The sequence below is a fragment of the Dipodomys spectabilis genome, unplaced genomic scaffold, assembly GCF_019054845.1.
Source record: "Dipodomys spectabilis isolate Male_0828 unplaced genomic scaffold, ASM1905484v1 ptg000053l, whole genome shotgun sequence".
In the NCBI taxonomy this organism is placed as follows: Eukaryota; Metazoa; Chordata; class Mammalia; order Rodentia; family Heteromyidae; genus Dipodomys; species Dipodomys spectabilis.
In genome coordinates, this window is record NW_024870730.1 from 165,536 (window position 1) to 309,714 (window position 144,179).

The 144,179-nt window shown below is 37.0% G+C and overlaps 1 protein-coding gene across 3 annotated transcripts; it reads left to right on the forward strand.

Moving 5' to 3' along the window:
* Nucleotides 1-1,418: 1,418 nt before the first annotated feature.
* Nucleotides 1,419-74,448, forward strand: Hace1 (HECT domain and ankyrin repeat containing E3 ubiquitin protein ligase 1). Of its 3 annotated transcripts, XM_042679577.1 has the most exons (24): nucleotides 1,419-1,741; nucleotides 7,580-7,634; nucleotides 9,645-9,734; nucleotides 10,971-11,075; nucleotides 13,816-13,891; nucleotides 24,236-24,367; nucleotides 34,435-34,517; nucleotides 35,948-36,044; nucleotides 36,210-36,311; nucleotides 38,933-39,039; nucleotides 40,126-40,276; nucleotides 45,234-45,568; nucleotides 46,108-46,176; nucleotides 46,404-46,491; nucleotides 54,131-54,242; nucleotides 54,338-54,435; nucleotides 54,598-54,685; nucleotides 60,057-60,206; nucleotides 60,685-60,881; nucleotides 66,317-66,448; nucleotides 69,186-69,284; nucleotides 69,569-69,639; nucleotides 72,881-72,994; nucleotides 73,477-74,448. In XM_042679577.1, exons 1-24 carry the CDS (start codon nucleotides 1,666-1,668, stop codon nucleotides 73,577-73,579), a joined length of 2,730 nt encoding a protein of 909 aa, XP_042535511.1. In that variant the 5' UTR covers nucleotides 1,419-1,665; the 3' UTR covers nucleotides 73,580-74,448. The 3 variants fall into 3 exon arrangements, with proteins under 3 accessions (XP_042535511.1, XP_042535513.1, XP_042535512.1); XM_042679578.1 differs by lacking the exons at nucleotides 1,419-1,741; nucleotides 7,580-7,634; nucleotides 9,645-9,734; nucleotides 10,971-11,075; nucleotides 13,816-13,891 and adding an exon at nucleotides 33,908-33,984 and having other exon boundaries at nucleotides 24,309-24,367; XM_042679579.1 differs by lacking the exons at nucleotides 1,419-1,741; nucleotides 7,580-7,634; nucleotides 9,645-9,734; ... (1 more) ...; nucleotides 13,816-13,891; nucleotides 34,435-34,517 and having other exon boundaries at nucleotides 24,255-24,367.
* Nucleotides 74,449-144,179: the final 69,731 nt, after the last annotated feature.

Consider the following 144,179-nt stretch of genomic DNA (forward strand, 5'->3'; position numbering starts at 1 on the left):
TTTGTTGGTGATTATAGAGACTGAGGCAGTATCTTCTGTATTGCAGTGGGAATCATGACTAATTTTGCTTGTTTTAAAGACAAGTCTCTTTATGTTGCTAGGACTGTCCTGTGGGCTCAAATAATTCTCTTGCCTCAGCTTCCTGAGGAGCAACCAGAACAGCAGGGTTTATGCTACCAAATCAAGTGTTGAAAACAGGTTTCCTATGTATCTATCTACCTACCTACCTACTCACCTACCTACCTACCTACCTATTATCTATCTATTGATGTGGTGATAATTTAAACTAGGGCCTCATATAGGCAAGAGCTGTACCACTGTGCAATTGTCCCAGCTCAGCATCCTGACTTTCTGAATTATTTAAGTGGAATCATCTACCTAGAGCCAGGTTGCAAAGGCTGGGCATGGCCTAGATTGGCTCACAGCACTTGTCATTCCTCTGAAACTTTGATTTCTTCTACCTACTTACAAGACTGGTTTAGATTTCATCTGAACTAACTGGTTGGTGTATACTAGGAAGAGCTGCCTTAAGCCTGTAACACCACTGCCAGAAGTGATTGACTGAGAATAGCATTGGCAGCCACCACATGGCTCTTCATATCATTATCCAAGTTTTTTTGGTAAACTGAAAAAAAGTTGATCTTTGAATTTTTTCCTCTGGAACTTTATCACATTGTACCAAATAAACAAAAGTTTTAAGTTGCCATTCCTATCTTCTCCAAAGTTTCAGCTTGATCTTTAGTGATGAGAGTAAATACAGATCCACCAAAGCACAAGGTAAGAAGAGCATGGCATGTTTGACCTCAGGAAGTCAACAACATAAGAAACACTTAAGCTTCTGTTGTTAACTAGAATAAAGAATAACAATATTTTGCTTTAGAATTTGATTTTATTTTCAAATTAGACAGTGTAAAAATTAAACAGTTCTGATAAAAACAAGGTTGGTGGTGATGATATTTTCTTTACATTTTTAAAATTTTATTGATAAGATGCTGTACAGAGGGGTTACAGTTCCATGAGTAAGGCAATAGAGTACATTACTTGTCGATCATTGTTACTACTTTCTTTCCTTGTCCAATCTGCTTTATAGAGGAATGTCCAAATGAAAGAAAACTGCTCCTGTACAACTTGGAGAGAGACTGAGAACGCCCGGGAATTCGCCTCGTGGATTGGCTGTGCTCCTCTCAGAGTGGCTTCCAGACCCAGTCCGGAGTCCCAAAGTCTGCGAGGCTGAACCTGGATTTACGTCGGGGGCATACCCAGCCTGGGAACCGCCCCAAGGCGCGAGGTCCCGCCCCCACGCATTAGCTCCACTCCCAAGCGCGAGGCTCCACCCCAAGCGAGCGGCCCCCTCAAGACTGGAACTACAGCTCCCAGAATGCCATACGAGCCCCGGAGAGACGCGGCCGTCGCGTCAGGAAAGGCGCGAGTGAGCAAGGGTTAGGCGGCCGCGGGTGTCCCCCCCCCCCCTTTCCAGTGCCGTCTGTCCTGCCGCTGTCTGAAGCCGGGGACGGAAGACGCGGCCCAGGGCCACTGCCCGAGCGCCGAGCGCTGGCGGGCTCTACCCAGCTGGTCTGCCCCGTGGCGGGGATCTAGGGCGGGATGTAGAGCGCTGGGCGCGGAGGCCGCGGGCGCGGCGGGGGCACCGCGGGGGCCGCGCCGAGGATGGAGAGGGCGATGGAGCAGCTGAACCGCCTGACGCGCTCGCTGCGCCGTGCGCGCACCGTGGAGTTACCGGAGGGTGAGCGCCGGCGGGGCGGACGCCGGGCCGGGCCGGGTCCCATCCTCTCCCCGCCCCCCCCTCCAATCCCGGATAAACTAACCGAAAGCGGAGGAAACGCTCGCGTTGACTTTCCTGAGCTGGGAGGTGCTGGGTCTGGGCCTGGACCCCGGGCCTCTCCCCTGCTTCCCCCTCACCCTCATCCTCTCCCCTTCCCCAGAAGGCCGGGGTCCCCCGGACCCGCAGCACGGGTCCCTCCCCCCGCCCCTGGGGGGCTTCGGCCAGGCCGCGTCCACCAGAGCCGGTGGCGCCCGATGACGTCCCCGTGGCGGACCGCCTGGCAGGAGCTCCGAAGACCTTGTTTAAGCTGCCGGGTGGGCTTAAAACTGCTTTTTGAAATGTAGGGCGCTGCTGTGTTTTGACCGTGGACATGCAGACCAAAGGTTGGGAAACAGGAGGCATTTCCTTAAAGTAGTGTGTGCCTGCGTGCGTGCGTGTGTCTGTGTGTGTGTGTGTCTGTGCGTGCCTGCGCGCCCACACACATTTTTGTTTAATAGGCGTACTTCCCTTCTTTTGATCATCCATCAGACTTAATGTTGAGCAGGTATGAATTCTGGGGTGCATGTACCAAGAGGAATTAAGGCGTGGTCCCTGTAGTTCAAAACTCTTGGTTCAGGGGCCCAGACTCTTTCTAAACAGGTAAAACTAGCAGTAAAGGAGATGAGGAGAAAAACAAAAGAAATCAAAAAACAAAACAAAGCAAAAACCCACAAAAAAAACCCCGACTTGTTTGTGGATTGATGAACTCAGATGTTTGAGTGGCAGTGAGCAGCTGGTACTCAAGCCTTTAGAGTCTTTAATTTTTTTTTTTTTTTGTGCCTAAGTGAGCAAAAAGGGCTGTAACTGGCAAATAGCTCTCCATCTAAATAGTTGGTGTTCTTTCTTTTCTTTTCTCCCCTCAAAAAAATTTGTATGAATCGATGCTGGGGAGTTTATGGATTAGGGAAGCAGGTCTTGGAGGAGAAGTTCTGGGACTGGGGATTTAGGATTAATTTCCTTGAAAAAGTTTTCTGTAGACTATTTAGAAATTAGAGTAGGGAAGATTTGTGGGGACTGTTTCTCAAAAATGATTTTTATATTTGCTACTTTGTAAGAATGAAGTGGTTTAGAATAATCTTGATTTTAGTGTCTACAACTTAAGCTTCAACTTTTTCTTTTAAATTCCTCCTTTGACTCTTATTACATAATTGCGGCTCTCACTTTTCCACTGTCAAGTCGTTGTTATATGTAATTTCGCTGCACTGCAATTTGTGTCACCTAATTTGAGTAATTGGTATTTTTTTCCTTTTTTACATACCGTGATTTAGAAGGCACTGATAGTATTTCTTAGTTTAAAAAAATACTATATTTTTATTGTTAGAAAACTGGAGGATTAAGAAAAATAGAATAAGAAACCTGTTATTTTACCAGTCAGCAATCTTAGCATTTTTTTCTTCCCCCCCCAATCTTAGCATTTTCTTAGTATTTTATTCCATTTTTATTTCTTTTTCTTTTTCTATCAAAACAGGATCATACTCCCAATGGCCTTTTATTTTGATTGTAGAAAACATCAAAACTTTTATTTTCATTATACTTAATGACTAAGAATTCATATTTAATTTTATTGTAAAGGTGATGTATAGAGGGGTTACAGTTACATAAGGTAATGAGTATATTTCTTGTCAAATATTGTTACCCCCTCCCTCATTTTTCTCTTTCAGTGTTTTCCTTCACTCTCTCCCAGTGTCTAATCGTAGTGTCCAGTGAGCTCTACTGCTATACTTTGTCACCCTTTTTCTTTGAGTTCTGTGTCTCCCCCCTCCAAAGGTATACAGGTGAATAAACCATAAAGAAAACAACCACTAACAAAATAAGAAAAAAAATAGAAACAAAAAACAAAAAAGATCTTTTGTTTCCATATCTTTTAGTTCATTTGGATATATTTATTATTTTATATAAATATAAAGAGGAACATGGGCATTGCACCTTTCTGTTTCTCCACTAAGAGTTATCCTCTTTTGAGACAGTTACTTTAACAAGTTGGGTGTGGTGGTCCATGCCTGTGTTTCTAGTTTCATGGTAAGGGTAGGTACTGGGATTACCGTCTCAGGTATGCTTGGGCAAAAAGTAAAAAGACTGGAGTTAGCCAGATGCCAGTGGCTTATGCCTTTAATCCTAGCTACTCAGGAGGCTGAGATCAAAGTTCAAAGCCAGCCCGAGCAGAAAAGTCCCTGTGAGACTCTTACCTCCAGTTAACCACTTAAAAACTGGAATTGGTTTTGTGGCTCAAGTGGTAGAGTGCTATCATTGAGCACAAAGAGGTACAAGGACAGCACCTAGGCCCTGAGTTCATTCATGCCCCCCAACTGACAAAAATAAAAAAGGTTTGGAGGTGTAGCTAAGTGTTACACCACTTGCTGAGGCTGAGTTCAAACTTCAGTACCACCAAAAAATTACACAGATATCAGACTTTTTGAGGTTTAAGAGAAATGTATATATGTAAATATACACACAACATAATATATATAATTTATATAATACATATTATGCAATATGTATTATATGTTGTATATTATGTATAATATATAAAATACAGTATATAATATATAACATACATAAAATATGTAATACATATATATAATGCTTTTGAATCACCAGCAACACAAAAAATACTTTAAAATATTTTGGTTATTAATAAGATTTACTATTCTATTTCTGTAATGAAAGGACTATTACATATGTTCACTGAACTTGTGAGTTTTGATTAGGATAAATTGTTTTCATACATATACTTACAAATAGTAAAATTGAACAAAATATGTGAAGAAAGTTCATTTTCCCCACAAACTAAGTATACATTTCTGAACATAAAAGTTACATTTTTTATACACAATCAAAATACTATTTTAAACATCATTAGACTTAAAATGATTTTTTAAACTATCTTTAAATATCTAACACAATATCCCGCATTAAAAAAATGTCCCAGTGTTGGGGATTGGTCCCACGACACAGGGCCTGTCCCACGCTATGAAAGTAAATATTCTATCACTGACTACACCCACACCCTAAAGTTGATTTGAGTCCGTGAAACACATTATAATCAGTTGGTTCATCTCTTAAGACTTTTAGTATGTTTTTCCTCCTTAAAACAATTTTTTTGGGACTGGGAAGGTAGCTCAGTGGTAGAGTGCTTGCCTTACATGCATGAGGCCCTGGGTTTGATTCCTCAGCACCATATAAACAGAGAAAGCCAGAAGTGGTGCTGTAGCTCAAGTGGAAGAGCACTAGCCTTGAGCTAAAGAGCTGAAGGACAGCACCCAGGCCCAGAGTTCAAGCCCCACAATCGACTAAAAAAAAATTTTTTTTTTTAGATTTACAGAAAACTTACATGAATAGAGAATTCATTCAGCTTTCTCAACCATTAATGTCTTGTAGTTAGAAACTAAGAAGTTAATATTTACATAATAATAGTATTAACTACACTACAGACTTAGAATTTCACATTTTCTCATGGCTTTTTTCTATTTTAGTATTCTTTCAATTTAAGATTATTACTTAATTTAGGATTCTTTTTTTTTTTTGGGTCCGGTCGTGGGGCCTGAACTCTGGGCCTGGGCGCTGTGCCTCAGCTCTTCAGCTCAAGGCTAGTGCTCTACCACTTGAGCCATAGCACCACTTCCGGCTTTTTTCTTTTTGCTTATGTGGTGCTGAGGAATCGAACCCAGGGCCTCAGGCATGCAAGGCAAGTGCTCTACCACTGAGCCACCTTCCCAGCCCCTTAATTTAGGATTCTTTGAATCTGGGATACCACATTATGTTTAGTTGACCTGTTTTTTTTTCCCCCTCCTTAGGCCCTCTACTCCCACTCCCTGCAATTTAATTCTTCACTTTTGTTTTTTGTTATACTAATAGACTTAAGGAGGACTGATCCAGTATTTTGTAGAACCTCCTAATTTGCATTTGTAAGATATTTTCTCTTCATTGGGCAAACTAAACGCATTTTTGACAAGTCCATAAAGCGGTATGTCTTTCTTGGCAGATCATGTCAGAGTTATGTGTTACACCAATTATTTCTGGTGGTGTTTCAAAATAGAGTCTGCTGAATTCTTCACTGCAATTAATATTTTTGGGATATGCTTTGATAGTATGCAAATATGTTGTTTTTCCTCAAACTTTAGCCCTTTAATTTTAGCAACAGTATTTTAAAGGGAAACATTAGGTCTGAACAAAAACTTCCAAATTGACATGAGAATGATCATTAGTAGAACATAAAGATGAATTCAAAATACTGACTGAAAAGTGCGTAAGTATAACATGTCATCATAAATGTTGATTTTTTAACTTTTTGGGTCATATGTTTATAAAAGATTAAAGTATAAATCTAATGTAAAATGATAAGTAAAATTGAGGGTTTGATGTTTCAGAAATGCATCCATAAAGTATAAGAATCAAGTATCTTATGTATTTAACATTTTAACTTTAACGTTCGTATCTTTACTATTCTTTTGTTGTTGTTGTTGTTGGTCCTGGAGCTTGAACTCTGAGCCTGGGCGCTGTCCCTCAGCTCTTTAGCTCAAGGCTAGCACTCTACCACTTGAGCCACAGTGCCCACTTCCAGCTTTTTCTGCTTGTGTGGTGCTAAGGAATCGAATCTAGGGCCTCATGCAAGGCAAGCACTCTACTACTGAGCCACCTTCCCTGCCCATCTTTACTATTCTTAATACTTAACATTCCCCTGAACTATTACATAAGTATGATAAAATGTCTAGAAAAATGCCTCTTTGGAAATAGATTTTCACTTTTAAAAAATACAGAAAGCATTATGGAATTGTAACCCCTTTGTACAACTCCTTAATAATAACAATAAAAAAAAGTACAGAAAACAGATCTCCAGTTTTCTCCTTGAATTCAATAGCAAAGCTCTTTTGTGGTGATTTAGAAGGGATAAGCAGTAGAGAAAGATAAGCAGAAATTCTATGTTTGGAATTTTGCCGTATCTATGGTATTCTGCACTATTCCTTTTTTCCACTTCTTGTGACTTATAAGGTAGATTTAAAAAAGAAAATCTCAGCTGGATCCCCATGGCTCATACCTGTAGTCCTTGCTGCTCAGGAGGTCTGAGATCTAAGGATTACGGTTTTTTTTTTTTTGGTCGGTCGGTCGTGGGGCTTGAACTCTGGGCCTGGGCACTGTCCCTCAGCTCTTCAGTTCAAGGTGAGCGCTCTACCACTTGAGCTACAGCACCACTTCCGGTTTTCTGGTGGTTTATTGGAGATAGGAGTCTCAGGTCTCTCCTGCCCGGGCTGGCTTTGAACTGCGAAAGGATTACAGTTTGAAGCCAGCCGGGCCAGCCTGGACAAGAAAGTCCATGAGACTTTTATCTCCAGTAAATCAAGAGAAAATGGGAAGTGGAGCTATGGCTCAAAGTGGTAGAGCAGTAGCCCTGAGCAAAAAGGCTCAGGGACAGCACCCTGTTAGTTAAAGACCCACAACCGACAAAAAAAAGCCAAAAACAAAAAACCCCTAAAATACTACCTCTTGGAAAAAGTAGGAGATAAATTGTAGTAGATTCTTGGTAGGTGTATGGTTCCAAGGAGATCTCAGTTGAAGAAAACCCACAAACTGTCAGTATATATAGAGTTTAAAACAATTGATCAGAAGAGGGGACTGAATGGCAGCTTTACTGAATCAGCTGAAATTTGTAATGTGTGTAGGATTTTTAAATTTGTTGTGTTTGGTTAACCCAGAGTAATATATCTGTGAATAAGGTGAACTTACTATAATTATTTTTGTTTTTTTTTTTCTTTCTTAACTCAGATAATGAAACTGCTGTTTACACATTAATGCCAATGGTTATGGCTGATCAACACAGGTGAGGGATTTATAAATTCATGTTTTTTGAGAAATACAAGATCTAAATATTGTACACATATGTATATGTACACATACCAACCCACAGTTTAGAAATACTGTCTGGGGGGGGGCAAGTTTATTTAACTTCACTATTATATATTTTTATTGTGAAATAAGAAATGAGTTTTCTAAGATTCGTATCTAAGCTGTAAAAAATTTTTTTTGGTTGGTCATGGGGCCTGGGTGCTGTTCCTCAGCTCTTCAGCTCAAGGCTAGCACTTTACCACTTGAGCCACAATGCCACTTCTGGCTTTTTTTTCTGCTTATGTGGTGCTGAGGAATTGAACCCAGGGCCTCATGCATGAAAGACAAGCATTCTACCACTGAGCCACCTTCCCAGTCCCATAAGCTGTAAAATTGTATGGAAAGAGATTTTCTAAATGAAAGTTTAGACTTTAAGTAAAGGTTTTGATTGGTCACTGACAGAAAAAAATACTGTAAGGATCTCTTACAAATTACTACTGATACTTGTAGCAAGAGATTGGGGAAGAGGAGCAACTTGTTTTCCTCATGTACTTCTACTTTGATGTTCTTTTTATTAATGTAGCGTTTATACTCTTTTAAAGGGGAATATGTAAGATGGTTATCTGGCTGTGAAGGGATCTCAACACAGGAATCAGTTCTCACTGGGTAATTCGTTATATGTTTAAAAAAATGAAGATAGGGGCTGTGAAGGTGGCTCAGTGGTAGAGTGCTTGCCTTGCATGCATGAAGTCCTGGGTTCAATTCCTCAGCACCACATAAGCAGAAAAGGCTGGAAGTGGCGCTGTGGCTCAAGTGGTAGAGTGCTCGCCTTGAACTGAAGAGCTGGGTGACAGTGGCCCAGGCCTAGAGTTCAGGCCCCACAACCGACAAATAAAAGAAAAAAAAAAGATAAACTGGTTTGCTAAATAAATTTGGGATATTTTTTGTTTGAATTCCTGTCTGGTATAATTAAAAAATGTTTTTAAGCCAGGCACATGGTGGCATACTCCTGTAATCCTAGCTATTTAGATGACAGATCCAGAGGCTTGAAGTTCAAAGGCAGACTGGGCAGAAAAGTCCATGAGACTCCATATCCAAAATAGCCAGCAAAAACAAAAACAAAAAAAGCCAGGTGCAGTAAGCATGGCTCAAGTTGTGGAGTGCCAGCTGAGCAGTGAACTGACAAAAGTTTTTGTCTGACTAACTTAATTTGGGAAATATTAATATAGATAGACTCACTGTTGAAAAAGCAAGCAGTCAAGCATACTTCCTTTGTTTTTCAAGCATCTAGAGAGAGCTGAAGCTAACTTACACTTAAGTGTCCTCAGAACAGGTAATGTAGCACTGTTTGAGTGGCATATCAGGAAGCCTTCAGTTCAGGTTTATTGGTCGAGGTAGTTGGTTTTATTATTGTTGTTTTTATTATATTAGAGGTATGAGATTTTAAGTTAAATTAGAGCTTCATGCTTGTTTAGGCAGGTGTTCGGCTGCAGAGCCATACCTCCAGTCATTTCTGCTCTGGTTACTTTTGAATAGGGTCTTACTTTTTGCCTGTAATTCTGTTTGTGTTTTCTGCCATAACTGGAATGACACGTATACCACCATACCCACCTTTTTCTATTGATATGGGTTGAGGTAGGTGGCTTTTGAATATCTTTAAAAATCTAGGTGGCCTCCAACCATGATCCTCCTGACTGGGGTAGCTAGGATTATAGGTATGAGACATTATGCCTCATGGCTTTATTTTTTAGACATTAGTCCACAGGCTGGCTTCAAACTTGAGATTGTCTGCCTTAACCTTTCCAGTGCAGGGATTACAGGTGTGTGCCATCATTTCTGGTGTTGGAGTTTGGATATTTTGCTGACTAATATACCTTGATTTTTGGCTGATAGGGACAGGATCTTTAAATAATTAGTAAGAGTAGCTAAAGAGCTGTTAACTTAATATATTAGGTTTGCAAACACTTTTATATATTGATTGCTTTTAATTTTTTGAGTTTTGTAGATCTGTTTCTGAACTACTATCAAATTCAAAATTTGATGTCAATTATGCATTTGGACGTGTGAAAAGAAGCTTGCTTCACATTGCAGCAAAGTAAGATAAAAACTGTTTTGGGCTAAACTTTGGTCTTTATAGTATGAATCATAAGCTTTGAATCCGTATTGTCTCTTAGTGTGGGGAGAGATGAGGATAGCTAAGTAGTTCTTTATCCTGTAGGGCATAGTGTGCCATGTGTTCTGTCCCTGGATAAATGGTTAACTTTGGATTGAACATAGATTTTTATTCCCATTGTCTGCTTTTTCTACATCAGTTGTGGGGATTTTCTTGTAGATGTATGTAATGTGTGGATTTTCCAAATTTTCCTTTTATCCCAGAAATATATGGAATAAAAAGGATATGATAACTACATATGAAGTCATTGGCTTTGTATTATTTGCTTATGTGGGAGTATTTTTTTTTAATCCATTACCTTCTACTTGTATAATTTATTAATTAACCAGCATATTGTTCTCCTTTCCATGATTTAGGGCAAGTGTGTTGAAATTAATTATTTGTGATTATCTTAGCTTCTGGAAAGCTAATTTCCTCTATTTTGCTTCACTTGAATTTGTCAAATACTTCATATCTTTCTTAGTACAGTGTACCATTTTGAAAATAGAGGATATTTGCTATTTATGACAGAAATTAACACCAGTGGTTCACACCTACAATCATAGTTACTCTAAGGAGGCTGAGATTTGAGGATTACAATTAAAAGCCAGCTCAGGCAGAAAAGTCTGTGAGACTTTTGTATCCAGTTAACTACCAAAAAAGCCAGAAGAGGAGCTATGGCTCAACAATGCTAGCCATGAGCAAAATAGAATCTCAGGGACAGTACCCAGGCTCTGAGTTCAAACTCCAGACCCAGCACAATGAAAATATATGTGTGTATAGATATCTTAAAATTACCTTGGTATAGGTGTTTCATGCCTGTTATCCTAGTTACTCAGGAGGCTGAGATCAGAGGATCATGGTTTGAAACCAGCTTGGGCAGTTTTATGTCCAGTTAACCACCAAATAGTTGAAAAGTAGAGCTGTGGCTCAAATGGTAGAGTGCTAGCCTTGAGCACAGAAACACAGGGACAGCACCCTGGGATTAGAGCGTGCACACACACACACACACACACACATACACACACACTTTCTCTCTCTCTCTCTCTCTCTCTCTCTCTCTCACACACACACACACACACACACACAGAGAATACTGTTTTTTCAATTAGTTTAAGCTCTGGCAAGAGTAGCTGTTTATTGATTGTATCTGAACTTCTTTTTTTAATATTGTTTTAGTTGTGGATCGGTGGAATGCTTAGTTCTTCTGTTAAAGAAAGGAGCAGATCCTAACTATCAAGATATATCAGGTTGTACTCCTCTTCATTTGGCAGCTAGAAATGGGTAAGTCTTCTATTTAAGTACTGTTGTATTATCAGTTGTATTGATTTAACAATATTTGAGCAAGATTACCTGGATTTGATGACTTCCCACTCACAAAATATTTACTTTGGGAAAAGTTAAAAAATATGTGTATTTTAAAGTCTCTTATATAAGTGTACTTTTTAAATTAGATACGAGGGGCTGGGAAGGTGGCTCAGTGGTAGAGCGCTTGCCTTGCATGCCTGAGGCCCTGGGTTCGATTCCTTAGCACTACATAAGCAAAAAGAAAAAAGCCGGAAGTGGCTCTGTGGCTCAAGTGGTAGAGTGCTAGCCTTGAGCTGAAGAGCTGAGGGACAGCACCCAGGCCCAGAGTTCAGGCCCCACAACCGGACCCCCCCCAAAAAAATGAGATATGAATCATTACATAGCCATATTTTATGATTTATCATTGCATATTAAATTATATATTTTTCTTCTTGAAGGTAAATTTGTGTAAGTTTATTACTTGTATTAAATTGACATTTTCTGCAAAGTGTAGTTTTTGCTTCTGGTTTTAGGTTTTATTTGGGTAATCTTTTTTTTTTTACTAAAAACAAGTTTTTTGGGGAAGGGAACATTACATATTACTGCTTTTCTTCATTGGACCCTACCCTAAATGTTCTTGGATCTGTTTCCTTGGCCAGTTCCCACTTAACTATTTTTGAACCAGGCAAGTGGTTCATATCAGCTTCTGATTAGGTTTTAGAAATCTACCTATTTGTAGAAACAGACAGAAACACAAATGTACTTTTAAAAATGCTCATTTTAATATTATCTATGTGCTTATTAATGCTTACTCAGAATTTATTTCTGGTTTTTCATAATTATATGTTAGATAAAAATTTGGTAAATATTTGAACTTAAAAGTTTATTTAGAGCTTTATTTTTTCCCTTTTTTTTTTTTTTTGTCGGTCATGGGGCTTGAACTCTGGGCCTGGGCGCTGTCCCTCAGCTCTTCAGCTCAAGGCGAGCGCTCTACCACTTGAGCTACAGCGCCACTTCCGGTTTTCTAGTGGTTTATTGGAGATAGGAGTCTCACGGTCTTTCCTGCCCGGGCTGGCTTTGAACCGCGATCCTCAGATCTCAGCCTCTTGAGTAGCTAGGATTACAGGCGTGAGCCACCGGCGCCCGGCTATTTTTTCCCATTTTTTTGATTATAATGATGCTTTCAAATGTTTATAATTTGTTTTCAGGTCCCAAAACCAAAGTGAGATAAATGATTTGTTCTTTTTTCTTTAAAAAAGGTTATTTGAGGGCCATGTGTGATAGGGCATGCCTGTAATGTCAGCTATGTATGTGGCATAAGTAGGTGGATAACAGTTTGAGGCTGGTCTAGGCAAAAACACATGAACTTATTTAAAAACTAAAGCAAAAAAGGCAGAAATATGATTCAAGTGGGAGACTACCCAGAAAGTACAAGACCCTGACCAAAGAAAAAAGGATTTATTTAGACAATGAGAATTTTAGTTACTGACTTAGAAGATTGGATATTTTATTGATGATCAATAAAGTTTTATTGAGAGTTATATGTCTGACTGTGAAAGAAATAAGATATACTCCATGGTATAAAGAACTCTCTGATCTAGTTGAGTAATAGTATACTATGAATAGTATATTATTATATAATAATGCTGTATAATTGTGTAATATATACATGATTCATAATATACATGTTATGTGTATAAATATATAAACTTTTTGCTCAGTTAGATTACAAATCGCATGCCATGGATTATATTTACTCAGTCATTTCAGACTGAGTATCTCATACTTGATTACCATGTGATAGAAAATAAGCCATCAGAGGTTTGAGATTTCATGTAGTTAACATGAATTGAAGATAAATATTGAATTATATCTAGGTATTGATCAGGCTAAAGGAAACTATTAGTAAGAGGAGTAAGATTAGTAGAAGGAAACTATTAGTAAGAGGAGTAAGATGAGTAGATAGTTCAAAATTGGTCGAACAGTAAATTACAGCATTTCACAGTTAAAAAAATAGAGCATTTCACAGTTAAATAAGAGAAGTAGGCAGAGGACTTACTTGAATAGACATTTCTTCAAAGATACAAATATTTCTATAAGCGTATAAGATGTTCACTATAAAATATTAGGGACATACAAAGCTACTTTGAGATAACTCAGACTCAAGATGAACTTAAGGGATTTTATGCTGAGTAAAATACCACAAAATGTATGCTTTGGAATGGTTCAGGTAGTATATTTTATGTATATTTTACCACTTAATAGAAAAAAAAGAACTTAATGCAGGGATGCATGTGTTTGCATTTTATTAATTTCTGGAAATGTGTTTATAACTAATGTTAGTATTAACTTAAAATATTTTGCAATTAACATTTTGCAATTAAGAATATAAAAAGTAACACTGTATCCATTCTCCAGCCACTAGACTTGGAGTTTCTTACATTTCTACTGAAGATTACAATTCTATTTATTTTGTCAAACTAGAAATGTCTGCAATTTGAATGATGAAGTTTTCTCAGTGATATGGTAAACTCGATTTGTGCCATTTTCCATTTTTTCTGTTACCTTAAGGTCATAAATACAGTTTTTATTTTATTTCAGAGTCTTGTTACATATTATGGATATAGTTTAAATTGCATATACTGATATTATGATACCATCAATTAATCCTGATTGCATTTTGCTTTGTGTGCTTTTCTGGTGCCTGTTATCTATGCCTGTGTCTTTTGTTTTTCAGACAGAAGAAATGCATGAGTAAATTATTAGAATACAGTGCTGATGTCAATATTTGTAATAATGAAGGCCTTACAGCGGTAAGCTATTAATTTTGAGATTTTTAACAGATGCTTTTAAAAATAATCTTGAATATGATGGTAATGCAAAGAAGGTTCAGAATGCTTTGAGGTGTAGTTTTCATTTATGTGAAATGAAACATGGTGAAATACAGTTTAACCATATCCCTTTTTTTTTTTCTTTTTTTTTTTTTTTTTATTGTAAAGCTACTATACAGAGGGTCACAGTTACATGAGTGAGGTTATGAGTACACTTCCTCTTGAACATTGTTACCCCCTCCATTGTTTTCCCCCTACCATCCCCTCCCTCCCTCCCTTCCCCGAGGTTCTTTTTTTTTTTTTTTTTTTGATTGTGATTAAATGATTACATAATTTCAAAGTCACAAGTTCATTCTAACTTCCCTGGGGCAAATTGTCTACCACAGTCTGTAATATATAACAGTGTTCACATGTTATATACCATATTTGTGATCAGCAGCATGAGGATATTTAGTAGTGGTTCAACCAGATGAGCGGGAGTTCTTTGTTTCTTAAGTCCTGTTAGTTTTGTCGTATCACTAACCTTTTGGATTTAGCATCCACTTATGAGGGAGACCATGTACCGTTTGTCTCTTCGTTCTTGGCTTACCTCGCTCAACATGATTCCTTCTAGCTCCATCCATTTCCCTGCAAATGCCATTATTTTGTCATTTCTAATGGCTGCATAATATTCCATTGTGTATAGATACCACAATTTTTGGATCCATTCATCTGTGGTGGGGCACCTAGGTTGTTTCCATATCCTAGCTATTGCGAACAGTGCTGCAATAAACATGGAGGTGCACGTGTCCTTGTATATTGGTTCCTGTTGTTCAGGGTAGATGCCTAGAAGTGGTATGACTGGGTCGTAAGGGAGGTCAATCTTTAGCTTTCTAAGGACCCTCCAGACTGCTTTCCAAAGTGGTTGTATAAGTGTACATTCCCACCAGCAGTGTAATAGGGTTCCTCTTTCTCCACATCCCCTCCAGCATTTGTCGTTGGCTGATTTGTGGATGTGGGACATTCTGACTGGGGTAAGGTGGTATCTCAGGGTTGTCTTTATTTGCATTTCCTTCACCACCAGGGATGATGAACATTTCCTCATGTGTTTCTTTGCCATTTTTATTTCTTCATTTGAGAAGTCCCTCTTTAGTTCCCTTGCCCATTTAGTAATTGGTTTGTTAGGTTTGGGAGGGATTAGTTTCTTGAGTTCCCTGTATATACAGGATGTTAACCCCTTGTCTGATATATTGCTGGTAAATATTTTTTCCCAATTAGTTGGTTGTCTTTCTAGCTTAGTTGCGATAGATTTAGCTGTGCAGAAGCTTTTTATTTTAAGGTAGTCCCATTTGTCGAGTCTCTCTCCAACTTGTTGTGACCCTGGGACTCTGTTCAGGAAGTTCCTTCCTGTGCCTATTAGTTCAAGTGTCTCTCCTACTCTGTCCTGCAGTAGTTTCAGAGATTCAGGTTTAATGTTAAGGTCTTTAATCCATTTTGAGTTGATGTTGGTGCATGGTGATAGGCTGGGGTCCACTTTTAGTTTTCTGCATGTGGCTGCCCAGTTTTCCCAGCACCAGCGGTTGAAGAGGCTGTGTTTCTTCCATTGTATGTCTTTGGCTCCTTTGTCGAATATCAGCTGGCTGTAGGCCTGTGGATTTATATCTGGATCTTCTATTCTGTTCCATTGGTCTTCGGGTCTGTTTTTGTGCCAGTACCATGCTGTCTTTGTGATTATAGCTCTGTAGTAGAGTTTGAAGTTCGGCATGGATAGCCCTCCCATATTGTCTTTATCCCCTAGTATTGTTTTGGCTACTCTAGGTCTTTTGTTGTTCCATATGAATTTTTGGACTGTTTTCTGTATTTCAGTGATGTACGTCATTGGGATTTTAATAGGAATTGCATTGAATTTGTATATTAATTTTGGAAGTATCACCATCTTTACTATATTAAGTCGGCCTATCCAGGAGCATGGGAGGTCTTTCCATTTCCTAGTGTCTTCTGCAATTTCTTTCTTTAACTTTTTATAGTTCTCATTAAATAGTTCTTTTACATCTTTGGTTAGGTTAATTCCTAAATATTTTATTTTTTGGGAGGTTATTGTGAATGGGGTTGCTCCCTTTATTTCCCTCTCTTCCTGTGCGTTATCAGTGTATAGGAAGGCAACTGATTTTTGTGGGTTTATTTTGTATCCTGCTATTTTGCCGAAGTGACTTATGATTTCTAAAAGTTTGGGGATGGAGTTTTTGGGATCGTGGAGGTATAGTATCATGTCGTCTGCAAAAAGGGATAGTTTCACTTCTTCTTTCCCTATGCGGATCCCTTTAATGTCTTTTTCTTGCCTTATTGCCCTGGCTAAGGGTTCTAGGACTATGTTGAAGAGGAGTGGAGACAGTGGACATCCTTGCCTTGTTCCTGTTTTTAGGAGGATTGGTTGTAGCTTTTCCCCATTAAGTATAATATTGGCTATTGGTCTGTCATAAATGGCTTTTATTGTTTTTAGAAATGTTCCTTCTATTCCTATTTTCTCCAGAGCTTTTAGCATGAATGAATGTTGAATTTTATCAAAGGCCTTTTCTGCATCTGTGGCGATAATCATGTGATTCTTGACCTTGGCTCTGTTGATATGCTGGATTACATTTATTGACTTACGTATGTTAAACCATCCCTGTGTCTCTGGGATGAAGCCTACCTGATCATAGTGTATTATTTTTTTTATGTGTTTCTGGATTCTGTTAGCTAGAATCTTGTTAAGGATCTTTGCATCTGTGTTCATCAAGGAGATTGGCCTGTAATTCTCCTTTTTGGTTGGGTCTTTGCCTGGTTTGGGGATGAGTGTGATATTGGCTTCGTAGAATGAGTTTGGGATAGCTCCCTCCTTCTCTGTTTCTCTGAAGAGCTTGAGGAGTATGGGTATTAGTTCTTCTTTAAAGGTCTTATAGAATTCTGCTGTGAATCCATCTGGTCCTGGGCTTTTTTTTGTTGGAAGACTTTTGATAACTTCCTGTATCTCATTATAGGATATTGGCTTATTTAATTGGTTAACTTCTTCTTTGCTCAGTTTGGGTAACTTGTATTTCTCTAAAAATGCATCCATTTCCGCCAGATTTTCTTCCTTTAGAGAGTATAGCTTTTGAAAGTAGTCTGTTAGAATTGTTTGGATATCTTGGGTACGTGTTGTGATGTTTCCCGTGGCATCCCTAATCCTATTAGTATGGGTTTCCTCTCTTCTTTTTTTAATTAATCTTGCCAACGGGCCATCAATTTTGTTTATTTTTTCAAAGAACCAGCTTTTTGTTTGGTTTATTTTGGTTATGGTTTTCTGATTTTCTAATTGGTTAATCTCTGCTCTCAATTTGGTTATCTGGCTTCGTCTAGTAGCTTTAGGTCCCATTTTTTCTTGTTTTTCTAGCTGTTTTAGTTGCAACATGAGATTATTTACTTGGTCTGTCTCCATTCTCTTGATGTGGGCACTGAGGGCAATAAATTTGCCCCTCAGGACTGCTTTTGCTGTGTCCCACAAGTTTCTTTGTGAGGTGTTTTCATTTTCATTGAGTTCTAGGAAATGCTTTATTTCTTCTCTGATCTCTTCTGTTACCCAGGCCTTGTTAAGGAGTGTGCTGTTCAATTTCCATGTATTAGAGAAATTTCTGCGGTATGCTTTGTTATTGAGAGCTAGCTTGATTCCACTGTGGTCAGATAGGATACAGGGGATTATGTCGATCCCTTTGTATTTGCTTAAGTTCCTTGAATGAACTATGATATGGTCTATTTTGGAGAAAGTTCCATGAGCTGCTGAGAAGAATGTGTACTGTGTTGTTTTAGGGTGAAATACTCGGTAGATGTCAGTTAATTCCGCTTGAAGTATGGCCTCACTTAATTCGGTAGCTTCTTTGCCAATCCTCTGGTTGGTAGACCTGTCCTTTGGTGAGAGTGGCGTGTTAAAGTCTCCTAGTATTATCGTATTGGGATCTATTTTATTCTGTAAGTTTGAGAGCATTTGTTTAACATATCTGGGTGCACCGATATTTGGGGCATATAAGTTGATGATGGTTATATCCTCCTCTTGGATTGTTCCCTTTATTAATATGTAATGTCCGTCCTTGTCTTTCTGTACTGATTTTAATGAAAAGTTTATTTTGTCAGATATCAGGATAGCTACACCTGCTTTCTTATTGGGGGAATTTGATTGGTAGATCCTTTTCCACCCCTTCACTCTGAGTTTGTTTGTATGTTTGGCTGAGAGGTGGGTCTCCTGAAGGCAACAGATGGATGGGTCTTGTTTTCTGATCCAGTCCTCAGTTCGTTTTCTTTTAATTGGCGAATTCAGCCCATTTATATTAAGAGAAAGTATAGAGAGATGCATTGTTGTCCCTGCCATTCCGTTTTCCTAAGTTTTTCTTCTTTCCTTTCCTCCTGTGCTTGCTCAGTTAGACTTTGAGTAATGCCTGTTTGGGGCAGGTCCCAGTTCCTGGTTGCTTTCTTCAGGTTGTGTCCCCCCTCTTAGAATTCTTTGTAATGCTGGCTTAATGTTTATGTATTCATTTAGTTTTTCTTTGCTATTAAAAGTTTTCAGTTCTCCATCGAATGTGAATGCTAGCTTTGCCGGGTATATCAGTCTGGGTTGGCAGTTATTGGCTCTCAGGGCTCGTATGGTGCTTTCCCAGGCTTTTCTTGCATTCATTGTTTGTGTGGAGAGATCTGCAGTGATTCTAATTTTTTTCCCGTTGTAGTATAGCTCCTTCTTCATTTTTGCTGCATGCAGGATTGTTTCCTTATTATTCAGATCCATCATTGTTACTATTATGTGCCTAGAAGTGTTTCTCCTGGGATCTTGCTTGTTGGGTGTTCGATAAGCTTTTGTGATGTAGTTAAGATGGTCGTTTTTGAGGTGGGGAAAATTTTCATTGACTATCTTGTTAAATAGGTGTTGCATTCCCTTGCTCTGGAATTCCTCACCTTCGTCCACTCCGATTATGCGAAGGTTAAATTTTTTAGCATTATCTGCTTGCTCTTGAATTTCCCTTTGGTTTAATTTGAGTGATTTTTCCATATCTGTCACTTTTTGGTCCAGTTGGTGTATTCTGTCTTCTGTATCTGACACTCTACCTTCCATTTCATTCACTCTGTTGACCGTGGCTTCTATTGTGGTTTGCATGATGGAAATGGATCCCTTTATGGATTCAATGTTGGTTCTCAGAGTACTGATCTCACCTCTCAATGAGGTGATATCAGTATGCATTACCTCCAATTTGGCGTTTATCTCACTTCTTACTGAGGTTTGTGCAGCTTCTATTTTTGCATCCAATTTTTGTTTGATATCCTGTATATCTTTTGATAGTTCATCCTTGTGCTCTTTCAATTTCTGATCCATTTCTCGCTTTATTTCTTGAGTCATTGCCTCCAGCAACCCTTGGATGTAGTTTTTGTCTTCCATTCCTGCTTTGCTCCCACTGGGGCTCTCCCCTGCGTGGCTGCTGGCTTTTGAGGTGAGCTTGCTGTCCTGGGTAGTGGTAAACCTTGTGATTTTTCTCTGTGATTTTCGCATGGGGGTTCAGGAGACTGCTCTTCAATCTTGTTTTGGTGTGTCTGTCTTTGCTTGGTTGCTGATTCTCTATTGGTAGAGAGAGTCTGTGTCTGATCTGGATTCTGTTGGGAGCCTATTTCCAGCTGCTATTCACTTAGGATTCTCAGCTCTCTGCTGTAGCAATTCCCGCCTTTGGAAGGGTTGAGTAGCCTAGACTGCTTGTGTTTGCTCCTGCGGGTGCTCTTGGGAAGATCAGATGCTCTGGATGCACTCTCCCAAATACTGGAGTCTGCTATGGGCTCCTGATGTGTTTTTGTTTGTTTTGGGCTGGTTGTGGGCTTGAACTCTAGGTTTGGGTGCTGTCCCTCAGCTCTTCAGCTCAGGGCTGGCACCCTACCATTTGAGCCACAGCCCCACTTCTGACCCTTTTTGCTTTGTTCAGGCGCCGGTCCCCTGGCCTGGTTCCGGCCCCAGCCTGGAGCGCGCTCGTTAGGCCTGTGCTAATGTGTATACCACCTTGGTTATGCAGCCTGGAGGACACAGTTCAAATTTCTTCTACTGTTGGTAGTCTTGACCCAGGGGCACTGTTCCTGGCTTGAGCATTTAAGCTCCCTTCCCGGGGCGCTCTTGCTCTGGCCTGGCCAGCAGAGTGTGCTCCACCGGCTGGTGGGGCTCTCGAACAGTTCCCAGTTTTAGTGGGTCCTGTGGTCCGGGTGTTGGGGTAGGGAGTCTAGGTCAGGGTCTGGGGATTCCCTCCAGCTCTGGTCTCCCTTGATGGATTCCCTGTCCCCTGATGGGTACTCACCCTGTAGGTCGTCAGTTGTTGTTGCAGTCCGTCAGTTGTTGTTGCAGTCCGAGTTCAGTTGGGGTGGTTGCGGGCTGGGTTGGGCGGCCCCCCGCCGGGTCGTTGCGATCGCGACAGGTCCCTTTGTGGCGCTGCTGGTGCCGGGCGGCTTTGGCGGGATGGAGCCTCTCCGCTCCGGTGGAGAGTGATGGGTGGGGTGGGATCCTCCTGGAGACTCCCGGCTGGTAGGTTTCTCTGTTCCTGGCGATCCGCTGTTCTGCAATCCGGTACCTGGTGATCTGCAAGCAGCCCCCTGTGTCTCTGGGGCTCCGGCAGCCCCCGCCGGGCCGGCTGGCCGGCGGCTTGGCGCACTGCCGCGCGGCCAGTAAAGGTTGGGGGAGGGGTCTTCGCTCTTCTCTGTTCTGAAATTCTTCTTTTCCCCTCTTTCTTTTTTTGTTATTTTCCACCTCTGGTTTTTCTCTGAGTGTTCGTCTTTTTGTTGTTGTCGGTCTCTTGGGGAGATTAAAGGTTGGAACTCGAACTCTCTTTTTGGTTGGAGAGAGCTGTGGCGTTTCCCTACTGCCCCGTCGCCATCTTGAGAACTCCCCATATCCCTTTTTTAGATTTATAATTTTCACTTATTTGAAGACATTTTTCTGTAGCTTTTGTCACTGATTTTTAAGGGCCTTCTTAGGTTTCTGTCATAGTGTGTTACTAGTTTATTATAGTAAGCCATTATTCATTTTCCTTCCTTCCTTCCTTTCTTTCTCTTTCTTTCTTTCTTTCTTTCTTTCTTTCTTTCTTTCTTTCTTTCTTTCTTTCTTTCTTTCTTTCTTTCTTTTTCTCTCTCTTTCTTTCTCTCTCTCTCTTTCTCTCTCTCTCTTTCTCTCTCTCTCTCTTTCTCTCTCTCTTTCTCTCTCTCTCTCTCTCTCTCTCTCTTTCTTTCTTTCTTTCTTTTTCTTTCTTTTTCTTTCTTTGTCCTTAGGCTTCAACTCTGGGCCTGAACGCTATCCCTCAGCTCTTCAGCTCAAGTCTAGCACTCTACTACTTGAGCCACAGTGCCACTTCTGGTTTTCTGGTGATTTACTGGGAATAATGTCATGAACTTTCCTGCCTGGGCTGTCTTTGAACTGCCATCCTCAGATCTCAGCCTCCAGAGTAGCTAGGATTACAGGCATGAGCCACCAGGGCCTGGCTGCATTGTCTTTTTAAGGACTTTAAATAGGTTTATTATAGGAAAACTATGATTAGGTAGAGAAGAAAATAAAGTAACTGGGAACGAGAAAACTCCACATTCTTTCATTCATTTTGCTCTTATCATTTTCCTTGTAGAAATAAGTGTGGTTGGTTGCAGGGATTGAACTCAGGATTTGGACACTGTCCCTGACCTTTTTTGCTCCGCTTCCTGTTTTCTGGTGGTTAATTGGAGCCCAGCTTAATAAGTATATTTTAAATCTATATATGTGTTATAGGGTGGTGGTATGGAATACTGCAAGGGATTATTGACAAAATTTTAACTAAATTGTCATTTTTTTTTTCATTTTATTTTATTTTTTTTGTGAACATACTGTACAAAATTGTCATTGTTTAATGGGGCATTATTTTAGGTTTTAAGATAATAGGTTTATCTGGTTATTGAGCTATTATTTTGATGTCATGGCTGAAATGTCAAGTTTTAGTTATTAAATTGAATTTAATGTACTTGTAGATTTTTGTATCTTTAATTTTTGAATAAAGAAGAACAAACATTCAGTGTTTATTTGACATGCCTGGGCTTCTTTTGCTCAAGGCTAGCATTCTACCACTTGAGCCATAGTGCCACTTCTGCCTTTTTCTGTCATTAATTGAAGATAAGAGTTTCACAGATTTTCCTATCTGGTCTGGCTTCAAACTGGAATCTTCAGATCTTAGCCTTCTGAGTAACTAGGATTACAGTGGGAGCCACCAGTGCCTTGCCAGAGCTTAACATATTTTAATGGAGAAAAACATAAAGTGAAAATATATTGATTTGGATTTTGAAATGTGTAGTCCAAAGGATGTTTTTTTCCTCGTTGGTGCTGAGGATTGAATGAAATAAAAAGATTTTTGTCTTGCACATGTTAAACCCATGTTTTGCTACCAAGCTAAACTCCTGGCTCCTTTTAGTCTAATTTTAAAAATACTTTTATTATTTTTGCATATAGTATTTATTTATTTGTTTGTTCGTTTATGATAGTCCTGGGACTTGAACTCAGAGCCTGAATACTGTCTTAGCTTTTTGCTCAAGGCTGGTGTTCTACCATTTGAGCCACAGATTCACTTGGGACCTTTTTTTTTCTTTTTTTGGTGAACTGGAGGTAAGAGTCTCCAGGACTTTCCTTCACAGGCAGGTTTTTAACCTTGATCCTCAAATCTTAGCCTTTCAAGTAGCTAGCATTACAGGTGTGATCCATAAGGCACCTGTCTGCAGTTAGAGAATTTGAACCCGTAAACCACTTGAGCTATGTCCCAGACATTTTTTTTTTTTGCTTTATGTATTTATTTTTTAGATAGGATCTTGTGCTTCATGACCAGAGCCTCTGATCTCTCATTTTGTTACCTCGTCTCCTCCCTGGCTGAGATTATAGGCATAATCACATCCTGATAGTTCTTTGAGTTAGGATCTCATGAACTATTTTGTTCACGCTGACCTCAAACTGTGATCATCCTGCTTTTACTTGAAATAATTATAGATATGAGCCACCACACCTGGCTGACCCTCTTAGTCTAAAAATTTAACATTATCTTCAAATGGTTGATTTACAGATGTTTTGTTTTGAAAAATATTTTTATTATCATTAAGTAGTTGTACAAAAGAGTTGCCATTCAACAAAGCAGTTTATGAATACACTGCATTTTGATCACTCCCTTTCAAAGGTTCTCACCAAACCCAACCCACCCTTTCCCTCACTTTCTTAAATTTTGTAGGATATGAATTTTTTTGCCACTTAACAAAGCAGTTTATGTCTACAGTGCATCTTTATCCAACATTTTCACTCCCTTAAACCCACCCCTTCCCCTATTTTTCTTAATTTTGTGGTATACGCAAATGAATACTTGCCTGCATTTTCCCCTTCTTCCCCACTTCATTCCTCTGATACTCTCCCCTTGCCACCCTCCCCTTGCCACCCACCCCCCCCCCCCCCACCTGCAAGTGTCCATTTCCTGGTACATACTTTGTTGGGCTTTGACTTGGTCTTTCTAGGAATCAGACTATTTGAGTCTGTTATACTTCAGTTAATTCATTTGTAACCATTTATATAGCACTCAGTGTGATTTATACAAGTATGGATATACTCTAGCTACCACAAATAAGGGAAACTGTGCAATCTGTGTTTCTTTGGGTCTGGCTTACTTCACATAATGTAATTTTTTCCAGGTCTTTTCATTTCCTAGTGAATGGTACAGTATCATACTTTCTAATGGATGAGTAAAATTCCATTGTGAGTATGTACCACGTTTTCTTGATCCATTTATCCATTGAGAGGCACCTGGGTTGATTCCATATCTTTGCTATGGTAAATTATGATGCAGTGAACATGGTTGTGCTGTGGCCTTACTGTAGTATTTGTGCTCTATTGGATCCATGCCCAGGAGTAGATTTTCATTTTTTAAATCTTTATATTTTATTATTTTTATGATACATTTATGACATACATACAGAAGAAAAAGAACAGAACACTACTGTGTTAATCACTTTTTGATTAGTTTGCTTCTGGAAAAGAAGTAGACCCTTTTCTCTAGAGGTAAACTTGCTTAGAGTCCAGGATCATCTAAGAAACAGAACATTTGATCATCTTCAGCCAAGGGGACTTCCTATTTTGACTTCTTGGTTTTGTAATCTTAATAGTGTATGTATATCTTGATGCTTGTAATTTTCTTATTAAAATAGGGAAAATCTTTCTGGGCTTAAATATTTTTAGTTTGAATATAATGCTCAGTTGAAAATAGTATTATTTACCTTCAAGCTTTTATCTATGAATGCTCTTATACAATTGTTAATGACTGAATGGCTTCACAGATACACTGGCTGGCTGTGAATGGGCGAACAGAACTACTCCATGACCTTGTGCAGCATGTCAGTGATGTTGATGTTGAAGATGCAATGGGGCAGACTGCGCTGCATGTGGCCTGCCAAAATGGTCACAAGACAGTAAGTTCAGCCATGAAAATAAATCACCCTGACCAGGACTGTTTTTTAATTTTTTTTAACACTTTGAATTCATGAAGTTTGTATTGGGAAGTACAAATATTATTTTGTTTACGACATAGATGACATAGATAATAACTGGTTAATATATCCTCTATGGACAGAGGGAATAGAAGATAGTGCTTTTCACCCCACTCAAAATACTTGTTATTTGGCTTCTAATTTTATTTCTGATTTTTTTGTAGATTTTAATAGCTGAACATATGAAAATTCTAAATGATTTCTATTTTAAACAGTTTTGTATATTTTAGTCAAGTGACTTCTCTATTTTTTTTTTACTTTTAAGTATCAATTACTGGAATTAGTGTGGAAACATGAGTGTAGACACTGCTTACGTAGCTCAAGTTGGATTATTTTACTTTTCCATTTTTCTCTATAAAATGCATATACTAGAGTGACAGTTGCTCTCTTATTTAGATTTCTGTAATCAGTGCAGTGTTTTTTATAACAGTGTTGTATAACAATTTTTTTTCCTGTCACGTTTAATTGGTAGTAGTTTTTTTCTCTTAGAAGACTTAGCTGCCTTATATCAACATTGAGAGATTAAGATTTTAATTTCTGCTTTATTATTCCCATCCTATTTACATTTAAGTTTTTTTTTCCTAGTTACATTCTAGCCAGGCTTACATCTGTAATCTCAGTTACTCAGGAGGAAAAGATTTGAAGAACCGTGGTTTAAGGACAGCCCAGGCAAAAAGTAAGGGAGCTTCCACCCTCCCCTCCCCCTCCCCCCCAACCCCACCCCACACCTGACTTATCTGAAGCATAGGGAGGATCATGATAAAAAAAAACACAGGGCCAAAGCTTGAGGCATGGCTCAACAGTAGAACATTTGCCTAACAAGCTTAAAGGCCCTGAGTCAAACTCTACTGAGAAATTGGGGGTAGGGGGAGAGGAGAGGGAAAAGAGGGAGAAGAGAGAAGAGACCTTATCAGAAAAATAGGGCTAAAAGTAGAAAAATAAAGCAGAGCTACAAAGTGTGGCTCAAGCGATAAAACACTTGCCTAGTAAGCACAATACCCTGAATTTGAAATCAAGTACCAACAAAATTTAAAAATAATTATTATCTATTATCAATAGCATCAAGTTTAGGGAATAAATCTTTAGTGTAAACAGGGTGTGAAATTATAGAAACTCAGATGCTTAATGTAGTTCAAGGTAAATTTTAATTTTTTTGTGTGTGCTGGTCCTGGGTTTTGAACTCAGGGCCTGGATACTATCCCTGAGCTGCTTTTGCTCAAGGCTAGCACTCTGCCACTTGAGCCATAGCTCCTTTTTTGGCTTCTGAATAGTTTGAGATAAGAGTCTCACAGACTTTCCTCCTAGGCTGCTTTGAACCATGATTCTTAAATTTCAGCCTCCTGAGTAGCTAGGATTACGGGCATGAGCCACTGACACCTGGTGTCAATTTACATGCATAGTAGATATTTACATGCATAATAGGTATTCATCTACAGTTTTAAGTAGTTTATTTTGTTGACAATAATCTTCATATTCCTAAATTTTTGAAGATGAATATAAGCCTTACTAAGCAGTCGAAAGTGATTGTTACTTCGGTTGATTTATGCTCCTGAAAATTAAAAGCTATGGTTTGACAATCGTGTAACAGACTGAAATCCTAGACTAGTTAGGAACAGTGCTTATTTTATTCTTTAGTTCTCACTATCTTTAGCCAACTTCGAAGCTTTTTAGCAGGGAGTTACCAGCTAGCCATGTATATTTAATTAAAAACGTTTGCAAAACATTAAAGCAGGTCATTCTTTTTTTTTTTTTTTGGGGGGTCCAGTTGTGGGGCCGGAACTCTGGGCCTGGGCACTGTCCCTCAGCTCTTCAGCTCAAGGCTAGTCCTCTACCACTTGAGCCACAGCGCCACTTCCGGCTTTCTTTTTGCTTATGTGGTGCTGAGGAATCGAACCCAGGGCCTCAGGCATGCAAGGCACGCATTCTATCACTGAGCCATCTTCCCAGCCCTAAAGCAGGTCATTCTTGAGGCACAAAGGTATTTTGACTAAATATTCGTAATGTATTTCAATATTCAGGATAGTTTTATTCCAGTGCTAGATTTAAAAAAGATACAATTTAGAGCTTCTGGGAAATGTAAGCAAATAATAAAAGTTCTGTCACTGTTAATTTTCCTAACACAACTGGATAATGTTTTCTGGTAGAGACTGTATAAGGGCTCAGAATCTCAATAGGTTTTTAGGTGGACAGGACAGGTTTCTAATGAAGCTCTGTCCAGTCACTGGTTAATGAATTAACAATTTTTATTAATCTTTAAGCTATTTGTACATTTTACAAATTATATCATCAGAATGATTTAATAAAAAATAAGGATGCCTTGTTGTGGCATTTTAGTCACATCTTAAGTGATCACATCACAACTTTAGCTTTTGCTTATAGCCTTGTTATTGAATTTCTATTTCTTTTTACTTTGTTCAGTGCTCTTTTGAGAATTGATATTGATAATGTAGACTTGTTTTTGGATTGTCTTGCCTTGTAATTTATCAATGTATTGAGCACAGCTGGTCTTAGTCACTGCCCTCAATTAAATGACTTAAGATTGATCCAAGCATTTGCTGTGTACATTAGTTTTCCATTCAGGATACAGTTTCATCACTGTAAAGGGTATAAAGTTTGTTGAAAATGTGGTGTTCTTAAAGATGTTTTGACGACTATAAGAAAGTCCTCTTTCTATGATTTCTTTCCTTTTCAGCTTTCAATGTTTTTTAATTCATGAAGAGAAGGGGATTCCTAGTCTACCTAATCAGAGTAGGAGAATGGTGAACAAGTCAGATACTTTAAAATTCTGGTTAAAAAATGCTTAATGTTATATAAATATAAAGTGTATAATTACTGAAATTGTAATTGATATATTAGCTTGAAAACACCAGTATTTTTATAAGTAAATAGAAAATTTCCTATTGTGCCTCATGTGTCTAATTTAAAATATTCAGGCAGGGGGCTGGGAAGGTGGCTCAGTGGTAGAGTGCTTGCCTTGAATGCCAGAGTCCCTGGGTTCGATTCCTCAGCACCACATAAGCAAAAAAAGAAAGCCGGAAGTGGCGCTGTGGCTCAAGTGGCAGAGCGCTAGCCTTGAGCTGAAAAGCTGAAGGATAGTGCCCAAGCCGAGTTCAGGCCCCACGACCGGACCCCAAAAAAAAAAAATATATTCAAGCAGTATGCTTCTCTGCATGAGCTTTTCTGTATTTATTTTAATTTAGTAAGTGCTCAGAGAATATTTTCCCTCTGAGATTTTTGTCTTTTATATAGAGTCATTAGCAATTTTTACATACTTGGGAATATTTGTCATTCTGTAATACATTTTAGGACTGTGTACTATAGAGAGTCTTGATACTATAATTAAACTTAACCTACCAAGGCCAGGTAATAAATATCTAATTGCAAGATTTTTGGTAACTTATCTCATGATATTTCACATCTGAATCATGTATGTATAATGTCAGCAAGAAATCTTTTTGTGTTTAGACCTTTTGCTTTACATTGACATATTGTCACTCTGGATTATCTGGGAATGAGAATCCATTTTGCACCTAACATTTAATTAAAGTGATCTCAGGGACACAGGAAAGCTTCTTACCCCAACATGGCCCAGAAGGACTGGTACAGTACCAGAATAGTACAGTGATAATGCAATGAGTATTATTAGTATTCATACAGCTAGTTGTGTTAAGTGATACAAGCTCTGTGCCTGTGGTCTAAGAGATGAAGAACTGACCTTTTCCTTTATCACTTCTACTATGCAGCTTGCTAATTGTTGATGTTAGTACACTTTACATATCTTCTTTTGTGTGTGTATGAGAGTGCTGGGGCTTGAACTCAGGGTTTGGGTGCTGTCCCTTATCTTTTTTTACTTAAGGATAGAGCTCTATCACTTGAGCCACCATTCCACTTCTGACTTTGGAAGTTTATTGGAGATAAGAGCCTCCATGGACATTTCTTTTTTTTAAATTTTTGTTTTTATTTTTATTTTTTGGGTCCGGTCATGGGGCCTTGAACTCTGGGCCTGGATGCTGTCCCTCAGCTCTTCAGCTCAAGGTTAGCGCTCTACCACTTGAGCCACAGCTCCACTTCCGGCTTTTTCCTTTTTGCCTATGTGGTGCTGAGGAATCGAACCCAGGGCCTCAGGCATGCAAGGCAAGTGCTCTACCACTAAGCCACCTTCCCAGCCCCCCATGGACATTTCTGCCTGTGCTGGCTTTGAGCCTTGATCCTCCTGAGTAGCTAGTATTACCAGGTATGAGCCACTGGTACCCTGGCAGATAATTTCTAATGTGAGTTATTTTTATTTGCCACTCTCAAAGAAATGAATGGAGATTTAAAAAAAGTATTGATGAAGGTTATCTGTGACTTTCTTGCTACTTTTTCTATTAGGCCATTGGATCAATAAATGATTGAAGTTTTAATTATCTTTTCCCCTTCTGTTTCAGAGCTTTTTACAAAAAGAAACCACAAAACAAAAACTTTCATTTATTACAATGGTTAATGGCTGCAAGGCAATTTATTCTTCAGACTCATATGTATTTTCTTTTTTTTTTTTTTTTTTGTTGGCTGTGGGCTTGAACTCTGGGCCCGGGTGCTGTCCCTCAGCTCTTCAGCTCAAGGCAAGCGCTCTACCACTTGAGCTACAGCGCCACTTCTGGTTTTCTGGTGGTTTATTGGAGATAGGAGTCTCACGGTCTCTCCTGCCAGGGCTGGCTTTGAACCGCGATCTTCAGATCTCAGCCTCCTGAGTAGCTAGGATTACAGGCGTGAGCCACCAGCGCCCGGCCTCATATGTATTTTCTTAACCTTATTGTAAGAAAAGTGAGCTTTTCCTCTAATTTTCATCAGGTGTTCACTTTTATCTAGTGAATCTATTGGAAATGCCATGTTTCATTTTATTTTGGCTATGACAGGACCAGGAGACAATAGATATTGTAATCATGCTTTCTTGCTATGATTTGCTGAGTTTGTCCCACTACTTTAGTGGAAAAATATGGTAGTCTAATGGCTAAATTGTTTTTCTACTATAAGTTCTCCAATATAAAAACATAAGCATGGTAAAATGTATATTTTAAAAATTGTATTACTTCAAAACTAAACTCAAGGTATTTAGATACTTCTTTTTGACTGCTTGATAGTTATTTGGTAAGGAAATTATTAGGTCATTTTTAATGTGAGTCTGTGATTAATGTAGCTTATTTAGCTATGTCAGATTAACCATAATAATATCCAAAAAATAAATTCAGAAAAATTAGTCTTAATTTTATATAAATAAGATCATGGTTTTGAATGTAGGCTTAGGTTTTACTTGTTTCCAGTAGATATATGTATGTTAGAGTGCATGTTTTCAGACTTGAAATTACATTTTCCGCTTACAGAATTCAAGTGACTACTACTTTTTTCACAGAATGAATTAAATGAACATTTATCAAATGCTCATTTGCACATTACCCACTGTACTTGATAAGGTTATTCCTATTGTATCTATGTAGTTTTCACTATAATTTGTATGAATGCATAGTACATTTTGTTAATTTATTTCAAGTTTTTTATATTGCTAGGTTTATTATGCATATGAATAATGTATTTTCAGTGTATTTGCTTTTATCTCTTCTGGACCTTTTGAGAGATGATTGCCTTTTTTCTAAGATGTCTGTAACAGTAGTAGAATTATTTCTTTGAGATCATATAGACACCAAAAGGTGAAAGTCATGATCAGAAGACCTTAAATACATAATCCTTTTCTTATAGTGATCTAAATATGAATTTGTTTTGTGTTTGTAGATTGTATTTGAGATTGTCTACATTTAAAGAACTATGTAGCTGATAAAACAGCTTTATATAATGTTTTTGTTTGATTGTTTGCTTCTGGAGATTTGAACTTATATATACTCAGTATTTAAGCTTTACTTCTTACCATACAACAGTGTTAGAGTTTAGAATTCAAATTGGTATTTAAGTAAATTCAAGTAGCTGTGAACACTATCTTAAAATCTTTTATGTTACCAAAATTTTTTTAAATAACATTTTTTCTCCTTCTTGTCAAACCAGGATCACTAGAGGGAATTAATTTTCAACTTTTAAAAAAAGTTTCCTTTAGTACATATTTCCAAATAATAAGCCTCTCGGGCTCCATTTTGATTTATCATTTTTGTTAGGATTTGTAAGTTTTGATTATATAATACTATTTGTATCAGAATTAACTTCATTGTTTACTGAAGAGTCAAGTAGTGAAGTATAGCAGCATATTTTTCTTAATGATTGATAATTGACTTTGCTCAGGTTTCTTTTTGTGAATCACCAAGTGTTCTTTTTGGTTCTTGTAAGTATATTACAATACTATTTTCTACAAAGACAAATTTATTAGATAATTTGTCAGTTCTTACTTGCCCTCTAAATCTGAAAATTTCATTATACTTTTCTTGTGTTCATTTTTTCATGTTCTAGTTTGAATGTCTGTTTTGGTTTATTCCTTTGTGGGGAGGATGTTCCCTAAAGGTATGCTTTTCTTAAAGGATATATTAATATTTAATTTTTTTGCCATGTATTTGAATAGTAGTGACATGGATGACTAGACAATTTGAAATAATTTCCTTGCAATTTTGAAGGCATATATGTTTTAGAAAGATTCCAGTGCTTCTGGAAGTTCAGTGTCAACATACTTTCTCTTTTTCTGAACCTTTATTGATATTAGGAAATTCACCATATCTATATCTATCTATCTGTCTATCTATATATTTATTTATTATTTTTTTTGGGTCTGGTCGTGGGGTCTGAACTCTGGGCCTGGGCACTGTCCCTCAGCTCTTCAGCTCAAGGCTATAGCGCTCTACCATTTGAGCCATAGTGCCACTTCTGGCTTTTTTCTTTTTGCTTATGTGGTGCTGAGGAATTGAACCCAGGGCCTCATGCATGCAAGGCAAGCGCTCTACCACTGAGCCACCTTCCCAGCCCTAGAATATTTTATATTGGCATGTGTTTTGAAATTCTTTTGTTGGACTAGAAATTTGATGAGCTGTTTAACTAAAACTAGCAATTCATGCCTTTTAGTTTAATTATTTCTAGATTTCAATGGGGTTCCCTACTCTTTATTCAATTTCTGCAGTATATCTCCCTGAATGAAACTCATCTGTTTTCTCCTTAGTTGTTTTTTTCATTCTGTTTTCTCTCTTGTGGAGTTCCCAGATGTTGTTTTTCTCACCTTTTGTTGAATCATTATTTCTCCTATCATTTTTAGTTTTTTATTCTCTGGCTATGTTTCCTCATATACCTATTCTTGGGTCATGGATATGATAATTGAGATTGTCAATTCCTTTTTTTTTTTGTGCTGCTCTTGGGGCTTGAACTCAGGGTCTGGGTGCTGTCCTTGAACTTTTGTGCTTAAGGCTAGCACTGTACCACTTGAGCCACAGCTTCACAACCAGCTTTGTTGGTAATTAATTGGAGATGAGAACCTCATAGATTTTTCTTGCCCAGGCTGGCTTTGAGCGAAAGATCTCTACTTCCTGAATAGCTATGATTATAGGGCATGACCACCAGTGCTTGATATGTTTATTTTCTTTCTTTCTTTTTTTTTGGACACAATCTTCTTGGGTAGCCAGTTGTCCTTGAATTTGCAGTTCTCTTGCCTCAACCACATTAGGGTCAGATTACAGGCATCTACCTCCATAGCTGGCATCTTTTCTAGTTTTCTTTGTTCCCTTTATTGCCTTTTTTTTTTTTTTTGTTGGACATGGGGGCTGAACTCTGGGCCTGGGCACTGTCCCTCTGCTCATCAGCTCAAGGCTAGGCTCTGCTGCTTGAGCCACAGCACCACTTCGGGCTTTTTCGCAAGGCAAGCACACTACCACTGAGCCACCTTCCCAGCCCCTTTATTGCCTTTCTTTATCTGAGTTTTGTTATTTCTTTTGATTTAATGTTTAAAATTCTACTTGTATAGTTGATATATAGAGGGTTACAGTTACATGAATCAGGTACAATCAGTACAATTCTTTTTGAACCATGTTGCCCTTTCTGTTCCTCTCTTCCAGTCTTTTCCTCCCATATGATTTTTTTTTAAGGTTTAAGGTTTGCCTCAGTTGTACCTTACACATTATTTTTCCATTATATGTAATGGTGAGATATAAAGTTGTTGTTTACTGGAAGCCTTGTGTGTACAGACTGAATTTGGTGATTACTTGGGTGCTTGGCACTGCTGATTTTGGTCGGTCCCGGGGCTTGAACTCTGGGCTTTTTTCCATTGTGCTAGAGTCTAGAGAGAAAATGTAATTTTTTCTACTGAGTTTTAAAGCTGTTTTCTGAATTTCTTACCAGGTGAAAGTGGGGCTGGAGGTTTTTCATTTAATTAATTGTGGTCATGTGGCTTCTCAGTGTTACTGTTTTCTTTATTTCCTATCTAATAGTCAGTCAAAAGCTTCTCTATCGTCTTTATCCAGAGAATAAACCTCCTGTCTTTGAGACAGTATTGGCAGGGCTAGTGACTAATGGTGGTGTGGGATGGGTGGATCAATTTCTTCTATAAGCTTCTTTACTAATCCTCTTGGATTTAACTTTACATAATCATCAGAGATAACTGGTTCTTCCAATTCCTGTAGATTTTATTATTGTGAGATCTCTATTAGCAGTCACTTGAGTTCATCTTTCTTTGACACTGAATCAGTTTCTGGTCTTTCTTTTATTTGCCATTGTTTGAAAACTTATGTAATATGCTTTTGTATTCTTTCGTGTTCTTCCTTGTGTGTCTAGTCTCAAGCAATATTAGGTTTTAGAGCAGCAATAAAGATGACTATGTATTCAATCCAGAAGTAATCTTACTACTATAAAATAATTTAATTAAAAAAACTGTTTTCTGTTTTGCATGTTTTATCCCCTTCCCCCCATCCAGGAAAATGTTAAATGAGGATCATGGATATAATACCAGAAAATAGTATTTAAAAATTTTTAGGTGGGCCCTGTGCTATCCTTAATCATTACAATTGTATTTTTAAGATTTCTTATTTGCCTACTTTATTACTCAAAGGTTTACAGAAGGGGGCTGGGAAGGTGGCTCAGTGGTAGAGCGCTTGCCTTGCATGCATGAGGTCCTGGGTTTGATTCCTCAGCACCACATAAGCAAAAAGCAAAAAGCCGGAAGTGGAGCTGTGGCTCAAGTGGTAAAGCTGAAGAGCTGAGGGACAGCGCCCAGGCCCAGAGTTCAGGCCCCATGACTGCACCCCCGCCCCCCCCCCCCCCAAAAAAAAAGGTTTACAAAAATAGAAATTAGGGAACAAAGTACATATAAATGAGTATCAGAGAAATGGAGCCAGTACTGATAATTGTTTATAGGAAATGGTCTTTCTTTTAACTTTTTGTACTTTAGTACATAATTATTAAATTCTTTAACTTGGAAGGGTTATAGCTTAATGCCTTGCTATACTAGGATTTGACCAAGGGCCTTGCATTTCAACCATGACTCTAGCCCTTTTTTGCTTTATGCCCCAGGTTGGCCTCAAACTGTGATCCCCTTGCCTCTGCCTCCCACATAGCTGTGATTACAAACCATGGTGCATGACCTCATTGTAAGATATAAAAAGTTTTGTGTTTTAATATTCAGATATTTATTTATTTACTTATTTAAAAAGTTCAGATATTAAAGCAGTAGTGTTCAATTCACTTGCCATGCTTAGGTTTAATTGAATTATAATTAAAATTAAACATTTAGGTTTTGAGTTTTACTGGCCACATTTCAAGTCTTAGTAGCTGTATGTCACTACTGACTACCTAGGATACAGTGCTGGCCTAGAGACTAACACATTGTATAACATTGATTAATTCTATATATGTCATGTAGTGACTGAAAGGGTCAGAGAGCTTATCAAAATTGAATTTGGTTGGCCATCATAAATGGCCCATTCATTTTTTTTTTCTTGTTAGAACTTTAGTTTTTCTTGTATGGATTAAAATTCTGTTCTCTTAGTTCTAGCTATGGTTTGACGTCTCTGGCATTGTTATTTTTTTTTTCGCTATAGACAGTGCAGTGCTTGCTAGACAGTGGTGCTGATATTAACAGGCCAAATGTATCAGGAGCCACTCCATTGTACTTTGCTTGCAGGTATGACATTTTATATTTTCATATATAAAGAATGTTACATATATGCTATATTTATAGATGTGAATACATGCATATTTTGAAAAATAGTTTAATTCCAGTTGGCTAATTCCAATTGGCTGTTATTCTTCCAACTGTGCCATTTTGCTTTAGGTAGAATATCTTTTTAGCTAAAAAATTTTTAAAGGAATTCCTCTTTGAAGTGATGTGCCTTGTTAGATAATGTTAACATGGCAACATAGGAAGAGTATTGCCTCAAAATTCCAGGGATCTGGGTTCTGGTTTCACCTATGTTTAGTTTAGTTTTTGGCTTCATCTCTCAAATTACATTTCTTCTTTGAGCTTCTTAAAATTAACCTTAAATTTTTAGGTCCCTGAATTTCTACACATGTATACAATATATTCCAGTTTCTCCCTATCATTTCCCTGTCCCTCACTTCCTTCCTAATACAATTTCATTGTTTTTATTTTCATAGTTCAACAGTCCATTTAGACATATCCATACTCTTACCATTATTAGCCTAACTTTGTCTTCTAGTACCCAACATTGTTATTATTTTAGTGAAGTATTAAAGTGCCATAGTATGTATTCTTGTTTTGAGTATTGAAATTATTTTGGATTAAGATGTCTAGAGGCGGGCTGCGAAGGTAACTCAGCGGTAGAGTGCATGCCTTGCAAGCATGAGGCCCTGGGTTCGATTCCTCAGCACCACATAAACAGAAAAAGCCGGAAGTGGCGCTGTGGCTCCAGTGGTAGAGCACTAGCCTTGAGCTGAAGAGCTGAGGGACAGCGCCCAGACCCAGAGTTCAGGCCCCATGACCGGCAAAACAAAACAAAAACAAACAAAAAAAAGATGTCTAGAGGCTTGGACATGTGCTTTAGACAGGTAAGCCTAGATTTGAAAAGGGATTATGAAGTGATTGGAAGGATAAAAATTAACTGGAGCCTGAGAAATAGTTACTAGGCCCCAAATATTGTGACTTATTACAAGTAATATGACTGACAGGTTTTTAAGACTTAAAAAAGCATTTTCTTATCAATCTATTCAAAGTATGACTTCACCCTGAGAAAAAACGTGATTGCCAAGAATAATTGAAATTTTACTGTCTTATTTTTTAAATCTTCCATTGGTAGATTAAATTTTAACCATCTTTAATTCATAGAGAAAGACTTCAAAAGATTATATTTTGGGGCTGGGAAGGTGGCTTAGTGGTAGAGTGCTTGCCACCCATGCATGAGGCCCTGGGTTTGATTCCTCAGTATGACATAAATAGAAAAAGTCAGAAGTGGCGTTGTGGCTCAAGTGGTAGAGCGCTAGCCTTGAGCTGAAGAGCTGAGTGATAGCCTCTAGGACCAGAGTTCAGGCCCCACGACCAACGAAAGAAAAAAGAAAAAAAAGATTATCTTTTTACTTGGTTTTATTTGTACACAGTCATGGTCAGAGAGACACAGCACAAATTCTTCTATTACGAGGAGCCAAGTATTTACCAGATAAAAATGGAGTAACCCCTCTGGACTTATGTGTACAGGTATGTTTTCTACATATTATTGTGGTCACCATTAAAATAGAAATTATGAATGATAATCATTTTATTTCTTAAATGAAAGGGTGAGTATAAAAATTCTGTGAAGGAAATGACTTTTAAAGGGAACTTCACTTTTAAAACTTTAGTAATTTTAATTCTTGTTTTTAGGGTGGATATGGAGAGACTTGTGAAGTATTAATTCAGTATCACCCTAGACTTTTCCAGACTATTATTCAAATGACACAGAATGAAGAGCTTCGAGAAAACATGGTAACATAATTGTGCTAGTAGCTGAATAAATGGTTTGGTGGGTAGGTCTGTCTGTCTGTCTGTCTGTCTGTCTGCCTGCCTGCCTGCCTGCCTGCCTGCCTGCCTGCCTGCCTGCCTGCCTATCTATCTGTCTGTCTGTCTATCTATCTATCTATCTATCTATCTATCTATCTATCTATCACCTGCCTACCTACCTACCTACCTACCAACTATCTACCTACCTACCTACCTAACCACCCACCCACCCACCCACCCACTCCAGTACCTGGGATTGAACTCAGGACTTTTCACCTTGTTCCTATTCCAGTTTTTTTTTTTCTTTTTTGGTCAGTCATGGGGCTTGAATTCTGGGCCTGGGCGCTTTCCCTATGCTCTTCAGCTCAAGGTGAACGCTCTACAACTTAAGCCACAGTGCCACTTCCGGTTTTCTAGTGGTTTATTGGAGATAAGAGTCTTATGGAGTTTCCTGCCCAGACTGGCTTTGAATCGTGATCCACAGGTCTCAGCCTCCTGAGTAGCTAGGATTACAGGTGTGAGCCACTGGCGCCCTGCTCCAATTTCATTTATTATGACAAATATTTTAGTGACTTTGTTGGACACACTTAGAGTCTTAGCTATTTGGGAGTTGTGGAGGATTGTGCTTCTAGGCTAGCTGAAAGAAACAGTGAGATGCTGGGCTAACAAGCAGGGTATGGTAGTATTTGTCTGAATTCCTAGCTACATGGCAGGTAAAGACAGTAGGACTTTGGACTGAGTAGACCCTACCCTTGGATACCTAAAATGCAAAAAGGGACTAACAGAATGGCTCAGGTGGTATAGTGTCTACCTAGCAACTGTGAAACCCTATATTTACTCCTTCAAATGTATATTTTAATAACTTGGATTTTACCATATTATAGAATAAATATAATTTACAGTTAACTGTACATTATATAATCTGTGGGTTCCATTCATTCAATTGGTTGTGGACTAAAAATTGTACTTATACTGAGCATGTATTAATTTTTTTTCTTGTCATTCCCTAAACAATATAGTATAACATGGGGCTGGGAAGGTGGCTCAGTGGTAGAGCGCTTGCCTTGCATGCATGAGGCCCTGGGTTCAATTCCTCAGCACCACATAAGCAAAAAGAAAAAAGCCGATAGTGGCACTATAGCTCAAGTGGTAGAACACTAGCCTTGAGCTGAAGAGCTGAGGGACAGCGCCCAGGCCCAGAGTTCAAGCCCCATGACCGGACCCAAAAAAAGAAAAAAAAAAAATAGTATAACAACTACTTACATTTTTTTTACATGGTATTAAGTATGAGAATCTAGAGTGGTTTAAAGTATATGGGAGAATGTATGTAAACACTATCTAATTTATGTTTTTTGTGTAAATACTATCTAATTTACATAAGAGGCTTGAGCAACTGAAGATTTTGGTGTCCAGGATGATTCTGAATCAATTTTCAGGGATATCAAGGGATAACCATATGCAATTACTTATGGACTTTATGCTAACATTTGGTTCTCTGAGCCTTCTGTTTAGTTGTTCAGTTCTTCCTTAAAATAGTTATTCTTAATGGATAGAGGAGAAATATGATTTTATAATTGGTAAACAATAATATACCTCACAGGTTTTCTTTTGTTTTTGTGGTACTAGAGTGAAATCCAGGACCTCATGTATACAAAACTATAAACTCTATCACTGATACATCCTTAGCCCAGAACTCCTCTCTTATCTTTGATTTTTTGGGTAATACTGGGATTTGAACTCAGAGAGAGAGAGAGAGAGAGAGAGAGTGTGTGTGTGTGTGTGTGTGTGTGCGTGCGTGCGTGCATGCATCCTGGGGCTTGAACTCAGAGCTTGGGCAGTCTTCCTGAGCACAGCTCTGTGTCTTGCTTTTTGTGGTTAATTAGATATAACAGTCTCACAGACTTTGCTGCCTAGGCTTGGCTTCAAATCATGATCCTCTGGTCTCAGCTTCCTGAGTAGGATTACAGGCAGGAGCCACTGGTGCCCAACTTGAACTCAGGATTTTGTGCTTACTAGGCAGGTGCTGCCTGAGTCATTTTTCCAGCTCTGGTTATTTTTGAGCTAGATTCTTACTTTTGGCCCAGAAATTCTACACAGTACTCCTATTTATGCTGGAATGTGTCACCTCACCCAACGTTTTCTGTTGTGACAGGTTCTCACATTTTTGCCTAGACTGACCTGGAATCAGACAGTTTCCAATATTAGCCTTCCTAATAGCTAGGGCAACAGGTATGTAACACACCTGATATTGATTGAGATGAAGTCTCTCACAACTTTTTTTTTTTTGGCTTCAGCTGGCATCAACAGGATCTTTCCAGTCTCCACCTCCTGATGGCTAGATTATAGCTGTGAAATGTTTGGAGATATATTTCTCTATATAATTTATTCCATATATTACTACTTTTTTTTCTGTACTGGCTGATTTTGAACAAAGATTTTAAATCATCTTATTTCTACATTAACTCTTAAATTTGTCCCAGGCAAAATAATTATACCTTGACTTTATTTAACTGCCTTTAAAATGCTTATTAAACTAACAGCTGGGTTTTTGATAAAAGTTAATGAATCACTATGTAATTACTTTCTTTTAATTTATAAAAAAATAGTTACGGCAAGTTCTGGAGCATTTGTCTCAACAAAGTGAAAATCAGTACCTAAAGATTCTAACAAGCCTTGCTGAAGTTGCTACAACAAATGGTCACAAACTGCTTAGGTAAGCAAGTAAGCACTGTCTCTCTGCTTTATCTCAATTTATTTAGTTATATGTCATTTGTCAGTAGTGAGATGTAATAAAATTTCTGACTTAGCCACTGTTTAAAAGGAAAAGAGTAATCAACTGTTACTAAAGAGACTTTAATCTTTTAATACATAGTCTTAACTGTGCAGAGTATACTTAAATGAATTTTGGCTTATGTATTTAGAATTTTATGAAATGATTACTTACCAGTGAAAGGCATAATGTGTCTATGTGAAAGAGTAATGACTGAGATTCATGAATACGCCCAGTCTCAAGGTACTTAGATTATCAGTATTTTAAAGGGCCTTCTGATTTGTCAAAGAATGTTTATAAAATACCTAGTATGCTTTAAGGCATACTGAATAGCTGAATTTGTCTTTGTTTTTCATGGTGGGATATATTTCTTATATTTATGTGAAGTTACAACAGGTCATTATGCAGAGAACATCCTGATGCAGATACTGTTACAATTGAATTTGTGAATGTCTCTTATGTGAACATTGAGTACTATTTTCTAAGGTAGGGAGAGGATATAGGGTTAAAGATAAAATAGCAAAAAAGTTTTAACATTTAAATAATTGAGTGTTGGAGCTATGACTTCAGTAGACTTCCTAACTAGCAAACTAGAGTCCCTGAGTTCAAACCCCAGTACCGGGAACAAAACACAAAACATGTGATTTGTGCGTTGGCCTAAGAATGTAGCATTTCTACCATTGCTTCTGTGAATGTTTTCAGAGTATTAAACTATCAGTTTTTGTTTTTGTAAATATACTTTGAGAAATGAAAGAAATTCTTGGATGTTTGCCTTGGGATACCAACTGTTGTACAGAGGTGATTTGTAGTTTAATGGTTACTTGTATTCTGGATCCTTAATAATAATCTGTTTATAAGTAACTTAAACAATCTGTACTTGATAGCTTCCTGTCACATCAATTTTGTTTCCTATCATAGAAAATTAATTTTACTCCAAATTATATAGTGAAACAGTCTGAGGATTAAATATGTTTTTAAATATGTATTTGAAAATAGAAATATGTTCACATTTTAATTTTTTATTTTCAGTTTATCTAGCAATTATGATGCTCAAATGAAGAGCCTTTTAAGGATTGTGAGGATATTTTGTCATGTCTTTCGAATTGGTCCCTCCTCCCCCAGTAATGGAATCGATATGGGCTACAATGGGAATAAAACTCCAAGAAGCCAGGTGTTCAAGGTCAGAAAAGTATATGATCTTGTTAGGAAGATAGTCGTAAAAGACATGAATATGCAAAGCATGCATTCATTAATCAGAAACCTCAGGAACAGGATGTAAGTTTGGTTAGTACTTCTATCATTTTCTGTTGGTCACCTCCTTCTCCTTTTCAACTCTAATCTTGCCTAATCATCATATGGCAAGATTTAATTGGTGAGCTTTCTATATTTTTCTTACACACAAAGCTTTTAGTGTTTTATAGTAAGGATATTTAAATATAATTCAAGTATTTATAATTTATTAAGTGGGCATTAATATAGGTATTAAGTATTAAATATTTAAAATGTTATTTTAAGTATTCATAATATTAAATATTTAAACATAACTTTATTGAGTTATGTTTTTTGATGACATTTATGGCCACTATTTAAAAAGTTCTTATTAGAAAATATATAGCTTTTATTAAATTTATTATTGTACAATGTATGCTGTATGTATGTTTGTGTATATGTTTAGAAGTAAGGTTGCCTTCATTTAATGGGTGCCCTAACACTTTCTGGGATGACTTCAAGGAATAGTCATTAAAATATTCTTAAAATATTTTATATTGTTTCATTTGCCTTTTGTATAAGCACATATGGAAGGAATCCTTTATTTTATTTTATTTTTTTGCTCATAGTTGGCACTCTACCACTTGAGGCACACTTCCATTGGGTTTTTGCTGGTTGATTGGAAATAAGAGTCTCATGAACTTACCTGGGCTGGCTCTAAAGTAAGATCCTCAGATCTCAGCCTCTTGAATATCACTGGCATCTGGTTACAAATAGTTTCTTTAATACTAAGAATAAGTATGATAGTTTTTTAGAAAGATATGTGTAGGCATCCATTTGTTTCATTTTCTCATTAACAAAATACGTAGTAAAATGTTACATAGATGTATATATATGCAAACAAACATACTTGTGTATATATGTATATACACGCATATTGCCTTCTTTTTCTTTTTTCTGTTAGTGTGCCACCTACAGGAAGACGGAAATTATACATCTTTTTAGATTTTTACATACCACTCCCTGCATATTTTGTAGTTTGATGGTTGCTTATATTCTATTTACTATTGTATTGTACTGTATTGTATTCTATATACAGTTGTATTCTATTTACTATTATAAATAGTGTATAAGTAGAAAATCAAATTATATGTAGAGACATGGTTACTATTACTGAAATTGAATACAAAGCGTATTGTCTGATTTTTTAAAAATTTAAGTCTTCCTGTTTTGTCAATGATATCAGAAAATGAGAATGTGCTACATCGCCTTTCCATAGGCATTAATGCTTATTTTAAATGTTAGCTTTTTATACCAAGTCAGTACAGATAACAGGATAGAAAAAGATAGCATTGTTTTTTCTTTTTAAATAAATGGAATAAAATACACACATTTGTAAATATATTTGTATTTATAAATTTTATATATTCATTTATATTTAAGCTGTTTTCTGCATCATTGCCAATTCTTCTTGCCTCTGATCACTTACTATTTTTCTTAATATTTTGAATTTTTATTTTTGGTAAACATTTTATTCTAAACCAGATAATTTAAAAACATTAATAAATATTAACTTAAGAGATTTATTACGCTCTTTCTGACTTTATGAATTAAATATAGAATCTTTGAGGAATGGCAAAATATTCTGCCTTCTCACTTAAATAGGTAAAAATAGAAACTGTATATTGCCATCCTCTCAAAGCCTATTCATTATAAGGGGATCCATATTATAAAAATGGCTGTGTTGCTGTGTTAGCAAATTGAATCCTACTTTTCATTGCATTAACTACTCTTAACATGTTACTTTACTGTCAGGAGTAACTAATGGGTTTTCCATTAAAGAGTGAATAGGTTTATAGGCCATGTGTTTTTTAGTAGATGAGATTATTTAACATCCTGTTATTTGCTTTTTAATTTATCTTAGAAGTCCTTTAAGTTAATCTTAACACTTAACTATTCTTTCAGTTCTAGTGCTTAGAAACTTTGGAATGTTTGAAGGACAAGGTTGTTTTATTATTGGATTAGTGTGAGCCGTGGGGAAGACAGTTTAGGCTTCTTGAATCTATTTTAATTTTTTTAAAAAAAGTAGTTGTACAGAATTTCCAGTTGCCAACAAGTCAGATTATGAGTACAGTGTGTCTTCAATTTTAATTTTCTCCCTTTTAAAAAAATAAATAGTAAACTAACAATGAATTCAAGGAATTATAAATAAAAAAAATGGAATACCTAGAAAGATTGAGAAATTTAACATTAAGATCTCACCTTTTGGTTCGTGACATTTAACATTCTCAAACTATGATTGAGAATTGACTAATGGACTTCAAAGTATTATGCTATTAATGAACTCAAAATATTTTCTTTCTAAATTTGGATATTTAAAAAATTGTTCAGTAATTTTGGGATTATATTTTATAGTTCTGAAATACAATTTAAGATGTTTTAAATTAAGTATATTTGCTATATTGTTATTAATATATTATTACTGATTAGTTTATTATTAATTAACAATATATACTGCAAATAATATATTATAATTCTGAGGTAGAGGTCATTCAGTAATATGACATGGTGCAGTATATTCACAGTGCTGCAGAGTCTGCTAGTATTTTCCTTAGCAATTGACCCAATTTTAGTAGCAACTTATATGTACAGTATTTTGTATCCTGTCTTAACATTTTATTATTTGTGAATACTGAAAACATGATAGTTATGGCATGGCTTATTTTCAGTTTTGTAGTTATGGGGATTTTACTGAGAACTTTGTACATAATAGAGTTTTTACCACTGAGCTATACCCCTAGACCCCACTTATTTTAAATTTTTACTTTAATCTTTTTTTTCCTATGACTGCTACCTTAGTTAGAAATTAAAGTTATTGGGGGGGGGGGCGAGGAAGATTGGGAGAGAGGGTAGGGGGAGGATGGGAAGGGATGGGAAGGGGAAACAAAGGAGGAGGCGACAATGCTTGCTAAGAAATGTACTCATTATCTTGCTCATGTAATTGTAACCCCTCTGTAAAGTATTTTCACAATAAAAAATAAAATAAAAGGTTCGAAGCAAAAAATAAAATTTTTTAAGGCTTAAAAAAAAGAACTTAAAGTTATTTTCACAGTATTTCTATCAGTTTCATATAGATCCCTCTCTTTTTTGATACTTTTAAATTATTCATAATTCACTTTTCTTTTTTGTGTTATTAGTATTTTAGGATTTTAACAGATATGGGCTCACTGACCTTCTGTATGATCAGCTGCATCATTTCTTAGGCTTTATTTCTGTGTAGCTATTGATGTTCTAGGTGTTTATTTAATTATTTTTTGTGTGGGTCCTGGGGCTTAACACTCAGGCTTTAGGTGCTGTCCCTGAGCTTTTGTGCTCAAAGCTAATGCTCTATCAGTTGAGCCACTTCCGTATTTTTGGGTAATTTAATTGGACATAAGAATCTCACAGACTTTTCTACCCAGGCTTGCTTCGAACTGCAATTCTTAGCTCTCAGCCTCCTGAGTAACTAAGGGATTACAGGCATGAGCCACTGGCCCCTGGCATTTTCTAGGTTTTATTCTCAGTTAGACTCCCAACTATTCTTTTTCCCTTTGTTTCCAAGTAGTAATAGATGACATCCTATGCTTTCATTTTGGAAGTTTATTTTCTGATATAAAATTGAGTAGTTTGCTAACCTAAGTTCTTTTTCATCTTCTGAATAAGGGTTTAATATTTTGATCATGATGATAGTCAGTTCATGCTTGGATTATGATTAGAATTCTAAGACAATTTCAGTGAGTTGGTGGTTATACTGACAACTGGTACTTTTTGCCTTAATCTTCCAACTGTTATGACTAACTATGGAATTTTTTCTTAAGTGTTGAAAGCACTTATTTCAACTTCAATGATGGTAAAGTTTGTTTTTCTTAAAAAGGAAGACACTTTTCTTGCCTATGTGGAGCATATTAACAGTTTATTGAGTTAATGAGATTTTCATTGATTTTAGTAATAATGATGTGTTTTGTTTTATTTTCACTTTTTGGCATAATGTGATTTATTATTTGCCTATTTAATATGTAAAAGATTCTCAAATTTAAGTGGTTGCTCATGCCTATAATCTTAGCTACTTAGGAGGCTTTGAGGATCATGGTTTGAAGCCAAACTAGGCAGGCAAAGTCTGAGAGACACTTTTGTTCAAAATACTTAACCACCAAAAAACTCCAGAAGTAGATCTGTGTCACAAATGCTAGATGGCTAGCCTTGAACACAGAATCTCAGGGACTGAGCTGAGGCCCTGAGTTCAAGCCCCAGGACCTACATACATTAAAAAAATCGCTTATTATAGCTAGGGACTGTGGTTCAAGTGGGTTATCACTTGTCTACAAGTACAAGGATTTGTGTTCAAACCCTAGTACTTTCCCCCAAAATTGCTATTTACTAGAGATGGATTATATGATTTGAATATATGTATTATGTATATAAATATGGTATATTTTTATAATTTCTGTTATAACTCATCAAAATTCTAGGAATATATAAGTATTGAAATGAAACTATTAAATTCTTTAAGACTTATCATTTCTTGTAATTGAAAAAAAGACTTACCTAATGGAAAATTGTTGACATGCTAATAGAGTATATGTTAGGAGAATGATACAAGTAATATGTAGTTATAAAAATAAATACTTAAAAATAAGATTTGTTTGTTTTGTTAAATTGAAAAAACTTTTTGTAAGGATTACATAAATGCAAATTAGAGACTATTTACAAGTGAAGAAACCATAATTCATGTAACAGTATTTTGCTGCTTTTAAATGTTAGTGACTTTAGCTTGTGAACATAGAGTGTGTACATTTTTTTCTTTTGAGCTCTTGGTATGGATTTGTTTTCATTTTTTATCATGCAGTTTTAAGAATGATATTTTAAAAAGTTCTTTTTTTTCCTCTTAGCCTCTGGAATTGCTTTGGCATTCACTAGATGAATGGCTAGTTTTAATAGCTACAGAATTGATGAAAAACAAAAAGAACTCAGCGGATATCACTTCTATTTTACTGAAACAAAAAGGCCATGATCAGGGTGCAACTTCCATTCCACCATTTGAACCTCCAGAACCGAGGAGCTATGAAAACTTATCCACAGGCCCAGGGGAATCTAAACCAGATGCTGTTGCGGTGAAACAGGAAGCCAATGCAGATTGTCAGGATGTTATTTCTATGACAGCAAACCGACTAAGTGCTGTCATTCAAGCTTTTTACATGTGTTGTTCTTGTCAGATGCCTCCAGGGTAAGAAGTGTTGGGTTTACTACTTTTTTCTTTGGTAGATAAAGAGAAGCTGAGATATTTTTGTAATTTAATATGGAAAAATAATTTGTTAGTTTTCAATTCTATTCCGATTTTGTTTTATGGCACCTCAATGCTAGTCTAGGCTAGTCCAGAATATTTAAATTTTGAGTGAGTTAATATATCTTTCTCTGTAAAATGGTATCTTGTGTAAGATGGTCTCTTATTTATATATTTGAAATGCATAGAAAAAATGCTCAACATTTCAAGATTTTTAAAGTCACTTGTGTATATCATCTGTTGATGAGTTTTATGTATATATAGATTTATATGTATAAAACATGCATATATATGTTATTTTGTTTAGAATTGATTAAACATGCTTAAGTTTTCTAGATGTATAAATATGTTTCAGCTCCACATTGTATCTTTTGGTCTAGAAGCCAATTTTGCATAATGTATATTTCTTGATTTATTATATTTTCTGAATTACATCAACAGCTTTTGCCTATGTATTCTGATTATCTTTTACCTTCCTACAGAATGACTTCACCTCGTTTTATTGAGTTTGTTTGTAAACATGATGAAGTTTTAAAATGCTTTGTTAACAGGTAAGGTTTTCTTCTGGGTTTCATGACTTACCCTGGCAACTTTTCCAAACAGAAAAACAAACAAACAAACATTATTTCTGTTACGATTCAAAATGTGCTAACAATAGAAAGTATAGCAGATGGAGATTAATATATGTTTTTCTTCTATTATAGTATCTCTGTCTGAATTTGCACTTAATTGTATTTATGATTCTTGTCCACTTAAACACCATATATTTCTCTTTTAGAAATCCGAAAATTATATTTGACCACTTTCACTTTCTCCTTGAATGTCCTGAGTTGATGTCAAGATTCATGCACATTATAAAAGCACAGGTAGAAATGTTCTTCATCTTGTTTATAGTCAATGAAATTACTTTTCAAAATTGAATATTGTTTAGTGTAGGAATTATACTTAAAACCTCTGGCAAGAGGGATGGGATTACATGGTATTTTAGTATGAGGAGTAAATTTTCCTAAATGTTTATTAAGAGTGCCTATTCTCTGCAAATGTTTGTAGAAGAGAGCAGATCATATTGCCACATTTCCTAAAATGAGCTTAATGAGGTAGTTTTTGAGAAGGAATTTTATCCCCAAGTACATTTAAAAAGTATAACTTAAGTCCTGTGGAAATTTATAAAGCATATCAGTATACTTAGAACCTTGAAAAATGTTTGGTAAAAATAGTGATTCAACGTGGCTAATCCTCCAAACTTTCTTCACCTAACACTCTTTTTGACCTGTTCATTCGATATAGCTCATATTTCCTGAAACATGGCTAGGGAAATCTTGTTTTGCTTCTTGCCAGCTATATGATTTTGGGCATACTTCTTAATATCTTTGAGCCTTGATTTCCTTATCTATAAAGATAGAGATACTGATACAAACTTTATAGGACTGTTGTGAAAAACTATAAAAAGCCACTAGTATATATGCTTAATAAATGGCAGTTATGAGGAGATAGAAATCTTTTTCTCCAAAAGGATCCTAATTCATTCTAACAGAAGGATAATAAACATTTATAAATGGTTCATCACAGTATTACCTGGTTCTTGAGAACTTTCAAGGAGGAAGAGCTTGTTTTTTTTTTTGTCTTAAATATATATTTTTTATTGTAAAGATACTGTACAGAGTAGTTACAGTTACATGAGTAAGGTAATGAGTACATTTCCTATTGAGCATTGTTACCCCCGCCTTTGTTTTCTCCCTACCATCCCTTCCCTCCCCATCTCCCCAACTCCTCTCCCTACCCCCCAAAGTTGTAAAGTTCATTTTCAACATACTAAGAAAGAGCTTGTTTTTTGGCTGCTGTTCTGAAGAGAAATTTCAAAAGGACGTAGGTCTTAAGTGACATTGAAAAGCTTAAAAAACATGCAAAATTTTAATAGGAATGAAAGGATGGATACCCAAGGTATGGGCATGGAAATGGAAAAGGGATTGTGTAGATGAGAATTGAGATAATAATTGTAGACAGGTAGATTTTGGCCATATTGTCATATGTTGTGATTGCCAGATTCAAGTGTCTTCTTTCTTGACTAATAACATTGCTTCAGAAAAATAATATATTCCTGGCAGAGTTTTAGAAAATTGTTATAATTGTTTTTGTGTATGTGCATGCATATGTACATGTACATGTACATGTATATGTATGTGTATGTGTATGTGTATTGGTGTGTCCCCACATGTGTGCCAGTACCAGAACTTGAACTTAGGAGCTCCTACTTTTGATGAAAACTGGCATTCTACCACATGAGCCATGTTCCACATTTTGCTGGCTAATTGGATATAGAGTTTCATGGACTTTTCCACCTGGGCTGACTTTAAACAAATCCTTAGATCGTAGCCTCTTTTTAATTTTTTTTGATTGTGGGCCTTGAACTCTCGGCCTGGGTAATGTCCCTGAACTCTTCAGCTCAAGGCTAGCGCTCTACCACTTGAGCTACAGCACCACTTCCGGTTTTCTGAGTGGTTTATTGGAGATAAGAGTCTCATGAACTTTCCTGCACCTGCTGCTGGCTTTGAACCAAAATCCTCAGATCTCAGCCTCCCAAGTAGCTAGGATTATAGGCATGAGCCACTGACACCCAGCTCTTAACCTCTTTTTAATCCCCTAAGATTGTAGACGTTCAGCCACTATCACCTGGCTCCATAAGTGGGTTTTAATGTCTTTGGGGACATGACCCTTTCAGAAGTTAAAAAAGCAAAGAATACAGATGTATCTAGAGATACGTTGTTAACTATATAATTTAAAAAGGGAGTAATAATAAATTTATTGAATGTTAATTTTAGGTTCAGTATATTTTTGCTTTATATAAGTCAGTGTTCAGAATAATCAGCCTCTTTACCAAAACTGAAGATAATGTGTTTAAGTAATTTAGCCATTAAGTAGAGGTAATAGAATTTAGAAGTCTGTTTGACTTTCAAGTATATTTTGTTGTTACTTGTTCTTGTTTCCTGTAGTGCCAGGAATCCAAACCTAGTGGTTTGTATATGCCAGGTAACACCCAAACTCCTGTTTTTTTTTTTTTTTTGGTAGGTTGTGGTGCTTGAAGTCAGGGCCTGTTGTGTTTGTTTGTGTTGTCCATGAGCTTCTTTGTGCTCAAGGCTAGTGCCCTACCACTTGAGCTACAGCACCACTTTCGGGTTTTGAGTGGTTAATTGGAGATGAGAGTCTGAGGAGACTTCAAAAAGCCGAGGCTAGCTTTGAAACACCTACGATCCTTAGATCTCAGCCTCCTGAATAGCTAGATTACAGGTGTGAGCAACCAGCTCCTGGCTCTTAAGTTTATTTTCTTAACCTATCACTCTATTCTGGGGTAAATGAAACAATAGGTGAAAAAAGTTTTTAGTTTTTGAAACTAGTTTTAAAACTAGTTTGCTAGTTTTAATACTGTCTGCTTTTCACTTCCCATTTTTCCTCTTTTGAGCAATTCAGTTATAAATTGTCTACATTAGGTAATTACTTGTGTTGAACCAGAAAGAAAGTATTGTTGACTGAATCAATGAAGAGAATGTCCACATAAATAGTTATTGTCTAGTGGCATAGTATGGGGTTTTGGAGTTTGTGTGTGTTGAGAAGAAAAGGAATTCAGCATGAATTATATTAGTTGTAGTGACATAAAGAGGTCCTTGTAGAGGGTGGTGGCTATTGCACCAGAATTATTTGATAAAGTCCCATGTATCAGCAGGCATTGTTAGTGAAATGATCATGTAAGCAAGAGGAAAATTGACATGTAGGAGGTTGAGGTAAAGGGAGGATTGGTCAAATAAGAAAGCATGGCAGTGTTAATTTCTCATTTTTGGAGAAAGGATTTACAAGATGGTAGAAAATCAGAACAAACTGCTATTTAATATAATTGGAAATATGAGTGTGAATTTATAATTTTCATTCATTATTTGTAGATAAGAACAAACTTGCCACCTTTGGCTCTAATTAGCATTAAAAATGAAACGGGCATCATAGAGAAATGGCAACTTACAGGGGTTGGGCTATGGGAAGTATCTGGAACAATCAGAACATTAAAATGAATAACAATAGCAGAATGCTATGAATAAAATAGTAAACCATATGGCTATACTGAAAAAACTTAATGAATAAGTATAGAAGGTTTTATATGAAGGGATGGATATTTATAGTTTCAAAATATCTCCTCACAGAATACTTACACCAAAGAGTAAAAAGAAGCTTCAATAAATTGTTTAAATAGGGATACAGGTGGACCCATTGCAACAATGAGATGTACAAGATGTTATATTGAAAATGAACTTTACAACTTTGGCGCAGGGGGCAGCGGGGGGGGGGGGGTGGTGAGGGGGTGTTGGAGGGCAGGGGAAGGTATGGGAAGGGGAAACAAAGGAGGCAACAATGCTTGATAAGAAATGCATTCATTACCTTGCCTATGTAATTGTAACCCCTCTGTACAGTATTTTCACAATAAAAAAAATAAAGTTCACCAATAAATAATAAAAAAAAGCAGCTTCACAGTGGAGAGGCGTGGTAGTGATTAGAATAGGCACACCAGAGTATTAGCTGATAAGATACACTAAGAAGAAGGTGGCATCACTTCTCTGACTTTTTTCCTGCAAGAAATGCATATTCTGAATCTTAAGTATGAGGAAACATTCAACAAACTCCAATTAAGGGACACACTACATTATTAACTGACCTGCACTCTTGAAAAGTATCAAGGTCATGAAAACATTGAAGAATATACCCAGAATAAAGGAGACAGAAATAAACAAGACAATTGGCTATAGTTTTATGAATCATTATTGTACTATATAGTTTTTTTTTTTTGAAATTGTCAAAACTTGAAGTCTTAGCATTAGATGTCATAATATATGTGACCCTAATTTTGGTAGCGGTTATCTGGTTATATAGAATTACTTTATAGGAAATATACACCAAAGTATTTATGAGTGAGTAGACAGCATCTTGACAAGTTATTGTCGCATGAATAGGAACAAAGTGTTTTGTTTTCTATTATACTTGGAAATCTATTGTAACTTGGGAGACTAGACAGTCCAAAAGACCAATTACCTGTATTAAAGGCTTTATTTCTTCTATTGATGGTTTCCAGGTGACCAGTAGTTAAAGGGAGAGACAATTGTATTGCTGTACAAAAGCTTAAGAGCATCCTTTGTAATCAGTTCTGTTTTATGAATTATATATGGAAACTCAGGTACTCAGAAAGTTTACATATAGGGGCTGGGAAGTGGCTCAGTGGTAGAGCGCTTTCCTTGCATTCATGAGGCCCTGGGTTCGATTCCTCAGCACCACATAAGCAAAAAGTAAAAAGGCAGAAGTGGTGCTGTGGCTCAAGTGGTAGAGTGCTAGCCTTGAGCTGAAGAGCTGGGGGCCAGTGCCCAGGCTCAGAGTTCAGGCCCCACGACTAGACCCCCCTCCCAAAAAAAAAGAAAGTTTACATATAAAAAATATGCTTTTTGGGGCTTGGAAGTTGGCTCAGTGGTAGAGCGCTTGCCTTGCATGCCAGAGGCCCTGGGTTCGATTCCTCAGCACTACATAAGCAAAAAGAAAAAAGCCGGAAGTGGCACTGTGGCTCAAGTGGTAGAGCGCTAGCCTTGAGCTGAAGAGCTGAGGGCAGCACCCAGGCCCAGAGTTCAGGCCCCACGACCGGACCCAAAACAAAACAAAACAAAAAAATATGCTTTTTGGCTCTTTAGATATTTGTGTATGTACCAGTGTGTGTTTATGTTTTGATCTTACAGGTATCTCTATTAGCTTTTGAAGGTAGTTTGTATTTTTTAAATATTAATTCCAAATAAATTACTTAAATCATTGCCATTTATTTTATTTGTTGGTACACATTTTAAAGGCACAGAAGCAGCTTAAATATTGTATGATGTCAAATAAGCTACCAGTTGTTGAAAATAATTTTAATATCATTTATGGAGTATTGTGACTTTTTTTTTTTTGTTGATTGTGGGACTTGAACTCTGGGCCTGGGTGCTGTCCCCGAGCATTTCAGCTCAAGGCGAGCACCCTACCACTTGAGCCACAGTGCCACGTCAGGTTTTCTGATAGTTAATTGGAGGTAAGAGTGTCATGGACTTTCCTTCCCGGTCTGGCTTTGAGCCGCAATCCTCAGATCTCAGCCTCCAGAGTAGTTAGGATTACAGGCATGAGCCACTGGCACACAGTGAGTATTGTGAATTTTTGAAACAAGTTATTTAGCTTCTTCATGCTGCATATTTCTTTTCTGTAAAATGGAAACTACAGTTGTTTTTTTAAAATAGTACTGTGAGAGTTGTAAAACTAATATTTAATTCAGGTTAAATGAAGGAATATACTGGGATTCTAAAAAATGCCTCAAGCATAATTTATGGCATTTATCTCTTGGAACCTTTAGCTTTTGTGGTATTTATCGTGTTTGATTCTCTTTGCCTTTTTAGCCTTGTGTATTATTTGCTCAGCAAATTCTCAGATCATATGTGATTATAAAGTTCTTTCTTGGTGTCGGTTAATTGTATCTTTAACATCTTGGACAAGAGACTTAACCTTATTTCCAGCAGAATTTTTCTTTGTTCATGGCTGTTCAAATGTAGACCTGTCGAGTCTTTTATTTTCAAACACCTAATAGTTACCACAATTTTATTCAGGATAGTTAAAATCTTAAGAATTGTCTTTCTATGAGTGCCAAGGAGTGTAGTAGTGAGTTGTTGGAAGAAAAGTTTATTCTCTCTTAATAAGTTCTTTGTATAAAGATCTTATTCCAAATAGTAATGCCTCTTAAATTTACATCATTCTTCTTTTCTGCCACAACCAGGGAGGACCTCATTATCCACAACTTGTTATTGCAACTGTTACTTCACTGATTCCTTGTATATTGGTACTACATTCATTTTGTTTATCACATTTATTTTGGTATTCTTCTGACCAGATGTCCACAGTGGCCACTGTATCTCTTACTTGATTCTTGGATCCTTAATTCAATACTTAGTTTATTCATGTAAAAACTTAATTCTTTAACATGTGTAGTATCCTACAAATAGAACTCTGGTTATATCAATAGCTTTATTACATCTTTCAAGTAGACACAGTTTCTTCTGCACCTTTCTCTTTGACTCCCTTAACCTACTGTGCCCCTTTCAAAACTCTCCCTGCTTGAGGAAGTCCTATCACGCTTTAAAGTTCTAGTCTAAACCATGACCGTGTGAAGCCTTTGTACTCTATTCATCTGTACAGGTTCAAAGTTCCTGCTGTATCTGAAGTTTGTACTTCACTATTTAGAACTTACTATTACATAAATACTGTGTTCTTAGTCTTATCTTTTTAACTGTATGAAGCAGTTTTTAAGCAAGAAAATAGGCTTTTACTAGTTATCTACAGTATTGTCACATAGTAGGTACTCAATAATATTTTCTGATGAATCATAAAAACTATAGGTAACTTGGAATTGCTTTACCTGATAGATGAGTAAAAAGTTGAGACTTTATTCATATTTCAAGAGATTTTGTTTTTTAATTTTTAGGAGAAAGAGGGATGACAATTTTTTTCTAGTTGTTGCCTAAGTCCCAAGGATAGAAATAAGAATAAAATGAAGTATAAAATATTAGTTTTTGAAAAATTTAGTGTATGCAGCATAATTTTTCTGGATGTGAAAACTTGTTCTTAAAAGTCTTGTTGATTTTAGCCGGGCGCTGGTGGCTCACGCCTGTAATCCTAGCTACTCAGGAGGCTGAGATCTGAGGATCAAAGCCAGCGGTTCAAAGCCAGCCCGGGCAGGAGAGACTGAGACTCCTATCTCCAATAAACCACCAGAAAACCGGAAGTGGCGCTGTAGCTCAAGTGGTAGAGCGCTCGCCTTGAACTGAAGAGCTGAGGGACAGTGCCCAGGCCCAGAGTTCAAGCCCCACGACCAACAAAAAAAAAAAAAAGTCTTGTTGATTTAATAGAATTTGAGAATAATATGTTTAATTACATACCTGATATTAAGTTCTTTTTTTCTTCTTCTTGATATTAAATTCTTAGATAGAACTTAATTTATCAATTCTGTCTGTTGGAAATATAGGCAGTAAGAAATATATTACTGGGCTGGGAAGGTGGCTCAGTGGTAGAGCTCTTGCCTTGCATGCATGAGGCCCTGGGTTTGATTCCCCAGCACCACATATGCAAAAAGAAAAAAAAAAAGCCAGAAGTGGCACTGTGGCTCAAGTGGTAGAGAGCTAGCCTTGAGCTGAAGAGCTGAGGGACAGCACTCAGGCCCAGAGTTCAGGCCCCACAACTGGACCCAAAAAATAAAATAAAATAAGAAATATATTACTCAAGTAATGCAAGTATTTCTACTAACATCGGCCTTTTCATGAATAGTTATTAAAATTTAAGAACATTTTATGCTGCTTATTGTAAATAAAGGTCTAAGACTGGTAATTTGTAGAAATTTACTAACATTTGTCATGCTAGTAATTCTATTAATTCGGTGACTGCTAATCTACTTTCACTTTTTTGGGGTAGCCATTTAAAGACCGCTGTGAATGGTTCTATGAACATTTGCATTTGGGACAACCGGATTCAGACATGGTACACAGGCCAGTGAATGAAAATGATATTCTACTGATTCACAGAGGTATGTTTAACCAAGAAAATAATACATGTGTGAGGCACAAAGTAATTGTTATTATAAATTCTAATTTGCAAAATTAACCAGTGCTACATATTTAGATTCTATTTTTAGGAGTAGCTGTGAAGTTGTGTCAAAAGCAAACTGTGCAAAGCTAAAGCAGGGGATTGCTGTACGGTTCCATGGAGAAGAAGGCATGGTGGGTATAAAATAAGTGATAGCACTCACTGTGTATGAGAAAAAAATCACACTTGAATCAAGTTTAATACTTTTTAAGCAAAGAGTCAATAAAATTTTAATTTTATTAGAAAAGTTTCCCATATATTTCTGTTGATGCTAAATTTTATTTTCTTGAACTCAGGGTCAAGGTGTTGTGCGTGAGTGGTTTGATATTCTGTCTAATGAGATAGTCAATCCCGATTATGCATTGTTTACCCAGTCAGCAGATGGTAAGTTATGTGGTCTAGACTTTTTCTGTGACTTGACAAATTTTTTAAACTACTTCAATATATTTTTATCTTTTCTTCCCAGAGTAGTCCTGTGGGCGATATATGTGCTCTCTTGTAGAAGAGAAAATGAAAACTCAGGAGTTTTTGTCTATATTTACATGGTTAATGAGTGGTAGAATTCTTAAATGGAACTTTATAGCATTCCATTTTTTTGTTTTTTTTTTTTGTGTTTTTTTTGGTTGGTCATGGGGCTTAAACTCTTGGCCTGGGTGCTGTCCCTGAGCTCTAGACTAGCACTCTACCCTTGAGCCACAGCGCCACTTCCGGTTTTCTAGTGGTTAATTGGAGAAGAGTCTCATGGACTTCCCTGCCCGGTCTGGCTTTGAACCACCATCCTCGGATCTCAGCCTCCTGAGTAGCTAGGATTGTAGGCATGAGCCACTGGCACCTGACAGTATTCTTTCTTCAAAACAGTTGGTTTCATTTTCTTCTCAAGATCTAGTAATGAGCTTGAAGAAGTTCTTTTTATTCTTTTAAAATTTATTCAGTTCTTCTACTTTTTTTAAACTTTTCTTCCATAAAGTAGTGTTGTTAGTAGATGGACTTTAAAAAACAAAATATATTTTGAGAGCTACAAACTATTAAAAATAAAACCTATAGAAGTAGAACAGAGCCTGGGTGCCAGCTGATCTAAGCCTGTGATTTTATGCATGAGAAAGTGGAGCTCTGGAAAAACTAAATAACTCTCCCATAGTCCCAAAGTGCAGGCCATTCCAGTAGTGTTTGCAGAGTTCAGTTCTTTCTGTATGTGTATGTTCCTCCCTGCACTAGAGTCTGGGTCACTTTGGTAACTTAACAGATGGGCTAATGAAATCCATACTAAGTAAAGAAAAAAACAAACAAAAAACCCAAAACCTTTCTTTGGAAAGGTTTGCAAACTTCAAACATGGAAAACTTACTTATCATGACAACCAGTCTAGAAATTGTGATATTAAAACTTAATTAGTTATGCATATTGACTTTGTTTCAGTCTTTTCAAGAAATCAAAATCTATCAAGTAAAACACATGAAATTGTAGAATATAGGCAAACAGTTGTCTTTGTAGAAATGGTATTTGTGGCCTGTAGAATTATAACCTGCTACTGTAAACTAAGTAGAAAAACTTTGAAGACTCACTATTTGAAGTGAAGGTAGGAAGTCAGTTTTCAAATGCTTTGTATAGTTGTTTTTCCTGAAAATCTTTTCTTTCCCTAGTCTTCACAGGCTTTTGTAAGGAAGGAGAAATTTCTGATTTTTACCTTCTGATTGCTTCCAGCTAAACTAGTAGAAAATACCATTTAATAAGAAGGAGTACTTTAGGAGAGGCAAGCAAGGGTGAATACAATGGAAGCATGGAAGCTGTAGACATCCACATATGTAATAGGTCCTTAAAGACAGACTTAATAGTTCAAAAAAACCTTATTTTATGATCAAATTAGATGTTTAATCTAGAAAAGTACTTCAGTTTAGTTTGAATTTTGGAGTTACACAAGGTATAAAATTCTTTTAGTGTGATGTTGGTCCAGGGAACTTTTTTCCTTTGAGGGAGTGGTTGGGAGGGCTTATACTTTTATTCTGTTAAGGTTTTGTATTTCTTTCCTTCCTTCCTCTCCCGTCCTCTCCCTACCTCTCCGCTCCCCTCCCTTCCCCTTTCCTTTCTTTCTGTAGTTGTATAAATGAGTTTCACTTATAATTTCTCATTCAAAAATGGTGACAAATTGACAGCTGCTTGTGGTTCATGCCTGAAGTCCTAGCTACTCAGAATGCTGAGATCTGAGCCAACTCAAGATAAATCTGGTGGTTATCTCTGACTACCAAAAATCCAGATTGGAGGAGTGGGTTATGGTAGACTGCTAGCCTTGTGAGAAAAAGCCAAGTGACAGTGCAGGGCCCTGAGTTTTAGCCCAGTACTGGAACCAAAAACAAAAAACAACAAATAAAAGATGATATCCTGTCTTGCAGAATATAGTTAAGAATTCATCACTTCTCTAATCCTAGCAACTCAGGAGGCTGAAATCTTAGGATTTCAGACCAGGCAGGAAAGTTCATGAGACTACTTAAAAATCCAGAAGTGGAGCTGTGGCTCAAGTGGTACAGTGTTAGCTTTGATCATAAAGGGTTCAGGGACGGCTTCCAGGTGCTGAGTTCAAGCCTCAGGTCCAGTGCGTGTATGCGTGCATGTGTGCTCTCACGTGCACGCACACCCACACAACACACAATTATAAGAATTCAGTTAATTGACATATAAAATGCTTAGCTCAGTGCCTGGAACAAAGAAAGCTTAAGATAAATATTATTTTTGGAAAATTAGTATTTTCTTATTTTTTTAAAAAAAGCTTTTTCACTATTTCCTGCAAAGTATCACAATCTCACTAAAGTGTCAGGTTGACTTTGAACTTGAGATTCTCCTGATAATGCTTGTGCTATTAGGCTCAGCAAACAAATCACTTTTGGTTTTGTTCTTCTTTTTCCAGTACTGAGTATTGTACTTAGGGCCTTGTGCTTGCTAGGCAAGTGCCCTACTGCATGAGCCATTTTTAGTTGTAATTAAACAACTATAATGAAAGACAGAAGATGTGAAAGAGACAGCTATATTTTAACTTAAAACTTGACCTAGGCTTTATATTCTGTTTAAACAAATTTTCATGATAAAACTATTATCCCTTCTTTAGAATTTTTTAAAAAAATTTTCTCATTTTTAAGAACTTATATTTCTCAGAAACTAATTAGACGATGAAGAACTAGTGGAGGAAAGTAAGATAATCAAAAGTTACTTTGGTTTATTAGTAAATATTCACTATTTGAACAGGTAAAAAAAAAATTTTGTGGTTATTCTCAGAATGTTGTATTTTTAGAATCTTGCTTGTCTTTGAAGTCCTCCATCTCCAAACCTTTGTGTGTGTGTGTGTGTGTGTGTGTGTGTGTGTGTGTGTGTGTGTGTGTGTGTGTGTGTGTGTATGCTTGTGCCTGTCTGGGCTTGAACTCAGGTCCTAGGCATTGTCCCTGAGCTTGCTTGCTTGCTTTTTTTTTTTTTTTTTTTTCTTGTCCCTGAGCTCTTACTCAAGGCCAGCACTCTGTAACTTGATCCATAGCTCTACTTCTACCTTTTTCAGTGTGTAATTTTCTTACCTGGGTTAGGTTTGAACCACGATCCTCAGATCTCAGGCTCCTGATTTACTATGATTACAGGTGTAAGCCACCAGTTCTTGGCCTTTTTTTGGTTTATGATACTTAGTTTGCCACATCTTTGCAAAGGTAAATAAGAATGGATGATAAGCTTCACATAGCTTATTTAAGAAACCATAAACTTCTAGATTTCTTACCTTATCTAAGTAAATAAGGCACAGAAACTTCATATAGTGTTAGCACCGAGAAATCAAAGACCAATAATACAAAGTGAACTATTGTCAGAATATGTATTTCAAATGATCAACTATTACACTTCCTAGTACCCTTCTCCTGTTTACTTTCTTTTGATCCTGTTTCGTTAGATTTTATCCTTTTTTTCCCTTAATGTTTAAGATAGTAGTGAGTAGTCTAAAACTCATTACATATTTGTTAAACAAATCTGTGAATTTCTAGTCCAAATTCATGACCATCATTTGAAAAAATAGGGAAGAAGAATTTAAATTGAGGAGATGGTACTTTTGGTTTTTACCATTGTACTATTATTTGAGATTTTGTGGTAGCATATATAACAAAATGCATTATTTTTGCCATTTGAAAGGGTACTGTTTGGTAGTACTAAGTATATTGGCTATGTTTTGCATCATCATCATTCTCTTAATTCCAGAACATTGTCCTCAGCACAAGTAGAAACTCTGTTCCTATTAAGCAGTAGCTGTTCATTATGTAATTTTATTAAGCTAAGGTTTTGCTTAGTTTTTTGCCCAGGTTAGCTTAAAACTGTGATCGTCCCTACTGCAATCTTGTTAATAAGCATTCAGTGGCCAATTCTTCTTTTTTTGGGGGGGGGGGTCCAGTCGTGGGCCTGAACTCTGGGCCTGGGCGCTGTCCCTCAGCTCTTCAGCTCAAGGCTAGCGCTCTACCACTTGAGCCACAGCGCCACTTCCGGCTTTTTTATTTTTGCTTATGTGGTGCTGAGGAATCAAACCCAGGGCCTCAAGTATGCAAGGCAAGTGCTCTACCACTGAGCCACCTTCCCAGCCCTCAGTGGCCAATTCTATTACTTAAAAACAGATTATTCCAGAGGGATGCTGGTGGTTCATGTCTGTAATCCAAGCTACTTGGGAGTCTGAGAATAGGATTGTGAGTGAAGGCCAGCTTGGGCAGAAAAGTATGTGAGGCCCCTTAACATTTAGTTTTGTTCAGTGATACATACCTAGCATCCCAAGCTACATGGGAGGCTGAGTCTAGGAGGATAGCACGTCTAGGCTAGCAGAAAAGTTTGTGAGAGTCCATCTCCTCAGAGAGAATCTGAATATGGTGGCAAGTGCCTATAATCCCAGCAGTGAATGAGGTGAGCTTAAATTCGGGGAATTGCAGCACAGGCACTTGGCCAAATCCTGTCTTTAAAATAGCCAGCAAAGGGTCTGGCAATGTGACTTAATGGTCTAGTGCTTACCTAGCATGCATGAAGCCCTGGGTTTGATTCCTCAATGCCACATAAACAGAAAAAGTTGGAAGTGGCACTGTGGCTCAGTGGTAGAGCACTAGCCTAGACCACAGTGAGGCTCAAGGATAGTACCCAGGCCCTGAGTTCAAGCTCCAAGACCAGCAAACTAAATGAAATAATCAGCAAAGACAGGACTGGAGGCATGGCTCAAGTGGTAGAGTGCCAGCCTAGCAGGTGTGAGGTTCTCAGTTTAGACACCAATAAAACACACACACACACACACACACACACACACACACACACAACTCTCCCAGTTATTGTAATGTTCCTCTGTTCCTTAAGAAGCAAAAAATAGTGGATATTTACTTAACTGGGTGAGTATAGATGAATGAGATAGTTGTCCTAGTTTATAGTCTAGAAGTTTTTGTCATATAGCCTAGGTAGGTGTGTGTGTGTGTGTGTGTCTGTCTGTGATCTTTAAATACATTTTTCCAGCATTGTCTGATAATCTTCCAACTACTTGTGGTTAAAAGTATGGCAACATTTTCTCTGTACACAAAAACAGTGTGAATGAATTAGTGGTTTTCTTCCGTACATATACATCTACTATCTTTACATGTGCCATAAAGCATAGTCCTATGGAAACTTAAATAAACCTAGCTTGGCTGAAGTTATATGTAAATTACTTGTATTGACATTATCTCTCTTCTGCATTTGGATTCTCAAGAGTAAATAATTTTGTATTTATTTCAATAGGAACAACTTTTCAACCTAATAGCAACTCCTATGTTAATCCTGATCACTTGAACTATTTCCGGTTTGCTGGACAGATTTTGGGACTAGCTTTGAACCATAGGCAGTTGGTCAATATTTACTTTACACGATCATTCTACAAGCACATTCTTGGTATGAGTCTATTATTATTTCTATATAGTCATTTGCTTACATTGCTTTCCTTATAACTTTCGGAGAAAACAAAGGAAATAAACATTTGCATTTTAGGTGAGATAATTGCTCTTTTGTAAGGTATTGGGGTGCATAAATAAAGAAAAATAATCTGCTTTTTAAAGGAAAAAGACAAGTTATTTCTCCTTATTTAGTGTGTGTATACATTTTAGTATAAGTATGTTTAAGAAAATGGACAATTTTGAAGTTTATAATAACTTGTTGGGTAACTATTTTAGAGAAAGATTACATTGTAAAGATATAGAAGACACAGGTTTAACAGACCTTCAAATTTAGGAACTAATATCTATTTAAAATATGCTTTGAATTGGTTATATTTTGCAGTTTTTCAGAGAATCTGTAGAGGGCAGTATTTTACCATTATACAGATAAAGGCAGAGCATTAAACTGTAAACTGCTGAATTTTTTCATTTTTTAGGTATTCCTGTAAATTACCAAGATGTGGCATCCATTGATCCAGAATATGCCAAAAATTTGCAATGGATTTTAGATAATGATATTAGTGATTTGGGGTTAGAGTTAACCTTTTCTGTTGAGACTGACGTGTTTGGAGCAATGGAAGAGGTGCCTTTGAAACCTGGGGGTGGAAGTATTCTTGTGACACAAAATAACAAAGTGAGTATTCCAATTTTTACTTCAGTCATTGATTGTAATTTAGCCCTTTGAGTTTGCCAGTTACTCTAAATTATTCTGGCACTTGATAGCAAAACTTTATTATAGTTTGGAATAGATTAAAACTTTAAATGAACAAAACTATCAAATATCAAACTTTGAATTGGAAAGGATTATCTGAATATTGAGGTAGCTATGCTGAGATGGCTCCTAAGACAATCTAGAAAACTATGCAGTATATATTATATATATATTGGGCATTTTGAAAATTTTGATTATAAATTTAGAATATGTAGTCATAACTAGTTCACTAGTTCATTTTGTGTATGTGTGTGTGTGTATGTGTGCATGTGTGCTGGTCCTGGTATTTGAACTCAGAGCCTAGGGACTGTCCCCGAGCTTTTGTGCTCAAGGCTAGTGCTCTTCCTCTCTTTGAAGCACAGCTCCATTGCAGCTCCATTTCCAGCTTTTTGGTAGTTAATTGTAGATAAGAGCCTCACAGACTATCACTCAGACTGGCTTTGAACTGTGATACTCTGATCTCAGGCCCCTGAGTAGCTTACAGATGTGAGCCACTGGCACCTGGCTGTATCTTTTTTTTGTTGTTGTTGTTGTTTTTTTAATCTCAAGGCTGGCACTGCTACTTCAGCTACAGTTCCACTTCAGGATTTTTGGTATTAGAGATAGAAGTTAAACGGACTTTCCTGCTCAGGCTGGCTTTCAACCTCAGTCTTCAAATTTTACCCTCCTGAGTATCTAGGATAACAGAACCATTGGCACCAAGCATTAGTTCATATTTTTAAAGCATGATCATAGAGTTATAATATACACAAGAGGAACTACCAATGTTTAAACTTCATATATGCTTTTGAGTCCAGTATATCTTACTTCTTTCTTATAGTTAAAGTTTCTAACTTGTTTTCTAAATTTATTATTTTATCTTTATACATATTGTTATTAGATCTTGGAATTTATTTTGAAATTTATATTGCTATAAAAATGTTTATCAAGCCATTTTGTAAGATACAGATTTAGTAAAATGAATTATGTTTAGAAAGACTTGGTTATATCTTAACATCTCAGCTACTCAATTTTCTATTCAAAGCATTAAGATAATCAGAATCATTAACATTTTGTAAAATAAAAAGATACAAAAGCTAGTTCTTTCTGTATGTTATTTTATAAACATACTCTTACATATCTGAAAGTCTGTTAGGCTACCTAATTTTATTTTCTGAAACATATATCATTTATGGGAAATAAAATCAGATACTTATGCCTAGAAAGTTTTTAGTCTATATTCTGATTTTTTTCAGTAGGGTCCGAAGCCCAAAGTGTTCTGGGCAAAAGATGGTGCTAAACCCAAGTTTCCTGTTCTCAAGTGTAATGCAAAATTAGTCATGTCAAGGAAAAACTTACTTGGTTTTAAATATAACAAGTCATATTATGCTACAGATTTAAAATAGTAAAATGATTAAAATTTAAATCTATATGAGTTTGGCAGTGAATGAAATATTTTAAGTGGGGCTCCAGTTTCTCATTCCTGTAAACCTAGCTACTCAGGAAGATGTGATTTGAGGATTGAGGTTCGAAGCTATCCTAGACAGGAAAGTCTGTGAGACTGGAAGTAGAGGCTATGATAACGTGTTAGTTTTGAGCAAAAGAAGCTCAGGGATAATGTCAGGACTTGAGTTCAAGTCTAGGACTGACACCAAAATAAATAAAAGCAGAATAACTTCGAAATCTGTTAGATTATTCACTTAGCAGTACATTTGTTGTTTTATACTGAACATAATGAAATCACAGAATCTTTAAGAAAGTGATTGTTTTTGAAAAAAAAAAAACTATAAACATGATTCCTATATGTGAATTCTATATCTGGAGAGTAGATGTGTCATCCCTCTCAGATATATTTAATACAATAAAGTATAAAGGCCCTAAACAATTGTGTGATATATAGTTCTGTCTACTCTATCTCTTAGCAATTCTCTCTTACTCTGAGTTTTATCTTGACTTTTCAAAACAAGTGTCTCAGTATGCTGATGAATTATTTTACATTTTGGCCTTTTATTAAAATCTGCAAAGACTGAACAAAAATAAACGATTGCTTATAAATAATGCTATGCTGAGTTGGACCTGAGGGCTCACACCTGTAATCCTAGCTACTCAAGAGGCCAATATCTAAGGACTGCAGTTTGCAGCAAGCCTGGGAAGGAAGCCCATACACATTTTTTTCCAAGTAACTATCACAAAAAAGACAGAAGTGGAACTGTGACGTAAGTGGTAGATTATCAGCTTTGAGTGAAAAAACTAAGGGACAGTACTCATCACTGAAAGCTTAAAGTTCTTTTACAAGAATAAGTAGATAAAGGAAAAGGAGAGTCATGACTTTTATGATGAAATATCTTCTGATAATTTATCAGTATACCCTTATTTTTAAGATCACAAACTGAGTTATAAGGATTGATAGTTTGAAAAAAAAAAGCACATTGTGCTTGTGATATAGTTTAAAATAGGAACATTCTCAAAGGCATGAGTATTAAAGGCTTACCTTAGCTTGGGAGATGGTAGGAACTTTAAGAAGTAATTGTAGTATTAGAAGCCCAGGCCTACTGTAGCCCTGTCCTGTCTCTTTATGAGCTCTCCTACCCATTAGGTGAAGCTTATTCTACCACACATTCCACTATGATGAGCTTTCTCCATAGGCATAGAAGTAGCAGGGTCAGGACTGAAACTGAAAACCATGAGCCAAGATAAACTTTTTCTCTTTAAAGTTGAATATCTCAGATATTTTGTTACAGTATTATGGGGACAGATGAACATACCTTGGAACAAACGCAGTCATTGAAAACAGTGATTTCATCTTCAGACACATGATTTCAAGTAGACTGCAGCTAAGGAAAAAATGCTCAGGATGCACAAAGTTTGGTATAGTTTGTGGATGCTTGATTTATTTTTCCCATAATGCTACCCAATTTCCAATCAAATCAGACTTCCAATAAATCTAAAATTTCACCTACCACTGAAATTATGTCCATTAATTTTTACTTGACTTTTTGAGCACTATTTGCTTTTTTGGGATTCATGTTTTCATATTCAAATTAAAGGACAGAAACAGCTGATCACAACGGATGGTAATATGAGATTGACTTGAGCTTCTTTGCATCTACTAATCTGTGTACTGTATATGCAGGAATTTAATTTAATTTTGTGTATATGTATATATTATACATTGATTCTTACATGTATACTAATTTTAATGTGTATTGCGTACATATATAATTCATTTTTGGTCTATGTCAGAATTCAATTTTATGACTAACTTAATTTTTTTTTTTTTTTTGTCAGTCATGGGGCTTGAACTCTGGGCCTGGGTGCTATCCCTGAGCTCATCACCTCAAGGCTTTACCACTTGAGTCATAGTACCTTTTCTGGTGGTTTATTGGAGATAAGAGTCTCACAGACTTTTCTGCCTGGGCTCGCTTTGAGCAGTGATCCTCAGCTCTCAGCCTTCTGAGTAGCTAGGAAAAGAGGTGTGAGCCACTGGCACCCAGCTAAATTTTTTTTTTTATTGTTGGTCATGGGGTTTGGGTTCTGTCCCTGATCTCTTTTGCCCAAGGCCACTCTACCACTTTGAGCCACAGTACCACTTCTGGTTTTCTGGTGGTTTGTTGGAGATAAGTGTCTCATGGACTTTCCTGCCTAGGCTGGCTTTGAACCATGATCCTCATATCTCATCCTCCTGAGTAGCTAGGATTATAGGTGTGAGCCACCAGCACCTGGCCATGACCAGCCAAATTGTAAGTGATACAGTTTTCTTTGATTAAAATTATGTTTTAGGGCTTGTGGCTTAGTGGTAGAATGCTTGCCTAGCCTGCATGAAGTCCTGGGCTGGATTCCTCACTACCACATAAACAGAAAAAGCCAGAAGTTGTACTTTGGCTCAAGTGGTAGCCTTGAGCAAAAGAAGCTTGGGGACAGTACCTAGGCCCTGAGCTCAAGCCCCAGGACTGGCAAAAAGAGAAAAAGAAAATTATGTTTTATGACAAAATTGTGAAAATAGCTTGTCTTAACTCAGATTTAAATTGATTATGCTAAAATTGGTCATTTTATCAAGTTTAAAGTATATGTTAGTGAAGCTGGGCACTGGTGGCTCACACCTGTAATCCTAGCTACTCAGGAGGCTGAGATCTGAGACTTGCAGTATGAGGCCAGCCTGATCAGGAAAGTCGCAATATGAGGCCAGCCTGATCAGGAAAGTCCAGGAAAGTCTTTATCTCCAGTTAACCACCAGAAAACCAAAAGTGGAGCTGTGGCTCAAAGTGGTAGAGTGCTAGCCTTGAGCAAAAGAGCTCAGGGATAGCACCCAGGCCCAGAGTTCAAGCCCCATGACACACATACCACAAAGTATATGTTAGTGAACTTGATAAATGTATTCATTTATTTTATTATCTATTTGTTGAAAAACTTCAAAAGTAGCAGCTACTTTTTTTGGAGCTTGGATTATATACTGGTAAAACAAAAACACCAAAATTACTGTCTGCAGAGAAATTACATTCTAATGATGCATTAGAAGTATAAAAACACAGATGCCTGAATGAGCTGATGTTAGGAAAACAGTTGAAAGCCAAGGAAATGACAATCGAATAAGCAGGAAAGAGAAGGCACTGATGAGCAAGCAAGGCAGAGACTAGATCATTTGGATCCTTAAGACTAGGAAAGGAGCCAGGTACTGGTGGCTCTTGACAGTAATCTTTTACACAGGAGGCTATGATCTAAAGATCACCTATCTGGGCAGAAAAGTCCATAAGACTCAGTTAACCAAGAAAAAGTTGAAAGTGTAGGTATGGCTTAAGTAATAGAGTGACTGCTTTGAGCAGAAAAAAAAAACCAAGCAAGAGCACAATGTCCTCCAGCACCAGTGTGTGTGTGTGCGTGTGCGACACACACACACACACACACACACACACACACACAGAGAAAGGTATTTGCTTTTTATTAAAATGTCTTGGGATGTTATTATAGAATTCGAACATTAGGATATGATCTTAAATTATTTGTCTATAGTATTTAAAGCCTCCGTGGTTGTGGTGTGGAGATAAATTAGTAACAGGGGCAAAAATGGAACCAGATATTAAATGTTACAGTAATATAGTTGAGAAATAATGGTGTCGTGTAGCGTTCTAGAGTAGAAGAAGGTAAAATCAGATCAAGTTTTTTTTTTTAACAGTTACATTTGATATCATGCACTCATAAGAAGATATCAAGTCACAGGTTATTAAGATTTTGGCCTAATTGCTTAGTGTGTAGTGGTTTAAGAGTTTATTGAAATGTGTGATTAGTGCCAAATTACTGTTTAAATTTTACCTCTTGAATAATAATTGTTTTCAATGTTATTTTAAGTATGAGAAAAATTTAAAAATGCTTTTTTTTAATAGGCAGAATATGTTCAACTTGTTACTGAACTTCGAATGACAAGAGCCATTCAGCCTCAGATTAATGCTTTTCTACAGGGCTTTCATATGTTCATTCCACCATCGCTCATACAGCTTTTTGATGAGTATGAATTGGTAAGGAAAAATGAATTTTATTTTTATATAAGAGCACAAAATTCTAATCGATGTAATTAAAAAATTATTTTGGATTACTACATTGAATATAATAAAGTACAATGATGCACTGTGGTTTAAATTTATGTCTCATAAAATATAAGTGTCTTTTAATTTTGTTATATGAATGATAGGAACATATATACCTTCATATTTTTAGATTATATAGAAATTATTTTTTGTAAAAAATAATCAGAATTCATAATATGGTGTTTGTAAAGTGCTTCAAGTTTCTTGAGAATAGTTTCACAATTTTATTCATAATTGTTCACAATGAAAAAATTTAGTATTAAAGCTTATCATCAGCCTAGAAGGGAAAAGGATTAAACTTATGAATGGTAAGAAGCATGTAAAATGGATTCTTTGTCCCTTTTGATAGATCTCTATTATGGTCCTGTCAGGGAACAGAATTTTCCCAGTAGGTCCAACTAAGAAAACATTAACAAAGGGATCATTACAGGGATATTTATAAGCAATAAAGAAGGTCTGGTGAGTTCTGAAGAGACAGTTGGAAGAATTACTGTGAAAAGTTTGAGACTGAATTTTCAACGAAGGCATTCATTCTGGTGGTAGACATAGTTTAGGAGACTGAGCTACTACAAATATGTGATATGAAGCAAAGAATGTGGTCACCTTTAGACTCTATGTTAACCACAGACCATATTAAATGTATAGTCAGCAAAGTAAGAGAGCCAGTCTAGATGGAAAATGTTTTTGGGAGTGGACAAGGAGACTGAGTTAGGACATCTTTCCCAAGTAAATTGGCTAGAAGACTAAAACACACCCTATACTAGCAATCTGTTTTTGGTCTTGAGACCCCTTATAATAAGTTTCTGTTTAGCTGAGATAAGCCAAGATAACATGTAGGCTATTTATTGTGTTTGAAATTAAATCAGAAATGTAAAGTAATTAATTACTACAACACATTAATAAATAATATTTAAAGTGAAAAGTTTTATTCCATGGACAAAACAAAAATCCTGAGAAAAGTAATATTAACATATTTGTAAATTTGTAATATCTGGCTAAATAGAAGACAACTGTATTCTCCTGTATGCTTGTGCTGTACTGTTTGGATTAAGTATATGGGGAAAATGCATTTCATACAGATAACCTAGAAAAGGAAGAACAATGTAGACTCACTGAAGAGATCTCAAAACTTCTAAGGGTTCTCAGACATTGTGTTGCATTAATTTTGTTTGGAGCATACTCTATACTTGTAAGGTATATGTTGATAGTAGTTGCTATAGGAGACAGGACTTTGAACCACATTGTATCTATGTCCTTGTAAGAAATGGTGCAGTCTGGCTGTGTAAGTATAGGCAATCTTTCCCATGTGCTATGTGAATGTGAGCATATTCAACTGAGACATGAAGTGATTTATTAGAGATATGGGCAAGCTCTTTTTATGTCTTTTTCCCCCCTTGGAAAACCTAATGGTAAATGTTTTGCTTTTCTTAATTGCATTTTCAGTTACATGACTCAGATTTTAAATTTATGTAAATGATATCTTTTTTTTTTTTTTGTCGGTCATAGGGCTTGAACTGTGGGCCTGGGCTCTGTCCATCAGCTCTTCAGCTCAAGGCTAGTGCTCTACCACTTGAGCTACCGTGCCACTTCCGGTTTTATGGTGGTTTATTGGAGATAGGAGTTTCATGGTCTTTCCTGCCCGGTCTGGCTTTGAACCTCGATCCTCAGATTTCAGCCTCCTGAGTAGCTAGGATTACAGGCATGAGCCACCAGTGCCTGGCGCAAATGATATTCTTAGGAAAAAGCCAATCAAAAGTCATGAGGGAAAGTTGGGAATGTAGTTCAAGTGGTAAGCCGGGCGCCGGTGGCTCACGCCTGTAATCCTAGCTACTCAGGAGACTGAGATCTGAGAATCACGGTTCAAAGCCAGCCGAGGCAGGAAACTCCGTGAAACTCTTATCTCCAATAAACCACCAGAAATCCAGAAGTGGCGCTGAAGCTCAAGTGGTAGAGCACTAACCTTGAGCTGAAGAGAGCTGAGGGACAGCGCTCAGGCCCAGAGTTCAAGGCCCGCGACGGACAAAAACAAAACAACAGAGTGTTTGCCCAGCATGTTTAAGGTCTTTGATGGAAAAGTAAAAACAACCCAAAAGTCGTTAGAAATGGTTGTTCTTATTGTTTTTTAATCATATAGGAGAAAGTTGACTTTTCAGAGAAGAATTCTTAAAAGGCAAAGAATTTTTTTGAAAAACAACTTTTATATTACCTTTTTTATCTTAGTAATAAGAATTTCTTGATGAACTTTCCTTTTACTTACACACATTTTTCTTCAGGCCTTTATTCTCACTCAGCTTGAGAACATAGTTTCCTAATAGAATTGGACATACTTGCAAATAACCAGAAAGTAAAAACAAAGGTTATGTTTATGAAAGTCATGATATAAACTGATGTTTCATATGTTTATGTGTAGCATATAAACCACCCTCTCCTTTTATGTTTTTATCAAATTGAATCGATGGACATCTCCCTATCTTGCAGTATTTGAAGTTATCTGTACCAAGGATTTTCTCTCACGCAGTGCTTGTTATTGATGATATGCGGCAACTGTCACAGAAATAAACCAGTTTTATATGGGATTAATTTCTAATTAAGGCAAATTTACTATTTAAATGTAATAACTTTTTTTTTTCCAAAGAAGATTAATGAAATATTTTCTTCTTCCCCCAAGGAACTATTGCTTTCTGGCATGCCAGAAATTGATGTGAGTGATTGGATAAAAAATACAGAATACACAAGTGGCTATGAAAGAGAAGATCCAGTTATTCAGGTAAAATTTCTCCAGAGCTTAGAATGAAGTTAAGTTTGCCATTTAATTTTGTAAGCTTTTCAGCAGTATTGGATGAAATCCTACATTAATTAACAAAGTAAGTTTTCCCCTAAATTCTTCTTGTGGGAATATTGCATATGAAAGCTTTGTCTGAATCATTTTTGATAAATGAGTTTCAAAGAATAAATATGCTCTATGAATATTGCATTTTTCTCTGGTTTTAATAAATCTACATTTGCTCTGAAATGGGAGCTTAGTTTTTTTTTTGTTGTTGTTGTTATTAGTGGTTCTGGGAAGTTGTGGAAGACATTACTCAAGAGGAAAGAGTTCTTCTTCTGCAGTTTGTTACTGGCAGGTAAGAAGTGTTGATTATAACAAAGTATTTAATGTATTTTATTACCAATGGTAAGGAAAAATATTGAAGATGAAGAATATTACTGTGAATTTTTATTTCTTTCGTATTCCAGATTTAAGTAACCAGGTATTAAAAATGAAAACATTTTCAGTAGTGCTCATCAAATGTATAACATTAAAAAAACTCCAACCAATGCTATCAGAATATTTGATAATTCTGTCATGTTTTCATTCTGTATTGTGAATGATAGTAGCTAAAGTTTAGTGTTTGTATATTGCTTGTTTGGTTTAATAGTAGATACTCAGTTTTCCCTGGATAACATACATATGCAAACATGCCCTTATGTATACTCATCTTTTTTGTCTAGTTTTTTTTTTTTTTTGGTAGTGGGGCCTGAACTCTGAACCTGGGCACTGTCGCTCAGCTCTTCAGCTCAAGGCTAGCACTCTACCATTTGAGCTACAGCGCCACTTCTGGCCTTTTCTGCTTATATGGTACCGAGGAATCGAACCCAGGGCCTCATGCATGCAAAGCAAACACTACCACTGAACTACCTTCCCAGGCTTCCAATTCTCTTAAAACGTTGAAGTATTAAGATTCTTGGCCTGTAAAGAAAATGTGTTTCAAAACAACATTGAGATTTTATCTCAGAATGACTATCATCAAGAATAGGAACAACAAATACTGTTGAGGATTCAGAAAAGAAGAAATACTATTATGCTGTTGATGAGAGTACAAGTTAGTATAATCACTGTGGAAAAAGAAGGTATGGATATTTGTCAAAAAACTAAAATTATGACTGCCCTTTGATCCAGTGATCCCACTCTTGACCATTTATCCAGAACATTTCCTATCAGGATATAATAAATATAACTGCATACCAGGTACATTACTGTACTTACTGTTCATGATAACCAAGTAATGGAAACAGCCCAGAAGCCTTATAACTGATAAATAGATAAGAAAAACACACATATGCACAGTGGAATTCTATTCATCAGAATTATTTAAATATAATTTTATTATTTATTCATCTTTTAGAAAGTTATTTCTGGGTACTCTTTTATGTTAAATTTTCTACCTGCCTATATGTATGCCAATACTACACTCACCATTTACTTACTACTGTATTAAGCTTGGTGGTTCATGCCTGTAATCCTAGCTACTTAGGAAGCTGAGATCTGAGGATCGTGGATCAAAATCAGACTGGGCAGGAAAGTCCATGAGACTCTTATTTCCAGTTAACTGCCCAAAAAATAGCCAGAAATTAGAACTGTGGCTCAAGTGGTAGTGTGCCAGCCTTGAGCACAAAAGCTCAGGGGCAGTACCCAGGCCCTGAGTTCAAGCCCTAGGACCAGAACCAAAAGGAATAAATAAATAAATAAACAAACCAAGATGTGAGAGGTTCTATATGTGTTTTATTTTTTTGAATACTGTTTTGAGTGTTTGTGACCAACTTTTTAAAGTAGGCACAATTATGCTTCGTAGTATGTTGCACAAGCTGGCCTTAAGCTTCAACCTCCCCCAAAGCTTGGGACTACAGATGTACATTACCCTGGCCATGCTTGTGCTCGGAATTATATGGTAGAAATTGATTTAAATTCTACTCATTCTTTTAATTTTTTTAATTTTTTGTTTTTTGTTTTTGCCAGTCTTAGAGCTTAAACTCAGGGCCTAGGCACTGTTCCTGAGCTTCTTTTGCTCAAGGCTAGCACTCTACCACTTGAGCCACAGCTCCACTTCTGGCTTTCTCTTTTTATGGCTTCATGCATGCTAGGCAAGCACTCTACCACTAAGCTACATTCTCAGCCCTAAATTCTACTCATTCTTCTATCCCTACATGTACATTTAGTGCCTATATGTTAAATATTTCCTTATAATCATTCTAATTTATATCAAAAGCTGTAAGTATCTCACTTATTTATAATCTTACTATTTGCTATGTTGAGGATCATAATCAGGGCATCTTGCCTGGCTAGGCAAGTACTCTATGATTGAGCTATACTCTAGCCCACAGAATCTCATTATAAAAACAGCCAATTGTTTTGTAGGATCAGATTTTTAATCATGATATACTAATTTACTTTCAAATGTATAGAAATTGAAAAGTAACTTGCTGGGTGCTGTTGGCTCATACCTGTAATTCTAGCTACTCAGGATGCTGAGATCTGAAGACATGCAGTTTGAAGCCAGCCTATATAGCAAAGTCCATCATATGTATCTCCAATTAATGAGACTCTTACCTTCAATTAACAAACAAAAAGCTGGAAATGGGGCTAGGAATGTGGCTTAGTGGTAGAGTGCTTGCCTAGCATGCGTGAAACCCTGGGTTTAATTCCTCAGTACCACATAAACGGAAAAAGTTGGAAGTGGTGCTGTGGCTTATGGTAAAGTGCTAGCCTTGAGCACAGAGAAGCTCAAGAACAGTGCCCAGGCCCTATGTTCAAGCTCCTGGACTGGCTACAAACAAAACAAAAAAAAAACAAAACAAAATGCAGAAAGTAGAAGTGTGGCTCAAGTGGTAGAGTGTCATCCCTTAGTGCAAAGCTAAGTGACAGCACCCTGAACCTGAGTTCAAGCCTCAGTGTGGGCACACACAAAAAAGTTATAGTTACATTCTCTATAGCTATGTACTCAAGATTAAATATTTTAGTGTTGTATTATGCATTGAATTTTACTATTGTGGTTTCATTATGTTAGATGACATTTAAAAATTTCTGACTAGAAAGAATAATTAAAAGAATTTTCTGATTTTCTCACTGTTGAGAACAGACCAGAATAAAGAAGGAAACCATTGGATTACAACATGTAAGAGCCTTAGTTGCTTAATCAAACATTCATTTATTTTTCAATATTTAATGTTCACTAGATGTCAGGCATTTTTGCCAACTCCAGGATTCAGATGTAAATATGACATGTTTTATGAGTTCTTATTTTTTAGGGGAGTACATGAAAGTAAATAATTGTAAAATTAAAGTATCTTACTCAGTGTAATAGTAAAGTATGTGCTCTGGCCAGTTGAAAGTGTACTATACTTAATTGATAGAAATGTGGTTTCCTATGGTAGCTTGCCAAGTGACCACAAAGCAACATACAAAAATGAGTTAGGAGTTTTGCAGTTTCAAAAATATCATCTTGTTATTGCCAACAATGACATACACTTTTCCCTGATTTAGAAATTGAAATATATCTGTTAAACATCTTTCATTTTATGATTTCTACTTATAATACCAATTGTTAGTTCCAGAGTTCCGCATGGTGGATTTGCCAATATCATGGGTGGAAGTGGATTGCAAAACTTTACAATCGCTGCTGTGCCATATACGCCAAATCTTTTACCAACTTCAAGCACATGGTAAGTTAAAGTAACTGATTCAAGTAAGTTATTTTTGTTAATTTAAAAAGATTGTTACTAGGTAATTTCAACTGTGATGACTGTTTAGAATTTTGGAATTACAAATAGGTAAGAAGTTACATAGATAGTTTTTCCTCTTTTTTTTTTTGTTAATGGAAATACTTAGGAAAACCCTAACTGCCTAAAATATAATTGAATAGGATTGTGTCACTGACTATGTTGTCTTAAGTATCATTGAGTTACACTGTTACTTATTTGAAGATGGAAAGAACTTATTTTCTTCCTCTACATTTGCATGCTGAAAGAAACTGTAATCAGCAATTTTTTTCTTTTCTTTTTTTCTTTTTAAGTACTACTTCAGGGTTTTCCAATTTGAATGCAAATTTGAGAGTTATGTTAATTATGAGTGGCATTTTCACTGGTAGGTAAAACAATAGAAATTTCATAGATTTTCTGTTTAATGGTGTATTTTTCTTTTAAAGCATCAACATGCTCAAGTTACCTGAATACCCAAGTAAAGAAATACTCAAGGACAGACTTCTTGTCGCATTACATTGTGGCAGCTATGGTTACACAATGGCATAATGAAGTCTGGAAAACTCATCTGACTAGTGATGCACAATTCAGAGTGGCAGAAGTAATTTAAGAAACTGTCAACAGAAATGCAGCCTAAATGTAATTGTTAGGTAGGGCTGATGTTTAAAATTTATAAAGGATCAGGTTTTTATTTTTCCATCTTCTTTTCTCTTATTGTTTTTCTGTTTGTGATACAATTAGAAAATATAAAAATCACAGTAGAGTTTTTAAAATGCTAATCAAAAATAGAAACTATCTTTTGTTCATATTTCTGTACTATTATTAAGGTTGCATTAAGGTAAAATTTGTTTCCACATTCCACCTCTGCTATGTAATGGTCTTATAAAATGGTATTTTTCTCTTTATTTTCCTATGTATTAAATTATATGAGGACATCTGGCTGATAATGTTCTGCTGCATGTAAAGTACTATTTATATTTTGGAAAACTTGTATAGAATGGATTAATTTAGATTGTGTATAAAGTCACAAATATGTATTTTCCCACATATCTATATTGTAAGGAATTTTTTAGCTTTTTAGTATTTTGTTATATAATGTAAAATTCAGACTGACATGACTAGCAGCTTATGAAATGATATATAATTTATATATTAAAGCCTACTCTATTATATGAATTATCTGTATCAGTGGTCAGTTTTCATGAAGTACATACTGTGGTCTCAAATTTGTCGTATACCTTAGTTTAGTTTATAATGAAAGTAAAATTAAAATACACTTTTTTTTAAACACATTTCTACATTTATCTGAGCTGTGATGACTCATTAGAAAAGTAATCTGATGTGCATACTGTAATTCACATATATAATGTATCAGTTGTTGAATTAGCTTTTTTTGGTTAAATGTTATATTCAAGTGATACCTGCCTAATACGGAATATTGGGAGTTTGAAGTTTTGGATGGTGTGGGAGGGAGACATAATTAAGCAGTTCCAACATAAGTAATTACAGTGTTCATGTAACAGTTCGTGTGAATGCCCATACACGTAGAAGCGCTAATGGAAGCATTTGTAAGGTTTATTAGAACTTTGCTTCTGGAAATGAGAAATAGACCATCCAGTGGCTTTATTTTATTTGTAGAATGACTTAAATAGATTTTCTCATGTGACCAACTGTATGTTTGTCCAGTGATTTGAAAGGCATTTATATTGAAAGTTGCAAAACAAGACCAAAAGATATAAAAATGTTTAACATATCACTTTGGGTCCTGTTGTGTTACTTTTTAAGATATTAAAATATTTTTCAACAGATGGCATGAGAAACTAGGAATACTTTAAAAATTATAGTCAGCTCTAAAACAGATGGAGATTCTTTATTTAGAATAACTGAAACTAATACTATGTAAAATTTTTGATGTTTGAAATTACAAAAGAGGACATTACCTTGTTGGATGACAAATTTACAAATCTAGTTTTGTAGATACTAACTGGTTTTTGTGATTCTAGAATCTGATAGATCTCAGAGTTGTGACAGGTTCTGAGAACTCTTGTTTGCCAAGTGTGAAGAACCATTTGTGGGCAGAAAATGAAAATGAGGTACAGAAACAACTGTATTTGTTACAGCTCAGATTTTCTATTTTGAATATAGTTTAGGTGTTTGGTAGGGATTGGCTGGTGCTGGTCTGCAGTACTGCCTAAGGCTCTCTCTTATAGAAATGTAGTTCTAAGTTAGGCTTTCAGTAAATTTGTGTACTAAGGTAGACAGTTTATTATATAGAGGTTCAGGAACAGAGGTTTCCTGTTTAACAGTTTCTCCCTTTTTGATGAGCTTCTCAATTTTGAGAAATTGACTAAAACTTTCAGCATTGTTACTTCTCTGTGTTAGTGTCATAGATGGACCAGGTCTCTCAGTGTCATATCAGTTGAATAATTGTTGATAGTCTTACTGAGCTAGTTGGAGTAGTCCTTAAACAAATGTAGTTGAACTGAGAGCAGTCAATGAATATGAGCACACATTAAAGACTTGGGAGCACTACAGTATACCAGGAAGACCACTATGATGACTATCAGGAGAGTAATCCCAGAAGACTAAAGGATACTCCTTAATTAGAGCCCCTATAAACTGAACCAATTAACATCAAACAAGCCAAACTTTAGGCAGTGTAGATAGTTGAACTATTGAAAATTAGTGTGTTACTGTCTGCATCCAGGATATGATGGTGATCAGAATAGAATGGGCTGACGAAAAGGTATCTAGTTATATTTTTAGTATATCAATACAAGTCACACTAATCTGGAGTTTTGTGAGAAGAACATAAAAGGTAGAAGACCTTTGGATAACCAGACTTGTCATCTACCAGTTGAGATCCTGCAAACCAACTTAGGTATTCTGCAAATACACCACATATTCTGTTTTCTTGAGAAACTTCCCAGTGTGTTTGGTAGCAGTTTCTCAAGAAAAACAGGAGGCTTAGCCACATCTTTTATTCAGCATTATAGTGGCAACATCAGGGGAATGATGTGTGTTATATTCACTTTTGTATAATACCATACATAAGCCTTTTACTTAAGCAAAATGATCTAAAGCTATATGATGTTCCATTAAGTTTTGTTCTCTCCTGTTACTAGAGTCTCATACTTACTGACCAAAAATTACATTTTTGACCCAATTAGTTTTTTTAAATTGTGGTATATGTATTATCATCTACTTTTTATAGGATGACTTGTTTGAACCCCTGTGAAGTTTTGTTGGCCACAAAGTCCAAGATTTTCCCTAGTTTTTGGGTTAGTTTCTAATTGTATACTACTGATACTCTATATTCCTCCATTGTCCTGATTAGAAAATTTCCTCAGTGAAAAAGCTTATTTTCATAAGCCCAGTGATAGTCCTGGGTTTTGTTAGAGGATAAGCTATAGGTAAAATCATACACAGATTATGGTCCTGTGGCTTTCTAGTAGGGGAAAAGAGAAGATTAGGGCAGCAGAAAAAAAAAAGGAGTTTTGATGTATGCTTGACAAAAAAGGAAGTTATATCTAGAATGCATTTGCTCATAGGGAGAAACTCCTTTGATTAGCTTAAGGTATATAGCTCTAAATATCTGGATGGCCCTTTTGACTTACGAGATTTCATACCCAAGATTTGAGGCCTTAAAGTTTTGATGAAGTATGGATGATAAGAACATTTTCTTTTTCTTTCTTTTTTTTTTTTTTGCGCTTTTTATTGTGATTAAGTGATGATATAAATTTCACAAATTTCACAGTACTGTGGGATAGTGATAGTTAAAATCACACATTCTAACGTTCATGGGGAAAATTGTCTTTATCATGGTCTATAAAATTTATGAGTTCTATGAGCTTTGACAATACAGTTATTTCTTCCACATTGGGTGATATGTACATAAGAAGAACATTTTCAACAGAGAGCAAGAACAGTTTCTTGTGTTTTGACAGTACTAGGATTTGTGCTTGTTAGACAACCACTTTACTGACTTATTGCACACCTCCAAGCCCTTGTTACTGTAGTTATTCTTCCTACAGGGTCTTAAACTTTTACCACTGGGCTTTCAGGCATAAACTATCACACTCAGCATTCATCCTCTGTTATTTTTGGAAGACTTTATTATTATTATTTTTTTAATCAGTCCTAGGGCTTGAACTCTGGGCCTGGACTCTGTTCCTCAGCTCTTCAGCGCAAGGCAAGCTCTCTACCATTTGAGCCACAATGCCACTCCCAGTTTTCTGGTGGTTTATTGGAGTCTCATGGACTTTTCTGCCCAGGCTGGCCGTGAACCATGATCCTCAGTTCTCAGCCTCCTGAGTAGCTAGGATTACAGTATGAGCCACTGGCGCCTGGCTCATTTTTTAGATTCTTGACTGTGAAAGATTTGCTTGTCCTTAGTTGGTGGCTCATGAAAAGTTTCCTTTACCTGCTGAAAATATACTTTGGCATAATGCAATAAAATCTTTTACCGTTTAGTCTTGTCAGAATTTAGGAGCATGGAAGATACATTAATTTTTTTTTCCATGCTCAGGATGTATCCCAGGGTGTAGTGCATGCTAGGCAAGTGCAGTGCCACTGTTGTATATCATCTGCCAACACAGATTCTTTTATTAGGGACGTAAACCTTTCATTAGTTATTTTGTCAACTTAGATTTTCTAAGGAGGGATGTCAAAGTACAGTATCTTTGACTAAGACAATCCAGTTAATTCAGTTAGCTCTGTGTAGATCTACTGTATTTGTAATATTCAGTTGTTTCATAACTAATGATACAATACCTCTATCAGTTGATATTTCTCTAAGAATTCCCCATGAGAAAAGCAGCATCTGATTCATAGTCCTTAAACCAGTGTTGGCTACATAAGAGGTCTTAATGGGAATTTTTGGAACTGATCTGAAAAGTTAACTGTATATTTGTGCTGCTGGCTATGGACTCTTTCCTCTGGTGACATCACTTGGTAATAGCACAGTTCTCTGCTTGCCTGCTCAGAGTGGCTGGTTGCACTTCAGATCATCTCAATCTGTATGACAATTGTAGCCACTGTTATGTGACACCTAGGACCACTTTCCCTCCATTTCAGTCACCCAGATTTTATTCCCTCACACAAATCATCAGATTATCAGTTTATAGTTTAAATGCTTTTGGAACATTAGATGTACAACATATTTTGAGGCACCAAGTATGCTTGAAATTGAACATTTTTATATAGATAATAAAAGTTAATGACTACTCATGATCTATGATCTGACAATGCATCTGTTCTTTCTCATTTTGAGATGATAAAATATCCAACTTAGCTTGTTGTGGCCCAGTGGTAAAGAAGAAATATCGCCCTATAATCACTTCAACTATCAGCTAATTAAGTTATAGTTTCACAACAACCTTATTATTTGCCTGTTAATAGGTTTTGTTATCTTGTTTATGTATGTATGTATATATGTATTTATTTGTGCTGGCCCTGAGGCTTGAACACAGGGTCTGTGAGCTTTTTTGCTTGAGCCACAGTTTCTTTCCCGGTTTTTACTGCTTAAGCTTAATTGGAAATCAGTCTCAAGTACTTTACTGTCTGGGCTGGCTTCAAACTGTGATCATCAGATCTCAGCCTCCTGAGTAGTTTAAGATTACTGGCCTGAGTCACCAGCACCTGGCTAGAAGTCTTTTATAATGCATACAAAGAAACAGCATGAAGCAATGGAAACCTAGAGGACTAAGAATCAGAAAATCCAGGTTTCAAATTGCAGTTACAAGTATTTCTGAAACTTTGAGCAAGTCACTACTTATCTAGTCTCTATTTCTTTGTAAACTGAAGAGATTAACTATAAATTAAAGTTGTACAAATCTGCAACAGGTAACTATAACATAGAACTAAAAAACTTTGAAAGGACATGCTAGCAGAAGTCTGCTTAAAGTAGCTTAAACCAAACCATAAAATTAGGACTTCTATTACTATTATTGACCATAAAAAAGACTTTATTGTCTAGCAGCTGTGGAAGTACATAGAAACAACAAAGCATGTTTCACAGAAAAGAAAAAGACTATTGAAACAAGTTAATAGATCTTAAGTAGTGCCAGAATTTTTTAAAATTAGTTTTATTGTGAAAATACTGTACAAAGGGGTTACAATTACATGAGCAAGGTAATGAGTACATTTCTTATCAAGCATTGTTGCCTCCTCCTTTGTTTTTTCCTCTACCATCCCTTTCCTCCCACCTCCTCAGCTATACCCCCCTCCCTCCTCCCTCCCCTCCTCCCCCCCATCCCCCTCCAGCCTAAATTGTAAAGTTCGTTTTTCGACATAGTGTCTTGTACATCTCATTGTTGCAATGGGTCAATCTGTATCCCTATTTAAACAATTTGTTTTTTCCCTTCCTCTCCACAAATTATACCAACATCAAATACAGTGAAAACAGGGGTTATACTGTGGGGGAGGGACATACAAAACAACAACAACAACAAAAATCTCATGGTACCTTATAAATATGTTAGAAACAATAGCAAGGAAGAAAAAAACACCCCTATCTTGGGGTTCATTTTGCCTAACATCATCTTATCTGACCTTTTCTGCTTGTCCCAGACATATACTACTTATTGCAAATAAGGAAAACCATTGGGCCTGGCTTACTTCACTTATATGGGCTAAATACCTAGCAATAAAACCAGCTGTATACATAATCTCTAATTGACAAAAAAGATGTACTCCTAAAGCTTCTGTCCAGTTTTTGGAACCATTGTAAATGGAAAGTAAGCTTCTAGTTTAGTTCTTAAGAATGTTGCAGAATTGTAGATTTCTCCATGCTCAAGGTCTTGGCCCAACAAACAGAGCTTATATCATACCAGCTTACACTGGAGAATGACACCCAGCCCTAACTGTACTGCTGTAGCAATTCCATCCTGTCCTAGCACTAAAAGGCTCATGTTCAAAGAACCCTTTCTTAAACCTTTAAGCAGAAAATACTGACCAAGGAAAGCCTCCACAAAACAATCTAAATAACAATCTAAATAACATCTTCTTGGAGGATAGGCAGGTTTTTAAGGCTACTTGCCATTTATTTATTTATTTATTTATTCACTCATTTTTGCCTGTCTTGGGCTTGAACTCAGGACCTGGGCACTGTCTCTGAGCTTCTTTTGCTCAAAGATAGCGCTCAACCACTTGAGCCACAGTGCCACTTCAGGATTTTGTCTGTTTATGTGGTACTGAGGATTTGAACAATGGGCTTCATGCATGCTAGGCAAGTACTCTACTACTGAGCCATGTTCCGAGCCCATAGCTGCCATTTATAAAAGAAAAATAATATTAGAAATCTAAATGTTACTTTTAAAGACAAGGTCATGAAAGTGATGATAGAATATTTTGCCACCATAAATGACATAACACTACAAGACATTTATGAATGTTTTAATGTCAATAAGAGATGCTTCTAATGCTAAGAAAATAAAGAAGGCAAGAAATACAATATTTTAAAAAATACTATGGGGTGGGGGTGAATGACTAGCTTTGGTTGAGCACTTTCTTAAACATATTCATGGCCTTGAGTTTATTTAACCCCAACCATATCTCTTTCTCTCTGTCTCCCTCCCTTCATTCTCCCTCAAAAACAAGATACAAGTGTTAATTCAAACAAGACTCCAATTGTCAGAATTTTAGAAAACTGAAAACATCAGGCAATATGGAAATAGAGTTTTGTGGATGAGGAAGCATTTTCTTCTTTGATTGTTTCCATTGTTTTAAATTTATTACATTAACTGATTAAACTTAAAAAAAGTTTACTGCTATGATGTTTCAATAAAATTACTAACACTTCTATATTAAAGATGCTAGGTTATTTAATATCTACATATAGTTTCTGCAATATGGAAACAACAGCAGCCTGTGTACAGAAACACAAAAAAGTGTGCAGTGAAAAAGTACATGTCATCTAATTCTCCCATATTAAAAAAAACCTGTACCTCTCTCCAGAAAATTTCCTAGTACATAATACCATGTATATACCACATATATATATATTTTCCACATACTTTGATTATTATACTTAACAAATGGTCTATCCTCAACTGTTTATTGAAACCATTCAGCATACTACAGTACTGAGATACATTTATGACATCTTTTCAGTACTTCATAGGGGCACTGAGAGATTAACTCAAAGTCACATGTTAGGAGCAGAGCTTTTGTCCTCCTAAAACCATTATATTAGACTGCTTTTTAAGTCATCAGTGAATATGACTGTGTTATATGTAGTACGAGACCAATATTTAAAAGAAAAGCATATTCCCTTTAGATAATTATGTCTTATGATACTTAAAAGAATGCTACAAACAGCAGATACATATAATCACCAAAACTTGGTAGAATAGAAAAATAGAAATAGGAAAAATAATAAATTATGTTCTCAGTACACCAACAAACCTCTAATATGAAGAGTGGAGATTAATAACTGACTTTCAATAATAACCTTAAATATAAGTAATCTTAACTATTAAATTAAAAGTCTGGATTATAAACCAGACCAACTCTTTGTTGTCTGCAAGAAATATACCTCACTGGCAAAAACACAGAGACTGGAAATCAAAGTGTGGAAAATGCAATGCCAAGCAAATGGAATCCAAAAGCAAATAGCAGTAGCTAAACTCATATCTGACAAAATGGACTTCAAGCAATTTATCTATCTGGTATCCAGAAGGGACATAAGTCAAAACTACATACTAATAAGGTGAATAAACAAAAAGATATAAGAATTATAACCAGATGTGATTGCTCATACTTGTATGAGGATTGTACTTATATGGATTATAGTTTTAGTCCATCCTGCACCAAAAGTTCAGGAGATCCCCAAACTTAACCACTAAAAAGCTAGATTCAGTGGTGCCATCCTAGTTATGCAGGTTATATAAATAGGATCACAGTCCAGGCTGTGATAAATAAATGTGAGCATAAATGTGCAAACCTTTTCAAAAAAGTGAAGCAAAAAGAGTTGGGGTATGTTCAAACCTTAGGACAATAACAGCAACAAAAAAGAAAGGAATAAAAACATAAGGCTTGTAAATATACATGCACTGATTATGAGTGCATTCAATTTCCTAAACTAGATGCTTCTTAACATAAAAAAAATCAGGTAAGTACATATGCAGTAAGAGTGACTTCAAACCTCAATGGCAGTAGATCATCCAGATCCCTCATTCTCCCCCAAAATGAATAAAGTAACTAGAATTTAACTGTAGTACACATCAACTGGACTTAACAGACATATATAGAATATTCTGTTTGATAATTGTAGCATACACATTCTTCTGAGCATCACACAGAACTTTCTTTAAAATAGGACACTCTTCTGCTATATAACAAGTCTTACCAAACACACACACACACACACACACACACACACACACACACACACACACACACACACACAGAAATCTCAGAATAAAACTAGAAATCAGTAGCAAGAGAAACTATACAACACATGGAGATTGAACATTGCACTTTTGAATGAACCTATGTGTCATTGGGAAATTGGGGAAAAATTTTAAATTCCTAGAATTGAGTGAGAAAATGCAATTTATCAGAACATTTGGGATACAATAAAGCCCTAGCTAAGAGGGAAATTCACAACTATGAGCACCTGCATTAAAAAAATCAGAGAAGGGGGGCTGGGAAGGTGGCTCAGTGGTAGAGCGCTTGCCTTGCATGCTGAGGCCTTGGGTTCGATTCCTCAGCACCACATAAGCAAAAAGAAAAAAAGTGAGAAGCGGAGCTGTGGCTCAAGTGGTAGAGTGCTAGCCTTGAGTTGAAGAGCTGAGGGACAGCGCCCAGGCCCAGAGTTCAGGCCCCACGACCGGACCCCTCCCCCCCCCCAAAAAAATCAGAGAAATCTCAACCCAATGATATAGCTCAAGCTCTTAGAAAAAATGAAAACTAAAATGAGTTAAAAAAATGAAATTGGGATAGAATTTAACAGTTGGGGACAGAACAATATAAAGAAGGAAATAAAGAGTTGCTTCCTTGAAATGACAATGCTGACAGACCTTAGACAAACTCATAAAAAATATATGACTCAATATTTTTAGAGCTGAAAAGGGGGATGCCACCCTTTTGGAAGTACCACCAAAAATCCAGGGAATCATTAGGTCTTTATCTAGTATAAACAGATCTAAACTGTTGCCATTGAGACTGAAGCAGTAATAAAGACTTCCCCCAAGAGAAAAGCCCAGTGCTGGATGGATTTACTACTGAATTCCATCAGAACACTAAAGAATTAATACCAATGCTCTTCAAACTATTTTGTAAAATAGAAGAGTGAGAATATTTCTGAACTCAGGGCTGACAAGGTGGCTCAGTGGTTAAAGCACTTGCCTTGCATGCCTGAGGCCCTGGGTTCAATTCCTCAGCACCACATAAGCAAAAAGAAAAAAGCCGGAAGTGGTGCTGTGGCTCAAGTGGTAGAGCGCTAGCCTTGAGCTGAAGAGCTGAGGGACAGTGCCCAGGCCCAGAGTTCAGGCCCCATGACCGGACCCCCTCAAAAAAAAAAAAGAAAAAAAAAAAGAATATTTCTGAACTCAGCTATAAAAACATGTATTTGCCTAATACATTGTTCTTTGAACTGAACACATACATTATTCCACTTAAAATCATCCTCTAATTTTTTTTCTCCACACTTTTATTTCTTGGCCATCCTATTTTGCTATGTACTCACTAACATGTGAACCCACTGGATAAAATTACAGTATGTACTTTAATAGCTGTGCTTTAGTATTTAAGAGCATTGTAAACTTTGTTTTCATATTGAATTGAACATTGCTTCCTACTTTTTTTGTCATTTGTGAGGAATTTGTATTCTTCAAATGTAGTAAAGAAAATTGTACGTGAAAAGAAAAAGTCACTGTAAAAGAATACTTGTTCATCATTTAGGCAATTTTTTTTTTTTTTGCCTTACCCCCAAGTGGATTCCTTTCACCAGGCCTGTCACATTGTCTACATTTTATTATCTCAAGTTTTACAGTTTTCTGTGGGAGCAGAGGGACCCTATTGGCAATAGTCCCTTCCAATAGGTCTCCCAGCACTGCTATGCTATCTTACCCTTCACCCCATTCTGGTGTCTTAGAATACCTAATAGAGTAGAATTTTATGTCTCACAATTCTTTAGGCTGGCAAGTCCAAGATCAAAACACTGGCGGGTTTGGCGTTTGGTCTTAGCTTCTAAGGCTATCCCTTGATTGTTGCATTTTACAGAGGGTATGGATGCTATTCCTTTTATAGCAGGAAAGTGGAAGGTGGCAAAACCTCCTGAAACACCTTTTTTTTTTTTTAAAATCATTAATCCATTCATGAAAATAAACCTCTGTGATGTGAAATCCTTCCAACAATTTTTTGCATTGGTGATGAAGATTGTATCGCATAAGGTTTTTTTTTTGTTTGTTTAGATAGGGTGTTCAATCCATAGTACACAGCGATATGCTATTAGAACAAAAGCTCAACTAACACAATTTAAAGAACTAGGTAGACCACAGAACTTGAAACTGTTAGGTTTTTAGGTTTGGCTATTCAGTTGTGTGACTGGAGACTGCTAACCTGGTTGAAAATCCTTAAATGATGGGAAGGTGATTTTAATGGACAGTAATAATCCTTTATGTTGATTAGTGCTTGTAGGGAAGGTGCAATATGAAGCCTTGTTACTGTAACAGTATCAAACATGAACTGACATTACCACATACAACAGTGTACTTCTTTACTGGACTCAGTGCTGTGATCATTAACTTATGCACAAGAGGCTAGAGTGTATATGTCAACACAGAGTTCAGCTGTATGTGCTTATTCTTCTAAGTACTTGTGACATGTCATGTCAAGAGTTCAGTGGCTGAGTTTCACATAGGGCAGTGTGATTATTAGGATCCTCCTGGAATAACTTCCTTGAGTTGATTGCCTTTGACAGATCAGTTTGCTTAGATTAAAAAGCAATTGCTGCTGTCTAGTCAAATTTAAACACTTTGGCTGGAAGAAGCTGAACTCTAACTCTTTGCAGTCTATAGAAACACCTTGATGTGAAAATTACATCAAATGTAGTGAAGAGAAAACTGAGTTAGCAAGACTCTGGGGTTTGGTTTTGTAATAACAGGAGAAAGCATAAACGCCAGACCAAAGGGAGCCCTGCCATATTTGTGTCAATAGTTCTGATAAGTCATTAGACATGTCTGAGGATCTGCTGTGTTCTTTATTGATATGGTTTTGATCACTATTAGAATTAGATAGAAAATATTTGTTTTCTGGGTTACATAATGAAAAGTATTTGGGGATAGAAGAATCTCCATCTTTGTCCTTTGTGAATTGATCCACAAATTTAATAGGAGAAACAGTAGCATCAAGAAAACTGAAAAGGTATGCTAAAATCTTATTTCTCCTCTTGAGAAAAAAAGAATGGAACATCTGATTTAAGTGAAGATTAAGACTACTTCCTGAAATTACCATTCCAAGCCTGCATAAACTATAGATGTAACATGGAAGCTAAGAAGATAATAACCTGACATACAATATACATGTGACACTTAGCAAGTAATACGGTTTTAGAAACTGGTACAAGAAAGAGGAAGGGCTCACATCTCCCTTTGATGACATCTTCATTTTATATTTGGGTGCTTTGATCTTTTTGAATATGGAGATTGACTGAGATGTTGAAAAGTGGAGAAGAGTGAGTTTTATAGTTTTATTGACTATGATATGATTCGAAGCTAGAGTGTTTGCCTAGTATGCATGAGCCCTTAATCCCAAGGATCAATTGAAGCACTTTACAGTGTCAGTGAGTGTTTCTTTCTAGTGTCTTTGCTTCATCTTGTGTGGCCCAAGTGACTCCAACCCTGTCATTTTTAATGCAGACAATTCAGGAATGCAGTTTAAAAAGGTATTCTATGTTTCACACTTAGTAACTCTCCTTTGTAGATACTATTTGAATTCAAAGTTTGCAACAATTGTCACAGTCACGTTTAGAAACGCGGAATTTGTTCCTAGAAGAAATTTGAAGATTATCTGTCTCAAAAACTAATCCGCAGCCAATACCAATTGTGCCAGGTAGGATGCCATCCTAGTCGTGACTGGATCTCCAAGTGAAAAAAAAATGAAGCCAAACCAATAAGCAAACACAAATCTAGATATTTGTGGGAAATTTCCACAATTGAAAATAATCACAATGAACTCAAACCTCCTGAAACTCCGTTAGGCTTAACAACCATATTCTTTTGGTTTATTTGTATCCTGCTTTGTCTCAGCATGCTGTGGCTTGGTGATTGATGTTGCTTAAGAGTTTGAAGGAATTCTAGGAGACTCTAGATCTTATTAAATCTAAAGAGCAACAGACAAGAAGTTATTAGCATAGGCCCTTTAATACAAATATTGGGTATTCAGAACCAGATGAATATTGAGGAATGATTTCAGTGAACTTTCTTAGATCCTTAAGCTTTTATGCTTGATGAACCAGTCATTTATAAACTTGGATCTTCAAAGACTTTATTTTACCTCTGGGAATTCTACTAGCTAGAAATTGAAGACATACTTTAAAATCAAGCATCTATTCTACACAGCCCAAATTTTATAGATTAGTGTCTTCCAAAAGTGAGGTTTTTATTAAGAAACATCTTGGGTAATTTGACCTTCAAGTAGGCTGGGCTTGGAAACTACCCATGGAGAATGCAAAGCTCTGAACATATTTAAAGCTGTACTTGGAAATGGCTAAAGACATTCACATTTTAGAAGTTGAAAATGGGTACTTTTTTTCCCCCAATAAGATAACATCTCGTGATCTTTTTCTCTTTTCCCTTGGCTGATCTCAAGATCTTATTTCTTTGTTTAAAAAAAAAAAAAGGTTGGTTGAACCTTTTGCTCTGTGATACATTTTGAGTTCTTTATAGAGCTCTGGCATAGTACTCTGTTTCCTGATACCTTTCTTTCTTAACATTTCCTTCCTGAGGAAGCTGTGTCACAAGAAAGAAAGAAGCCTCTGATCACATCCTGTGTTGTTGGGCATAGCCTTTTTTAGTTCTTAGGAAAAGGCAAGGTAAAGTCTTCTAGTGGTACTTGAGGACATTTAGAACAAGTAAAGCCTTTCATCCAATACAAGTAGGCATTTAAATACATTTTTCTAAGTAAAGAGATCCAGGGGGACCAACTAATGGTTAAAACAAACAAACAAAAACCCTTGAACATTTAGCCTGGAAGATGGCTAATACTGGAGAATCTAAGTAAATGCTATTTAGGAATCTTTCACTCAAAGACTGAGTCAATTTAGTCTCTTGTTTATGAATTCTATTTTAGAGTCCATTTTGGTATAGATTTTCTTTTAGTAAACTACAATTAAGTCATACATTTTACAGACTAGTAGGTGGCTATGAGATGCTTTTGAAAAGCAGCCATTAGCAAGTACTTTCAACGTATAAAGCAACATTTAGGCAGATGGACTCAACTTAAAACTGGGACTTGTCTGAACAATCCCAAATTTCAGAGTCAGAAATTAATTCCGTGTGGAACCCCACCAAACCTTCAGGCAGGGAATAGAGTATGGTATAAATGCTTGATGTGTTCATCATACTTGATGAGAAGGCTGGCCTTTCCAATAAAAACTGAGTCCAGAGGCTAGACATCTGGTGTTATCGACAACGCAGAATGAATTGTCAAATTGCAGCATATAGAAAAATAATGACTGTCATTCCTTTTTGCTGCCACTCCTCCTAGGAGCACATAATTTTTTGCTCTCCTGTCAAAATTATGTTAAACAATAATAATTACAAAAATGAAACCTCACAGTTGTCCAAACTTACCATTCTTGGTTGGTTGCTCTTAAGGGATGTGATTATGGCTTCTACTTCGGGATGCTACACTCATGTTTTCATGCATGTAAGTAAGATCTCAAAGTATAAATGAGGAAGGTGTATGTTAGTCAAATACTAACTTCTCTTGACCATCTGCTACTACTTAATCAGGAGCATTTTTTCCTCTTCTGAAAGGAACTTTCAGTTTGCTTTCCAGTTCTTTTTTTAAATTTATTATCTGAAGGTCATCTTAATAATTACCCATCAGATTCTTAATTTTACTTTTGTAAATTTGAAGGTCTTTGCTTCAAGTTACTCTAATCCCTTCAACCCCCAGAGATATCCTTAAGGTGTTTAATCTACTGGAGCTTCAGAATTCTTAAAGTTGTGTAGATAGAAAGTGTGGCAGTGGTTTAATATCTATCATCGTAATTCCAGATCTGAAGTGTTCCCATTGTGAAATTCAAGGGAATGCAAGTTGATCCACATCTTACCTCTTCAGGCCGAGAGCTACACTTTAGAGGCGGGGGGAACTTATGCCTGAAAATTGTTTTTCAAGGATTCCTTTGTATATTTGTCAAATTCTACTTTTTCTTGAAGCATCTTGGCATATTGGAAGTATTCACAATGTGTTCTCTGAGCTTGTTACATTGTTTCATAGTGAAAAAGCTTCTTTCATGCAATGTTTAAGTATGGGAAGTTAGTTTTTGTGCTGGGACTTGAATTCAGAACCTAGGCAAGGTCATTGAGGCCTCCCCCCGCCCCCACCGCCGCCGTTCCTATCATGGGGTCTGAACTCTGGGCCTGGGCACTGTCCCTGAGCTCTTCAACTCAAAGCTAGCGCTCTACCACTTGAGCCACAGAAATGACTTTTTCTGCTTATGTGGTGCTGAGAAATCATGCATGCAAGGCAAGCACTCTTATCACTTAGCCTCCGTCCCAGCCCCAAGGTCCCTAGCTCTTACCTCAAGGCTAGTACTCTACCTCTTGAGCAACAGTTCCACTTTTGGCTTTTTTGGAAGTTAATCGGAGATAAGACTCACAGACTTTCTTGTTTGGGCTGGCTTTGAACTGCCTTCTTCGATCTCAACCTCCTGAGTAGCTAGGATTACAGGTGTGAGTCACTGACACCTGGAAATATGGATTTTTTTTTTTTTGGGGTCCGGTCGTGGGGCCTGAACTCTGGGCCTGGGCGCTGTCCCTCAGCTCTTCAGCTCAAGGCTAGCGCTCTACCACTTGAGCCAGAGCACCACTTCTGGCTTTTTTTTTTTCTGCTTATGTGGTGCTGAGGAATCAAACCCAGGGCCTCATGCATGCAAGGCAAGCTCTCTACCACTGAGCCACCTTCCCAGCCCAAATATGGAAATTTTTAAATGGACATTTGGGACCATGCTTTCACTAGCACTTTGAAGACTCTCCCCAAATTGTTAATGTGAAAGAGAACCAACACTTATGTTAAAGGAGAGGAGTACAAAGCAATTTATGTCAATGAAAAAAAAAACCCAATAAGTAAACTTTATTGAAATCACTGTATTGCTCACCAACAATATTTGAAGGGTTCTTCTAGAGATTGCCATCGAACTGAAGTGTCCTGGCCTCACTATGAGTGAATCTCTGCTCATAAATGATATCTCTCTGTTGCTGTGGTTCTGTTTTTGCTCTTTCATAATTCCTTTGCTATAAATTAATCTCCTCTGAAGTGCTCATAAACAGTATCTGCTTCCATTACCTGAGTAGAACCACATTTGAGCATTTTGTAGAGTAAGCATATGCACTAAGAATCAATATGTGTTTTATTAGCAGCAAGAGACTTATTGGATTGATTTTTTTTCTTTTCACCTTTATGGGCAATTGCTATAAAAAGGTAAATTAAAAAGTTAACCATCTGCTACCTTACTTTTCATTTAAAATCTTTTATTTGATTACTCTTTCCAGGTAATCAATGCTTTCTATTTTGCTATTATGCTGGCTAGCAAATGGAGGTAGTTTTAATTTATAGCTTTTATTTATCTAACAGTATTGTCAGAGTCGCAATCTTTATGCATCCTATTAGTAGTCTGGAAAATATTTCTTACTGCATCGAAACAGAACAAAATTCAATTTAGAAATATAATTTCCTGCCACAGAGACACTTGATAACAGGGGGGAGATTAATGGAGCCCAGTGACAGAAACTTGATTTAAAGCAGGAGATTAATACTGCTTTATCAGCCTACACTGAGAGTGAATTGGCTCCAAAAGAAAAAAACCTGTTTGAAGTTGCTGAGTTGTCTGCCTGTCGGTTGGATAAAGGTCTCTGGACATTTATTTTGTTATTGCTGAGTATTTGCTGCATGCTCGTCTATTTGACAACATAGGGACAAACCTGCACACAACACCAGACTTGCTTATTTTTACAGCAGTAACATGTTTCTTATTATTCCTTTTGATCCCACAGGAAGTTGGAATGCTGTGGAGGTCAGCTTCTGACTTAAGGGGATTATGTGCAGTAAATCATGTCAAAATTAACGAATAGAATTGTGCTGACATTCCAGTTTGGTTGGATTTAAGCAAAATGTTTAAATGGTATTTTTAATTGCAAAGCTTCCATCCCTAAGTCCCATTATAAATATTTTTTTCTACCCTTTACAGAAATCATTAATTTCCTTTCCCAGCTATAAAATGGAATCTTCTAGAAGAACTTAAAGCAAATCTAAAGATTACCCCAGTTAGTTGAAATACCCACTATATATGTTCTGAAACAAAATTTTAAGAGCTGGCTCAACAGTAAAACTTAGTGCTAAAGGAAGTAGCTTCTAAATTTGATTTTTAGATCTAATTTTAGGAAATTAAAATTATTCATATTACTTGGATTAATTTTTTTCTTAATTTTTTATTGTGATTTCTTATTAAGCATTGTTTTTCCCTTTTTTTCCCTTACCATCCCTGCCCTCCCATCTCCACGACTGCACTCCCCCCAACCTCCGCCAAAGTTGTGAAGTTCGTTTTTTGACATAATGTCTTGTACATCTCATTGTTGCAGTGGATCCACCTGTATCCCTATTTAAACGATTTGTTTTTTCCCTTCCCCTCCCCAAATTATACTGACATCAACTTTTTCTTTTTCTTTCTTTCTTTTTTTTTCTGTCATACGTTGGGCTTGAACTCCTGTCCCTGCGCTCTTCAGTTTTGTGGTGGTTAATTAGAGATAAGAGTCTCAGGGACTTTCCTGTCTGGACTAGCTTTGAAGAGCGATCCTCAGATCTCAGCCTCCTGAGTAGCTAGGATTACAGGCATGAGCCACCGATGCCCAGCTTGAGCTATGTGAATTTTTAAATGTTATATCTCCTGGAAAATAAAGAAGAAGTAGAATGACTCTCTCCTGCTGGCTTTATAATAAAGGCTTGCTGTTTTCTTTCTTTTTGACTTTCTTTCTTCCTTTTGGAAGCTTAAATTGTAAAATTAGTGGCGTATAGATGAATTATTTACTGATTACCTTACTGAAAAACAGCAATATATTTAACAACTTTTGATTTGTTTTGATTTTGTTTAGAAATGAACTAAAATATTTTACTTTAAAATTTTATTAAGTTCTACAATAGAGAATACATTGTCAGAAATCAGAACATTTGTGCTGTTTGAAGTCATTGAATAATTTTCTGTTCTTAAAATTATTATAAACCAGTTTCTAGGACAGCTGAATAGTTATAATATCAGCCTTACCATGTTACAGAGTTATTAAGAAGATTAGGTGATTTTTACAAAATGTTTAAAAGTGTTTAAATCGCTATTGCGATATAGCGATTTTTACCTAAAATAATATTCATACGTATAGATTACCTTTAGAATATTCTTGGGAGAAAATGCATAATTTCACAGACCTGTACCTTCATTGTGTTGACACAACTGAGATCACTAATATTTCTTACAACTGATCCAATAAAGATGGTTAACGGTTGAAAAAATGTGAAGAGAAATGACCTGTAACATGGTCCCTTTGAATTTAACACACGCAATATGACAGCAGAGAAAATTAGAGGTGCTTTGATTTGCTCTTCGTGGGTCCTAAGTATACTGCCAAAAGGAAAGATAAGGAATGACAGTGCAGATGATCATCCAGTGAGCATACATTCTAAGGACCTAGACCCAGGTGCTGTGGTAATACTTTTGGGACACCATGTGGCTTCTTTAGGCTTCATTAGTTATCTTTTTTTTTTTTTTTTTGGTACTTGGAAAAAAACCACATAACCTTGCAGAAAATGTTTACACATCTTTGTCTTGAAGGCACATAACACAAAGCATCTTTAAATGGTTCAACATTCACTCAAGGAGGAATGAGTCTCAGATTATTTTTAAGAGAGAACATCTAGGGGAGAGGAAAACTTAACAGGTTGATTTTGTTTATTTATATTTATTTCTTGAGGAGGGAGATGGGTGCTAATCCTGGGGCTTGAACTCAGGGCCCTGAGCTTTTTCTTTTTTCTATTTTTTTTTTCCCTCAAAGCTAGTATTCTACCACTTTAGCCACAGCTCCACTAAAAGCTGGAGATAAGAGCCTCATGAACTTTTCATGCCTGGACTAATTTGAAACCACAATCCTCAGATCTCAGCTTCCTGAGTAGCTTGGATTACAGGCATGAGCCACTAGCACTCATCTTAAAAGAGTTCTTAATTTCAATGAACATGCATATGCTTTTCTTCCTTCTTGTTTCATTGATCCAGAGGGACCTTGAGTGAATATGCCCCTTTGACCTTTTCCTAGTCATGCAATTACCCTCATCCTGCCTTTTCTCTTAGGCATTTCCTTTCCCACATAGCCTTTCTTTGCAGATGCAGTTTAAATTGTGAAGTGCCTACTTCAGACATTACCACATGGATTAATTTTAATCCCCTCCATTCTGACTTGCTAGCACATGGTCATTAAGTTGGCTGCCCTCTTGGGCGTCTATCCGGGTTCTGGCTGAACTTCACAGCATCCCCCAATATTTATGAACATTTTATTTTTCCGTCCTGGGGAAATGCAGTGTCAAACATCTTTTGTACTTCTCACGCCCCTCTTCTCTGTGTTGAGTGACACTGGGACGGAGGAGAACCAGGGATGAAGATTACCAACTGCAGCAGCTTAGCTGAGGTTCTGATTCTGCCTTAGCAAACCACAAAATCATACTCAGCAGATACAACAGGCTTTCATGAACACAACTGTTTACTTAGCTTCCTGGAAGGAAACAAGATAGCAGACACAGTAAGGAGACAAAGCATTATCAACTCATGGGGCCCATCAGCTATCCTAGCAATAGTTTTCCTCACCCCCTCACCCACACACAGATAAGTCTGAGAGCCAAGGTGTGTGGATAACCTTGTTGTAGAGAGGCCACAGTCCCCTTTCCTCACCAATCTTGCGTATGGTTTTCATCAAGCCTGAGGCCTGCATGCCTTCTCACAGATTTCTCCTGTCTAGGTTTTTGTTTCACACAATAAGGAAGGAGAGACAACTGTTCTCCATTTATCTTTACTGTTTCCAAGGAAACAGGACCATAAGACTGGAGGTCATTCTCTGGCAGGCTGGCCTTAGCCAACGCCTGATGTTAACCCTTTATTTCCACTCACACATCTGCTATAGAAATGGGAATATCACCCTGGGTGACATTAATAGCCCAGCTTTCATGTATTAAGAGAGTGCCTTCAATATCAACATTTACCAGTGTTCTGTTTTCTAGGACAATAAATAAAGCGAGAAAGGCTGAGATAGATATCCATCCATCTTCCCATTCACCTATCTGCCTCACTTTCCACAGTCACTGAGTGTGTACTGTGTGCCTCCTGCTGAGAAGACTGAATATGACATCATGCCTCAAAAATGAGTAGGACATGGACTTCAGAATCAGGAGAGCAGTCTCTCTCTATATGGATTGCTACAGTACAAATCCCTCTATGCCACACAGACCAGAGTGCTTTGAGAGAACAGAGAGGAAAATCTATTCTTTTGCCAGTGTTTTGTATCTTACAGACTCTAACCTTTTTTGAATAAGCAATTAAAAACTGATATTCAGAATGATTACTCTGATATGTGGCAAAAATCCTACAGTGTCTTCTGCATCACTGAGAATAAACTTTAGGGTCATCGGTATTATATCTTATCTTAGTCTAGACCTTTAAAAAAAAGGGATCACCCTGAATCTCTTCCTAACATAGTGTTTGGTGTCTACTAAGTGAATAACAAAGGGTTGCTGAATTCAGTCTGAATGTAACTGTAAGGACATTTCCTGGTATTTACAAATAATCAAGATGTGCTTCACATCCAAACTGACACTAACTCTGAAACAGATGTCAAGGGACTAACTGAGGCAGAGTCTCGGTATGTAGCCTGGGTTGGTCTTGAACTCATCATCATGCTGCCTCAGCTCCTGGGTACTGTAAATGCTGGCATGTGCCAACTATGCCTGGTTCACAACATGGTTCTTGTTACCATGGGTCTGTCTCAGTCAATTCAGATTCATTACTTAGAACACTCGTTTACAACAGTCATATACTTTTCTTCCCTTTCTACTTCTTATCTAGGTAGAAAACTAATTCATGAATCTCTTGCCCAGTAGGGGATCTACTTTTATTGTTGGCTGAGAAAATAATCATTATTCAAATTTAGTTTCCATCAAAGAAGTGAGACAAAGTTGAAGAGATTTGCCAGATGGCAGAGCAAAAAATAATTAAAAAAAAAAAAAAGATCAAGAATTTCCAGAGTTCAAAAGCCCATCGACCCAAAAGAGTATAAATAGATACAACCAATCTGTGAATGTTTGGGGTGGAAAATAGGTATAACCTAAGGGGTACTGTTTCCAAAGCAAGATTGACAGCCCCATGTGACCATTTAAAATATATTCATTGCAATCTTGTTAAAATAGACATTTAAAAAAAAAACCCTATTGTACTTGTTAAGACTGAAGACAGGCAGTTTTCAGACATTATTGCTGAGGTTTATGTGACCTTACAAGAGAGCTATGATCTTCACACTTTACAGAAAAAAAACTACCCTTTAAGAGAAGTTAAATGACTTTCCTAACATCACATCTGCCTAACCATCTTCTAAACTCCACCCCTTCCCTTTAGACTGTCTTTTCATTTCTCCGAGAGACCGTGGTCTAGGTCATTAAGTTGGCTGGAGCCAACTTAGAAATACGAGTATTCTTGTAGGAGCTCCTTAGAAATACGAATATTCTTGTAGCTCTTCTGTGTGACATGTGCTCATATGGTGACAGAAACAACAGGTTGTTCCAAAGTTGATCCACAGAAGTTGACAGCTTTGTTCTCTTCCAGGAATGGGAGGTATTTAGAGGGCTATTCTGCTGGTCACCAAAGGCAACAGCCCTCAGATGTCCGGGACTTCCTTGTAGAAACAAGCTGAGTAGATTTCTGAGAGCAGATGACATGTGTCAGCATGTGGATGAGCTTTGGCTTTTGATATGTGTGTGTGTGTGTGTGTGTGTGTGTGTGCGCGCACACGCGTGTATGTGCATGCACACGTGCATGTGTGTGTATGTGCACATGCTAGTTTTAAACTGCTGGGTTCTGTGCTGGCAACTTCCAAATAAACTAGAACTGACAGATAATAAACATATAGCTAGGGCTGTAGGAACAGAAATCGATTCATTTCAAGTTCCCCATAAGAGAAAGCAGTCAAGGTGTTTCAAGTCCTTTTAGAGTGATGAATGCAATTTACACAATAAGCAAGAAAACATGATTGAGAATAGATGGTGTAAGACCCCATCTATGAGATGGGAGAGAGGTGTCTGATGGGGGTGATGTTGCTAATCTTGGAAGCTGCCAGAAAAATCAGTGTTGAAAATTGTAAAATAAAATAAAGTTAAAAAAATCCCCAAACTAAACCAGACAAAATGAATTGGCAAATATAAACCAAAAGAAACAGGAAAGCAGCTTAGGTTGATCCACATCACTTTCATGATGGTAATCACACTCAGCCTGGCCTGTACATCTGACAGCATTTGTTTTAAATGGTTACATCTTGCTTGTCTAATTGAAGTAGAACCTAATGACAGTCAGGTCTATAAACTCACAAGACATTAAAAAAAAATAGTTCCAAGATGTACCTGTATTTTCCCCCCAAGTTTCCTGCTGAATCTTATACTATTTTTTAAATTTTTTATTGTTAAAATGATGTACAGAGGGGTTACAGTTATATAAGTAAGGTAGGAAGTACATTTCTCCTCCCCTTATTTTTCTTCCACTTTCCCTCTCTCTTCAGTCCCCTCACCCCGAGTTGTATAGATTATTTCCAATGTATTGTCTTGTGAATATTGCTATTGTCCTTTGTCTCACCATTCTGTTGTTCCCCTTCCCTTCCCTCATTCAGATAAATGCATATGCAATACCAGGGAACCAAAATCAAATACAGTAACAACAGGGTATATACCGTAAGGGGAAGAACATATAAAAGAAACAAGAAATTACATAGTACATTAAAAACAACAACAAAGAAAAACCTCTTGTGTCCATGTCTTGGAGTTCATTTCGCTTAGCATCCTTTTGTATGGTCATATGTACATAGCAATTGAACTATTCTACTCATCTGCTAAGATTATCCTAGATGTATACTATTTATTGCAAATAAGGGAAACCATGAGCCCTTTGTTTCTTTGGGTCTGGCTTATTGCACTTAATATAATTTTTTCCAAGTCTTTCCATTTCCTAACAAATGGGTCAGTGCCATTCTTTCTGATGGAAGCATAGAATTCCATTGTATATGTGTAACACATTTTCTTGATCCATTCATCTATGGAGGGACATCTGGGTTGGTTCCATATTATTCTTTTTTGAACGGTGTCACGTGGGTGTTCCCTTGCTTTTTTTTTTTTTTACAATTTAAAGAATTTTATTGTTGATATGTTGCACAGAGGAGTTGCAGTTCCGTGAGTAAGGCAATGAGGACATTACTTGTCCGTCATTGTTATCCCTTCCCTTCCGTGTTGTTGTCTCACGATCCTTCCCTCCCCCTCCTCCTACAGGTCTATCCTTCCTGCCCCCCCCCCCCCCATCGCCTGAAGTTGTAAAGTTCGTTGGTTCCATATTAACCCTCAAAAAGCAATGACTTTTCTGTATCCCAATAATGAGAAGAGTTTGGCTGAAATCAGGAAAGTAACTCCTTTTGTAATAGCCACACAAAAAATAAAACACATAGGAGTTAACCAAAGAAATGAAGGACTTCTATGATGAAAATTTTAAAACCTGAAAAAGGAAATTAAAGCAGAACTAAGGAAGTAGATTGGGAGGATTAACCATGAAAATGGCAATACTGCCAAAGGCTAGCTACACATTCAATGCAATATCCATCAATATCCAAACCTCATTCTTCAATGAAATAAAAGAAGCAATCCAAAAGTTCACATGGAACAATAAAAAAACCAATATAACAAAAACAGTGCTGGAGGAATATCAATACCAAACTTCAAACTCGATTGTAAAGCCATAGTAATCAAAGCTTGGTGCTGGCACAAGAATAGACCTGAAGACCAATGGAATAGAACTGAAGACCCAGAAATGAACCCACAGACCTATAGCTATCTATCTTCGATAAGGAAGCCAAAAAATAGGAAGGAAGAAAGACAGCCTTTTCAGTAAATGCTGCTGGTAAAATTGGTTAAACACTAAACTAAACTAACACTAAACTAAAGTTAAATCCTTATATATCATCCTGTAGAAGAATCAATTCCAAATGGATCAAAGACCTCGAAGTAAAAGCAGACACCCTGAAAACATTACAGGAAGGAATAGGAGAAACTCTAGGGCTCCTTGGCACAGACTGGAGTTTTCTTAATAGAGACCCAGAAACACAACCAATTAAAAAAAGGTTGGACAAATAGGATTGCATGAAGCTACAGAGCTTCTGCATGGCAAAGGACATAGCAAGATCAGTAGAAAACCCATAGATTGGGAGAAAATTTTCACTAGCCATACAACATACAAGGGCCTCATATCTAAAATATACTTAGAACTCAAAAAATTAAATCTCCCAACAAATCCTCAAAGAAACAACTGCTCTATTAGTAAGTGGGCTAAAGACTTATAAAGACCTCTGAAGAGGAAATAAGAATGGCCAAAAGAGGGCTGGGAAGGTGGCTCCGTGGTAGAGCGCTTGCCTTGCATGCATGAAGGCCTGGGTTTAATTCCTCGGCACCCCATAAGCAAAAAGAAAAAAAAGCCAGAAGTGGCGCTGTGGCTCAAGTGTTAGAGTGCTAGCCTTGAGCTGAAGAGCTGAGGGACAGCGCCCAGGCCCAGGGACCCCCCCCACCCCCCCACCCCCCCCAAAAAAAGAATGGCCAAAAGAAATGCTCAACATCTCTGGCCATAAAAAAATGCAAATCAAAACAACATTGAGATTCCACCTCACTCCAGTTAGAATGGCTATAATCATGAAATCTAATAACAGATGCTGTAGGGGATGTGGCCGAAAGGGAACCGTACTGCATTGTTGGTGGGAGGGCAAACTTGTTCAGCCACTCTGGAAAGCAGTATGGAGGTTCCTCAAAAGATTAAACAAAGAGTTCCCCTATGACCCAGCAATCGCACTTCTGGGCATTCACCCAAATGACCACAAACAAGGCCATACTAAAGCTGCCAGCACAACTATGAATCTTATACTATTTCCTACAGGTAAACCAAATGACACATTTCCCTGATGGGAGCCACAAAAGGCACCCACTGAAGTTTATGGTGGCATCTGTTATAACAGACCTCAAGTATCCCAAAGCTAAAAAGTCATTCAACCAGAGAACATTAAGTCAAGCGTAGGGCCCACTGAGCCCTGGGCCTTTTATGACTTCATGGGTTCCATATCAATGAGAGTCACACAGTATCACTCTTATTGTATTGACCAACCAGTCCCTATGGTCAACCCTATGATCAAGGACAGAGGACAAAATAAAAGGATTAATAGGATTCCCCCCCAAATATGTACCATGTGCCTCTATTTTTCAGTTCTACTGGACATTCTCTAAGTTTTACAGATATTTTTATTTCATGTGTATTACCATTTTTGTTATGTTTGAAGAACTCTCAGTTCCATTTGCCGAATTTGCTTTTTCTTTCAGTTTTTAAAGTTATTCAAATTTAGGTGTTGAATAGTGTTTCTTTAACAAATGCATACAAATGGAATTTTCAAATTTAATTGATGAAATAAGTCCCACTTGACTAGAAATGGCTTGTCAATTTTCTACCTTTCACGGAGCCTGCTGCTACTTCTGGGTTGTATGCCTTTGTGTTCAGCATCTGCCAGGCGAAAGAGAGGGACTGAATTCACTGAATCCCTTAAAGATGAAGAATAACTTCTTGATTGGAGTTCAAGCTGAATAGGAAAAAAATTAGGGGCTTCCTCCCTGCTCCTGGCCTTTTTAGATACACGTGTGAACTCTGCCCTCTGCTTTGAGTATCTTGGTAGCAGAAAGTTGTTCTAATCAATCCTTGTGATCATATGGCCCTCATATTTCTCCAGTTGTTTTCTTCTATGCATTGAATTCGAAATGATTACAAATTAGATACGTCTCTTTAGGTTTACAGTAAATTCTAAGAAATTAGCTATTCACTATTGTGTTTGTCACTTTAAATTTGTACAACATTTTTAATTAGTTACCTAATTGTAGTCTCACACACAAAAAAACTCCTATTGTGTTTTTCTCTGTTGGTAGGGACAAAAGGTTATAAAGGGACAGAGGTTAAAAAAAAATGTAAGTGCTAAAATGTAAGACCACAAAACTTTCAAGACAGAAAATTGAAAACTAAAGTTAGGACTTCTACCTCAAATATTAATTTTCACCACGCTATCTCCTCTTCAACATTAGGTTTCACTGAATATCAATGCAAAAATAGTCATTATCCATAATGTATATATTTTAATATGATTACATTTGCTCACCCTTCCTCCTCCATTCCTGTGCTCTCCTGGCCCTACCTGCCCCAAAACACATTTCCTCATCCTGCTATTTGTTTTGATAAACAATATAACATTATGTTAAAAAATGAATTATGTATCTTGAGGGTAGAGCTAGGAGAGAGGAAAGGGGAAAATGAAGGAAGGGTTGATATTGAAGAAGTATTGTACTCATAACCTGACTTGAAATGTAATCACTTCGTACAAATAATTAAAAAAAAAAAAGACTTCCTTATCCATGTCAACAACAGGCTCAATGGTGTTGGCAATTGTAAACTGTGGATTATCCATCCTAATAGTTCAAGACTTTGCTTGAATATTTGCTCTTTCTTAACTTTTTTTTGCATAGGTAATATATGAATATGTTAAAATTTAAAAAAATGCAAGTTTTCCTCTAACCTCAATCATAGAGTGTACACTATGTACCTCCCCTGCATGCAAAATTCTGGGATACATTCCATTCTGTACTTTGATTTGAACAGCAATCCTCAGATCTCAGGCCCCTGAGTAGCTAAGATTACAGGCAGGTATTAAATTTTTATCCAACTGTGTTCTATTACCAAATAAATGTCACTTTGAATTAGCTTTTATATTTATATACCTTTTTTAATACATGTGACAGTATTTTTATAAGACATATTAGGTCAGTTAAGTATATGTGAAGTTTTCACAGATATTTGATTCAGATGAAAATAGAATTTATGGGTAAAAAATGTAAAATTAGTTTTTTTGATAAGCATTCCAAAATTTACATGTAAAGATGATGCTCTAAGAGGTGGGATTATATTTCCAGAAACATTGTGTAGGTAATACTAATGTAATACTTGATTTTAAAAATCAATCTGGTAGTTAAAAACTGGAGTCTTACAGTGTTAAGTTTCACTTTTTTGAGTAAAGCTGATTTACTAATGTGCTGGAAAGTCATTTCATTTTCTGTGAGTTACTGTTTTTTGCCCAATTTTTCCTTTTAGTTGTTAGTTTTTGGAATATGTGTGTGTGTGTGTGTGTATGTGTGAAATATTTTCCATTGTTTCTTATTTGTAAGACAGAGCAAGAGCACATTTAGGCAGGAAAACAGCAAGTAAAAATACCTTGAGGCACACAGAGGCAGAAAGAAACATGAGGCTATTTTTGTTCACTTTGTAATTTTATATAGAAATTTAAATCTTTCATGCAGTAAACTTCGTTATTTCTTTTAGTAATAAATTTTTTTATTGTGAAAGGGTTACAGTTACAGGAGCAAGGTAATGAGTACATTTCTTATTAAGCATTGTTGCCTCCTCCTTTGCTTTTCCCTTACCACCCCTGCCCTCCCATCTCCACGACTGCGCTCCCCCTAACCCCTGCCAAAGTTCTAACGTTTGTTTTTCGACATAGCATCTTGTACATCTCATTGTTGCAATGGGTCCACCTGTATCCCTATTTAAACAATTTGTTTTCCCCTCCACAAATTATATCAACATCAAATACAGTGAAAACAGGGGTTACACCGTGGGGGAGGGACATACAAAGCAACAAAAAAAAGTCACCTTATAAATATGTTAGAAACAATAGCAAGAAAGAAAAACCACTTGAGTCCTTATCTTGGGGTTCATTTTGCCTAACATCAATTTATCTGACATTTTCTGCTTGTCTCAGACATATACTAGTTATTGCAAATAGGGGAAACCATGGGACCTATGTTCCTTTGGGCCTGGCTTACTTCACTTAATATAATTTTTTCCAAGTCTTTCCATTTCCTAACAAATGGGGCAATGCCATTCTTTTCAATATTTCTTTATAGCTCTAATTTGGTGTCATCTTAATCTGAGATTATGGAAATCTTCCATATTTGTTTTAGGTAGAAATCTCTCATATTTTATTTTAGTAGTTTTAATGGTTTCACTTTGTACATTGAGATCATTTATCTACCTATATTATTGTAAAAGGTAAAAAGTAAAAATGTATTTCTTCCTAGCTTAGTACTCATTTATTCTGACAATATTTATTGGGCAATCATTCTTTTACCTATTATTTGGAAAGACACTTTCATTCTATTTTCAATTTCTGTAGCTATTGGAGTTCATTTCAACACTCTGTTCTGCTCTGTATTTCTGTTCTTCAGATTTAATACCACACCATTTTAATCAGTGTAGCTTTGTAAACTTTCCTTATGTTTTGGCTTGCCTTCTCATTACTTTCCTATTTTGGAATATCCTTGATTACTCTTTCAAGTTTATTCTTCCTTATTAACTTTAAAATTATGTTTTTTTCATCCTAAATATTTAATGCCTTTCTTGGAACTGCCTTATGGTTTAGCTATGAAGTGTCTCTTCCCCACAAAAGGCTCCTGTGCTGATAGACTGGTCCCCAAATGGTGGTTGTAGTCATTGATAGGCTCTGACCTAAGCAATGAATGAATCTATTGACGGATTTTATACTTTGATGACATTATTGTGAGGTGGTGAATATTAGAAAGTGAGGCCTAGTTGAAGGATCACAGAGGCTGTGTCCTGAGTCAGGGAGTATATTTTAGTCTGATACCCTCTTCTGTTTCTGCTTCCTGTCCATCATGAGGTGAGTTGCTTTGCTCTATCATGTGCTCCCTGACCTGATGTTCAGACTCACTATGGGCCCCAAAATAAAATAGCCAAGTGATCATGGTTTGAAACTGTGAGCCAAATAAATCTTTCTTAAATAATAAATAACAAAAGCTTTCTTGATTCTCTCAGGTGTTTGTTTCACAGCGATGAGAAAGTGACAAACACAGAAAGCAATCTATATCTTGAATTTAAAAATCTAGCCTTATTAACTATTAATCTGAATTTTGAGGTGAATTTTCTCAAAGTCAAGAAGTTTTGAATATTCTCATTTTACAGAGGAAGCAGAGATCTTCTGGGATATTGAAAACATTCCTTCTTCCTCAAGGTCACAAGCTGGACACATCTTGTAGAATGTGTGGTTCAGGAATGCTCACTGGATGTTCCGACTCCAGTTGCGGAGTACAAACCTAACTGGTTTTATCTGCATCCTTATGACAGAAAGGCAGGTCCTGGGGACTAAGAGCATATTATGGTCTGCAGTCATGCAAAGAAACTTGGTGTATATAAAATAGCATAGATTTGGGCCTTGGGAATACTTTTTCCCTGTGCCTTTCCTGTTTTTTGTCTCTAAGATCTTGGTAAATCACTTAACTTTTAAGGAAACTCAGTTGCTTCTTTTAACAGGGTGAATAGTATTGAACTTGCAGAAGACTGATGAAAACTCACCATATCCAATATTTGGAGTTACACAACAAAAAGAACAGTATGAACCCTAATTGTCTTATAGGGTACTGTAATCTTTGTGGTCACTTTTAAGTGTTAACTTTACCAGACTGGGAAAGTTTTACCTTCACAGTTTCCCTCCAAAACTTTGGTTATGGGAAAACTCTTTGGCTCAGATATGGAAAACAATTCTGTTTAAGGTGGTGCATGATCTTGTTCTTCATAGCTCTACTCAGTTGCACTAAGATCTCTTGTCTGGCCTTTAGGGAACTTTCTTTGGTCTTCATTGGAGATTTTCCTCTATCTTCACCTTTTTCTGAGGCTAATGTTTGCTAGAAAACAGACACTGAAAATGATTCTACTCTGAATAGGAACCAGAACTTTATAGTAAATAATAAAAAATGTTTAAATATGCTATTTATCTTAAAATGAAGCTATAAATCTTTCTTTTTGTATATAACAATTATACAATTAGAAAAAATGAATCAAGGTTGACTTTTTTTGTTTTTGGTGCTAGTCCTGTGGCTTTAATTTAGAATGTGGGTGCTGTCCCTGAGCTTCTTTTGTTAAAGATTAGTGTGCAACCACTTGAACCACAGTGCCACTGTGGCTTTTTCTGAGTAGTTTATTGGAGATAAGAGTCTACTGGATGTTTCTGCCCTAGCTGGCTTCAAACCACAATCCTCAGATCTCAGCCTCCTGAGATTAAAGGTGTGAGCCACCAGTGCCTAGCAAGATTGACTCATTTTTGTTAAAAAAACATGAAGACATTGTATGATTATGTATGCTATATATTTCATGTGGTGGCATCATGAGAAAAAAACGTTGAAAGCCTTATCAGTTTTCCTAAGGCAACCTCTCAATCAGGTAGTATTTAAAATAATTTGCATTGTGTGCAGTAATTCTCATTTTCTATTTTCCCAGTTGTAAAATACTTTCTCTACAGGACTCTGATTTGTCAGTGGCTTTGTGCATAATTTCTGTGGTTCTCAACATAACTTGCTGACCATGAATTTATTAAAATTTTCTCAATTCGGGCAATTTCAGTTTGATGTCATATTATATTTGCACTGATATTTATTTTTGTTGTTGGTCATGGAGCCTGAACTCAGGGCCTGGATACTGTCCCTCAGCTCTTCAGTTCAAGGCTAGCATTCTACCACTTGAGCCACAGTGCCATTTCTGGCTTTTTTGCTTATGTGGTGCTGAGGAATCGAACCCAAGGCCTCATGTATGCAAGACAAGCACTGTACCACTGAGCCACCTTCCCAGACCCAATGTATTGATATTTAAAGAGGAGATTGTGACCTTTGAGAGCCAGTGTAGTAGTAGGCTGTTATGATCCCCTGTAGATATCCACAAACAACTCAAATCTCTGGACCTGGTAAACGTCACCTTACATGACAATGAGGTCTTTGCCGATATGTTTGAGTTAAGGAGCTGGTGATATTAAACATCTTCTCGGTTAGTTAGGTAGTTCTTATATGTAATTACAGAGGCCCTTGTGAAAAGGAGGTAGATTAGAGTGAATAGTAACAGGTGTGATAATGCAAGAGATGGAAGTAATGCAGCCACCAGCCAAGAAAATCCACTGCCTAAAACATAGACACAGCAAGAAACCGATTTTATCTTGGAATTTCTTTTTTTTTTTTTTTTGGGTCTGGTCATGGGGCCTGAACTCTGCAGCTCAAGGCTAGCACTCTACCACTTGAGCCACAGCGCCACTTCCAGCTTTTTTCTTTTTGCTTATGTGGTGCTGAGGAATCGAACCCAGGGCCTCAGGCATGCAAGGCAAGTGCTTTACTACTGAGCCGCCTTCCCAGCCCTATCTTGGAATTTCTTAAAAGAACAAGCTCTGCTACTACTGAGGTTTTAGCCTCTGAAACTAGGTTCCAACTTCTGATCTTTTTTTTTTGGGGGGGGGGTCCGGTTGTGGGGCCTAAACTCTGGGCCTGGGCACTGTCCCTCAGCTCTTCAGCTCAAGGCTAGCGCTCTACCACTTGAGCTCTACCACTTCCAGCTTTTTTCTTTTTGCTTATGTGGTGCTGAGGAATCGAACCCGGGGCCTCATGCATGCAAGGCAAACACTCTACCACTGAGCCACCTTCCCAGCCCCAGACTTCTGATCTTAAAGACTGTTGAGAACAACTTTGTGTTACTTTTTTTTTTTTTTTTGCTAGTCCTGGGGCTTGAATTCAGGGCCCAGGCACTGTACCTGAGCTTCTTTTGCTCAAGGCTAGCATTCTACCACTTTAGACACAGTACCACTTCCCGCTTTTTCTGTTTGTATGGTACTGAGGAATCGAACCCAGGGCTTCATGCATGGCAGGCAAGCACTGTATCACTAAGCCATAATCCCAGCCCTGTGTTACTTTAGTTCACTAAATTTCTAGTAATTTGTTTCAACAGCAGCATGAAATAAACACAGTCGAGTATCACAATGATGACAAGAGCATAGAAGTGAATAAGTGTATGGAGTACATTGTAGAGAGAATCAGTTCATTAGCAAATATTTTAAGTGACTTTGTCTTCTTAGTAGTGTATAACTAGGGTGTCTGAGTGTCTATGAGTGTATCTATGAATATGTGTGGAGAGAAACAAATAGTCAAAGAGCATTTTATAGCAGCTTTTCCCTACTTCCATCTTGTCAGGAACTGGGATTCTTCCTTTTAGAACTACTTATTATAACCTGATGGAGAAAATGGCCAGTGGTAAAAGTTGAAGAAGCCACAGGGTCTGAAAAGTACCAAAGGAATAAGTAAAATATATTGGATGTTAGAGGAATAGCCTACCAATAAGAGTAGGTGCAGCTGTACCAAGAGTACGACTTGGAGTGGGAAGAAATAAGTAAGTCTAAATCAAGAATGTGTGTATGTGTGTGTGTGTGTGTGTGTGTGTGTGTGTGTGTGTACTGGAGGCTTGCACTGAGGACCTGGATCCTTAGTGCTATTCCTTAGCTTTTCCACTCAAGGCGGGTGCTCTACCACTTCAATGATCACTCCACTTCTGGCTTTTTGGTGGTTAATTAGAGAAAAGAGTCTCACCTACTTTCTTTCCAGGGATGGCTTTGAAATGCAATCTTCAGATAGCTGCCTCCTGAAGTAGCTAAGAATAGGCCTGAGCCACTGGTGGCCAGCTAGAGGAAGTATAATTTTGTTTGGATCACATATTTTCAGAAGAGGCTTAAAAATCATTTCTTACTAGTTTTCTAAGTCAGGGGTTTCTAACCTGTTATTTGGGGTTGCTCTAAATCAGTAGCCCTGGTCTTCAGCCATTTGGGAAAAGCTTTTTGTTGACTGTGTCCCTAGGAGGCAGCTTTAGGGCAGTTTGTGCTTTCTGAGCTTCTGCTTTGTGGAAAAGGCCTTTCTAGTGTCTGCTTCATGCTGCTGTTTCTCATTTTCTCTGTTTTTCGGAATCTATAGCAGCCAAACATCTGTCATTTTGGAATTCCTTTCTCTGGCTGCCATCTCCTTGGCCTATCTCATAACTAACTTGGATGGATGGTTTTTTCCTGGGGCAGTTCCCGTACATTTTGATGAGCACTGTGTGGGAATTGGAGAGTGAAGGCAACCAACTGTGTGCATTTGCACATAAAAGCCCACATCCATCTACCACTTCATACACCATCAACCCAAGTCCAGTTCTGATCAATAACAGCCATGATTACAACCAGATCTGCAGCCTCTGACACGCGCCCGCCCCTTCCCCCTCTCCCAAGGAAATGGAGACTACTCAGCCAATTTCCACTCAGGGTTTGGTGACTGTCAGCCTGAAGTACTGACCTGGAGGCTTTGAGCAGTTTCAATTAGAATTTGAAGTCTTCTTTATTGTATTCTCCATCCCTAGACCGAGAGAGATAAAAGACGATCTTCAGCTTTGAAATATCTTCTCCAAGTTACTGGGCTCCTGGGTGCTGCTGTTGAGATTATCCTACAATGTGCTGCGAGATCAGAGTGTCTTTATTGTTACTATTTTTTTCCCCCAATTAAGTTTAGGTCCACGATTAACAGTTGGACCGAGAGGTCATTCAGGGGGCACAACTTGCTGGAATTCCAGTCAGGGCTGATCCACATGTGTTCATGTTTCCGGTTCCTGGCAATGATTCCCTCATAGGGAAGAGGGATTCTCTCCAAGTGTTTATGAGCTGGAGGGGGCAAAGTGGACTTCCCGGCTCCCCACCCCCAGCTTTGAATGTCTTGCACTGCAGTGTTCATAGGGACTGTCTTACACGTGCAGTGTTCCGGGGAAACATGGCTGAATCCAATGCGGCAGGGCCTCCCACTGGCTCAAGTAGCAGGAGCCACATGGAGTGTTGGTGGATTCATCTGTCTGGCTCTGAGAGTATAATTCAGCCTTGAGTAATGCTTACTAAGAACTAATGACTCTGGCAGTGGAAAATAAGGCAAGAGGTCCTTAGTACCAGGATTTGTGTCAGCAAATCCTTGACAAGGGTGAAAAGAAGAGACAGGCCTTACTTATTTCTTCTTCTTCTTCTGCCAGTATGGATTTGGTATGAGCAGAGAAGAATTGTTATAGGCAGTTGTTTGCTAAATAAGGATGAAAATTCTTAGATAAATATCTATGTTTTTGCCTGGTGGCTAGCATGCTAGGATTGTTTTGACAGAAAGTAAATAGCTAGGCAATATGTGAAATGTGAGAGCAAAAAAATTTGAATCAACCCATGTGTTATTCTGTGAAAAGATCCAATCAATTTTACACCCATGGCCAGAGGAAGAAGTTATGTAGCTGTGTTGGGTAAAGCTCACAAATTACTCAACAATCAAGAAGTAAATAATATCGAAACCCAACAAATTGAATTTTTATTAAGAAATTCATCTCTGGTTACCCCAGGGTTTATGAAATGTTTTAGAGCTTGAGGAGAAAGGCAATGTATCTCAATGTGCAACATTGGATTGATTGGGGTGAGGAATTTTAATTTTTAGGGTCAGGAACATACCTCACCTTTGAAAACAGGCTTAATGAGAAGGCAGTGGAAAAATGGTGCTTTAAAACTCATTCAAATTCTTCTTGTGTTGTCCTTTTTCAATATTACCACTCCTATTGCTGGTTTCATACACTCTTTATAAATTGGGATTAATGGTTTGGGTTTTTTTTTTTTATACGACTTTCAAGGTCTCCACTTCATAAATTGAGTAAATAAATGAATCTTTTTCTACCACTGACTGTGTACTTAACATCTATGTATTCATTACCTACTGCATTCTTAAGACACCAGTACTGCTATCAATAAAACTGTATTTCCTCCACCAGGCTTGAAGTTGAACTAGAAAGTACAAATGGCAAGACTTACTTGAAGCCACACTTCCCAAAGATGAACAGTGAAGATGCTTGTTCTGTTCTTTCCCTGCCCATTGTAAAACAAACAAACAAACAAACAAACACACTCTTCTATAAGAACTGGTGACATTAGAGTTTCCAATGTGAGAACATATCACAAGAGAGTTATCTTGCATGTAGGTTTTTATGTAAACAGGGGTTATATATTACTATTCTCATTATATAGTGGAGGATAAGGAGGCTGAGAGTTTTAAAAAACTGGTCAATATGGAGTAGTTTTGTAGAAGATTTTATGCTTTGGTGTCCTTGAATCTGAAAGTCTGTCTCTTTCCATAATTCCCCCTCCCTCCCATCTTTTTTTTTTTTTTTTTTTGGCTGATCCTGGAGCTTGAACTGTGGGTCTGGGTGCTGTCCCTGAGCCTCTTTGTGCTCAAGGCTAGTGCTCTACTCCTTGAGTCACAGCACCACTTCCAGCCTTTTCTGAGTAGCTTATTGGAGATTAGAGTCTTATAGGCCTTCCTGCCCAGGCTGGCTTCCCACCCCCATCCTCAGATCTCAGCCTCCTGAGTAGCTAGGATTACAGTAATAAGCCTCTGGCTGCCAGCCTCTTCACCACTTTTTAAGAAAGATATCCCTTTGCAATTCTGTTCTATGATGCCTTTTTTTGATCTCCACCAGACAGAGAGAACTGTGTCTTTGAGCATGGAAGGGAAAGGTTTTCTGAAATACTTCAGTCAGAACAGGATGGATTATGCTGTCACAAGTAAATCATTGTCACCACATGTCCTGGAGATGACTCTAATGCACCATTTCCTCACTTAATTCCAGGCTGTGGGGGCCGTGGTAGGGTGAGGAATCAGGCCCAATCAGGTGCTTGCTCTCTGTGGCCTCTCAAGGGATGTAATACATTCACTTCTCTCATTTTATTGGCTCCATTCAACATCGTATAAATATGGTACTATATCACGTGCTTAGAGAACAAGGAACAGGGTCAACACATGGCATGATGCCACATTCACTCAAAGTGACGCTATATTGGTTTTGAAATAAATACACATTAGCTATAAAAATTCCACTGCAGGGCTGGGAAGGTGGCTCAGTGGTAGAGCGCTTGCCTTGCATGCCTGAGGGCCTGGGTTCGATTCCCCAGCACCACATAAGCAAAAAGAAAAAAAGCCGGAAGTGGTGCTGTCGCTCAAGTGGTAGAGTGCTAGCCTTGAGCTGAAGAGCTGAGGGACAGCGCTCAGGCCCAGAGTTCAGGCCCCACGACCGGACCCCTCCCCCCCCCAAAAAAAATTCCACTGCATAGTAATTACACTTTAAAAAGTTTTCTAAACTTGTGCCTAAGTCCCAGAACCTCCCCCCTCGCCCCCCCTGCCCCGCCCCCCACTAATTCTTGTCCTACTACCTACGTTAAAGAACCTCTTGAGGAAGAATTCAATGGTGGTATCTTTATTTAAAAAGACACTATAATTATTTGTTAGCTAGACTTTAAGAAAGAGATAGAAGTAGATTTAAAAGCAAGCAGCACACGTATGCTGAGAATATAATTCAAAGGATAGAAAAACTATTCTCCATCTAAGCTTTTCCCCTAAAGTGTTCCCATTTACATAATCCACCAGAGAAACTGAAAATTAGAATGCAGGCTTGTCATACAAATGGGATAGAGCACTTGGTACCTTCTCCTGAGATTGTTTTTGTAAAATAGTGAGGTGTAAATTAACTTTCAGGTGTCAGTTTGAACAAACCCACGAGGCAATCAGAAAGCAGATTGGTTAGAGAAGACAATGTTGTTTGGGGCTTGAAGGTAGGAAAAACATTCGCTGTTCTAAAATAAACAAACAAAAAATTATGTCAGTGACTGCAACTAATAGCCTGCTATAAAAATAGAATGTAACCATCTGTAACCCTGCCCTATAGCTGCGGCCAAAATTTGTGATTTTAAAAAATCAGTACTTTAATTCTGGGCTTACTTCAACAAACATAAGCTGAACATAGCAACACCAAGAAAGCATGAAATACCTACAGAAGCTCTTAGCTTCTGTCTTGCATTCCCTGGCTGGGCGTCTGTGTCTTCTATGAATGATGTAATCACACAATCAAAGTAATATTTTCCCTGAGGTTTCCTGGGAAGAATGGTTTGCAATTTTCCAGTAATTGTTTTGGACAGATTGCCTAGATTTGAATTTTCTTTCAATTCGTTCCCTATGTACTAATAGTTCCTGGCGCTTTTGCCAGCTTTATTGAAGTACCTGGGGTTATTAGGTTGAGTGGCCTGTGCTGTTAATTAGCCAGTGGGAAATTGCACCTCTCTGGATGGACCCCTATTCCAGAAATGCCTTCTATCCCTGTGGACTGGATGCCAAAAGTATTTTTCTAGTTCACAACCTAGGATTTAAATTTTCCCCTTCTCTTAAAAGCCCCCATAGAATATCAGCAAAATTCATAAGCTGTGTGCAATTGCAATTAGTGTATTATTTTCCTCCATCTACTTCACTGATAAAAATGGAGACTTGAAGCATTTGGTCAAAAAATCAAACAACACTTGAGCCACAGTACCACTTCCTGTTTTCTAGTGGTTTATTGGAGCTAAGAGTCTCTCTGACTTTCCTGCCTGGGCTGGCTTTGAACCGCGATCCTCAGATCTCAGCCTCCTGAGGAACTAGGATTGCAGGCATGAGAGCCATAGCCTCCCCCTCCGCCCCCTCCCCGCCCCCGTGAAGGTGGGGGGCAGAGGGGTGGAGGGGGGGAGGGAAGGGATAGTAGGAGAAAAACAAAGGAGGGGCTCACAATGTTGGACAAGAAATATACTCATTATCTTATTCATGTAACTGTAAGCCACCCCCCCACCCCAACATCTTTACAATAAAACAAAATTTAAAAAATCAAACAACAGCAAAATATAAGCAAGAAAATTCTGGAATCTGTCTTTTCAGATACCAAGCTCTTGCTGTTTCTTATATGATGCCATGAGGTTTAATAATAAGGAAGCAATAATTATTGTGTCCCATAGTTACCAGCACTTGGAGAACTTGCTTGCTGGAAAATGCTGCTCTTGTCTGGGGCCCTCTTGTAATGTGAGCTGCTGCCCTCTGCTGGTAAAGCTGCCTGAATTTCTGCTTTGGGTTTTGTTTTTTTTCTGGACTCGAATCTTCCTCTTCCTAGTGCAACATCTTTTAGCTGAGTGTGTCACTCTTAAAAAAAGTTCAGAAACCATCTGGTTGGCACTTTTCTAAGAAAAATATCAGAGAGAATGAAATAAAGCAGTTTTTTTCCCTGTGTGCAAAAGCTTCCCATTTGCTATCCACCGAGGGGGCACTTTTACTTATCTAGGTCCCAAGCGTGGTCCTCACCTTCTTGTTGGCATTCTGCTAATTCCATTTAAAGAACAAAATGGGGTTATTTCAAAATGTCAGGGAAGGCAGCCACGAGGAAAAGATTTATCACACCTAGATTTCTGGGAGCCCTGGAAAGAGTTGGCTTGGGCTTGTCAGTTCTTCAGGAGCCAAGATGAAGAGGACCTGTGATTTTTCCAGTAATTGTTTTGGAAAGATAGCCTAGCTTTGAATTTTCATAGAGAACATATCTCATAGAGAACAGAAAGGCAGCCCAGCTTCTGCAGATGGCAGTGAATGAAGAAGGTTCGTAGTGGAAAGAGACAGGTCTTCATGGCATGAGTCCAAGCTCAACAGATTAGCTGGCTACAAGGCAGGCAAATAGAAATTAAGCAGAAATGCTTAAGTTAGCAATAGATGAATGACTCATCTGGATTTTGTTAATCTTAAAAGACCAGGTTACTCTCATGCTAACTGGAGATTTTTGTTGTATAGACAAACAATGGTGTGGTGGTCGTGTTACTGTCAGAAGGAGTTAGCACTTTGCATCATCTTGACATACCATCAAGGGATGGTATGTTAAGATTTTTCACTCTGCTAATTATGGAAAAGCTTATATGATTACCACACTGCTCACAAACATTTCTGGAACTAACCTTCGAAGAAGGTTGCAAATTACCTTATATTACTGGTTCTCAAAAATTGTGGTCCCTGAAAACTGATTAGAAATGAAAAATTTCAGACTCTACTTCAGACCACTGAACTGGAAACAGGATGCAGCCCAGTAATCAGCTACAACAAGCCCTGCAGGTAGTTCTGATGCATACATAATGTGAGAAGCATTGCCTTGTAGCATTAATGATGAATGTAGCATTGATGACGAATACCAGATTGTTCCCACCAAGGAAGCTCTATAAACAGGATGGTGAATAGAGAAACACACAAAAACAGAAAGCAAAGATCCGAGAGACACATGTCTTTGCTGTGTCCAGATAGTTAATATTACTTGAAGTCTAACCATGAGATAAATGGAGGTAAGACCAATACCACGTAGCTAAAGGTGAATTGGCAGGATCACAAAAGGGCAAAGAGGAGATTTGAAGGAAACAATGACAATTAGGATTGATCAGGCACATGCAAGAATGGATCTAAGGTATTGTAGCCAGGCTGCCCCGGGTTCCGACACCATGACCTTCTTTGATATAGATGCAACAAAATTATATCTTCCTGAAGAGGTCAAGGTCCAAATTACTTCACAGAAATTAATTTTCTTGGGGAGGAAAAAAAATTAGCAATGTCATCTGCAAAGTTTATTGAAAAACTATTTATTCGATTTTTTGGGGGAAAATCATAAATTATAAAACATCTGCAACTTTCCTTTTAAATCTGTTATTAAAACTATGATTTTTCAAGACATTAATTAAAAGAATGACACCAAAGGGCCATACGCATCATTTTGGTCTTCACCATTTAATGATTTCTTTCTTGAACAGCTAGCATTTCCTTCCCCTGATGTTAGATAATAAAAAAAATGCTTCTGGAGAATATAGTCCTTATGGCTGGAATTTCTGAAGTGGCAAAATAAGTCACCGATTGTCACTTTGTGTGAGGGAGATGAGGAAAAACCTGTTCTCAATTACAGGGCAGCTGGTATGTTCTAATTGTTTGCATTTTATAAGCAGTAAAAATAAAGAGTATTCCTTCTGTATCCTTGTCCACTCTTAATGTTATGCTTCTCACACTTGTGCCATCATCCACCCGGGGAACTTGTTAAAAATGCAGACTGCTCACCCTCTGGGTGCTGGTTTAGTAGGGGTATGATTTTTAACAAGCATCCAAATGATGTGGGTGCAGGTGGCTTGAGGACCACACTTTTCGAAACCCTGCCTAGGGCCTCCCCATAATTTATGTGCTCATTATGTAAGCCTATCTAAAAGGGACTGGCAATCCATAAAAAGCCAGTTTAGTACAGATAGAGACTTAACTGGGAGTAATTGATGTTTATTCCAATAAAATCTCCATAGTTGCCACTTGGGGAAAATGAATTGTATCTATAAAATCGCTTTAAATAGTGTATATTTTTAGGGCAGTTTTTGATTTACAGGAGGTTGGGCGGCTACTACCGAGTGTCGCCATATACCTTCTAAGTGTAATCCTTTCAAGGATTCCCTCTTAGTAACATGTTGCTCTAGTGTGATTCTTTTGTGTTCTGATGAAACCAATATTGGTGGCTATTACTAACAAAAGTCCATAGTCTTATTAGGGTTCTACTTTGTGTTGTATATGTCTATAGGTTTTTGTTAATTTATTATTTTCTATATCCACCATCGCAGAATAATTTAGCTGCCCTAAAAAGTTCCCCATGTTCTACTTATTTATTCCTTCCCCACATCCTCATTTCAAACCCTTAGTAACCACTGATTTTCTTGTGTGTATGATTTTGACTGTCCTGGTGTATCATGTAATTTGAAGCATATAGATGTAGCTTTTCATCTGGATTTCTTCTACTAAATAGTAGGTTTTAAAAATACCTTTATTCTTCCATGACATTATTTTTGGTACCTTGATAGCTAACCTTTTTATTTTCCTCTAGTCCTTTTGTTTTCATTTAGTTGTCTTTAAGTAGTTGTACAAAGGGGTTTCAATTCAACATATCAATTTATGAGTACAATGTATCTTGATCAAAATCACTCCTTCCATTGTTTTCCTCCATTTGTTCTAACCCTACTTATCCTCTCAAGTTACCTCATTAGTAAGTTTATTTTCATTGCTGAATAATATTCCATTGCATGGATATTTCACACTTCGTTTTTATGGTTTGCTGTTGAAAGACATATTCCAAGGTTCACACTGTGGTCTTTGATATTTCTCCACATCTATAATATCTATTTCTTTCTTTCTTAATTTTCTGCTTTTAATCTGTTGTATTTTTGGAAGAAAGAAAATTTTATTAATAATTGTATGTTTAGCTGTAGACATGACTTAGTGGTAGAATGTTTACCTAACCAATGTGAGATCCTGAGTTCAAACTCTAGTACTGTGTAAAATAAAGAAAACTAAAAGAAAGAAGGAAGGAAGGAAGGAAGGAAAGAAAGAAAGAAAGAAAGAAAAGGAACCACATATTTAAGAACAGTCAATAAGGTCCTAAACCAAGTCCTTAATACAATCTTTGTGAGTGGAATTATGACTTGTGATGTATAGTAATACTGTATGTTTCTAAACATACCCATGTATTTCCATCTAAATAAAATACTTGTTAATATCTTGTTATATTTTGTCTCTTACCAGGTGCTGGTGGCACACACCTGTAATCTTAGAAAGCTTAGATCTGAAGTTTGTACTTTGAAGCCAGCCTAGTCAGGAAAATCCTTGAGATTTTTATCTCCAATTAACTAGCCAAAAGCAAGAAATGGTTCCGTAGCCCAAGTGGTAGAGAACTAGTCTTGAGTGAAAAAGTGTACAGGTCCTGAGTTCAAGTACAAGTACTAGAGCACACACACACACACACATACACACACACACACACACACACACACGCATACACAGTGCTTTACCATGTTAAAACTAGTAAACTAGTAATCAGCAGTAAAGTCCTAAATGCTTTGACATACATCCTCTAAGAATAAATGTCATGGGAATATTTTATTAAGAAATCAATGATAATTGTATAATTAGAAACATTCCATATTTATCTCTGTCCAGTTGTTACGAGATTGTCTTTTTCTGATGCATTCTAAGTTCCCACTTTATGATTGGCAGACACATGATACTGCACTGGGTGCTCTTCAGTAAGTCTCCATGTTCCTAGTAGCATATGATAGTTTGTCATAAAGTTTTGAGCTCATAGACTCTGTGGAGACTAGGGCTACAGGGGTATTTGAGTTCTATAACTTCATAATTTATTTTTAAGGAACTCTAAAAATGGACAAGTTATGTGGTCATTTTGACACGAATGGATAAACAACCAAATACAAGAGCAATGTATTCAAGTTAGAATTTAAATACTAACCCAACTCAGGCTTCTGTACATGAGATTTTAAAAACATTTTTTCTAGTTATGTTATGAAATGAAATATTTGTCAGAGGAGATTCATGTCTTTCAATACCATAGAAAATCAAGAAGAGAATTGGGGCCACTGGTCAGTCTACTGAACAGCACAATAGCTCCTTAACTACTCTGACCTTACACAGAAAATAAGGCTTTTTAGACAATTGAGTTGATTTGTTATGCCAAAACAGTGACACATTTTACATGTTAAAAGTCTTAAAACCCTTCCCAAATTTGTGATGATTATAGACTTTCTATAAATTACTGAATAGTGGAAAAGAATGTACCTTTCACCCAGATCCCAGAGATGTCTGTATTTTTTTGCATGGCTACAATACAATGATCAAAATTCCTTCAAATTTTCTCTAAGGAAATAGTTTCTTTAAAAAACACATAAGAAATAAATCAGTTTCCTAGTAGGTTATCATGAAACTTAACTTGAAAAATCTCACTCTCTAGCCATTCTCATGCTTATCTCTAAAGACTGTTCTAATTCCATCTCAGAACATCTTAGAAGGAGTTAGGCAGGCATTGAGCAAACAAGAGGATGGGTTCAGAATAATTTGCCTTTGATTAAGCTTAAATTTTAGTTCTGAAGAGCGTCTCTTAGAATTGAACAGGTATGAGAAAATATTTAAGCCCTGGGATGACAAGTTGGCTGCAAGTTCCAGACAGGAATGCTGGCATCTTAGCTTCTTTTGAGTTACATTCAAAAGAATTGTTATTGCCCAGGGATGCTTAAGAGATTATGGCCTTCATTTTTCCATTTAAGAATTAAAAAGTCCTGTGAATAATTTACATTCAAACTGCCTTTTTTTGGGTCACTTTTGGGATGATAAAGTAATGTTGAAATAGTGCTGGGTAGAGCTTTTCCCTCCTGGACAGCTGTAGAATGCTGCTGTATCTTTCATACACAAGCATTTTATTTTTATTTTAATATGTGTGAGACTAAATAGGCTCAGCATCCTCAAGCAAAATATTTAAAATCTAATTGTAATTAACCTTGACTTATGTTATGATTTATAATTAGCACAAGCTTTTCAATTACTCTGCTTGATTTTTATGAATCCTGACACATGTCTTGATAAACCTTGAAGAGAGAAACATTTGGAAGTGGTGGTGATGAAAAGATGGCTTAAAATTCAGGAAGTTAGGAAGAAATCTTATAAAGTCAATGCAAATTCACATTTTATTTATTTATGTATTTATTGTTGGTTGTGGGGCTTGAACTCTAGGCCTGGGCGCTGTCCCTCAGCTCTTTAGCTCAAGGCTAGCGCTCTACCACTTGAGCTACAGCGCCACTTCCAGTTTTCTGGTGGTTTATTGGAGAGAAGAGTTTCATGGACTTTCCTGTCCGGGCTGGCTTTGAACCGCAATCCTCAGCTCTCAGCCTCCTGAGTAGCTAGGATTACAGGCATGAGCCACTGGCGCCCGGCTCATATTTTATTTTTATGTGTACAATTGACTCATTGCAGAGTTTGATAGAATATTTTCATAGGAAGTTCATCATTGTATTTTGCCTTCCATAGAAGTTTAGTGACAGCGAGAGAATAATGTTAACTCAAAGTTAAAATAGTAAACTATGAACATTAAATATAGAAGTTGCTATGATGAAAGTTTATGAAAAAAATGAGATTGGAATTAGAAAGTTATGTAAAACTATCTTTTCTCACTTTCCTTTCTATTTTTAATAGGGGGAAAGGGTTTTTGGTCAAAATGTATATGTTTGGTCATCAAAAATCCCTTGCTCTCTCATATTGCTATTTCTATGATCTTAAGAATATAATTACTGCCTCAGTAAGCACATAGTATTGGCAAGATTAATTTTTTTTAAAGTGTTCATCCTGGGCTTGAACTTATGGCCTGGGCTTTGTTTCTGAGCTTTTTTGCTCAAGTCTAGTACTTGAGTCACAGTTCCACTTCTGACTGTTTGCTGGTATTAAGAGTCTCATGGACTTTCCTGCCTGGGCTGGCTTTGAACAGTGATCCTCAGATCTCAGCCTCCTGAGTAGCTAGGATTACAGGTGTGAGCCACCTGAGCCTGGCTAAGATTATTTTCTGAATGTTGATTGTCAACATGAAATACAAAGCAGGATAAACTTGAATACACCACTGATGAAGCTAAGGTTTCCTTATAAATAAATTTAAATATCAATTAAATATGTTACAAGTATTTAAGATGTTGTCCTAATGGGAAACAAAAGAGGTTACAGAGAGAATGAATCCATATGTAAGGGCCACTTTGGAAGTATTTAACCAAGTGACAGAAAACTCTGACTTAAAATCGAGAAAGGCCTATTGTCTCACACACAAGTCCAAATATGAGATAGCTCTGGATTACTTGGTTCAGTTGCTCACTATAGTATACATGGAAGTTCGTTATATATTTGTATTTTGCCCTTGGGGACCTGTTGACTTAAGCTTCCCTGTATGGTGGTAAAATGGCAGCCACAGCTCTGGGAATCAAGATGGACAAAATGACTTCTGCAGCAGGAGATGTTCATCACTAGACATTTCTTTTTATTCTTCTTAAGGAGTGGATTCCTAGATTTCTAACACACACAGTAAATTTAATTAACTTAATTAATTTTAATTGCATTGGCAATAGGAATAGAAAACCTGGGGGTGTGAAGTGAGGCTCATCTCCTGAGCACCAGGATTTGTGGAACAGAGAGGACTCTTCACACAGCACAGGCACACCGTTAGGAGCGAGGGAGAGAGGGCTGGAGCTGGGGTTGACAGCCTTGTTTCTACTATTATGGGTAGAACAATCTCCCCCTGTCTCTTACCCAACCTAAATATTTACAGTGAAGCAACGGGGAAGAACTAGAAAGTGAATATACCATATATAGGTCTACGAGGGAGTACACCAATGTGCTCAGAGGAACTCAGCTTTCAGACGTGGAGGGAAAGGAAGAAATGGGAACCGATTCAGTGAGTGATTACAAAGTTCAGCTGTGTTCTGAAGCCAGGTGCTTCAGAGCAGTGACCCATAAAAGTGCCGTTAACCTTCTTCAATGCAATTCTTTAGCTATCTCAGGAAGGAAATTTCTATTTTTAAGCCACCAAACCTTCTGCAAGATATCTGGCCATGGAGTTTAAGAAAAGGATTCAGAAGAAAAAAAATGATGTGTTTGGTCTTATCTTAATAATATCCCCAGGCTTGTTTGAAGTTGGTAAATAGAAACATGTACTTCCAAGAGATTGTAGCATGTATGACTCTAGGAGAACTGTGAAAAACCTAAAAGACATTTGAAATAGAAAAGTACAACTCATAACTTACCAACTATATAACTGAAGACAAAAAAACGAAATTCATGCTTCCTACCCTTTACTTTGAAATGATGTTCCAGGACTGGGATTCCACTTAACATGATAATAATGACAAACAATCTCACAGCTTTTACCACTCAGGTTTGTGTAATAATTACATAATACTGGTTTATTGTTTCCATGATACTTTTAAAATTTATTATAGAATGAGAGTTGAAAAGCAACGTCTTTGGAAAGGAGCGTGTGTTGAAAGCTTTAATTTGTTAGCACAAAAAGTAAAAAACTCAGTAGTAAGGGTAGGCATTTGGGAGTCGGGATAGGGTTAATATTAGGTCCAAAGCATCTCTCAAACTATCCTTGCTTAAATTTTTTTTTAACTTTATTTTTGTTGTTATTGTAAAGGTGATGTACAGAGGAATTACAGTTACAGAAGTCAGGTAATGAGTACGTTTTTTAAAATTATTTTTTGAGCAGTGTCACCTCTTCCCTTGTTTTCTCCCAGTTTTTCTCTCTGGAATTCATCCCCTCCTCCAAGTTACATACAGTAGTTTATTTTCAATATAGTTTCTAGTGTCACTGCTGCATTTGTTCACCTTTTGTCCCATCATTTCTGTCCTCCTCTATACTCTCCCCCAAAGAGATAAACTATCCCTTGCTTTGAGTTCCTCAAAATCAGGAACTATGTTTCACTTACTGAACTCTTCCTGGCATCCAACACTGATATGAATACAGTCGCTGAAGCCTTATGGAATACTTGACTTAAAGGAATCTACTCATGTTCACCAAAGCAGACAGTAAGTAACTTGTCACATGAAGGAACAAGTGCTAACTTTGTGTTCCTACTTATAACCCACTAGGAAAAAAAAAACCCTGCTAGAAGGAAAATGGCAGATGTATTTTTTGTTTTCTGGCTTGAGAGGTCTGCTGATTTTGCAGAGATTTCCTTTCACTCCTCTCCTTTAAATCTTCACACTGACTTTTGTGAAAAGGTTCAAAAGAAATAATTTTCTCAGTCTTGTGTCTGAAAAAAACTTCTGTTCTCACTCTTGTATTTAATAGGATCCCTGGGTATTGAATTTCAGTGTCAAAATGATTTCCTTTCTGAATTTGAGACTATTGTTTTTCTACCTTTGAGCAGGGAGAGCTATATCTGTATCTATGTCTATCTATGTGAAAATCATCTGTATCAGTCTATGTATCCATGCATGAATTTGAATAATTTTCTTATAATCAAAAGGGCCATCCTTGAATGAACATAAAGATGTGTCAAAACTGATGTTGATGGAAACTATAGAATCTTTATGTTGAGAGTTCCAAATCATGTAATGAATGAAGATAGTATGAACTTGAAGTTCTGTGTTTGAGTTTTAGTTCCTTTTACTTCTTACTAGCTATAGCAGTTGGAGAAAATATAAATCTGTAAGTCTAATTTTCCTTATACATAAAATGTAGAAGATAATAGTGTCTATATTATGATAGTTGGGAGTGTTCTTTGAGCTTTTTTTGTGCCCATTATAGGGCTTGAACTCTGGGGCCTAGTGCTGTCTCTGGGCTCTTTTGCTCAAAGTTAGTGCTCTACCACAGTGCCACTTCCGGTTTTCTGATGTTAATTTGGAGATAAGAATCTCATGGACTCTCCTGTCTGGGCTGGCTTTGGACCACTATCCTCACATCTCAGCCTCCTGAGTGGCTAGTATTACAAGCGTGAGCACCAGCTCCTGGCTTCTTTGAGCTTTATATATATAAAAATAACACCCTCAGTGATTCTTAACTATTATTTGTTATTATTTTTATAGTTAATAATAATAATGGGTACATGACTGTTTTAACTAGAGTATATGAAGCAGCCTACCTATTGCAACAAACACCTGCCTTTTCAATTAAAAATTCATATATTATAACCCACCCCTCCAATCCACCCTTTCCCTCACTTTTCTTAATTTTTTAGGATATGTATTGGACATGGAACATAACAAAGCAGTTTATGTATTCAATGCATCTTGATCTATGTCACCCCTTCAACATTTTCACCCTTTTAGAATGTCGAAAGGTGTGATATTGATCAAGATGCACGGCATTCATAAACTGCTTTGTGGAATGGTAACTCCTTTGTACAACTACTTTAAAATAATATAAAGTATTAGAAAAAGAAAATAAAATTAAGACATGAATGCATTAAGAATCATCTAAACACCAAGGTAAAAATCCAAATAGTATAAAACATAAATAAAAATGAGAAGACTTCATCACCTGACAACCTTTACTTCACTTCCTAGAGGAAGCTACCAAAAAGTTTAAAAATTAATTGTTAAAGTAATTCCAACATTTATTGAGATGATTACTGACTCTGTAAATGGCATCAGTTGACATTGTGGTATAAAAGTAGTAAATGTAAATTACTTATACGTTTTCTTTCTATCCCTTTAGTGTACATTTAGGTTATATATAGGTACCTATAGGTTATATATTTATTTGTTGATTACTTTTATGAATTATTTTTAATTTTACTTCTTTTTTGTATATATTTTTATTGTAAAGATACTGTACAGAGGGGCTACAGTTACATGAGCAAGGTAATGAGTACATTTCCTATCGAGCATTGTTACCCCTCCTTTGTTCTATTTCCTGATCGTTCAAATATTAGATAGTATCTGGTTCCCAATAATGTAAGGAAATTAGCAGTCCTCTTTAATTCCCACTCCCTTATGACCAACTTCTAACTACCTTCTAATTATTATGTCAAATTATTTTTAGATTATTATGATTTATGTTTCTTATCATGATTTATTTAGAGTATCATGATTATGTTTGATCTGGTAATTATAGCTTCTACAGGTTAATCCTGAAAATCAATAATAAACTTTATATATGATTAGTAAATAATTTTTAGTTAATTATAAAATATTTAATAATCATTACAAATGTTTTATTTTAAAATTAAATAACTACTTTAAAAATATGAAATATCATTCTATGAAGAGGCAAATTATACAATTGGATCCATAGAAGAGATAAAATCTTAAGTGTCAACAAGTTAATATTATTAAAGAAAATATATTCTAAGTTTAAAATTCAAATGCATCTTTATTTAACTTTCTCACTTATTCAAAACAATGCTATTTGTTCAATCATTTGTTTCTACATTTCTTTGTTTTTGTTACTATTACTAATTGTTTTCCATTAAAAGGATATATCTTAGAGGAGAAACTGGGAGAGAATGAGGGAGGGGGTAATACTGTTAAAAAAGAAATGTACTCATTACCTGACTTATGTAACTGCAACCCCTCTGTACATCACCTTTATAAGGAAATTAAAAAATATATGGTTAATGTCACTGGCTAATTAATCATAATTATTTGATATAGGTTAATCATTTTACAGACATGTCAGGGTACAAGGGAATATATTTTGTCTGTTGTTTTATGTCTGAAAAGATCCCTATCTTGTCTCCACATGTGACAAGATTCTATGGTAATAAATTTCAAGTTCAAAGCTATTTCCTCTAAATTGGAGGGATTTGTTTTGCTATTTTTTAGCACTTAAGTCAACATCTGGTGAATACCATTCTGGTTCTTGTTTCTATGATAGAAACCTGTTTGTTTTGCCCCTACGAAGGTCCATTGGAACCTTCCTTGTTATCCTTGGATTTATTTTTAAGTCCATAAGAGTTTGCTCAAGTATCTTCTGCCTGACTCTCACTAGGGCTGTGTGTGTGTGTGTGTGTGTGTGTGTGTGTGTGTGTGTGTGTGTGTGTGTATTTATCTGTCTTGAAAATTGTTTATTGTCAAAAGGACTATCTATAAATTCAAATAAAGTTATGTTTGAATTTATACAGTTTATGGTGACAATAGAATCTCCTGAAATGAAAACTTATGTCTTACTTTTGTTTGGGGAGATTTTCTTCAATAATTTATTTGGTTACTTTTTTCTTTGCTTCTTTTAGTTCTTTTATTTTGAAACCTTTATTAGGTGAATATGGGGTTTTGAAGATTTATCCTGTATATATCCTCTATATATTTTCTCCATCTTTTGTTTTGATTATGTGATGTGTCATCTTTTTATGTTCATCAATCATAACATTTAATTTCCAAGAACATTTCAATTTCTATTTCTGTATTTTGGGGACCTGTAATATCATCTCAAGTATCACTGTGGTATGTGTATGAAAAGCAAGGTTGATTAATTTAGGCAGCTGATGGGGCAGGGAAAGTGGCTCGGTGGTAAAGCGCTTGCCTTGCATACATGAGGCCCTGGGTTCGATTCCTCAGCACTACATAAGCAAAAAATAAAAAAAAACAGGAAATGGCTCTGTGGCTCAAGTGATAGAGCGCTAGTCTTGAGCTGAAGAGCTGAGCAGCTAATGTTGCATTTCCTTGCTACAGTGTTGAAATACTACTAATTTTTTAAAAAGTATTTGTAATTGAAAAATTAATGCATACTAAAAGCAATTAAGTCTAAACAGTCAAAGAGAATATACTCTAAAAAATAAATCTGGAGCCAGGCGCCAGTGGCTCATGCCTGTAATCCTAGCTACTCAGGAGGCTGAGATCTGAGGCTCATGGTTCAAAGCCAGCCCGGGCAATAAAAACCAGAAAACCAGAAGTGGCGCTGTAGCTCAAGTGGTAGAGTGCTCGCCTTGAGCTGAAGAGCTGAGGGACAGCGCCCAGGCCCAGAGTTCAAGCACCATGACCAAAAACAGAAACAAAAACAAACAAACAAAAAAACTGGAAGGAATGTTGCTCAGTGGAAGAGCACGTATTTTGTATGCTTGAGACCCTGGGGTACACCCTAATGCTACAACATGGAGAGACAAAATTTAAAATAAAAGTAAATCATGGAGCTGTTGCACAATGGTAGAACATCTGCATTGAGTGATAAAGCTAAGGGACAGCACCCAGGCCTTGAGTTCAAGCCTCACACTTGTATGCATGTGTGTGTGTTTTTCTCTCTCTCACACGCACACATATACTCACACTCACACACACAAATAAATGAAATAAAAAATAAAAGTAAATCTCCAATGTCTCAGAAATCTTTTCAACTGTTAACCAAAGTTGCTAGTTTCCTTTCTTCTTGACAACATCTCTAAGTAGATACACAAGTATCTGTATTCCTAATTTTCTGTATGTCTATCCATGCCCACACGTATTTTACCAAAAGTGATGGTATGTTATATAATGAAGTTTTTTATTTTGCTTTTGTTGTGCACAACTTTTGTTACAGAATATTTTGTATACAGGTATTATTCTTATTCATGGTGGCAGAATTTTACAGTGAATGGATGTTTCTGTGATTCACTGAACCATTCTATCAAAGAGAAGTTGAAGTCCATCTAACATTTTGTATGATGGACATTACACTGAATTTCCTTGCACAGAATTTTTGGTGTTTATTCATACATTTATTTAAAATAGAAATCTCTAGGTTACAAGGTATGTCTATTTGAAGCATAGATTACAAAAATTAGAAACCAAAACAACCAAACCTCAATTCATTTTATACTAGCTAATTTCCTTAATATGTAATATATGTTCATTGGACAAACCCGAAATGTATAAAAGGATATTGTGAGCATAAAAATCTCTTCAGTTCCTCCTGGTGACTGTTATTCACAGCCCCCTACTCTCCTCAGCCTCAACCACTCCCCTCGTATTTGTACATGCAGACATGGAGGGTAGTGTCTTCTTTCGTATACAAGTTTCTACAAGTCTTAGTAGCTGGGTGAAAGATTCGAGTGGCATGTATTTTCAAAAGTGAGTGACGCTTTTGTGTAGAAGGTTTTAAAATTTGACTGCTTTCAAACGGAGCCATGTGAGCCCCCTCAGAAACGAGCCATGAAATCAGGTCTCAGGAGCTCACCTTGTCCTTCCTCACTTCAGATGTTCCCAGTCCCACGTTCCGCGTGGGGGTGGCGACTGTCCAGGGATACGCTTCAGCGTCACCAAAATTGGAAGAGAGCAGCCCCTTGTGGTTTTACAGTCTCTGCTCCTTACTTCTGGGGTTGGAATTGGTGGCCTATGATGTTAGTAAAGAAATGACACTTGGATTTTTGTTCTCTCTTGGGCACTGAAGAAGGTAAAATGGTACAATCAAATTTTGACCTGCCAACGTAAAAAGGCTAGCTTTGATGATGGTCGGTGGGTTGCTGAAGGGCTGTTTGTCTTCTTAACTTTTCTACTACTATTATTTTTGTTCAATTTTGGTGTCTTTTTGAGGGTTTCAGTTAAGTAAGGTTTAGGGTTAGGGTTAGGGTGATATTAAGGGTGAGGGTGAGGGTCCGGGTGAGGGTGAGAGTTTTTTCATTTCTCCTTTTGTAGACCATAGTAGGTATGGAAGTTCATAAGACACTAGTCTGTAGAGGGGCATAGGACTCTAATTATAGCTCTAACAGAGAATAGTATTAAGAAAAGGATCACTTTTTACCTTGATATGTTCAAAGACAGGTAATATATTTTATTGATGATGTTAATTGTGAGTTTTGGGGAACAATGTAGGATTTACATTAAGAAATGAAGCAAGACTGGATAATACAATGTTAACGACATTTTAAAATCAGATCTGGGATTGAGAACCATCTGTGCGACCTTGGGAAAGTCAAAATAATTTTCTTGGACACCAGTTTCTTCATTTTCGAATGTTCACAGGATTGTTGTATGGATTAAAAAGATAATAGAAGCAGAGCTCTATTCAAGGGTTATCAAGTGTCATGTAAAATTATAGTTATAGTGTTAAAGCGACAAATGTGTAGGCTTATTAAAGGCAACAAGAGTAGGTTTTTAAAATAATGATAACTTCCTATGCTACACATCATTCTGGAGTTTAGTTTCAGAGGTGTACTCTCATAACTCAATTATTAGAAAGTATGAATGCCAATATACTTTTTTGATTTTGGCAGGTGCATCTCAATAATTCACATTCATCTTGGTTTCAAGAAATGTTGCAAGAAGCTCCCTGAAAGCAGAGCCTAGGGTAGGAAAATGGGTGTAGAGGAGAAGAGGCCAGAGAGAGAGTTCGGCAAAGGCAGTCTGTAAAGGTCCTGGAATCCTGCCTAAGAGAGTATGGATCTCAGTTATTAGACATTGGAGATCAGTGGAGCTGTTCTTTTTTTGGGGGGGGGTCCGGTCATGGGGCCTGAACTCTGGGCCTGGGCACTGTCCCTCAGCTCTTCAGCTCAAGGCTAGCACTCTACCACTTGAGCCACAGCACTACTTCCGGCTTTTTTGTTTTTGCTTATGTGGTGCTGAGGAATCGAACCCAGGGCCTTGAGCATGCAAGGCAAGCGCTCTACCACTGAGTCACCTTCCCAGCCCCTGGAGCTGTTCTTTAAAAGGGAGAAATTGAATATAGAAAACATGTCAACCAACTTGAGAGGATAAGTTCTTTAATGGCACTGATATGGAACCATACCCACTTGGAGGTAACTACTTCAATAGGAGGATATGATGGTATGTTCTGGGTCCTTAAGTGGAGGCTTGGGGAGTCTCAGAGTTTCTTCAGAGGGCACTACTGATGACTCTACCTCCGTGAGTATTCAGCCTGGAGTTGAAGGCTCATCTTTGTTATCTCAGGATTTTAGAGACTTCTAGCTGCCTATCTGACTGTGTAGAATCTGATTCACCAGGCCTGAAAAATTGTTCCAACAAAACAAAGAAAAAATCCTCCTCACAGAACATGGCTGAATCTTTATTGAAGACACTACATGACAGAGTGGGGTGACCTACCTCAATAAATCTATGCTATAAGTTTATTCCTGCAAGAAAGGTTGGTTAAGAAAAAAGGAAGAAACATAGCAGAGGGGCACAATGAACTTGAAGAAGAGGTGAAAGCAGGGATATTAGAGGTCTATTCCATAAAGCAAGCATGAAGTAGCAGTGTCTTCAATTGGAAGATGGCATTTGGAATAGGGAAGTACAGTCAGACGGCAGGAAGAGTGTGTGAGAAGAACCAGCATGGGCTGTCAAGAAGTTGCTAGAAGGATGGATCAAGGATTGTCTCAACATAACATATTAGAATAGGAGGCAGAATAGAAACCCAGTGATGGGAAAATTGAGAGGAAGAGATTTGGGCAGGAAGGAGAAGAGAAGGAGCCATATTCAACAGATAATTGGAAATGCATAATAAAGTTTGTAAAGGTATGCAGAGTGGGAAAAATAGAGAACAGATTTGGAAGGTTTCTATTTGGAAGACAAAACAAAACTGAGGAATAATAGGTCCTATAAACTATAAACAAACACTTCTTTCTCAGAAAAATATATTCAGGTTATACAGAACACAGTCTGAGGGAGGATATCCAGTCCCCTGTGCTGGTTCAGCTTCTCGTGCTTTTCTGTGGGCCATGCACAGGGCTGATAGTGTCCCTCAGAAACACTTGTTGGGTTGAATAATGGAGAAACATCAGCTGGCAGATCCTGAAGGTAGCAAATCAGCATTAGGTAGAATCATCAGTTTGAGTAGTAACATACTATTGAGCCACCACGTATACAAATGGTGCTCAGCTTGACCATTAAAATCATTTGGGGAACTTAAAAAATTCGAAAGTCAAGACCTCTTAAATTTCCACCCACACCAAGGATCAAAAACACTGCCAAAATCTCCCTCTTTGCATGCACAGATGCTTACCTTAAACAAAACGGTCCATTGGAAAAATGGCCGCTGGTTTTGTCCAGGCATTCTGTTTTTGTGAACCTCACACATTACTAGGTGCTCAGGGAGCAGAGGAAGTTCTCAAGAAGCTTGGGTCACCTTCGCAGGAGAAAGTGGATAGGAAGGTGAAATAAAGGGAAAAACTTCTCAAAGTTAGTTGAAGGATAGTGAGGACATGAAAGTGGGGAGGGAAAAAGAGATATAGATTGAAGGAGAAAGTGGGAAAGGTGAGAGCCTGTTTTAATAAAGTAAGCTTATTGCCACAAATTGGGTAGAAGACATAGGCCTGATCTGAGCAATATGGAGAAGAATCAGAACAACCCCAGTAGATAGGAACAAATAACAACAAAACTTGTGGGTAAGAAGTGGGGGCAGGGCAAGTGGCTCCAAAGAGTATCTAAGGACTTTGATGAGATATTTAAAAACAGCTTTTCATTATTTGGAAACAACAATTCTATAGTAAAAAGCACTCTTTGAGCTTTCCAAGTCACCTTATATTAAAACCAATCTTTTTCAAGTATTTAATTTCAAAGGTATTAAGGAATAAGTCCCACAAAAGCCATTACTAGAATAATAAAGCTTAACTTTCACTTGATTGTATGTTGCAAATTTTTCTGTTCTATTATTTTCCCAATGGAAGCACCATTTTTTATTAAATCATGTAAATGAATGGATTAAAAGCACTTCTGCCAAAATAGTCAAATGTTGTGTTTCAATGCCAATATTTGTGTTCGACTGAACCCTTTCAGATAACATAAAAGCAATTTGTTTTTATTGAATGGAACAAATGTTTGTTTGTTTCTTAGGGAGATTTTGTTGTTATTATTCAAGTCTGCTTATTTTTAGCAATGGAAGGCATTATATATGCTGAAATGGTGTTGCATTAAAATTATCCTTCATCAATTTGTTTTACATCACTTCTTTTTAATTGATGCTGGAAGCTCTTGGGTTGCTCCTGGGTAAATTTGTTTTGCTGATTTTAAGTGTTTGGGGGTTGTTACCTTATCTGGAGACCATGACGAATCCTGAGTCTGTATTTGAGAAGATTTGAGAAGGCTACAGCTTATAGGAAAATGAGAGGGGGGGGGGGGAGAGAGAAGAGAGAAGAGAGGATATTGTTTTGTTTAGGTCGTTATGAGTTAGGGAGAAAACTGATTTTCATAATAAGAGTTTGCATCTTTATTTGTTCTACCTTTCAGAACTGTGTTATATAATTGTACAACTTAATTTTCTTCGTAAGGAGGGAAATCTTTCTATGACTTATAAGGCAACTTCATAAATGGTAAGTAAATCATATAGTTTGAGAAATGTTGGGTTTGGGGACTTGAAGGGATGAATTAGTTCATTCTCTCTGCCCCCTGAGTTCTGAATTAACTGAGAAATCACATAAGACTAGACAGGAGGATAAATGCAGAAATGGGACATTTTATTGTTGTTTATTAAATTAGAGAATGTAGCTTCAGTGTGGAACTGAAATAGACTGTCCACTCTCCTTCAACATACCTTCATGGGGGATAGATTGGGAATGACATTCCCTCAGCCATTTTCCTGAAGGACTTATCCCAATCTACCAAGCTCAGAGAGCTCAAGTGAGATGTCATTTGTGTATGTTGACCACAATCCCCCTGATACATTCAATAGAGAAAAGTGGACCAATGGGTGTTGGGCTCTCAGTACAATACAGAAAAATTACTCCTTCTTTTAAAAGCACTGAGTAAGCCCCAGATACATGGTCTAGGCATTGTTTCTGCTAGAAAGATGTGAACAGAACACACACACTAGGAACTCCACTTCTTCTTAAATCTAGGAACCGAACTGCTGCATGTAGTTCTATAGTTAGGGATTAGTGACTCTGGGACTAAATGTTTCTTCCTTGTTCTTGTGATTCATGTAAAATGATTTTGATGGAGGGAGTCACTCAGATATAAAGTCAAAGCTACTGTATTGTGTTAGGTAGGCTTTTCACATGTGAGGGAGAGGATATTGTGACATAAGACATGGAAGACATGGGAGTACTTGTCTTTTTCTTCCTCTTTCTTCTAGCTCTTTTCTACTTCCCCGTGCAGTCACTACAAAGGCAGGAGAAAATGCATTACTACCAGAGCCCCTTTATCCCTGATCCAAAGCCTGTTTCTATGCTCTAGCATCTGGATCATGTTGTCTTAAGGTGTTTGTTATGTTTTAAAGTTTTAATTCTAGCTCTGACTGAATACTTGACTATTATTATAAAGAAAAAAAGAGGCTAACCTGCACTTGTCTGTGGGAAAAAAAGAAATCATTTTACAAATGTATCATTTATAAAATCTTCACTGGGTGAAAAATTTATTTAACAAGAGCAATCCAGTTAAAAACTTTATTTACTCAGTACTAGTACCCAGCAAATCTCAGATTTAGTCATTTCATTATGCTCTTCTTTTTAAACTGGTCTCCTCCAGATCTTTTCCCACTGTTCCCTAGTGAAAGCTACTGGGTGGTACAACAAAGCAGAGGGAGGGCAACCATCATGTTTAGGATGGGGGTTAAGGGTTACATTGAGGGCAAATGGGTGAGAAGAATAAGCTCATCTAAGGCTATCAAAGTACTGTTAGATATATTCTCTAAATAAGGGCTATATACATTTTTTGGTGCTATTTCTTTTGCAAGTGTTACATATACCTAAAATACACATTTTAAGATAAATATGTGTTTTAACAATTGAAATTATACATGTACAAAAAAGAATCCAGGTTGTTTTTATTCTTGGTCTCTGAGGTCTTTATCTACTTTCAAAGAAAGATTGTCCACAAATTGACCTACATATGCAGAGCATACTGGCTATATTAATCCATATTTTCATGAGAAATGATAGGAATCCAACTCCAATTATTTAATTCTTCTTCTTCCCTTCCCACACCTCCCTCCTCCCCACACACAAAAGAAAACAGGAAAAAAACGATCTGTTGTCTTGGCAAGGAGAGGCAAATGGCAAGGAGAGACAGGTGTGCAGATAATTTTGGACCTGGCCACGCTCAGGCCAGTATTCTGTCTTTTTCATCTGTCTCAGCTGTTTTCATTTACCATAGGTGACTTCATGTCCCTGGCCAAGGAACAGGGTCACCTGCAACCAGCTTATGTTGTCCTCATCACCCAGGATCCTAGACAAAATTAAGCATCGTTCCTGGTAGCAGGGCACCTTCATAATTTATAGGACCTCTTGTTCAAAAGTCAGGAAGAAAGTGTCATTAAAGAAAAAAAAATAGTACCTTCCTTCTTATATTCTGTTTCAACTAGCTCTGATGCTTTTTAATTTCTTATATAGCTTTTTTTTTTTTTTTTTGGGTCCGGTCGTGGGGCCTGATCTCTGGGTCTGGGTGCTGTCCCTCAGCTCTTCAGCTCAAGGCTAGCGCTCTACCACTTGAGCCACAACGCCACTTCTGGCTTTTTTCTTTTTGCTTATGTAGTGCTGAGGAATTGAACCCAGGGCCTCATTCATGCAAGGCAAGTGCTCTACCACTGAGCCACCTTCCCAGCCCCCTTATATAGCTTTTTAAGTAAATAAAAGTTAAAAATTTAAGCTATGATTAAAAAAACATACTGATCATCATTGCATTGTGCAATGTTTTCAAATATAAGAACACAATTCACACATGAAATTACCAAAAATAAAACAGTCAGTATTTCCTACTTGCATACATAATTCATCCTTACTGGGAGAATGGAAATGTGGTACAAAACTAAGTCAACAGTCTAGTTCTTATTCTTCGATGTACTCAAATACTTCCCACATTTCAGTTAACCTCTGAGTAAGGAAGAATTGAATGGAACAGGAACCAGAGGCTCTATGGGCTATCTTTCTTTTTAATTGTAAGCTATTATTTTTGGTGAGTTTGTTTGACAAAAGATAATGACACAGGAAAGCATAGGGGAAAGCTATTTGGTCATGCTTCATAAAACACGGCTGCCAATAAGACAAGATGTAACATAAAGGGGATCCAAATAGGGAAAGCTGAAGTAAAACTCTCCCTCTTTGCAGATGATATGATCTTGTATTTAAAGAATCCCACAGACTCCACTCCCAAATTACTCAAGCTGATTTGAAGCTTTGGCAAAATAGCAGGGTATAAAATTAACCCTAAAAAATCAATGGCTTTTCTTTATGCCAACAATGAAAAGAGCTCAGCTGAAATCAGAAAAGTGACTCTTTTTGTAATAGCCCCACAAGAAATAAAATACCTAGGAATTAACTTAACTAAAGAAGTGAAAAACCTCTATGATGAAAACTTTAAAAACTTGAAAAAGGAAATCAAAGCAGAACTTAGGAAGTGGAAAATCCTCCCATGCTCCTGGATTGGAAAGATTAACATTGTGAAAATGGCAATACTTCCCAGGGCTATCTACAAATTCAATGTGATACCTATCAATATTCCAACCTCATTCTTCAATGAAATAGAAGAAGCAATCCAAAAATTCATATGGAACAATAAAAGACCCCGCATAGCAAAAAACGATCCTTGACAGAAAGAACAATGCTGGAGGAATATCAATACCAAATTTCAAACACTACTATAAAGCCATAGTAATCAAAACAGCTTGGTACTGACACAAGAACAGACCTGAGGACCAATGGAATAGAATTGAAAACCCAGAAATGAACCTACAGATCTATAGCCATCTAATCTTCAATAAGGGAGCTAAAAAAATAGAATGGAAGAAAGACAGCCTCTTTAGTAAATGGTGCTGGCAAAACTGGTTAATCACCTGTAGAAAACTAAAGCTAGATTTTTATATATCACCCTGCACCAGAATCAACACCAAATGGATCAAAGACCTTGGAGTCAAAGCAGACACTCTGAAAACATTACAGGATGGAATAGGAGAAACCCTAGGTCTTCTTGGCGCAGGCGGAAATTTTCTTAATAGAGACCCAGAAACACAACAAATCAAAGAAAGGTTGGACAAATGGGATTGCATGAAGTTTCAGTGCTTCTGCATGGCAAAGGACATAGCTAGCAAGAACAATAGAAAGCCCAGGGATTGGGAGAAGATGTTCACCATCCATACAATGGACAAGGATCTCATATCTAAAACATACTTGGAACTCAAAAAATTAAAGCTCTTAACAAAAATCCTCAAAGAAACACTGCCGGATAAATAAGTGGGCTAACGACTTAAAGAGAAACTTCTCTGAAGAGGAAATAAGAATGGCCAATAGACACATGAAGAAATGCTCAACCTCTCCAGCCATAAAAGAAATGCAAATCAAAACAACATTGAGATCCCACCTCACCTCTATTAGAATGGCTACAATCAAGAACTCTAACAACAACAGATGCTGGAGAGGTTGTGGTCAGGAGGGAACCTTACTGCATTGTTAGTGGTAGTGTAAACTTGTTCAACCACTTTGGAATGTAGTATGGAGGTTCCTCAAAAGACTCCACATAGAGCTCCCCTATGACCCAGCAAGCCCACTTTTGGGCATTTACCCAAAGATCACAAACAAGACCATACTAAAGCTACCAGCACAACTATGTTTACTGCAGCATTATTTACCATAGCTAAGATATGGAACCAACCCAGATGCCCCTCAGTAGATGAATGGATCAAGAATATGTGTTATATATACACAATAGAATTCTATGCCTCCATCAGAAAGAATGACATTGCCCCATTTGTTAGGAAATGAAAAGACTTGGAAAAACTTATATTAAGTGAAGTAAACCAGGCCCAAAGAAACATAGGTCCCATGGTTTCCCTTATTTGCAATAACTAATATACGTCTGGGACAAGCAGAAAAGGTCAAAAGCTATGTACATATGACCAGATAAGATGATATTAAGCAAAATGAACCCCAAGATAGGGACACAAATGGTCTTTTCTTTCTTGCTATTGTTTCTAACATCTTTATAATGTACCATGTGATTTATTTTGTTTCTTTGTATGTTCCTGCCCCATGGTGTAACCCCTGTTTTCACTTTATTTGATATTGGTGTCCTGTGTCTTGTATATACATTTTTCTAATTTGGGTAGGGGAAGGGAAATAACAAAATGCTTAAATAGGGATACAGGTTGACCCATTGTAACAATGAGCTGCACAAGACACTATGTTGAAAAATGAACTTTACAATTTAGGCGGGGGTGGGAGAAGTGTAGTTGTGCAGGCAGGAGAGAAGGGATAGTAGGGGAAAAACAAAGGAGGAGGTAACAATGTTCAATAGGAAATGTACTCCTCTTTCCTTTCACTGCATATTTAGAAGCTCTATTCCTTCTCACATCACTGTAAAGGGTTCATGCTCAAAACTCTGCCTTCTCCAAATTTGCTCCAGGGAAAAAGCAACCATTGGAAAATGGAGACAATGTAATCATAAGAGAGATGAGTAAACTGTGTCTGAGTTCTGAAATATATTTCCTGGGTCTTAACAGGAAAGATGAAAAATATGGACCTAAAGTATGTAAGAGGAGGCAACAAGCAAAATGACACAAAAATCAATATAAAAAGACGATGAGTTATCACTAAGATAATGCTATGATAGTGTGAATTAGACTGAAGAAAAATAAAAAGGGCCAGGTGCTGGTGGCTTAGGTCTGTAATCCTAAAGTACTTAGAAGGCTAAGATTTAAGGATGGCTATTTGAAGGTAATCCATGCAGGGAAGTCTATGAGACTCTTATCTCCAATTAACCAGCAAAAAGCCAGAGTGGAGCTTTGGCTTAAGTGGTAGAATGCTAGCCTTGAGCAAAAATTCTTAAGGACAGTGCCAAGAACTTGAGTTCAAGTGCTAAAACCAGCACATACACAGGGGAAGAGGGGAGAGAGAGAGAGAGAGAGAGAGAGGAGAGAGAAGGAGGGAGGGAGGGAGGAGAGAGAGAGGAAAAGAAAAAGATAAACAATTCAGAATTGTGAGAGTGGAAACTTCCCTGTTCTGTTTAGCAAACTCTTAATCCATTTTTTAGAATGATGCCTTAGGTTTAATCTTTAACTCTTGATTGTTTTCTGAGCAAATGAAATATGACATGTGTACAGATCATTGTATAGAGTTCTACTTAAAATATTGTTTTTCCAGATAAGCCATACTATGAGTTCTTATTTGTAGTTTGACATCACATTAAGATACAGAAATAGCTTCACATTTTAAAATTATTTTCCATTACTCTGTAATGGTAAAACAAGCGGATACAAGAAACAGTTATATGTAAGCCAGAATGGAGTTTATTACTTAAGAAGTGGATAAAAATGTGCCCATCTTGTGTCAGCTTCCATATTTCTAGTCCTGAATAAAATTTTCTTGTCAGTTTACTGATTCATAAAATGTTCACTGTCCATTAGACCAACAAGAATGCTGTCACCAGTGACTTACGTCCCCGATAGACATTATATTAGATTGATCAGGATACTGTACCATCATAGAAATTTAATCACTTTATCAATATTGAGTTGAGTATGTAGTTTGAATATTTTAAAACTCTTTGTTCCTAATCATTATCTAGTGATTTTTTTTAAGTTCTGAAAAAGATAATTGTCATATTAGCTAATGACATCTGATTCTGGGAATCTTGTTACTAACAGCCCCAAGGGAAGTCCACTAAAGGAGGTTATTATAAAGGGTAAAGGAATGAATATGACAAAAACATTTAGAGGTGCCAGAAAAAGTAGACTGTAAATTAATAATAATGAATACAATGTTTTTTTCTTACAGGCACCAGTAATCTCTCACCTCCCACACCCTTCTCAGATGAAAAAAACCTAATTGGCCTTGGAGATGACATCTACTAAATGTAGTGTCAGAATAACAGGTGGTTAGAAATGTGTTAAACAACCACTAATTAAACTGATGCCTAAGTATTTTTAAAGATAAAACTTAAAAAAATCAAATGATTGCATACATTTGAAGAAATATGTGACTTTATTTGTAAAGTGGAGATGCTCTAAATTTAAATAAAATAAATGGAATGAATTATTTAAGCAGAGAGTGATATAAAACTCACTTTTTAATCTTTTGGTACTGCATACCCAGAAAAAAAAGGATTCTTGGTGGAAAAAAGGTAAGGTGTATAATGGAATGCTCAAAGGGTTTTTCTGGCCATGTGTATGTGAAGAACTTACATTCAAGTACTCACTGCAACACAGCCCCACTATTATCAAACTTCACTTATGCATAAACACCAGCAATGCAACGAAAGATTTCTAGTTTTTTTTTTTTTGTTTTTAGTTTTTGTTTTGTCATGGGGCTTGAACTCTGGGCTTGGGCGCTGTCCCTGTGCTCTTCAGCTCAAGGTGAGTGCACTGCCACTTGAGCCACAGTGCCACTTCCGGTTTTCTAGTGGTTTTTATTGGAGATAAGAGTCTCACGGACTTTCCTGCCCCGGCTGGCTTTGAACAGCAATCCTTAGATCTCAGCCTCCTGAATAGCTAGGATTATATGTGTGAGCCACCGGCATCTGGCTAAGATTTCTAGTTCTAAGTGTAGTCATCATTTATGGATTGGAAGTCTTTAGTTTGAAGTATTCTTTTCTTTTTTCTTTTTGTGTCTGTCCTGGGTTTGAACTCCAAGCCTGGGTGTTGTCACTGAGAGATTTTTTGCGCAAGGCTAGCACTGTACCACTTGAGCCATAGCTCCACTTCCAGCTTCGTGGTGGCTAATTGGAGATAACAGGCTCATGAACTTTCTTGCTAGACTGGCTTCAGACTGAAACATTCAGATCTCAGCCTCCCAAGCAGTGAGGATCACAAGCATGAGCCACTAGCAGCTGTCTGCATCATTATTATTTTTTAAAAGCGAACCTTTTATCCAAACACTAAAAGGTGAGGACTTGCAATTGCCTAGGATTATTCTGTTTCAGAAAATATGTTCAAGAGGAAGATAAAATCCCAAATCCCACTACTGAATATAGAATGTGGGTTCCAAGGTATATTGATACTCATGAGGGAAAAGGTTCTATGCTTTACTGATCTCCCCAAATAAGGCAAATGAAAGATGTTTCTTATTTATTTATATTTTAATCGACTTTAAGTTTTATTATATTTAAGTAGTTGTACAAAGGGATGCCAATTCAACATATTAACTTATGAGTACAATGTTTGATCAAGATCATCCTTTCCATCATTCTTTTCCATCTCTCTCAACTGTACCTGCTTCTCAAGTGAAGATGTTTCTTAAAGCCTGCAATGACTGAAGAATATTTTGACTCTCTTGGAAGGAAAGAAAGTACTTGGCATTTCCCCTAATGCTTGAACACGAAACCCTGGACAGTGAATATTTGGCCACAGGAAGGAGAAATATACTGCTTTAAAACAGTTCCTCTTGTGAAGGTCATTGTTTCCCTTAGATGAAGGTTAAAACCTTTCCTGGATGCGGGGGGGGGGGGGGGGTGGTGGTGGTGGTGGCGGTGGTGGTAAGGAAATGGATCTTTGCCTACAAAACCAGGTCAGGGATCCCAACTCTGGAGTTTAAAAGGTTTTTCCTGTGCATATATGGGTTTTGAAAAGAATGGATGACATGTACCAGCACTCTGACTAGTACCAAGTCAGAAGAGGAAGGGGCTGGGTGAGGTGCATAGAGCCTTGCTTCATCTTACATTTGGGCTGCCTTTATTCTGCAGTATTTACATTCACTGTCTAATTTTCATCCATTTACATATTAATAACTGGTCCATGGTGAGGAGCTGGTTCTCATGAAGAAACTCAAGGTCACTTCCTTTGGTCTGAGGAGGTTGAAGAGGTGCTGCAAGAGTGATATTTCAGTCTATGGCTTTTCGTGTGCTGTATGTGTCGCACCCATCACCTAACTATATCACCAAACATACTTTCAACTGCTAATAGTTCATTGCTACCCACTTTTTCTACCCTTTACGAAGGTCTTGAACATTCTCTTGTGTCTCTCTACTATTATTTCTACCCATGGTGATCATATTTTGGCAGTGATTTATGTCGATGGGTGATTGTAAGTACTTGGCCCTCTAAAATGACCTGTCAAATGCAGAGGTGGTATCTGTCAGTCTCAGGTGCATTCAGTCAAGGGGTTTATTATCTGTAGAGAATTCATAAACAATAAAAGCAGATTTTTCTTTTTTTTTTTTAATCATCATGCTCCAGTGATTCTAAACAATGCCCATAATAAAAATACTGCTACCAGTAAGAGTAGATGGCCCCTCCCAAATGACTATTAGAAACTGATGCTGGGGACATTTTGTATACTTTGGGTTTATGTGTTATATATTCTAATGCTGTTTGATCAATTTAAATTGGTAACGTGGTATTTTTTAAAATAAGAAATCTTATTCACAAAAATCTAAGCCCAGTGTCTCATTTTGCTGTTTCTTTTTGATTACTTTGCGTTTGTGCAATAATGATGATGATAAAAACAAAACAACCAAAACACTAGGCTTAAAATATGTTAAAACTTGGGTTTTTGTTCATTTTAAGACAGGGAGCATCATACAATAAATTTTATTCTTGAGGGCAAAAGACCACAGTTATAGCAGTGCTCTGAAACTAATCCTGTGACCCCAGACACAAGATCTCGGCCTCTCTTTTGTATTAGGCTATTCTACTTAAAGGACATTAGTGAAGGAAGTAGCAAAACTACTTAACAACATGGTCAGATCCAATAAGTTATTCCAAGTTAAGATAATGAGTAAAATCTGCACTGAAGTAGTAGTATTATTAATAATAATAAATTATATAGCTTTCACAGTTATATCCATTTTCAGAAAAAATAAAGATATAAAAGCCTGACAACTCTCAAATATTAAACTGTGGGCAGTTAAAGATGATCCCTCAAACTTTTCAAATCCTAAAATGAGAAAGTGAGGTGTTCCTTCATGACATAGAAATGCTGTTGTATGTGATTTCTTGTTTCTTTTGTGGGTTCTTTCCCCTCTGCTTTATCCCCTGTTGTCACTGTATTTAATTTTGGTATCCTGGGTATTGTATATACATTTATCTGAATTAAGGACAGGAAGGGAACAAAAAAATGGTGAGACAAAGGACAAGGGGGAAACTTATGCAACAGCGATATTTACAAGACAATCTGTTGGAAATGATCTGTACAACTTGGGGGAGGGGCTGGGAGGGAGGAAAGTGGGAGAAAAATGAGGGAGAGGGAAGAAAAAAAGGAGTAACTCACAGGAGCTGAGTGCCAGTGGCTCAAGCCTATAATCCCAGCTACTCAGGAGGCTGAGATTGAGCTTTGAGGTTCAAAGCCAGCCCAGATAGGAAAGTCCGTGAGACTCTTATCTCCAATTAACCAGTAAAAAGCCAGAATTCTGGAGCTGTGGTTAAAGTGGTAGAGTGTTAGTCTTGAGCACAAAAGCTTAGGGACAGCTGCCAGGCCCTGAGTTCAAGTCCTAACACTGGCACACACACCAAAAAATGGCGACATCCCACCACCAGAAAGGCATGGGAGTAAATGGAAGATCATTTAGCCATGAGGAAGACTTTACTACTCTTACTGGCTCTCAGCATTGTCTCATTGTTTTCTTTGACGTTTCTCTTGGAGCCTTAGAGAGTGTATAAAACCACCCAGAAGCCATAGTGGACATAGCTATGTCTTTCCAGCTCTTGCCTGGGGGATGAGTTTGTGGTTCCAGAAAATGAGTGAATGTCAGCTTTCCTCACCCCCCCCCCCACCTCCAGTGATTAGAAAGACTTTGTTTTATTCACTCACTTTAAAATTTGCATACACCACGTCTACTAATACGGTTGTAAGATCTGGGGTGCAGCAGAGAGCAAGGCCTTTGAGGAGCTTGCTTTCTCCGATGAGATGACCGTATCAAGAAACAGATGGAGTCAAGATGTGCGATGTAATTTTGAAATTCATTGAGAGTATTGGCACAATAACCTTTTTCTTCTAAACACTGAACATGGAAATGTGAGAGTAATGTACTTCTGGTTGGGAGGGGGGGTCAACAAGTTCATACAGCATAAGAGCAATATACTTTTAGGGGTCAAAAGTTCCTACAAACATTTCCAGATGTCAGTTAGACATTGTAGTTTTGACTTAGCTGCGAAGCCTGCTTGCCTTTCAGGTCAGGCCAATATACATGAGTCTGGGCCTCATCACTTACCCTATATGTTTGGAACCTTCTATCCATCTTCTGGATGAGTGCCTCCCAAGCCTGGCTAAGCCTCAGAGTCATGTAGGTATCAGTCAAATACACATTTATATAAAGTACATGCATCATAAATATATACAATATGTGAATATTTGAATAAATATATTTAATTTATTTAATATACATTTAAATACATGCATCATAAATATATACAATATGTGTATTTTATACATATACATATATATTCACTTCAATTTACTGAATAGCAATTTCTAGAAATGAGGAAACATGGAATGTGTATTATTCACAGTACTTTAGATCATTCTTATTACAGCATCTGGACTCATTTTTCAAACCAAAGATTAGAAGTCATTCATGACCAGACTACTCTCCTTTAATGCAAAAATTTCTTTACTGTTTCTTCTGAATGCTCAGTTTACATGATAAGGCATAAGATATTTGAATCGTCTGATTACTTTTGTAGCTCTATTTTTATTGTTTCATCATGGATTATTTCTGCTGGACTTTTCTTTGGATACTATAAGTATTCTTTTTGTTACATCCTCAAGATTTTCCTCTCATTCTTCTAGTTCTGTATCCTTTTAAGCCCAGCTTAAGTTCTACTTGAGAACCTTGACACTGACAAACCTGAGTACCATCCATTCTAGTCCTCTTTAGCCTTTATCGTTTGTATCACTAACATGTCACTAACATGTCACTGCATTAGTGTAGTCTGTGACCACATGATCTCATTCAACTCTTGGGAAGGCTTCTATGTGACTAGAACACATGTCATGTCATTTATAGCCTCTTATTGATGATAACAGTTAAAGGATCTATGCTACAAATGAATGCTGTTTTGTGAGGAAAGGAGAATGATGAAAATAATGATATCAATCAAGATGCATCATACTTATAAACTGGCATGTTGAATGGTAACCCCTTTGTACAACTACTTAAGGATAATAAAAATAATAAAAGACACTTTGTAAACCCAGCTGGATATGTCATCTGGGTCTTGCTCACTAAAGCCGTGCTTAATGTCTGACAGAAAGTCTATAATTATTTGTTGTCTAAGTTAAGAAAAAGCCTATATAATCACCTCAAAACGTTTGCAGTTGACTTTTGTTAATTGTTTTGCATCTGTTATAATGAGAGTTTGAAGCTTTCTACTTTTGAGTTCCCATTACTTTTTTTCACTGTTTGCTAATATAGTTTATTTTTTAAAATATGTTTTAATTGTAAAAATAGCGTACAGAAGAGTTAGTTACATAAGTCAGGTAATGAGTACATTTCCTTTTGAACAGTGTTACCTCTTCCCTTGTTTAATCCCAGTTTTTCCCTCTTGACCGCCCCCCCCCTACAGATAATAAGTAGGCTTACCTGAGTTACCCCTTTATAAATACATGAAGGTAGGGGCTACTCCACAGAGAATACCTCATCAGTTTACAAACTTCCTGTCCTCTACAAAACCAAAGTTGTAGCTGTTTTATTATGCAATTTAGAGTTACTCTGAGAATCTGATCCTAACTCACCAGCAAAACATTTGTTTTATATTCTTTGTAAGCACACTAACTGAAATTCTGTTTGCAATTTTGCTCATGTCTGATGATGTACTCGATCTATTTTTCCCTGATGATTATTGGAAATGGGTGATACTATGCTTAACAGTAGACATTTAGTCAATTCCTACATTGTGTAAGAATAAACAAACATTTGAAAGCAGTAGCTTACACATATATGAATTTAGAAAGCATCTTTCTGTCATCTCAGCACTTCTAAGTATTTGGTTCTCCCCCCCTCTCCCCTTCTCCCGGCATTCTTTGTGCGAACGAGAAAAAACATTACTTACTTTGGTGCAGATATTTACTGGAAGCTGAAAATAGTTCTACGGTATGTGTGGTATTATTTACTGAGCTATACAATGAATATAGTTTGATTCTAATTGTATCTTCAAGATGTAGGCTTTTAACTCAGAATGGAAGACACAGATCTTAACCGTTTGATTGACAGCAATCAAGGCTATATTTATAAATTTATCCAATTACTTATTGGATATCCTTCCTAGGTAGATAATATGAAAAGTCCTATGTACAAAGACCAAACAAGAAAGTTTCAAGAAAGTTCATTCAGATACACATGTTGAATAGAGGATGCTATTAGAAATAGTTACTCTTGTGATATAAAGATTTTACTATTTGTGAGGTAAGCCAGACCCAAGGAAACATAGATCCCAAGGTTTTCCTAATTTGTAATAATTAGTATATGTCTAGGATAGTCCTAGCAGATGAGCAGAATAGCTCAGTAGCTATGTACATATAAACTTATAAGGTAATGCTAAGCAAAATGAACTCCAAGACATGGAAACAAGAGGTTTTTCTTTGATATTGTTGTTTTTAATGTACTATGTGATTTCTTTTGTGTTTTTCCCCATAGTGTATCCCCTGCTGTCACTGTATTTGATTTGTGTATATGTATATAATTTGTATATATTTGTGTATATGTTTATTTGAATTAGGGAAAGGAAGGGGAACAACAAAATGGTGAGACAAAGGACAAAGGGTGAATCCATGGAACAGCAATACTCACACGACACCATGTTGGAAATGATCTGTACATCTTTGCCTGCGGGGGGGGGGGGGGCGGGGGGGGGTGTTTGGCGGGGAAGGTAAAGTGGGAGAAAAGTCAGGGGGAGGGTAACAAGTTTGACAAGAAATTACTAACTTCCTTACGTATGTAACTGTAACCCCTCTGTATATCACCCTGACAATAAAATTAGGTTAAAAAAAAGATTTTATGGAAGTGGAGCCATAGCTCAAGTGGTAGAGCACTCGCCTTGAGCTGAAGAGCTGAGGGACAGTGCTCAGGTCCAGAGTTCAAGCCCCACTATTGACAAAAACAAAAACAAATAAAACAACAACAACAACAACAACAAAGATTTTATTAGCCAAGCGCCCGTGGCTCACACGTGTAATCCTAACTACTCAGGAGGCTGAGATCTGAGGATCACGGTTCAAAACCAGCCCAGGCAGGAAAAGTCCATGAGACTCTTATCTCCAATTAACCACCAGACAGAAATGGCTCTGTGACCATTTCTTACCTTGAGTGCTTACCTTGAGCTGAAGAGCAGTGCCCAGGCTCAGAGTTCAAGTCCTATGACCGACACACACACACACACACACAAATTACTATCCACTAGTAAAATACAGTGTATAAGGAAAAGAAAAAAACCATGAGAGGCTCCAATATCTCTGGATTGAAGAATGGGAAGTATTTAGAAAGGCTGCCTAGAAAGGATAGAAAGGATTTTATCTACTCGAAGGTCTGAAATTTAAGTGGGACATAGCAACAGCAGGAATGGAATCATCAACTCTACACAAATAAGAACAATAAATACTTATATAAGCCACATTCTTAAAGTCTTAATTATGCTTGCTGGAACCTCATTTCTGTTGCTACTAGATAAGAAGATTCCATAACTTGTAAACCCTGGTCAAAATATCTAAATTATGAAGGATTGCAATGAAACTTTGAAGGTTAAGAGATGAAGCAGACATTTTAAATGTTTACAAGAAAAATGTCTTGTTAAAGCAACACACAGTGGAGCTTACCCATTCTTACAGCTGTTTACGTGAGGAGAAAAATTATTTGGTGTATTTCTTAACATAATAATGTACTTTAAAATGATAGATCAGAGTGTTCCTAGTATCCAGCTACATGAAAAATTTTAACTTTTTTTTTTTTGTGTTAGTAAACTAACTTACACTTTCCCTATGTGTAAAATACTGCAAGGAAGAGGAAGAGAAGTAAGATTTTAAGATGAAGTATCAAATAGAAAGATAGAAAACAGCAAGGTGAGTAAAATTAATAGGCTATTTAATGAAGTGTTTAACCAAGAAATATCATTTTGTTCATTCATTAGAAAGTTACACATTCTTTAAGAACTAGAATCATTTGATATTGACTAGAACAGTAAAGATAAACTGACAGGAAAAATAATTTTTTTAGGTGAATCTAAAATGCAGTTTCTATTTGAAATTTGCTTGTGTTTCCTGTCATTTATGGATGCTGTACCAAGTTTAATAATGGCAGAACAAAAAACACGAAACCAATATTATAGTTGTCATCAGATATTGGCCTAGGCTTCTGTCTCCTGAGCTAGCCACTTGACTTATGGTAATGAATTTAATTCAGGCAGCAACTTCTTTTTACCCGTGGGAAAATTGAGACTCAAAGAGATTAACTCATTTGCTGAGGTATTTGGGCAGGATTCAAATGTAGTCCAAAGCCCACTTTATTTCTTCTAAATTAAAGGGGGGGAAAAAAGCTTTTTCCCCTTCGAGAAAGAATGCCCAATTTTCTTTATTATTCTGGATTAGTTTCTGTCTATAAAATTCTGAAGGACTCATAAAGGTAAACTTACATCTGGTGTGTGGTTCAAAGAAAATATTCTTAACTGGACAGTTAACTGCTCCTTCAAAGAACAGAGCATAGAAACAAAACTTGGATTGCTAGTGGCTTTCTTGTTCATATATAATTTTAAAATAAAAAACTACTTTCTTTTATTATGATTACA

Bases quoted from the DNA above. Each gene is read 5' to 3' on its own strand.
- Hace1 (XM_042679577.1), top strand. From the start codon at position 1,666: ATGGAGAGGGCGATGGAGCAGCTGAACCGCCTGACGCGCTCGCTGCGC. The intron at 39,040-40,125 runs GTAAGCAAGTAA...TTTTATTTTCAG, and splicing joins AATGGTCACAAACTGCTTAG to TTTATCTAGCAATTATGATG. The intron at 69,285-69,568 runs GTAAAATTTCTC...TGTTGTTATTAG, and splicing joins GAGAAGATCCAGTTATTCAG to TGGTTCTGGGAAGTTGTGGA.